Source organism: Myripristis murdjan, chromosome 23 (genome assembly GCF_902150065.1).
Source record: "Myripristis murdjan chromosome 23, fMyrMur1.1, whole genome shotgun sequence".
NCBI classification, from domain to species: Eukaryota; Metazoa; Chordata; class Actinopteri; order Holocentriformes; family Holocentridae; genus Myripristis; species Myripristis murdjan.
In genome coordinates, this window is record NC_044002.1 from 12,201,036 (window position 1) to 12,345,214 (window position 144,179).

Below are 144,179 nucleotides of genomic sequence, written 5' to 3' on the forward strand. Positions count from 1 at the left end.
TTGAGTGCAAATATGCTCATTTTGTGTGTGCATATGTGTGTGTGCGTGTGTGTGTGTGTGTGTGTTTCTAAATGTAGCCAGGGTCAGGCCAGGTCGTGGCAGAGACACCAATAAATGGCTTATAGTTTGAAGTATTTAAGTAGTAAGCAGCCTCCTCCTGTTACGGACTGTCAACCTGTCACCAATTAAATGTCATACACACTCCCACATACACACACACACACATACACACACACTCATATTCATTCGCATTCATAACATCCTAACCTTAATCTCCCTCTTCATCAGCCTCGTCACATAAGAAAAAAGGGGACATCTTGCAGCCGTGTGACACCGAGTACCCCAGCTTCGTTTACGAGCCGTCAATCAAAGAGACCAACAGCCTCATCAAGTGTGGGCGCTGTCAGAAGTAAGCTTTGTACACACGTACACACACAAATGCGCACGCACACACATGCACACGTACGCTCATACACGCTCACAAATCTGCAGTGCAGTCCTCTGTAAGCCCTAGACCAGTCATATTAAATTGTCCCTCCAAAATCCATTTTCTAAGGCTTTGCTCTGCTCTGCATACTGAGTGCTGCGCGCGTGCGTGTGCGTGTGAGTGTGTGTGTGTGTGTGTGTGTGTGTGTGTGTGTGTGAGGGAGTGAGAGCAGAGGAAAGAGGGAAATAAATAAATAGAGACTGTGTTAGATCAAGGTACATAGAGGGCTGGAGGGACAGAAGGGATGGAGAAGCATATGGGGAGTGAGAGAGGTGGAAGGAGGGGGGAAAGAGTATTAGCAGAGAGAGTCAAAATGCAGAAAATAGGCGGAGTGTGCATGTGTGTGTGTGTGTGTGTGTGTGGGAGAAACAGATAGAAAAAAGCAGAGACAGAGTGGCAGAAATAGGGGGGTACACAAGGACAGAGGAAGGGAGACAGAGAAGGAGGGGGTTGGAGTGTGTGTATGTGAGTGTGAGAAAGAGAGGAATAGAGAAGTGTTAGCTGTGGTTAAACTCTGTTAGTCCAGGTAGATGGAGTGTGAACACCCTCATGAGGCCTTAAAAGGCACAACACAACACAAACACAGCTGACGTCCCGGCGCTGCATGGTATGAATAAATGAAACCTTAATTGCCCTGAGGAGAATTTGTCTCACTCGCAGTGAGCGGCATTAACACATCAAACAACACCGAGCAACAGAAAAACATTAAAAAATGAACAACAAACAGCATTAAACCAACATTAAGTTACAATAAAGAACACAGACGCCACGTTATGGTCATTGCCCAGTAACACAGTGAGAGCCTAAAGTGCTTCTCCTGGGTGCAAATGAGGTGATGCCTCTTTTTGGATAGGATAGGACAAAATATATTTACATTTTAAGCATTTAGCTGGCTGTTTTTACCCAAAGGCGACCTCCAGATGCAGTCCTGGAAATCACTTAAAGAGATATTTTTGCTTTGATACAGTGCTTTCATTTTGACTTGACGGGCTATCAGCCTCGCAAGAAACCAGCCAAGGCAGATCACTGAATATAAATGCCGGTCTGTGCCACGCTCCATGTGTGGATTCAATTCGCTTATTTTATGTCTCCTCGTCTCCCCGCTTCTCCATCCTCCAGCTCGTGGCGCAGAAATGAATCTGTGCCCGCCGTGTTTAAAGATGTCTCAGTTCATTAAACAGCTCTGAGGAGGCGAGTGCATCCACAGTGCCTCCTACGCACGAAGCTCTCCCTGTTTTTCATCTTTCGGACTGAATGCCGTAGGCTCTAAACTCTCCACTTACTTTACATCTGGCGTTTGTCTCCTGACCTGCGAGTTACATTTATTTGTCTCACTCCAGGGTGGATGTTGGAGAGCTGTGTTGCAAAAAAACGGAGGTGTCCAGACATTCACATCTTCCCAAATAACTATTTTCCAAGTAAGAGTAGAGGAAGAGCAGAAAAGCTGTCATGTCTGCAGGGAATTTAAGCAGAAGGCTCTAAACAAACAAAGCCTGTTTTCCCCCCCAATTCCCTTAATTAATTTTCCTCATCAGTGAAAATGTTAATAAGGAGATGATTTGGTTTTATCTGATGTGCATTTGCTGCATCCTTGTCATTGTAATAATGTGAAGAAACTATTCATCCATGTTGCTGTAAAATGACAAAGTTAACCTTAGGTCGGGTGTGTGAAGCCCTCTCAGATCGACCTGCTTTATGCATTTGGGATTGGGATGACTTTATATATTTTATTCCTTTATTTAGAAAACCTGCCAACATCAAAGTTGTTTTTTCAGAGTGAAAGATGAAAAGAAAAAAGCATTTGTAACAGATTTCATATTACGACATAGTCCAATAAAACACAAGTTAGAGATGGGAAATGTGTCCTACATATCTGATTTATAATGAGAGTGCAAAGAAAATAAATAGGATGTACGCGCTGTGCGCCCCCTACTGGACAGTGCAGTAATATAACATATCACATCAGAGATTTAACAGGTCTGTCTTTAACTGTGTGTGCTTGTATGTGCTCTCTTTTCTCTGTGCACATCTGCATCTTTGTCTTTGTGTGCTTTGCTCTGTGTGTGTGTGTGTGTGTGTGTGTGTGTGTGTGTCAGGATGTTTGTGGTGCAGCAGGTACCAGACAGCAACCTGTTGATGCTGGTGGTGCAGGCGGACTGCGACTGCTCCAGACAGTACCCTCCAATCACCCTGGAGCCCAAGGAAGTCAAATATATCCTTTACCTTCATGTGTGTGTGTGTGTGTGTGTGTGTGTGTGTGTGTGAGACGTACACTCGGGAAATCAAACATACAAATGTCCTTGGCCAAGAATGCCGCAATTTCTCAGTTTTGCAGAAGCTATTAAGAAGCTGTCACCCACCTGTCAAAGGACAGTGTGTCTTAAAAGGAGCTTCTGTCCTTTTTCCACAACAATCAGGAACCTTCCTCCAGGCCGCCTACTCTCACAGAGGAGCCTGGGAATGGGGTTATTATAACCTCTTCTGAGCTGCAAAGTATTACACCAAAAAAAGAAAATGAATAATATTTAAAGTGTCGTTGAATTCTGAATTGCACATACTATCAAAATGTGCTTTGAAAAAAAAAATAGTTGCACCGTTTGCACTGTTTACGTAGAATTATATCCAAACCACATAATCAAAATGGAAGGTAAACTGTTGAGATTTTATCATATTTTCAGCAGTTTAGCCATCATACAGTTTCTCTGATTCCAGCATTGCTGTGGTTCTTGATGTTGCACATAATGCACATCCGCAGTGAAACACGTCTTTTAAGGTAATATAGTCTAAAAATCAAAACAAGCAAGTAAAAAAACACCCAGATGGCAAGATGATGAAAACAGCTAATGTCAAGAATTTCCTCCATTTTCTCCAATTATCATCCGTAGTTTCAAGAAATGTGATATTTTGTTGCTGATCATTGAGTGACTGGATTCTTCTCAAAACATTGTGATATTCTGAAGAAACATTTGCCCATAACAAATGAAATTATCTCACTCTAGTGCCAATGTTTGATGTAGAATCAGATTTTTGGACTCGGCACAAGATTGGAGCACTAGTTAAGTTGGCTTTTTTTGAGTATACTTAGTCTTACCTCCTGTAATACACTTAATAGTGCACGCTATTACAGGGGAAGTATTTTGTAGGCCATGTGTGCAGATACACTCTGCTTTTACATGTCGAGGAGCCGCACAGTGCAGCCACAGACTGCTCCTGCTTCACTGGAGCAGTTGTGGGCTCAGTGCCTTGCTCACTGGCACTTTAGTAGGAGTTTGTGAGGGAGACGGGAGCATTACTCATTCCCTTTTTTTCGCTCGGACACACTGGGCCAGTACAGACACTGTGCTCACAAGCCTGGTTTTTCATCTCTGTTTAAATCCTGTTGCTCCTTGACTCCGCTGTACATAACGCCTCGGTGAAATGTGACAGGATGAGGTCGCAGAAGATTCGTCGACGCCCCGAGTCCTGCCACGCCTTCCACCCTCAGGTCAGCTTGCCATTGGTTCACTCCATGACTGATAGTGGAGTTATATTTAATAATTGAAAAGAAAAATGCCTGAGTGTAGGAATGCATATTACCGGTATAAACATTTTAACATCTGAAAATAGCATACATCTGAGCATCACTATTTTTGAATTGTCATGCTTTCTTCTTTGATTGTTTTACTTCACTGGTTCTGTGCACCAAATCAGTTTTCTCTAATTGAGTAAGCGTTTCACCCAGAACAAATATATCTGTATATTGCAAGTTTGTGTCACATTAGTGTCAGAGGGATTAAATAATAGCAGAAAGCATGTAGAAATTAAATTATTTTGTGTCCTGTCCCCTGTAGGAGAATGCCAAGGACTGTGGAGGGGCTTGTGTCATTTCCCTGTCTGTCTCTCTCTTCCTTGTCTGTCTCTTCGTCTCGGCGCTCGTGTCCCGGTGACGGACAGCTCAGCAGTCCCGCCTCTCCCCTTGGATTCCTGCTGCAGACTGGAAAACAGGCAAATTCTGTTGTGACAGTGGACGCCACCAAGTGGATTTGTATAAACTGACTGTGTCTGATCCCAGACATTTTGCTAAAACCAGACAAATTTATCTTGATGGACCTCTGATGTGGTTTATGGACGTATGCTGCACACTTATTTTGCCAAGACTAAAAACTGCAAGAAACAAATTAAAGGTCGTTTGCTGTGGATACACTTCCTGTCCGTCAGGTATCAGTTGCGTTCGCTTGCCCCATTCTGCATCTCAACATGAACTGACTCATCAGGAGAGAAACCAGATGGGTGCACGTGGTAGCTGTGACATGGAAGGAAAAAAAAACAGAAAAACAGGATTTTGAAAGCCTGTCACCAGAAGCGGCATGGCAGAGTCCAAAGGGGAACATTATGTTTCAGATTTCAGCGGGACTGGATTTCAAACTCACTGAACTTGTTTTTATACATGCTTGCACATGTGGGTGCACACATGCAAGCACACACACATCCCAATTTTTTTTAATCATGGCCCCATCTTTTTCTCATGACATCAACAGACTCTTCCAGACTGTTAAGTTACACTGAAAAACAAACTGTTTTGTGTGGTGGAACAGGAGAATGCTGTGATGCTTCTCCACTTTTTAAAAAAAAAAAAAAAAACGCTGAAGGATAATCACCAGTGAGAGAGGAACTGTAGCCATGCACAGGGGAAAAAATGTTTACTTAGTTGCTTGCTGAAATGTCTGCTGTTGAAGGTGTTACCTCAAAGCCTAGAATACACCTGGGACTGAGTTAAAAATTAAAAAAATAAATAAAAAAATAAAAAGTAATAATACATAATCGTTTAGTTAGAAAGACTCTGCTTATGTTGTGGTAAACAGGAAATATCAGAACCCTCAGGAGGCCATTTTTGATTTTTTTTTCTTTCTTTCTGTGATTATTATGACCAAAAAGACATGTGATTCTGAGAAGCTCTCTGGAAAAAAGTCTGTCTGTCTGTCTTCAAAATCTGTGACCTTATGTCTGTCTGTGTGTCTGTACACGCTGTATGTAATTATTGACTTGACAACACATGAGAACCGGAAATATATACTGTTTTACAGTCTGTTGACAGCGGAGGCAGCCAAATATGTAAGAGTCAACATGGATAACATCATTTACAGGCAAACAAAATGACATGTTTCTGTTCAAGTTATGAATGGTTTCAGTGAAAATTCACTTATGTGGCCCCCAGTATTATTGACAGTATCACCAAAAGATTATAGGCTTATTTCTAAGGTATTGCTGATGCACAGGTCACAGAGATTGGTATTTGAATATGTTTGGTTGTTTCTAGGGTCATGGAGCTACTACACATTTAAATTTGTAAGCATATAAATGACTGTTTATATATAAATGACTGTTTCATTCATTTCCCTCACACACTTTATCCTACTTAGGGAGGCGTGGGGGCTAGAGCCCGTCCCAGCATGTACACACCCTGCACAGTCACACAGCTAACACACAGATACACAAACACTCACACACACACCTGTGGGTGATTTAGACGCATCAATTCCCCTGACATGCATGTCTTTATGACTGTTTTAGGAAACCAAAGCATTTGAATGACCACGCAAACTTAACATTCAAGAAATTAAAGAGAAAGAGAGACAAGGTTTTCATACAGCAACAACTGTGTTTGTTATTGTGTTATACTTTTGGGAAATGACTTGTTAAAATATGTGATTGTAATGTATGTTGAATCTGTGAATCGGACTGCGTAGGCTGTTTTTACAGCAGAAATGTATGCTTGCATGTGTTACTCTGCATTTTGTTGTATTTTTGGCTGGCATTTTCATGACATTTTGAATAATTTTCTACAGCATGTCTTCAAGCTGAACTAATTCTGATGGGAAATGGCCTGAGATTTTGTTGTGTATCTGATAGAATTAGTCAGTGTGTGTGTGTGTGTGTGTGTGTGTGTGTGCGCGCGCGCATGTGCGTGTGCATGCGTGTGTGTGTGTGTGTGTGTGTTACCATATTCTAAGTCTTGCTGAGATAATGAGAATAATTCCATTTTTTCTTTTTTTTTTCATTTACTCTGACAGTGTGTGTGTGCCAGCACTATGTTGGTGACTGAGGTTATGAATCTGTAATGAAGTGAATTAATAAACATCCTTCTGCCACTGTTTTTGGCTGTATAACAACTGGCTATTTGTGTGCTGTCTTTTTTTTTTTTTTTTTTTTTTGGCCACTAATTTTAATCAGCACACATTTACAGACACTGGAGCCAAATACTGTACAGACGAGAGTGTCAGCCATGGACTTTCCTTTTTCCTTTGTCACAAAACAGTGTATAGACCTAGTCTAACTGCTGTTTGTTTTCATTTGGACTGCTGGAATTGCATGGTTATATTTTGATGATATGAATTTTGTGAAGCTCAAAGCAAGGCAAGATTATTTTAAACAGCACCATTCATACACAAATCAATTGAAAGTGTTTCACAGAGGCATAGAAATACATTAAGAAAAATGAAACATCAAGAGAAGATGAAAAGTTTAATATCAATAAAAGCAGAACATTTTTAAAACAATAAAAGCAAGAACATAAAAAAAAATAAAAGCAGAAAATTATGAGCAAAAAAAATGACCGTGATTAAAAGGTGGTAACATAGTGGTTTACTGGCAAGCAGCAGCAAACAATAATTTCTTAAGCCCTGATTTAAATGAGCTCTGTATTGTAGCAGTCCGTAGGTATTCAGGGAGCAGAGGAACTAAAAGCCTCTCCTGTTTTGCTTTGGATTCAGGGAAACACTGAGCAAACCTCCCTGATGACCTCAGGGCTCTGGATACCTCACGAGGTGCAAATAAATCAAAGACGTAGACCCAATACCATTTATTCTTTGTAGAAAAACAATAAGATTTTAAAGTCTATCCTTGAACACACAGGAAGCCAATGCAAACTCAAGTTAAAAGGGAATTTAATCAAAGAAGCAGTACTCATTTCAGCAGCAATAATCAGAAGCTGTATATAATATAATCACCTGCAGAGTGCCAGTTGATCCGGTACCTGTCGCTACGCCCTCTCTGCACAGGGGATTAGATAGTGCTGTGGCTGCGGCCGGCCAGCAGGGGCGCTAGTTGCCGCTTCCTGTCTCATTGTGTGCGCTTGTTACTCTGCAGCTCGGCAGAGAGGCAGGCGACAGGAAAATGGCGGACGGTGTGGATCACATCGATATCTACGCCGATGTAGAGGAGGAATTTAACCAGGTATGTAACACACACTGACACTGAGGCTTCGCTGTTCGGTGCTGTTTTGCACACACCGCCATTGTTTGCGGTAGATATTACGAGTGACTGTGGAAACGGAGTGTTTGTCCGGTCCGAGGCGCCTCACGCGCACGCAGGCCCCCCCATTCACCATGCTTTAAGCCTGCAGCGTTAAACCAGACTGCCCACCTGAAAATGTCACTTTCTGTTGTCGCAAGCCTTGCGGACTTGTCTGTTTTGCGTGTGGAGTGTGATGTGTTACATGTGGCACCAACTGGCTGGTTTGGGTCGTCACAAATGACACTTGCTTGTATTGTTGTGCAGCTTCACATCGCGAGGCCTCGTCCCCAGCCTGTGGCGGGCTGGGAGGCTGAAACACCGTCGCTAGCTTGTTAGCTGCTATTAGCTTTATCTAGTTTAGGTCGTTCTGCAAAGCATGCGTGTTCCGGCGTGATAACTAACTAAAACCCAGGAATGAAGCTAGTTGAATTGATGCTAAATGGCGGACCTTATAGCTACAGTTTTAGAGCAAACTGAAAAATATAGGTTGTGTTAGCTGTTAGCTTTTGGTTGTCGACATTAGATAACGCTGGACGGGCCGTTGTTTTCACTCGCTCCACACGCCCCCTTCCTCTGCTCTAATGTGGTCGTAATGTTGTAAAGTTAAGGGTTTTCAGTGTTTCAATTACTCTGCAGAGTTGAAATGTATTTTAAAGGAGTCACCAGTTCAGTCTCAGTGCCTGAAAACAGCTCTAAATGTGGCGTTTGTTGAGCAGGTGAGTTCACGCTCATGCTGCCTTCAGGTGCTCCCGGATTCGGTAGCCCTTAAGTGCGTACAAGTACTGAAGAAAGAAACGGCATGAATAACAAAATGTAACAGTATCAAGGGTATTTTAAGAATTGCTGTTTGATTTCAGAAATCACATGCACAGAGACACCTGCAATGGCAGAATGGAAAAAGAACAACAAACATTGCATGCCCGAGGGGCTGCGCTTAAACACAAACAACACAAATAAACACATCTTGATCTAGATCAAAACGGTTAGCAGAAATATATATGTTTTAGGTCAGGTTATGCTCACCATTTCTTACCATACCCTTTTAAGGTAATTGCATAATGGCCGTCATGGTAATTTCAGTAGTTAAAGTAAAGCTGTGCAAACAAGTTTTTAGTCTATTTGCAATTAGTAGAAGTGATGTTCAGTCTCTGTAAAAGCCATGGATGTTGGATTGTCTTTGACACTGAAATACCCTCCTACCTGCTCAGTCAGTCACGATTAAAATGTAAAAGCTGTTTTGCTTTTGAGCTTAAGTGGCTTACTCGGGATCCTTGTACCATACTGTATGAACAGATTATGTTTCCACTTCAATTTCATGATTTCTGTCCCACCCCCCACCCCCCACCCCCCAACTTACCTTGTTGGAAGAACAAGTCATAGTTTGACATAGAGTGGAGAGCAGCAGTAACAGGCTTAGGACTCTAAGCTGTAACACCGGAAACTATGGATGCATGATATTGAATTTTTTGCCAGTATCTAATATACTGATATTTTCTAACTCTTAACTGATTGCCGATGTCGATACCTATAAGTGCACATATTTTCTCCGCCTAATTGCAGAGAGTATCAAGTCTCTCCTGTAGTGAAATTAATATTATTATGTGTACTCTTTTCGTGATGGGTCACTGGTTGACACTGACATAAAATACAGTGCTTTTCAAAATGTACACATTCACTGGGCAAAATGAAATACTTCAACTCTGGTTATGTAAAGTCTTTTTTATGAAACAGTTTCTTTTGAACAAAGCTGTAAGATTCATCCTAGTTAAACAGGTTTGGATCATGCTCTCCCTGAGACAATCCTGGCAATATCCACAACCAGGGCAAATTTGACCTATTTCACATATCAACATGTCATATCGGCAGAAATTTTCATTTATGGCTGATACTGATATTTCATTTTAAAGCCCATATCGGCTGATATTTATGATGTGCCAGTACTATCATGCATACCACACATGCATACCAGAAAACGCTTATCGGGCACTGTCCTATTTGGTCCTCTGACCCCCAAACAACTAGCCCACATCACTGTCTTAGTGATTTAGAAGATAGTCATTAGTATTAATCTCTGCTGTGTTTTGTGATTGTCAGTGACATGTTGCTAATCCTGAGAAATAAATGCATTTTAATATTTGTAAGCTGTAGATCTTTCAGTGTTGGTCAATGTGTCAGTCTTATAAAACGGTTAAGTTGTATCTGCAAAACAAATGTCTGCATGTTCACCGCACCTGGATGACTAAAATGATTCTACCTGTGTTAAGTGTTCAGGAGGAAATTGCAATTGATTAATCTTGAAGTCCCATTTCTCTCTATGAACCTTAGCCTAGTGACAAAGCAAAGGTCAGAGTCCCATGCACTCAATTCAAACTTATTTCAGTTGTCAAAAATTCGATGGCAGAACCAGCAAAGTTGCCAGGCCAGAATGATGTATGTGGCCATTGAAACATAATGCCCTCTCTGTCGACTCAATATAAATTCATGGAACAGTAATGTTGTATTGAGTTTTTAAACAGATGTTGGTTTTAAAGGAGGCTATGAGGAAATAGCTGCCAGTGGAGAGCGTATTGTTTGGTACTTTGTAGTGTAAGACCTGTAGAGGTTGCAGTAGCCCTTTGGAAACAAACCTATTGGCATTGACAGCAGCATAAAACCATATTTTCTTGGTGGTCAGGAAACTAATAAGTCAAGTAAACCATCCAGTTGTTCACCTGAGTTTTACTATCATGTCCAACAGGAAGCAGACTACCCTGTCCATGAGCAGATCGACCTGTATGATGATGTCATATCCCCGTCAGCCAATAATGGCGATGCTCCAGAAGACCGTGACTACCTAGACACACTGCCTGCACCAGGCGGCACAGAGGGAGGGAAGAGTGCCCCGCCCAACGTGGTTTACACCTACACAGGCAAAAGGATCGCCCTGTACATTGGAAACCTCACATGGGTCAGTCTCAGTTTTGTTTTCAGACTGCTCAGTAACTCAAAAAATGTAAAGTAACAGTAGCAATGACTGATGATTACCCTGATTGTATGAATTTTTTGTCTGTCTTTTTTTGTGCAGTGGACGACAGATGAGGACCTGACTGAAGCCATCCGGTCAATAGGCATCACAGATGTGCTGGAGATTAAGTTCTTCGAGAACAGAGCCAATGGCCAGTCTAAAGGGTGAGCTGTCTGGGAGTCAGTTGCTCAGTAGCAGAGATCCTCTTGAACATTCACTGGAATGATATTTCTAAATTTTGTGGCATAATTTATGAAAGGACCGGTAATTTAAAGTTGCAAAGCATTGTGGAAAATGGCCTAATCTCCTTTGAAATTTGAATACCCAGTTTCCTCTCGGGGATCAATAAAGTATTTCTGATGCTGATTCTAAAAACCCTTTCCCTCTGGTTGTCAACAGAAAAAATTATCAATTGTTAATCTATTTCCTGGGGTTGGTGATGTCACTCACACTCAGGTTTATGCACAGTTAATGAGCCGTCCCATAGCCTGTCAGACAATGGCCTGAAAGCTATTTGTCGAACCAGCCTCTCTATGCTACCAGTGTTGAAGTCTGCCAGAGATCCAACACTTGATAAATATTTCCCAGAAATATGAATATTGGTATGTTGTGGGCAGCACAAGAAGGAAAATCAGTCACCAGTCCTGCAGACTTTGTGTTTTCTAGTCATTAAAAACTGGAAAGAAAAGCACCTTGTGTCACAAATTGGTATCATTTTTCCTGAGGGAGTTAAAAAAAATAATTATACTGGAATGTAAAGTGATTTATTTTAAGGCAGGAAAATGTTTTCATCACTTCAGCTTCATCAGATCATCACTGTTTTATTATAGGCTAATTGGTCATTTTGCTCAGGATGCGATTTTGAAATGGGGAAAGTGCCATATGCCGATTCCTGATGATTATTTTGTTTTGTCTGAATGTGTGTGTGTGCACATGTGTGTTCCAGGTTTGCACTGGTGTGTGTGGGCTCCGATGCATCATCCAGGAAGCTGATGGAGCTGCTGTCAAAGAGGGAGCTCCACGGTCAGAATCCCATCGTCACGCCATGCAACAAACAGTCTCTCAGCCAGTTTGAGATGCAGTCACGCAAAAGTAAGTCGAATACGTGCACACAACAGCTAGTTTGAGATGCAGGCAGAAAGTTGTACAGATCTTATCGATAATTTTATTCTACTGTCCTGAAACTGTTTCACCATCTATTTTCAGCCATCCCAAACTGTGCACTGACAGTTGCAACACTTATGTCATACCATACAGCATGCTGGCAAGTTTTAATTTGAAATTCTGCTTCCATGCATAAGATATACTATATTACACTGGGGGAAGATCCTAGCTGGTACAGGAAGAGAGAGATTTGTCTTTTTTCCCCTTACTTAATTGTTTATACAGCATGACTATAGTGAGGAGAAACAAAAGACTCATACACACTATCCCAGTAAGTACTTCTGGAGTACTTCTGTAAGTTGAAGCTTGAAGAAAAAGTGTGTGTCACAAAATTCATCCTAGCTATTGCCTAAAGCCAGGGCCAGACTACATGTTTTCTGTTCCATTCTCAACTGTGACCTCAAATAAAAAGTTTGAGGATTCAGTGGCTGGATCCAGGGCCACAACAAGCACTGTCTTTGAGGAAAACAAATCTAAAGACTGAGCACAGACATGCATAGTGTTCTTACACTTGCGCAAAGGAATCTTCCCACGGTATTTTGACACCAAAACAGGCATTACATCACACTATTTATTTTTAGGTCTGTGACTTGCTGCTGCTGTTGTTTCTGCAGGGATTTTCTTAGAAAAAGGAAGAAAAAATGGAAACAAAGAATGTGTTGTAGGCCGTGGCTGGAGAGGGGAGCTCTGCGTCATTGGCTGTATTCCTTGCAGAAAGAGCTGGCCTGGGGGTTATATTAGCTAAACCTCACAGAGATGTGGCTGTTTTTCAGTGCAGTGTTAGCTAGTTAGCTAATGTTAGCAGACATTAGCTATCAGTAGTATGGCAACGCAAATAGTATATGGTTCTCTCACCACAGAAGTTTCTGTTGTCCTGTTTCTGTCATTGAAAATCATGTAGTCTGGCCCTAATTTTCACTTCAGATGATTTTGATACAAAATTCATTTATGTAAACTGTGTAAAACCAAAAGACCATAGTTTTGTCATATGAAACCTGTCCAAAGTGATTATTTAGAGCAATCAGCATACATTTTTGTTCATTTCTTGATTGACAATTTTAATTTTGAGGCTGGTTCAAGATGAAATGATGCAGAATTTCCACAGTTGTTTATACTCACTTTCACACACTATTGCTTGGTTCAGTGTGCAGTAACACTAATAACTATGGGCTGCCGTAGTATACATAACCATATAGTTGGATAAAATTGTGCACTAAACACTATGGAGGGTAAATGGAAATGATTCTGTGTCCTCTTTCTTGGCACAGGTACCCAATCAGGCCAGATGTCAGGGGAAGGCAAGGCCGGGCCACCTGGCATCGGCCCACGTGGAGGTTTCCCCATGGGAGGTCGAGGCAGAGGCAGGTTCCCTGGACCTCCTGGCCCAGGAGGAGACCGCTTTCCTGGTCCCATCGGCCCTGGAGGGCCACCACCACACTTCCCTGGTTAGTTTGGTAACAACAGTGTGTGGCAGTCACTCACTGGGGGTGGGGTCAGTGTCACTTTCACTTTAAAGTCAGTCAAAAGACATGCATCAAAACACCCATTAATTTGAACAAGTTTAAATATTAGAGTTAAAGCTATTTAAATTTTATTTGAATACATAAGACTAAAATTTCATTGAAATTCAGCAATTTGAAGGGGTGTCAACCTTTGTCTCTGTATGGAGCCATTTTTTGGAAGAGTTCTGTCAATTAGAGCTGTCACTCGTGACCATCTTGATAAACAAGTATTCTGTTGATTGTTCTGGTAATTAATGGAGTTAAAATTTTATTTTAAACAAAATATTAGAAAATGTAAAATTTGGTACTGTGCATATGCACAGTACCACAACATTTTTCTCCTGTTTTTCAGTGTAACAATTAACTTAAAGCAGCAGAAAGTCAGTACTGATTTACTGACACATGTAACTTAACAAACCACCTCTCTATCATTTGAATTATATATAGAGGGATGGTTTGCCCTTTTCCAGATATTTTTAAGTTTAGGTTGTAATCTCCTGGTCACATCACTGGAAAACTAGTTGAATCCTGTTTCCACTGTCAGCCGAGTTGTTAAAACCATTTTCATTTGTTAAGGAAATTGAATTCATTTAACTGAGTAATGCAGCTTAACCCTGGTTGATGAATATCCAGAGATGATACAAGAATTTTGGTTCATATAATGTTTAGCTCACTCGATAACAAAGAGCTGACAGTGTCACCCACTGTCTGTGTAAGTGGATCATGCCACGCTCTCTCTTGCCCAGTATAGGACCATTAGGCTCAAAAGGTAGACCTGTTATTTTGTAAACTCTGTTAAAGAGATGCCTTGATTGTTTTGAATTGTCTGTTTTTCTTTTCCAGGCTCTTGTCACCCCTGTGGTGAAATTAAACTATTTTTTGTTTCACAATGGTCATCCACTTTCAACAGTGTCACCACAACATGACAAGTGCCTTGTAAATTAAAAATAAGAATAATTCAAAATGTGCAGGTATCACTTTAACCTCCGCTTTCTGCCTGGCAGTGTTGGTCTGCTCGCACGGTCCAGACTACGCTACTACTCACACACTGCATGGATTGAAAGCTAGTCTTATATTTAGTCAGTTATATTCGGTGTGTTTCTGGAGAGTGGTTTGTCACCTTTGCCATCTCCAATGGCAGGACTGTGTCTGTGTGTCTTTCTCTGTCTCCCCATCTTTATCTCTGCACATCTTCACTTGAACAATATCCCCTCACCTTAACTGCCCTGGCTGCCCCTTTCTGCTTTATTTTTCAAAATTCATTCATTTATTTATTTGACAACTTATGGCACAACTCTTTGACACGCAATACGCTCAAGGCTGTACTTTACCTACTGCCAACTTTAAACACCTTTTAAACTCTTTGATTGGCCCTTTTAAACCTACTATAGAGGAGTTTATAGATCGTGGCCATTTCCCCTGTCCTTTCTTTCCTTCTTCATCTCACCTTTTACACATCTCTCCCTTTGCTTACTGGCTGGTGCCCTGTGCTGCTGGGATGTGATAGGCCTTCGGTCGGGAGGCAGGGGTGTATGGAGGGAAGAGAGATGATTGGTTTGTTTTCTCCCCCATTAGGCTCGGGGATGAGACCAGATCTGATTAGGCACCAAGATGGCCCTCTGATGGATATGAGTTTCAATCCCTTCCCGTCGGGGGGCAGGGACGGGAGCTGGCGACCCAGAGGTGAAAAGCCTCGACTGATTTGATTGATTCGAGCGATTGCCTCCTTACCCTAACCCAGAGCTGTTTGTTTTGTAAAAACAGTTGTGCCATTGAAAGCATCAGGGCTCACTGCTCCCAAAATGTCTGAATTTTTCACCTTACAGTCTAAATCACTGAGGGTTTGGGCCTGTATGAAGCTGTGCTGCATAGTGTCTCTGCCAGGACCACCTAATGAGAAAGAGCCTGATTCACTCAATACAAATGGCCCTGTATGCAGTGAAAGCAGACTTGCGAATGCATGTGCATATTGGAAATTTAAGTCCACTGCTCAAATAATGAAACTGAAAGGGGTTTCCCCCCGCAAATGTTTCTATTGTGACCACATTTGAAAGCTACGATTTTTTTCAGCACAAAAAATGACCAAGGTGAAAGCACTTGCAGGCTGTCTCCAGTGATGGGAGTCTCTAACTTTTGTTGGCTTTGCAGTTTCAGTCTACTTTTGTTGCATATAGGGCCAACCATTTGCATACAATACATAACCCGGCAGAATGTAAGCCAGTATCAAATGCTAACATTGTCAGTAAAATCTACTTCCTGAAAGGAAAAATTAAGTAGTGGAAGCTTAAAACATTTAGACCTTTTCAATGTCACAACTTTTTGATATTGCTGTCAAGAGAAAAACAGCTTTGATCCTAACCCTGACACCCCTGACTCTCCTCTTTTAAGACTGCACAAGTACACAGCAAATCTCTGAAAGGCCATAAAAGGCTGTATTTACACTATTTAATTATTAATTTTGGCCGTGCCAGCCTTGGATTAAGTTCTGCCAGAACCCTCTCTTCTTCTCTGTAAGCCTCTTGGTGTCAACAAAATAAATTAATAATTGCATTAGAGATTGCTCAACTGAAAAAGGGTTTATTGAGAAAACTGTAGTGCCCATTCACTCTAGCTGATGTGTCTTGTGTGAACTTTGCACTCTGTGTTCTAGCTGCAAAGCGTGCAAGTCTTGGAAACTAAGCTCTCAGTACTGTTGGAAACAGTGCATCCTTTCAATTAAAAATTACATTGACAATTCAAGCCGGCACTGAAAAGAGAGGCTTCTGATCGAAACCCAACCTGCTTCCACTTCAGACAAGCAGGCAGTAGTGTGCCACCTGCTCTCCTGTTACCTTCTTAATTCACTAACAGCATCACATTTGACTTTATCTATTTCTCTGTCAGTTTTCACCAGTTTTATCTCTTCATATGATATCTAGTTCATTCCCCCTTTCTGGCTGCCTTTCCTTGCCCACATTTCTCTATTTAACTGTCTGATTTTTTTCTGACCCTCTTTTCTTGTGGTTGACTTGCTTTTATGAGTTCAGGGTTCCCTAATGTCAAAGAGAACGTGGAAGTTGACAACTAGTTTTCCAGTCAGTTATTAATAAAATTAAAGATGCTCAATTTCATTAAAAACCTATAATTAACCAACTTAGCTAACTTCTAGTGGTATGTGTTGGTGGAATCAGTACTTTACTCTTTCCAAATTCATTAGAAACATTCATTTCAAAGTTCTAAAGAAAACATTTCAGGAGAGAATATTTTTGACCTTGTTGATGTTAATGAACACCATAAAATCTGCTGCTGTCTCTTTGTTAAGAGCTAGTTGGAACCCCTTTGGTCTCTGACAGAGTGTTGGTTTCGCAGAATGGCAACATAGTAGTGCTGTAACCAAAAAAAGGCCACAGTGGCTGCAGCATCCCAAAATTCACCACTTTCTTTACTTTATATACCATTTAATTGAATTTTTGAAATTAAAAAAAGACTGTGCTGATCTTCTGATACGATACTATCACACTGCTTGAGTGACAATTTAGTGAAGTGATTTTTTTTGTTTGTTTGTTTGCTTTTTTTAATTCAAGACCAGGGCTAAAGTTGTGTCATACACTTTTAAAGACTGCATATCATATCGAGTATTTAAGCACTCAAGTATTACAATTCGATATCATTATTTATTGCTTTTTTGTATTATATCCATTCAGAAATAATTTTCAATAACAGTTTTCCCTCACCTCTACACTGACTGCAACATTGAGTTTAAGTAAGAGAAAGTAACTGTTTTTTGATTTATTTATTTATTTTTATACTTTCAGGTGGGATCCAGGGCCCTCCACGGCCTCCTCCTGGTCCTCCTGGCCCTCCTGGCCCTCCAGGTCCCCCTCCCCCTGGCCAGGGACTCCCCCCTCCCCTCGCTGGACCGCCGAGTCGTGGCGACCGCCCACCTCCCCCTGTCATCTTCCCCGGTCAATTTGGCCAGCCACCCATGGGACCCCTGCCCCCTGGTCCCCCTCCGCCAGGCTACGGCCCTCCTCCTGGTCCCCCACCCCCTCAACAGGGCCCACCACCCCCAGGACCCTTCCCTCCTCGGCCACCAGGCCCCATTGGGCCTCCTATGGCTCTGGCTCCACCTCCCCACATGCCAGGCCCCCCACCTGGCGGACCCCCGCCTGCCCCTCATGTCAACCCAGCCTTCTTTCCCCCGCCTGGCAACAACAGCATGCCCCCCAGCGACAGCCGTGGCCCCCCCGGACCAAACGACCCATACGGACGCCCTCCACCCTATGAAAGAGGAGACTACGGCCCTGGCGGACGGTAAGGATGGTTTTGCTGGCAATTTACAAGAGGAACTTCTTTGATGAACACATTGCATGTGATACCATGAGACATTAAAGTATTGCCAAGGTGATGGGCACCTTCACACTCACACATCTTACCACAGTGTTCAGCCCTGACTCTTTTCGCATTTAATCACTGACCGGTGGGTTTACTTTGTCCTTGTGGTCGGAGAATGTGTCTTCACGCTTATTATTTTAAACCCAGGCTGAAGAGACATGTATTTTTACATATTTTTTCCAAATAAAATGTCTGCATTACAGAGAACAGTGCAACCTGGTATATTATACTTCTACAAAGTCTGCCCTTGAATATTTTTGCTTCTCCAGATGTTTATCAGTTGGTACATTTCACAATCAGACCCAATTGTTCTTGACACTTTAGCTCTTTTATTTGTCATATTTGAGAAATTTGTTGTCATATTAATGTCAGCTGTTCACTCACACTTCATTTTTCACCCTGGAGAAATTGCCTCTCCCAGGGTAAAAATTCCAGCTCTGGTTCCAAGCACAGTTTAATTTACCCCAGGGCGACTGTGCTTAAAATGATCGTGAGACTGCTGGTGCACTTTCCCCCAGGGTTGAGAATGCAAGTGTGACAGTGCCTAATGATGATAATAGTGATGTTGGTAACCATGTTTCTATAGCACTTACAAAATCTCAAAGTGCTCCAACTTGAAGATAATGGAATTGTTTTTCAAGTGATATTAGAATTTTCTCTTATGTGAACAGCAGTGCATCACACTTGACAAAATAGTTCCACACTCAGTTTTTAAGTGCTATAACCAAATGTACTATGTGGTTGGTTGGTTTTAGGGAGATGGAGGCTTCACGGACTCCTCTGAGTGAGGCTGAGTTTGAGGAGATTATGAACAGGAACAGAGCCATCTCCTCCAGCGCCATATCTAGAGCGGTGTCTGACGCTAGCGCAGGTAACACACTCAGAGATATGACACACAGATAGATATTGCACCCCGAGTTGCATACCATGGATTCACGAATGCACATGTTGTAGAACACACAAACTAACTTAACATAAATCTAATCTAGCTAAATGTCAACTCTTCATTGTCTGTGTGTCTAGCTGACTATGGCAGTGCCATAGAGACTTTGGTGACAGCCATCAGTCTGATAAAGCAGTCTAAAGTCTCAGCTGATGACCGCTGCAAGGTCCTCATCAGTTCCCTGCAGGACTGTCTTCACGGCATTGAGTCAAAGAGCTACGGCTCTGCCTCCAGGTGAGAAGTAGAGCAGTTAACCAGACCTGCCTGCCTGTTTGCATTTTTACATCATATGAGATTGGTGTGAATTAAGATAGATAAAAGATGCAAAATATTTTTGCATCTATATTGATTGATATTTGCTTTTGATGCTCTACTATTCTGGTGTTTTGGTGTTCTTTGTGCATTTCAATCAGTAATAACATCGTTAATTCACTGCTCACTGAGAAGTAAACAGTAGGAATTGAATTATTCTTTGCCAGGCGTGAGAGGTCGAGGGAACGTGACCACAGCCGGTCCAGGGAGAAAAGCCGGCGCCACAAGTCCCGCAGTCGTGACAGGCATGAGGACTATTATCGAGAACGGAGCCGAGAGCGCGACCGTCACAGGGAGAGGGACCGGGACCGAGACCGGGAAAGAGAGAGGGAGAGGGAGTACCGACACCGCTAGACTGGAGAGGAGGGGAGGTGTGTATGAATTTAACATTTTTTTTCTCTCATTTTGTCTTTTTCTCTTGTCAGTTTCTCTCCTGTCTTCTTTATCACTACTTTTATGTCCCAGACTTGAGCTAAGCCAGGCTATAGAGGAGAGACCACCAAAACACCTTCTCTTTGATTGCTCACCTCCTTTCTCCTCCTTGTCACCTCACCAAGATTCATGGGATTTAAGGCTCTAGTTGTTCAGTGTTTCTCAAATGGAGGATCACAACTCAGATGCAAGCCACCAGATTGTCTGAATCAGATACACATAAATCCTGTTAAATTGGAAAGAAAACGGGATCCAGGTGTGTGGTATTGTTTAGTTCTTTAGTGTGAGGAAAAACCTGGAGGGAAAATGTGTTCTTTGCTGTCAAAGGTGGAGTCCATGAAAAGCTTTTGAACTTTCTGCCACGCCAGCTTCCTTACAAACCTTTTGAAATCATAAGGTCAGATTTGGGCTACAATGCGAAAATCTGTGGAGAACACCCAGTTTATAAAGACCCTTTGAGTGTTCTATTTTTTTTTTCGTCCCATGTGATTCTTGAGAAAAGGGACAAGGAGAAAAGAGGTAAGCCAAGAGACTTTTGAGATCCAATCAGGTAGGTCTAAGGTAAGTCTGCTCTTCATGTTTGAATATCAATAAACCATGCTGTTTTATATGTGTCTTTGTCTATCAGAAAATGCTGTATAGAAACATTTCATGTATTTCATTATGCTGTTTTGCACCAAGGGGCCATGAAAGAGTTTGTATCTATGCTTTAGTTTTCTAAACACACCCAAAATCAGAAAACACTTTCAACACTTCACCAATGATGGATAATTTAACATTGACTTTGTGGACGCATTGTGACTTTTTGATCTACAGGCCACAGTGGCTGATATATTTCAATATTGACTAGTCAACTGTAACTTCATTATACCAGCCAAGTAGAATTTCAGAGGAGAGTAATAAATTCTTGGAGAGAGATAATGCTCTAATGCTAGACGGAAAATTTCCACCAATCAAATGCCAGTACAGTTTGGCTGGTAAACATAGTTTAGAGGTTTGTGCTAATCTAAAAATCTATTTGGCTGGTAAAATAGGGGAAGCGACGGGGCAATTTTGCGATTTACCAGTGACTCTGGCCAGTAGATAAAAAGTTAGCACTCTGGCTTGAATGTAATTGAGGTAATGGTTTATTTAAGTGTATTTGGACTTTTAACAGTGACTTGGTTTCTCAGTGTGCTTCTAAGAAAGATCGGTTGAGTGATCATAGTATTCATATTTATATATATTTATCTTTATAAAATGTAGTACAGTTTTAGCATTTTTCCCTGATTCTTGTTCTGTCCTCTCAAATTGACTTGCGCTTTTGGAAAATAAATGCCAATGATCAGCTGTATATCTTTTTAATAGCGCAACACATTCTGAATGATTAAATGTTCTATTTGTAGAAAAATACTGATAGATTTGTATTTTGACATGTAATGGTTTTTAGAAAACTGGAACTGCACTGATATACCACAAAAACTTTTGAAGGTTTGTAGTTCCTGCTTTAATATGATGTAACGGTTTTTGCACTGGAAAAATAAATTTTAGCACAGGCTTGTTTACTGATATAGCAAGTTTTGAGAGCCCCAACATTTATAATTTGGATACTTGTTTTGAAAACTTGACAAATGTATCAGCTCTGTTGTGCATATATTGCCATCAATTTTAATTTGAAAGCTGAAGTATCTTGAGCATCATGGTCATTTTATCATACTGTCAAGAGCAGAATGAGCTGAATTTGTCAAACCATGTCTATTGGATGGTTTTTGGCCAAAGAAAATTTTGAGATTGTTATTATGCTACGTCTGCATGACAGTTACATGGCCTGAGAATGAGTGTTTTTGTGTAGTTGAGTATTGTATTTCGTTGCCATTATATTTCAAAGCAATGGTGTCGGAGATGAAGTTGAAGCAAAATTTATGCCACTGTCCTGTCATCATTTATGCAGACAACCTGAATGTTAGTGTGAAGTTTAAATGCTACGATTATGCAAAATGTCACTCATTGGAAATTGTTCTTTAGCCAAAAAAGGTTTTATGTACTTCCCAGACTTTCCCAAGTTAATGCATTGATGATTTTAAATGTAAACTGTTCATAATCAGAAATGTTTCACATTACGGGCAAATAACTGATGCATTATTGTTAGTCATGCATCACTGGTGTATGATCAAGTGGGAGGATCAGATTACCCCTTTTCAAAATTCCCATGTGCACCCGGTCAAATTTGTGTCCCCTTTGTCTGGACATTATTTAAGGAAAGAATTTAGATAAGCTGCCTGATTCACTATAATTTATAGTCCACAAAAAACAGTCACATTAGGAAAACTTGTAAATGAAATTGAAAATGCAAATTCAAACTGTCAATGATTTTAATTTCAAATGCAACTCTATATGATATGCTCTGGGGAATGATTTGGCACAGCATGATTATGTCTTAAATTTTAGTATGTAGTTTTTTCTGTATTTCTTACCATGTATGTATGTCAGAAATGATCACAGATTAGGCTACAGGAGATCAAAGAAATAACCAAGTTATAATAATTAGACTGTTGATGAAACTTGGGTCAATTACTAATTAAAATACCTATAAATATGTTGACAACTGCATTGCACTGCCCAGAAGGAAAGATTGGCAGTTTTTGTAATTTTTTTTCTTGCATTGATGGTAGTATCACAGTCCACCATGGATAAGTAATGAAATCCATTTTAAATAGTAAATCGACCCATGTTGGCCAAAGGTAACACAGTAGTTTGGGTGTGTTAGTTCCTAGATCTACGCCAGCTTGTTGTCATGCTGTTGGCTTGTTGGAACCAAAGTTATAATGGAGTCAAATGATAAATGCTTGTAGATGACCGTTTTCTGTGCGTGAATCTCTTTATCGGTAGTTCACAAATATGTAGATGAATTCCTAATAGAAAATAGTGTGTTTGGTGTGTCTCATTGATATTTGGAGTTGGCATTTCATAATATTTGTGTTGAGCTTACCGTTTCACTTCCGTGTAGATATTTGACTAATTGGTAGATATTTACAAAATAATTTGAATTGCAATTGAAATATCATTTTCAGCGTTTTTGTATGTCATCTTGACGTCCTTTCCAGCCAAGACATTTTAGAAATTTTGTGCTCTGTATGAACAAATCTTTAAAACAACTTAAGGTAAAGGGATAGGGCATTCAATGCAGATTGTTCTATATGCTTTCTCTTATATTAAATGGCTCGTTGAACAGTAGCAGTAGCATTAAGCTTGAGTTGTTCCTCACAGTTTACAGTGGCCCTGCAGCAACTCTACACTAACACTTTCCCCCAGCTAATACTCCTCAAAGTAAGTTCCTTCATATCATCTGAGAAGTTAGAAAAGGACCTTGGGGGGCCATAACTGAGCAGAATCTGGGGTGTATTTCCAATTGAAGTGTAAGTTCACAAAACAGAGCCCAAAATGTACATTGTTCACTCCATTTTAATTTCCAAACTCAGCAGTGCACAGAGCAGGAAAGAGGTCGTATATATATACATATATATATATTTATTTAACTAATTTTCATTTGATCATTTCTTTTTTGTAATCAGGTTTTTCATGATTAGTTTCTTCATTTAACTCATACTGTGTTTAAATTCTTTATGCTGAGGAATATTAGCTGGGGTATTGTCGTGGCTCTTGGAGTTGTTGCAAGAATGCTGGTTGCCCCTTCATTAAAAACGGACAGTGGATTGTGTCATAATTGGATTGTGTATTTTTTCAAATGATGGGCATGGTGTAGAATCATGCTAATTGCAGTCTGCCAACTTTAGCTGAGTTCTGTCATTCTGCCCATTCTAGCTGCATAGCAACTGAGAAAAGTTAAGGCTGTGTGTCCACTGGGAACCTCTTTTCAACACCGCCTGCTACTCAGTTTTAATAGCCAAAACACATTCTGTCGTTGCTTCCAACTGTCTTACAGTGTACTTTATTTATTTATTTATATAGGTTAGTGACTCCACAAGTAGTAAAAATACTGGGTTAACAATATTTGATTTTTAGGCAACAAAGAACACTGTTCTCAACAGAAGGGTATCAACAGCAATAACCCCAACAAGCGCTTTTCCCAAACATCTTATTAACTTTGCTAAATAAGAGATCCCCACTGGACACAGGGTCTAACAGTTCTTTGATATGTAGATAGTACGAAGACTTAATTGCTGAAGTGTTGCCCTTTTCAGCTTTTTATTTTTGCAAAACAAATATTTGCTTGAGATATAAATGAAAGGAAGAGGTTATTGTAGCATTTTTAAGGCGATCCATGTCCATTCTTGAGGATTCGTGTTTTCTTGTACTTGCAGTCAGTCTCATTCTGCAAAGAGCATGTTTTTATCCTGGAAAACAGCTTATGTTCACTGGGATTGAGTCCCAGTTATATTACTTGTATTCCTGATAATGATAATCCCATCAGTGCCATGTCTGTTGTGTCCACCGAAATGCTTTAACACTGTTTAATTTGTTCATATAGCCTTAGGGGAGCGCGCAGTGTTTGTATCAGGCAGAAAATACTTTATGATGCTCTCTCTCCAGATCAAATAAGCAAATTTTGCTCATGTCAAACCTGGGTCAAACAGGGTTTTAAATCCTTTGTTTTCTGGGAAATGTTTGAGTCATCTGTCTTTGTGGGTCAAGGGGGTTTACACATTTTCTACAAGTCCAAAGAAGTTTGTTTGGTTTCTGATGTAGATTAGGAGATGAACATTAACGCCCATTCGATGTTTCAAGAAATGTAGTATGAGGTGCATGTACTTTCAACAAAATCTGTCTCTTTGTTCCAGAAGACCTTAAAGAATCACAGTCAAAGTCAATTTGCAAAATATCAAGCAGTAAACTTTTTTTTTTGGCTTTTATGGCTCTTATTCTTATTGTTACTCATATTCTTAAAGCAACTTAATTTAAGTGTAATGGGTGTTTAAATTAAATTAAATTCCTGGGACTTTAGATTATATGATTCTGCATTGTCCAAACAATAAAATCTGAAAAACTTAATGAACTGTAAAATGCTAATTATGTAGGGTGTGTGGTATTCTTTGTGGCAGGTGAACTCATTAAACATCACTGTGTCTGGAGGGATTTGATGAACTGTTTCACCCTGGTTTGGCTCTGACCTGTTCTGTTCCCATGCTGTATTGATTGACACACAGCTATACACTAGTGTTTTCTGTGATCCACCCAACAGTAGCCACAGCATGCATACATACATACATTACTATACCTTTAACAATAAGTTAATATCAATCTAAAACTATTAATCTAAAATACATCACAGTAGTCTAATTGTAGGGCACAATGATAGAATGATAAAATTTGAATTGTCTCACATTCAAATGATTCCTGTTGCACGTGTGCCAGATGTTGCAGTCCTTTTGGATTAAACTTGCAATAAGCACAACTGAAACTGAAATTGTTCTGATGGGTAGTTTGAAGTTTGCCATTTTGTTGGTGTGTTGGTATTGTTTGATTCACTCAAATGTTGATGTCCTTAACTGTGCATCATGTAAAACTTTGCACTTTATGATCAAAACTTGACAGTTTAAACCTGTAATTCTATCATTGAACCAAACCAAACTGAAACTCTTTCTATAAATTATACTGAACTCATTTGACCTGGTTTCGCTGATTTGAAAGATAGCATTCGTTGTGTAACTAGCAATTCAACTTAACATTACAGTATCATGTCAAGCAAGAACTTTTGTCACCAGTATTTGCAAGTCTTTGAAATAATAAGTAATAACTTGATATGACTTCCTGTACTGGAACTGTTACAAACTCAAGTGAACCTAGATTATAAAAGTATTCTCTCTAGATCAATACTTGTTAGATGGGTTTGAATGGTAGGGAAATCAAATCACTTGAGCGTTGCTGACAGTCTGCTTCAAATTATAGTAACATTCATCGTCTGCATTACCATTCACAGTTACCATCAACATGGTGGCTTCCCAGTAACCTGTATTTTGCTTGTTGGACTTGTCTTTCTCATTGAGCAGTAGAATAATTTGGGGGGGTCTGCATTGAAAGTGTGCTGACTAGACCATATGGGGTTACCTTAAAGCACCTTAGCATTAAGATGTTTCCTGTTGAAAGACTTAATAAACCTCCAAACCCAAATCAGAGAAAAGCCTGAAAAGTAGGGTAAGTTCAAGTTTATTCAGAGCCCTTAATCACAGTTACAGTCCAAAGGGCCATACGGGCTCACAGTTGATAGAAAACAAAAACCACTCCCCCTGACATAAACCCTCAGAATGGACAAGAAAAAACTCTCCAGTAAACCTCAAAGGCAGATAGGTGACAATGGAAGAAATATTGGGAAGGATCACAAAGAGGCGGAAGAGCTGCCTAGGCTGGCTAGAAGTGGAATGGGTACCGAGTGGGCAGTTAATAGAACAGCTTAAAATTGAAGAGAGACAAATATTTAACCAAATCAGATCAGGACAAAATTTACAAAAGCGGGTCTTTGGTGCCAGGTGGAGTTACTGTCTGTAGAGTATAGTGACATCACTTGGCACCAGAGATCAGCAAATAGCAGTATGTTCAGTAAGTTTCTTTTCACTGTTAATGTCAGGCTTTACACAAATTTGGATTTGGGGTTTAGTTACTCCTTAATTGACTATATTTAATAATCCTGTAATGCTGAGATGCTTTTGGAAACACCACCACTAGACTCCTGTGGCAAATTTTCACTTAGTGTGTTTGGTGTTTGTGCTAGATGCGTCCCACTCTTTGTAGTGTGTTTTGATCTACAGTCTCTCTTGTCTTTTTTTGTCTATTTTGCTTCTGTGGTGCTTAATTTCTTGACAACCAATTGGCTATGTCTCAGCTTAGTTTGTATTGCCCCACCCATGCACCCTTTGTCCAAATGATACCTTGACAATATGAATTTTAGTGTACAGTTTTCCCTCAGAGGGCACTTGTCACAATGTGAGAAGTGGATTCTAGATTGGCCTTTATATTATTGTTGGCATTCTTTATTGAAACCTGTGGGTGCCAGACTAGCTCGTGAGCATGCAACCACTCATGAGCAGTTTTTTTTATTGAGTGAGATGTGATTGCCAAAGAAAACTGAACTCAAATTCATAATGTCAAGGAAGGATATAACTTTAAATGGCTTAGATTAGAGAGTAAAGAACAATTGGGGGAAAGCAAATCTTAGAGAACCTATGTTGATCAGAAAACTCACCCTTTCACTTCATTGAGATTAAGATGTAATCTTTGCAAAGTACTTTAATGTATGGGCTAGGCCCTAATATGGAAACATAAATGATGTCATGCTTTCATTGACTCAAAATATGCATCTAATCGGAAGGTACTTTGACATTTTGTGGTAATCACACAAAAGGCACATGTCAAAAAAGAGATCTTGTGAAGCTGGGCGCACACTACACGATTTTAGGCTTGAATAGCTGTGCCAGACAAACTTTTTAGATCTGAGACAACATCCCCATGATGGCTACATGCACTTGGTGCTGTTGTAGTCAAGTTATGTCAAGTTCTGAGAGCGGTGACCTTCAGTGGGAGCTTGCTTTGCAGGCCCATAAACACTTTACAATGCATTCTAGTTACCTCATTGAATGGTAGTTCATTCGTTGGGCTTCACAACCGATAAGTGCATGCACAGCAAGTGGTGCCAACTACTTTTTTTTACTCACCTTTCAGTAAGGTGAAAACAGTCTGTTTAACGTTGGTTTTCACAGGACAATGGGTAATCTAGGTTTTAAAGTATATAACTTGTAACTAAATCCAAGGGAATCTTTGCCATGCTGTGTGCATGCCATGCCACTACACCAAATGAGGAAATGTAGGAAAGTTGTTAAAGGTGGCAGCATACTAGAAGTGAAATCAAAATGCTGTTCAACAGCGCTGGAGGCAGATGTCCCTCTGTTTGTCTAATGACACTCAACACCAGATGGAGGGACTAGCAAACTGCAGGATTAACTATGAGCTGGAAGGAGACAAAGGATACAGGGTAAACCAAGGAAGTAATAAAAAATAACATCCAGGAGATTTGTAAAAATTGGAACCAATACTCACATTGTCCAGTTACTGGTGACTTTATTGGGAAGCAGTGAACAAACAAAACAAAACAAATTTTCACCCTTTCCTTGGCAAGCCAGTGCACACTAATGTGATTGTTGCCAATGCAAAACTTGTATTTTGGTAGCAAACCACCCATTTTACCTCTGCAGACATGCCAAATTCGATTTCTTCTCTAGCATACTGCCGCCTTTAACTGGAGCGGTGTCTAGGAAGCTTTTGGGTTTTTGACAGTCGTGTAGTGTGCGCTGGGCTTTACGGACACCAACCATGGCTCAGGATGGACATGTAAAGAAAAATACATTGTTTAATCATGAGAAGTGATTCAAAAGCTACAGGGTTATAAGATAAGAAACTTTATTGACCTCCATCAAATTTCACAACTGGCTAAAACGCTTGCTGCCGCTGTCTGGTACCTTTCATAGTCAGTTTGTCAGAGATCCACCATCTTGTTGGCCAAGGCTAGTAGCCTAGCTTTCTTAGATGACTGATTGCTTCAAACTCAAACTTTTGTGAATAGATTGTAATGGAATATTCCCATTGGTGTGTTAAGTTTCTGTGTTCCTACAACAGCAGGTCTGTTCTGTCATCAGTGGGTGACGTAGCAGATTATCGTCATATGTCCTGTATCAGTTACATGAGATAAAATTGCATTTACATGTATGGATGAAGAAAAATGTATAAAAACTTGGCCTCATTGTTTCTCAAAGAGAAAAAAAAAAAAGTTAAGAGATTTTGGAATTGTTAGTCATAGCTCGGTGTATTCCCCCAAGTTATGTGATCATGTACTAAAAACTTGCCAAACCATAATCCTGAAACTGAGGCACACCTTGAAATTCTTTTTCAAACTGTTTGTTGTAAGCAACAAAACAGATTTACATGCATATCTCTGTACCCTGACCATATTGTAGCAACAATCATTAACTGTTGAGTTTGCCGGTGCATACAGGTGACAACCTGACTGAATATAGTGGTCATTTGTGTGTTGACATTGTTGGTTTTTGATACTTTTCACATTTGCTTCTCAGATTTCTGCTGTTCAGATTTGCATGACATGTCTTTGTTTGTCTGTGCCAGAGCTGGGGACAATACACAGCCAACTCAGTGTGAAGAGACCCAAAGCATCAGCTATATCATTTAATGGGCTTGATTTGCTGCAGTGGAGTTACAGACTTGTGGTTTTTGGATGTGTAAATGTCCTATTTTTGTTGTCAGCGATTGTGGACTTGTGTCTTTCTCCTGGTAGCACAACCCTCATGCAGCCTGATCAGTGTTTAGCAATTGAATTAGGGGGATTACCGCCACCTGAAGTACCTGAATTGAAAGTGAATTGAACCCAGCCCTGGTGTCGGCCATGTTTGTGTAGTCTAGAGGTTTAATGGTGAAAAGAAAAATGAACAAAGTGTTGACTCTTGGGCTGCCTCGAAACCAAACTTCCACCCTTCGTTTTGACACCTTTCAGCTAACGAGGATCAAGGAAGGATGGAAGGAAAACAAGGAACAATTTCAGTGCAACACCACCGCCCCACCCCGCATGACCGGACAGGATTGCAACGACGACCACGTCTCCTTCACCCTTCCATCTCTCCTCTCCTCCTCCTTCACCCATCTTCCTCTCTCTGTCCATCTTGTCTGCCTGGCTAGGATCAGTGGATGGAAGGCCCTCACCTGTGTAAGGCTGTGTTATCTTAACATCTATACTTGTGGTAACTAAAGATGAAAGAAAAAAAAACCTTTCCAACAAGCTCTTTTATTTTTATGACATTTTATTTGATATGAAAAAGATGAGTACCTGTGTGACGCTTTTTCGCAAAGTAATAAGAAGAATAAATGGCCTGCACGATCCGCAAATTAAAGGACACGCCCAACACAACATCATCCCGGTGTTTTGTTGTTTTGTTTTCTTTTTTCTTTTTTTCTTTTTTTCGCTCGCTGTACTGTGTACATTTGTCAGTTTAGGAGTCATTGTTTTTATAGGGTACCTGTTTTTGGTCTTTTTCCCCCTCTTCCCTCTTGTTCCCATTTATTCTTTTCATGGATAGGATGTTTGTAAATGTCTCTGCTTTTGATGATAAAAACTAGATTGTGTTGTAATAAAAAAAGGTTTACTGAGGTCCACGCTGCATCTGGTGAATTCCTCTATCTGCTCGGCTCATTTATATTCAATGTAAGGAGTATACTGTACTGCAGATCATTTTTCATACGAACTGTCTACACTGACATTATCTTAAGTTGTACTGTCAAAGCTGCTATTTCTTTTACATAGAACCCAAATGAAGCATTAATGACCAGTGCTTTGGTTTTTCTTTTGTTTGTTTTTTGTTATGTATTTATTTACCTTAAATTTACCTTTAAAAAAAAAAAAAAAAAAAAAAATCATACTATTGCAAGTTAATTAACAGTATTTTGCACTGTGGGTGTATTCATGCTTAAGATTTCTAACTATTTTGTTTTTTGTTTTTTCTTTCTTTTTTTGTCCAATAATGCTGATTAATCCAGATTGGTACAGTTTTACCATGCATACCACAGGCTGAAAACTCCCCACACAGCACTGTTCACAAATTGGTATCTCATCTCTGATTCATGGGTAATGGCATGAAATATTCCCACACCAAATTGCCTTTGAAATTTCTGTTCTGTTTTGCTTCCACCCCGTTTTGTTAATGTGAAATACATTAATTCTTAATGTACTTTTGTTCACCTGGCCGCACAGTTCAAGCTATCTTGAAATTTGTCAACTTGCTACTAACTGAACTGCAGCTGTTTCATATTTTCCAAATTTAAGTGAATTTTCCTTTTGTGTTCCATGCCTGAAATTAATTTTGTATTTTAATTTTAAGCTCTTATCCCCTATAATGTTACACAATTGATGAAACTGATTTTTTTTTTAAACTCTGAATATTGTGACCTTTATCACTTTGAGGGGAAATGGGAAACAGAAAAATGTTTCTTGACTTCACTAGCCCAACAATACACTGTTTTGTTTTTACTGTCAGCATAACAAAAGAAAATACTGAGTTTAGCAATGCATCATATTTAGCTGTCACATGTTCTTAGTCCTTCAGTAGTCAGCCCAAATAATTAATTTGAGTGATTGATGTTTTACTTGTTTCAACCCCTTTCAGCTCTCCAAAGATACTGTCAGGTCTTGAGGTCAGAATGTTTAATTTGATGAATTTTAACACTTTGTGGCAGCTGCAAACTATTGACTCTGAAGTGCTCTTGAATTTTATTCTTCATGTTTTGAGGCCCATTAGAAAATGTTTGAATTCCAGATGTGAGCTGCTCTAACAGGAACCCTAAAACTGCTCCGGCAGCCCTGTAACTTGACTCTGTAAAACAATAACCACATGTGATTTACTTCAACAAAACTATAAACACATCATAGGTTTATTCAGGCATCAGGCAACAAGCATTTAAATAAATTTGTACAAGATTTGAAAGAAACTTTTGTGGAAAAATGGTGTTTAGTTATAGCTCTTGAACCAAAACTTTACATGTTGTGTTCATATTTTTGTTCAGTATTTATTGAGTTGAAGTACAGAAACAATTAGTGAAGAATTGTGTTTTGACACAGACATCTTCCAGTCTGTGAGCAGTAGTGAGACTGGACCAGCAGCTTTAAGGACAGTGAAGACTGATAATGCATTCAAGTGAAAACTGTTAATTGCCCAGCAGATGTAGGTGTGTGTGTCTGCCTTGTGACTTTTCTCTCCACAGCGGTGAAGGTAAGTGTTTTCAGCAAAGGAACAAACACCAGTCTGCTCCTCAGAAGACCGCCGGCCAGAGCTGCTCCTCTTCCTCCTCTCCTCTCGTGTCAGGGGTGTGATGTATGTAACTTTTCTCCACACTTCCACTGTATATATATTTTTTTAATTGTTCAAATCACAGGTGCCAAGAAGTATTATGTCTTTGGCTCAGATCAAACTTTGCAGGGTAAACATGGTTTATTTTAACGTTTTGTCTTGAATTACAAGTTGTGGAGGCCTGACCAGTGATGAACACTCCTCCCACTGTGAGCTGGCTGTGTACAGGGGGATGACCATGCATTTTTACATTAGTATAAGTAATAAATTTAATGCTTATAACATTGTTTAAGGTTGTCAGTGATGGGGTGTATGGATTTGATCATTTTTCAAGTGGGGATTCCTCTTGATGTGTGACTGCAGCGTTATGTTGTTGATCACACTTGTCAAGGAGAAACCCAGAGTAATCCTTGGCCTGTGAAAAATAAAACTTGACTTAAATCATTTTCTTGGTTTTGTGTTTTTAATGTGTTAAATCCTGCTGGGGGGAGGTCACCTGCTCTTAGTACTGAAGGAACAGCTGGGAAAATGGAGATACAAGAGGGTGAGAAGTGAAGACAAGAAAATAAACAACATTGTCTAAAAGCTGTCTAAAATAAGTCATAAACTGGCATATTTCCACAGAGGCACAAGGGTGCAGATTGGTAAGAGACTTAATTATAGGAGGTTCACTATACAGGGTGTATAGGCTACACACACCACTGGAGGGTGCATACATTATGAAGTTATTTTTGGGGTTTAATTATTACATGCTGACTCGTTTGCTGTACCCACAATGCTGGAATCACCTAAATTTTGGCTATCATACAAATCAGGGCTAAATATTATCAGACTGCAAGATAAGTGTGTTAAGTCAAAGTTTGAAACTGCTGCTAATGCAAAGCTGGACCGGCCCAATTGCAATTTCTTGTAATCTTCATTAACCGAGGACCGCAGCCATCAACAAGCGGAACCTTTGTATGTGAATCGTTCAGACTTACCGGGCCAGTAAACACGTAACACAAGCCTGGTTTCCGGTGCTTGTTTGGCTGGCGGTTTGAAATGAATCGCTGGTCGCGCAAAGTGCAGTTTTTATGTTTAAATGGCAGAAAAGTAGATGTTGAAACACGCTGGTGCAAGACGAGTCCTCTCCAGTAAACTGCGCGCTCTACTTTAATTTCTACCCTCTGTACTATGTTCAAAAAGATGGCTGAATTTGGTCCAGATTCAGGGGGGCGAGTCAAGGTACGACTTTTAGTCATTTTCACGCATTTACCTGCCTTCTGCTAACATAAATGAAACAAAATTCAACTTCTGGGGTTGTTTCTTATTGCTATTATTATTATCACCAGCCAAACAGTTGAATTTCACTCATTTCATTCACCAGACAAGGAAAATATAAGCTGTGTACCTCGGCTGCCTGTGCTCTCTAAAGAAAAATACTCGCTTTTCTGTGGTTTCCTAATTCCATTAAAGCGTTAAATACAGTGTCTGCAATCCATGTTTAGCGTTTGTAAGTCTTCACCTTATCTTTGTTTCTTGTGCAGGGTGTCACCATTGTGAAGCCCATAGTGTTTGGGAACGTTGCCCGCTACTTTGGGAAGAAGAGGGAGGAGGATGGACACACGCATCAGTGGTCCGTCTACGTCAAACCTTACAGAAACGAGGTAGGACTTCTGTCAAGTGTTTTGGTGAGAGAGAGAGAGAGAGAGAGAGAGTAAGTGCCGTTGTTGCATGGCTCTGTGTGTAATGATGTCACGTTGTTTGTCCAGGATATGTCTGCCTATGTCAAGAAGATCCAGTTCAAGCTGCACGAGAGCTATGGGAACCCCCTGCGAGGTGAGCCTGTGTTGTCTCTGTTTATCTCTTCTAACAGGGATGAGTACGGCCATGGCCATTTGTGGCGAAGTTTTACTCTCATTGATCATACAGACAGATCTGACTTTTGTTGTTGTTGTTGTTGTTGTTTTGTTGTTTTTTTTGGTTGCCCTGCAGTGGTGACTAAACCCCCCTACGAGATCACAGAGACGGGCTGGGGAGAGTTTGAGATCATCATCAAGATCTTCTTCATTGACCCCAACGAGAGACCTGTGAGAGCTGCCATTGTTAAACACACACACACACACACACACACACCTCTGTATGTGCACTTACATGTATGTTTGTCTCTACGTGTGTGTGTGTGTGTGTGTGTGTGTGTGTGTGTGTGTGTGTGTGTGTTAGGTGACACTGTACCACCTGCTGAAGCTCTTCCAGTCGGACTCGAGTGCCATGCCTAAGAAGACAGTGGTGTCTGAATTCTATGATGAAATGGTATGACAGTCCATACTCTGTTGCTATGACAACGTTACACCCGTAGTTGAAACGCTACAGCCTGTTAGTTATGACACAGCAGTAATGTCCTCCTGCTTCCTTGCTGGAGGTGGTAGGCCTGTTTGTCACTACATTCCAGTCATGTTTACCTTATTTGTCACTGATTGGTACATCATATTTAGGTACTAGACAGTAAAAGTGACAGTATTACACTTTGCTCCGGTGGTAGTGTTTGAAACTGTTAGCTCTGGCCTCATGTTCAGGTCTATTTTTAGAGCACTTAAGGAAATCATCCAGCCTAAAACACTGTTGTATTTTTGTTATTCTACAACTAACCTGCCAAAATGCCATACCTAGACATCACTGGATAGTGGTTTTGATGTCAGCCTCCAAAACTAGTTACAAGCTGCTTGGTAGTCTTCCCTGTTTGTTAGTGTTTTAGGGTGGAATTTTCCTTTAGCAAACGTAATTGTCACAGAGTGCTTTGCAGAAAACATCCAAAACTTATGAGAGACCAAAACAAGAATAATGAAAAGGAAAAGTAAGTGAAAAACTGCTATTATCAGCTATTTCTGGCACAGTTTATGCATTCATTTACTCATGTCAGTCACGTGCCATGCTGTTCCCTCAGATAATACTAGTGATGTGATAATTGGCCTGTTGTTTCCAAAGTGGCACTTTCCTTAGAGTTTTTGCACATTCACATGTTTGGTTTGACCCATGAAGCCTCATTTGTCAGTGACCTGCCCACAAGGCTCTGCTCCCTTGCTTAGTTACCTTGAGGCAGAAGTGTGTGTCCAGTATCAAGGCAGGAGGTTTGGCTGTGAATGCGGAACTACAGCTGACTACTGTGCTTTCTTTCTTTCTTTTTTTTTTTTACTCTCAGATCTTCCAGGACCCTACAGCTATGATGCAGCAGCTGCTGACCACATCAAGACAACTCACGCTGGGGGCTTACAAGCACGAGACAGAATGTACGTACACACACACAGGCAACATGGAAACCCTAGACAGACAGTGTGCACACACTAGTTTTAACACAATATCAGAATTTTACCTTTGATGCCAGTGATCATTTTCATATCTCATAGAAAAGGAAAAAAACCTGAAGGAATGTCATGAAGCCTTCATTGTACTGTACGGAAAGCAGCATGCGTTAACTTAATTTCTTTCATTCTTGTGTGTGTTTGTTTTTATGAATGTTCGTGTGTGTGTGTGTGTGTGTGTGTGTGTGTGTGTGTGTGTAGTCGGGGAGCTGGAGCAGAGGACGAGGGAGAAGCTAGAAGCAGCAAAGAAGAGAACCAGCCAGGAGATCACAGAGCTGAAGGACAAACTGAAGGCCAGCAGAGAAAACATCAACCACCTGAAGACAGAGATCAGGAAACTGGAGGAGGACGGAGACCACAAGGAGCACTGACACACACACACACACACACACACACACACACACACACACACACACACACTCACTCACACATGGCCATCCAGACATTTTGTTTTGTTTTGTTTTGGACTCATATCCAACTTTCATCTTTACTGAAGACTTTCCATCATGTTTTGTGTTGTCCTGACCACACAGGAGCTCAGAGATGACAATAAAAATGGATGTTACAAAAATGTACTCTGTAAACAAAAATCAAAATCAACATGTGTGAGCTGGGGAGTGTTTATTTTTTATTTCATTTTATTATTATTATTATTTTTTTTTTATTATGGACAAGGTAGACAAAACTGTTACAGTTACCTATTTCCAACCCTTGAGAGGGGGCATTACATTTGTGAAAACAGTAACAGTAACAGTATTTTTTAAGTGATCCTGTTGTCTTTTTTATATATATAAAGTTAATCTGATTTAAACCCCGTTGCATTCTTGTGTGTTGATGAGGTCGGGTTTGACTGGGAGTTGATTCCCAGGTGGCTTCAGTGTAAGATTGTCTCTAATCCCAAATAACTTGGATTTGAAACTGGTGCCGTACTCAAAGTTGCCTATGTGAAAATATGAAAGACCAAATAGTGAACAGTTTTGTTTGATAAACTTCAGGCTTGTTACCTAAAGTGCATTTTGTTTCATAAGTTAACACAAATATAACTCTCAAAATTAATCTGTGTTTCGGGAAAACTGCAATATTAGTTACAAATGCTTACGTGTGATGTGTCCATTCATGGTGCAGTACGGGTGCACCGCCCCCCAAATCAGGGTCGTTTCATGTGCTGCCTTCATGGTCTCCTCTTGTGCTCATACTTTACGCATTTATTAATTTAAATACGACCTGTTGCACATGGAGCCTCAGTGTTTGGTCGATAAAAGGAACTAAATTCATTCATTGTGTAGCAGAATAATAATTGTTTGCCTAAATTGGTTAATTCATTATATAAAGTGACAGATACCTTATTTGTGTCATAGCGCGAGGAAAAGAGGAAAACGCACAAATAATTGATTTTTTTATTTGACTGATTATCAAAATTTATATAATAGGCTAATCACCTATATATTAAGTTGCTCATTTACCCAGTGCGATTCATTCACTACTTCATAGTTAATAAATCAAGCTGATAACTTTGAGATTTCCGACAGTCAGTAAAGGCAGCATTAGAGCAGCTCAGATCAGGAAGTTAAAGTTTCTCTCTGCCGTCCGGACACTGAACAACTCTCCATGGAGTGCAATCAAAACTGAGTTACACGCCGGCTCTTGTCCTTTAGCGTCCCTGTATTAGCGGTCCTCAGTAAATATGGTCAAACACAAGCAGCCAGAATGGAGTCGGTGTTGTTGAGGCCTGTGCTGATGTTGTTTTCGTGTTGCAAGCCTAATAAATATGCTGCACGACTCAATGTACCGTTAGTGGGTCTCTCCGCCTTTAAGTATCTCCAGTGCTCCTCACTGAGGAGCAGCTCGAGGTAAGTCACGACTTTTAGAGGGTTAATAGCCTATAAAAATGTCAAAAGTATAAGTCCCTATAGGAGCACTGATCCCACAGGAGGATACAAAATACCATAAGTACATAGATAAGGTCACTTACACTACTGAGCACCACAGACTAAGTTCCCAGAGGAATATCATAGTGTGTGTGTGTGTGTGTGTGTGTGTGTGTGTGTGTGTGTGTGTGTGTGTGTGTGTGTGTGTGTGTGTGTGTGTGTGGCGGTTCCTGGTTTTTGACACACACGTGGATTCCCATTCTTCAGGTTTTGACCCGTTACTCTACACCTCTTGTTTGTTTTGTCTGTCAGACTTTTCAAAATGAAAAGTAGCCTCGGGGGAAGAAGAGAGGTAGCGGCTGTCGGATTTTATTTGTTTTCTCTCTGTCACACGGTAAATATCCGAGGCAGGGGAGTCAAACACTACAAAATATATAACACACGTAAAATAAATTATGGCGAATTGAGAGGCGAGAGCATAAGAGCATAGGCATATTTTGAGTCAATTATGCAATGACTAGTTGAACAAATAAAAACACATTTTCGTTCACCGTAGAAGTGGATAATGCTGATGATTATTATTTTATTGTTAATGGTATAATACTAATAATAACAATACTACTACTACTACTACTACTACTAATAATAATAATAATAATAATAATAATAATAATAATAATAACAATAACAATAATAATATAAGAATAACATGTAGCATTATTTTTTTAACGTTAGTCTTTTCTTTTTAATTTTTAATTTTTTTTTTGTTTTGTTTTGTTTTTTTTATCTGAGTGTTGTCGTCGCTAAGTTGCTGGGCTGGTCACGTGACCCGAGGCTTTAGCGCCGACGTCAGGACGACAAGCAGAGCTGGTACCGACTGCGGGTCCTGCTCACCGCCCCGCCGCCGAGCAGGTACACAGGCCCGGAGACAGCGATGTGTCCCCGCTGACAGCCAGCCAGCCAGCCAGCCTGCTGTCCTCACCGCACCGTCCGAGCTTCCAGCTAGCTTTACCGAAGGCGATACCAAAAAAATAAACAAAACAAAAAACAAAACTCGTGTGGAAATGGTCGCGGATTAATGTCAACGGCTGCGGCTCGCGGTAACGCAGGGATACAGCCTGTGTTTGTATCTAACTACATTTACATACAACCAACATGCCTCTTCATTGACTGGACACACAGCAGCCCGTCTTCTTTTGCGTCCAAGTTTTCAAGTAAGTTGATGCAGACTAAACCCATTTAGCTGCTGTGATACTGACCTGCTTTAAAACGACGTGCCCAGCGACTTATCAATACAGCGTTATTATAATGTTGCTGTAGTTAGCTTAAAGTGTGCCTGCGGTGCTCAGTGTGCTCATGTACTCACCGTATACTTTGTGTTAGCGTTTCTTTTATCTTAGCGCCACTATCCCTGAAATATTTCTGCAGACTTAGAATGTGTCTGTGGTGCTCCATAGTGAGTTTATAGTGACATTGATTCACTTATTGGTATATTTATTGTTGTATTTTATGCTGTTATAGCAACGTTACTTGTGTGGTACACTTGGAAATGTATTGCTGGAGCCTGTGCTTGAAAATTATTTTTGTTGCTTCTGTGATTTTCTTCTCTTTCTCTCTCTCTCTCTGTGTGTGTGTGTGTGTGTGTGTGTGTGTGTTATTTTCCAGACATTCAAGTAAACAGGAAATAGCTGAAGATGCCTTAAGTTGTCCAGCCTATGATACTTAAAATATGTTCGACTGTCAGTATCCTTAGGACTTGATAATTCATGTTTAGACTTGTTATTGTGTGTGTGTGTGTGTGTGTGTGTGTGTGTGTGTGTGTGTGTGTGTCTGTTTTCATAACAGCCATTTTATCTTGTATTTGATCTCATGCTTTTTTTTTATCCATATTGTTTAGCTCTGACAAGCCTGTCAACACTATAGATCAGACTGACTTGACCACAGCAAGCGAGAGAGAGAGGGACTTCACGCTGTATTTGTTGCTCATATGACCACACCACCACTCTTGCTACGTAGATCTTTGTTTTGGTCCCGGTCCACAAAGCTCCATTGTTATTTCAGCGTCTGAGTTTAGTGTGGAATTAAAGTCTATTCATGAGGCCAAGTGCATCATCAGCGCGCCATAGCTTCAATGTATGGAGTTCCCTAGGAAAACAAATGCACTGTGTTTACTTCACTGCATTTACTGTGCTGAGGCGTCAGTGAGATTGATTGGCCCATTGTATCTGCATAATCTGTCTTAGTATTTGTGTTTGCACTGTAGAGGACACACCTATTAGCCTCTTATTAACATCACACTGGATGGAGGATTCACTTTAAACCCATTTCCTCAGTCAGTATGGACTAGAAATATCCCCAAGTGCATTGAACCTTCATTCTGGAGTCTCTAATGTAAGATAGTAGTTAGGGTGTGTGCTGCACTATGATTACTGACAGTAATGGCAGAATAAGAAAGGGCAGTTATTATGCCTGCTGGCTCAGGAGTGTGTAGGTGCCAACATCAATTTTGTGCTCAGTGACTCCTTAGACGTTAATTTTCTTACCGTCAAAACAAAAATGTGAGATTCACCCTTCAATCCTGTAGCTTTCCCTCCAGAAGGCATTTGAATAATTCACTATAGTTATACTTGAAATACAGGAGCCATACTGAAGAAAAATACTTTCCCACCGTCTCTGTACTGCAGAGCTCTTTCTACCTCTGATGTGGTAACGTGTTTGTTTTGCAGCTGTGTTAATAAGTTAGATCTGAACAAAAGCACTATTAATATTAGTCACTGCCATATTTGAAGTAGATCATGTCTAAGCAGGAAGCAGCCAGAGCAGTTTCGGCTGTCGCCCTGGCATCGTTGTGATGGAACGATCAGGGTAATCATGACCTTTACCTTGCTCGATTTTTTTTCCATCTCCATACTTCACATACATCACAGTAGCTTGAAACTCTTTTGCCAAGAAACATCAAACCTCAGCAACATGTAAGCATCGTTGTAGGTTACCTTTGTTAGACAGAACTGTGTTTTTCATTTCTTTATATTTGCAAAATCTCAAGATTGCCCCACAGGACAGTAAATGTCTCAGCATATTAGGTACTTCCCCATGATTCTTACACAAGAGTAACAACAGTGTTACTTGTGTATTTGTAACTCATGAATGATCTCTTTATCTCTCTTTCCACGAAACTGTAAAATGAGATGAAAGAGTTGTTTCTTTGGGGAAAATTGGTTGACATGATGTTATTCTGCAGTCACAGTCAGCTGTGGCGAGCTCGACTTTGCAGCCAACACCCTGGGTGCACGGCGTGGAAGCACATGAAGTTTCATATCTGAATACTTGCTTTCATTTGAATAGAGCGGTGCCAATCACTCTTTTATGTGCATGTGTGTGTGTGTGTGAGTCTGATTATCTCTGGGTGTGTCTGATGTTCTGTAGTCTATCTCACTAGTATGCAAACTATGGCAGTGAAACAGTCTGACGTGTAATGTAAAATATCTTACTGCCACTGTGATACTCTAAATGTCAGAGACAGGACAGGGCATTTGACCAGAATGTTGCCGGCTTGAATGCATAACGCTGTCCCTTCCTTTAGCAACCTCTGTGCCCTTGAGCAAGGCACTTAACCCCCAGCTGCTGTGTGCGCAGTACTGGCAAGCTCCTGTGTGAATGTGTATGTCTGTGTAAATATGAATCAGGGTGTAGATGAAAAAAAGCATGGATGTTTGACTGACTTCTCTTTGTGTGTGTGTGTGTGTGTGTGTGTGTGTGTGTGTCTGTAGGTGTGGTAGTGAGCCCATGGAGAGGCCAGCCGTCTCAGACAGAGCAGATCTGGAGGAGAGCAAAGGCCTGGTGGAGGTAATGTAGTCTACTCATTAAATTGCAGGTCCTTCATTTTCTGTAATTCGTTTTTCTGTAATAACATATGTCTGATTATGAGTTATTTGACAGTAAACTACTCTACACAGTGAAACGTGACACGTAACCTGCATATTTCTAAAGTAATTTTAGAGACACCTTGGGTGGAGATGTGTGTTGCTGCTGTTTAATATCTCATTTTACCCCAAGGAGGGATAAGTGATTTCTGTTCTTACTGGTGAGCAAAAGAAAAAATTATTTTCAGGCAAGGGATGGTTGCATAGCTGATGATATAACACTGAGAATGTCTCCAGCTGCAGCTCTGATGTTTATTTAACATGTCACTAAGAGATATATTCACTGTTATCAACTCATACTGAGGTATCAAACAGACTAGCTCATATTTGTCCAAAGCGGGCTTAATGATTGCCTGTTGGCATAAGCAGAAGTTGCTAGGTGAAATGTTGTAAGATTTTGTCTAATTAGAGTCAGTGCTATTGTGCAAAAAGAGAGCTTTGAATACCCCTTGAACAGGGGTATTCAATTAAAATGTTTACCCAGCTCTTTAGGGAACACATTTTCACCTAATGGATTGTGTAATGAAATATTTTGCCTCTATGCATTTTTCCTTCCTCTATGCACTTTGTGCACTCTAAGCATTCCCTCTTTGCACTGCCTTGTAGCACCTATGACCTTTATATCAAAACCAGTCGATATTCTCTCCTGAATAGATCTTTGCTTGTGGCGTATAAAAATCTCATGTGTGTTGCTTTGGATAAAAGCATCTGCTAAATGTAAATTGTAATTGTGAATTTTAAGAGGTCAGGTTACTCCAAGGTTACTCCAAGTTCAAAAAGTTCAAAAATAAGTACGCTTACTCACAAATAAAAGTATCAAAATGAGTTTCCCTTAAAAATAGAAACAAAACTAAAGCAGCACTCACTTCAGTCCACATCTGAACAAGACTGAGTCTTTATCCTGAGCATTTATCAGTCGATCTACCAGTAACATAAAGGGCCGGTTACACAACTGAGGTTACACTAGGCATTGCAAAACATTACAGTTTTACTGGATGAAAAACAATGATTATTTTGAACAAATACAAATATATCTTTAACGGTTTCCCTTTTTCTTTTTCTCCTCTCTAACTGAATACACGTGCTTCCTGCTGTACAATTACTTTGATTGTACAGATAAATAATGCACAGGATTGTTCAAGACACTGAGATATAGTAGCCACAACAAATCACAACACTATAAAAAAGATTGTGAACTATTTTGCGGTGCAGGCAAAACCATTACTGGTCTTGTGGTTATGGAAAAAATGCCTTTGATTGAAAATGTACATGGTACTTGTTGAGTGAGTTTGAAACCTGTGGAATTCTGCCATGACATTTCAAAAGAACATAGGTGTTGATGAGAAAATAAACTCTTGCTTCCCTTTTCATTTCATTTCCTCATACCATCTGCAGGTATGTGTTCAAGCACAAGTTCACTAGAGTTTATCAGAATTCTTAGTTGCTGTTTACAGTCTCAAAAGGCTTTACAGGCTCACAGTTTATAGAAACCAAAATGATACCACCTGACTTGAAGGCTTTGTAGGCAAAGAAAAAAAAACAGAACCCCAAAAGAGTAAAAATGGAGGAAATTTTTGGAAGGATCATAGAGAGAGGGAGACTCCCTCTAGGCCGACCAGGATCAAATCAAGTCAATTAAATGAAATAAAGTCAAAGCTAATCTAATCAACAAAGAGATTATGGCAGATATAACAGCAAAAAAAGGACACACAGCAGACAAGCAGACAAAGCATGAAGCAGGGGGCCTCTGGCAGTGCAGGCAGACGACACAACAGCAGCACCCAAATAATGATAAGCCACCAAGACGCAGTGACAGCCAAGATGGGAGAGGATGGGACCCACCTGGGAGGGGGTGGATACATCGCTTATACAAGACACTCACTTTACAGATGATGCTCAAACATGCAGGAGAAAGGGGAAAGCACAGCATCAAAGAAGGAACAGAGCATCATATAACACAATAGGAATATAGGCAGGCAGTTTTGAATGTGTTTTGTATCTGACAACAAACAACAACAACAGTCCGTATTCAGTTTATTCAGTAGCATTCAGTGTATGTGACAACCATTGCAGGATTATTCTGTCCTAAGCCCACATAGGCCAGTGAATTCCCGATTAACATTGACTATCTTACCAACCAGTTTCAATTTTAGAGTAGGACATGAGCTCCTAATGATGGGTAGCTGTGTGCTTAAGTGGCTGCTAGAACAGACTAAATTGCCAACAACAACAAGCATTTACCAGAATGTGGCAGGTGTTGATTACCCACCCTGTTTAAATCACACAGCAGAGAGTAAACTGACCTCGCCACTATCTCTTCTTTTCTGTCTGTGTGTGTTTGTGTGTGTCTGTGCCTGTCACCTTGTAGGTGGATGGCAGAGTGCTGAGAGGGGCAGAAGGTGGGGAGGCGGACCCTCAGACTCCAAGGAAGAGCAGCTCCTCCCGCAAGAGCTTCCGCCTGGACTACCGGCTGGAGGTACAGTAGCAGAAACTCCACGTCGCACCCTCCAACACCTCCCCAGAAACCTCCTGTTCTACCTGAAACTCTGACACAACTCCTCTTCTCCTCCACCTCAGTTCTCTTTTGACCTGCTCATCTCCATAAAATCCCTTCCTCTACCGCCCTGAAACATCCTCTCCTCTTTCCTCTGCCTCTTTCTCTCCCACTGTCTCTCCCACTCTCCCACACCAGTACCCACTGTCTCCCTTGTTCTCTTTAAACTTCCTGCTCTCCTCAAGCAACTCCCCCTCTCCACCAACCTCCCAATTCCTCTTTCTCACCTCCTCCAAACCTCCTGGTGGCTGATGGATCAGTGCAGCCCTAAATAGATAGCTATATTTCCTTTTGAGGTGTAAGCTAAATGACAAATTTATCAAGCATGTAATTCACTTTCACTGAAACTGAGCTGTTAAAGTGAGCTAAAATGTTGTTCTAATTGCAAATGTTAATTGTAGGAGGACGTGACGAAGTCGTGTCGGGACAATCATGGCCGCTGGACCAACCCCTGGCCCACATGGAGGTTCCCTTCCTACTCGACCCTGCTCAGGTTCCTGCTGTTGGACAAAAATCACAGCAACGTGCCAACTAGTAAAGAGGTAGGTAACTCTGAAGGTGGAAGGTACCTACAGTGGGAAAGTGGGAAATTAGTAAAAAGGTAGATACCTGGTAAAGAGGTAAGTAACTGTGAAAGCAGAAGCTTTGAATGTACTTAAAGCCCTCTCTTAGTTTTGTGAGGTCCCAATTAAATCCAGGTCCCAAAAGGGGACCAGACAGTTTCAGACAGTTGATTACATTTTTTTTTCCGTAATGCATATAGTTCATTAAAGTTTTTGTGTGTTCTTGGTCAGAGTTTAAAGAGTTTCTTATCACATTGGTACCTGACTCACTGGTGACATTTACTGTATTTCGTTTAGCTCTATTGTGATTGTGCCACCAGAACACAGCGCTGTCAGACTTAATGAATGGTTAGTGGCTAAGCACTGTGTTACTTTCCTAACAGACAAAAGGAAAAAGCTGCATAGTAGTTCTGTGTGTCACTAGATATGGGTATTTGTAGGATTTCATCAATACTACTACTCTAAATGATATAGCTTATTGGTTTGGTACTTTATCAATACTCTAATAAGTTATTTTAATTTTTGTTGCACAAAAAAGAAAACATTTTTCTTGGAATCAGGATGGAAAAGGAAAACTTTTTTTTAAATTATTATTTATAATGCAATATCCATATAACCTGAGTAAAGATTTTTCTCAGCATAGGGGGATGACAGAGAGATAGAGAGAAAGAAAGAGACAGAGAGAGAGAAAGTACTTCTTGAGACACTTGAATAACAAAACTTTAGTCTAACATGACAAAAATCAAAATCCATCTTTCAGGCCATAGAGTAGCTTTAATGGACAGACTTCAGTCAAAGATGGCTGCTTGGCTAATTTGACACACTCCAAGCAATAGACATAGCAGGCAAACAACACTGGGTAATCAGGTAATCAGTAACCATATATTTTGAACATAACCTTCCCAACCGTAGATGTAGTGGACAGTGAAGCCAACCTAAGTCCATGCACTTAGCCACTTTTTAAGGTGCTACACAGCATTTTCCCCAGTGTTAATATATTTTGTTTTTCAGGGACAGTTATTTGGAGTTGGCAAGTGTTGATTGGTTAGTTATTGAGTGGTCCATTCATAGAGATGACATTACTCTGGATGGCTTTTCAAAACCAAGTGATGAATTTCCACTTCACTGGCACCACATTGATTTTTACACCCTCAGAATTAACACTTGGTGGTTTTGCTGTGTATTGATCTTGTATTAGAATGTGGTATAAACTAATGTCAGATTTTATTTAAATTGGTTTCTAGGCCTCAAAAGAACACCACCAGGGTTTATTGTCCTGCCTTCTTTCTTTACCTCCATATCCCTGTTCCCACCCCTGCGAGCAGCAACCTGGCCCCTATCAGCACTCACAGCCCCGACGGTATTTATAGCTTTCAGTGTAAACCTAGCTGAGCTCAGTAAGGGCTTAACAGGCTGCAAATGCTGCCTTCACACAGCAACAGAAAATCTGATTTTTAACCCCTCGGTGTCACAGATCAGGTTTTCTGCACAGCGCACCTCTAAGAATAGACATAGAAAAGAAGGATTAGTGAGGTCATACAAATTGACCATAGTAGTGACACTTTGATGTTAAGAAATATGCTAAGTGTTTGGGAGCAGCACTTTTGTGTCTTCCGTATTTAGGTAACTGTGGTGAAAAGATAAGTGATTTTACCAGTCAAGCCCCTCCAAAAGCTGCCCAACTATCTAAATACTTTACTTATCCAAATGGAAGTTTTGGGACAGGAAAAACAGGGCAAAGAAATTACACACAAAACAATCACCTTTTTAATAGGTAAGATCCTTGAGGTTCACTTTTAAAAAGGTCTGACCAAACAAGGTCATAAAGCTGAAACATCCTACTTCTCTTAAGAAATAGATGTTTCTCTCTTTTCTTTGTCATCATCCTTCTTGTTCTACTATCTCCTTCCCTCTTTCCTCCCTCCACCCTCTCTTGCTGTCACTCATATACTCCATCTTTGTGTCTCTCTTTCTCCCTCTCACCTGCTCCTTTTCCCTCTTTCACCTTCTCCTCCTCTCTGTTTGTTTCTCTCATTCTCCCTGCCTCTCTTTGCCTTATCCCTCTCTTTCCATTTCGCTCTCCCCCTGCAGGTCCTCGACAATGAGCTCCCAGTCATGGTGCCGTACTTCATCCAGAACCCACATATTGATGGCGAGATCCGCTCCACTTCCCCCTCCGACGCTGCTCCGGGTCTCAGAGTCACCTGGTTGGGTCACGCCACCGTTCTGGTCGAAATGGACGGGCTGAATATTCTGACGGACCCCATTTTCAGCCAGCGTGCCTCACCGGTCCAGTTCGTGGGGCCCAGAAGGTACCGAGGGCCCCCCTGCACTGTGGAACAGGTTTAGTACTTTTTGACACCATGTTTTACCAGGTTTTGTTCTGACAACACATTAAGACTTTCTTCATTTTTGGCTGTATCTGAAATGTTCCGATGTGAAAAGCAAACACAAAGGTTAAAACAAGCCCCAAGAATTATTTCCAGCATAACATTTAACCCCAATGAAAGTTTCATGTTCTCCTTCCTATCTTCATTCTCCCCTCCCGCCCTTCCTTCCTCCTGCCCTTCCCCCCTCCCCTCCCAACAGCTGCCCAGGATTGATGCTGTTGTGATCAGTCATTCTCATTATGATCATCTGGATGCTGGATCTGTTGCTAGTCTCAACGCACGCTTTGGAGGGGAGCTACGCTGGTATGTATGGCTGAATGGATGAATGAATGAATGGATTAGCAGGTGGGTGAATGCTGGATTTGTAGCCACTGTGAAACATTTGGGAGAATCAGAACTGACACATATAGCTGACACTCATCTAGTGTGTCTTTGAGTGTGAAAATACCATTTTTGAAAATTCACATGTACATTAGTAGTAAAGACCAAAGCAAACCAACAGAATGGCAGGATCTAGAAGCTGAGGGCATTTTTGTAAGAGGGAGATAGATTTATTACACACACAGACACTCACTCACACACACACACACACACACACACACACACACACACACACACACACACACTTACACACATAGAAAGGTTTGTAACTTCAGTGTGCACATATTATCTACATGTGTTTTCTCTCTCTCTCCTCTTCCTCTCTCAGTGACTCACTCACACATATATGCTCTCCATCTCTGATTTCATCACACATCCAACTTGATATTTTGAATCTAGCATTTACACCATTTTTAAACATTTGAGACATCCTGTTTTCTTTCTCTCACCCAAACACACAGGAGTGTTGCAGCGATTGGAGGCAACTGCAAGGCCACGCAGAATTCACAGGGATTCACTGAATTTGTGTTAATTACTGCGATCACGACACTGTGAAATCCTGGAGGGACTGATGTGTGTATTGCATCCGTATGCATCTGTATCTGTGTATTTATGTGTGTGTGCATCTGTTTTGTAGGTTCGTGCCCCTGGGTTTGATGGACTGGCTGGTGAAGGTGGGCTGTGAGAATGTGATGGAGCTGGACTGGTGGGAGGAGAACTGTGTCCCAGGTCATGATGACATCACATTTGTCTGCACACCCGCACAACACTGGAGCAAACGCTCCGCGCTGGATGACAACAAGGTGCTTTTTTTTTTTTTTTTTTTTTTTTAAAGATGTTTTCTGTGGTATAAAACTGGGTATGAGAGGACTGTTCATGATTTCATGATTCATAACTTCATCTCAGCAAGTTATAGAAAATAGTACAAAGAAAATAAGTAATACAAAGAAAATTATTCAAATTATTCAAGTCCTTTATTAAATTAGGTGATCTCATTGATACTTACTGAACATCTTCTTCAGGAGAGACCTGGGAGAGAAAGTTGGCAGCATGACAGAAATTAAAAGTCACATGAAACAAAACATATTAGCAAAATTACAATTAAATGTCTAAAGCTGGATAACACTATAGTTCAGAAGCAAAGTAGAATCTGGGCCAAGCCTCGCTAGGTATTTTCAAAATAAGCCTTAGACAATTATTCATTGAATCAAGATCCATCAGTCATTTTTAACTCATCAAACAGAGAACAGCAGCTTTAAAGGACATAGACAGCAGTAGTACATTTTTTTTTTTTTTTTAAACATGATGTGTTTTTTCCTCTCTCTCTTCCTCCCAGTCTTTATGGGGGAGCTGGACTGTTCTGGGTCCTGACCACCGTTTCTTCTTCGCTGGTGACACCGGCTACTGCTCCTCCTTCCAGGAGATTGGACGACGCTTTGGTCCATTTGACCTCGCAGCAATCCCTATTGGAGCATACCATCCCAGGTACATGCAGCCCCAGCTACACACACAAACACACTGACATTGTACCTTTCAGTTACATATGGCCCATAACCACTACGCTGTCAATTAGAATATGAGACCAATGAACTTTATATTAATTCGACTTATAAGCCTTGAAGTCCAACTATAGCAACTGTGTCATCAAGACAAATATGTAAAAATGTGTGTGTGTCTGTGTGTGTTTCTGTGTGTGTTTTTCTGTGTGTGTGTGTGTGTGTGTGTGTCTCAGGGATGTGATGCAAGGGCAGCATGTCGACCCAGAAGAAGCTGTTCAGATTCACCAAGATGTCCAAGCCAAACGCTCACTAGCCATTCACTGGGGAACGTTTGCCCTCGCCTATGAGGTAGACTGTGTGTGTGTGTGTGTGTGTGTGTGTGTGTGTGTGTGTGTGTGTGTGTGTGTGTGTGTGTGCACATCAGATAGCACAAAGTCAGAAAACTAAACCGTGAGGATATTTTTGCTGCTGACTGGACAGCATGAGTTTTAAGTGTCTGTATGTGAAAGTAAAGTATCATTTCTGTCTTTATATTTCTTTAAACAAGCAGCAGTGGTTACATGAATCAATAAGATATCACATTGTTATCACATTATATTAAAAAACTCCTTGGTTAGTGTTATAAACCCGAGTGGCCTGAGGAGTCACTCTGCGTTTGTTTCTGCCATCAGAGAGAGAGAAAAAGGCAGAGAGAGTGTCGCTGAGGTAAAATGTGCTCCAACACTCTATTTTGTTCTCATAATACGAGAGGAAACAAAGGTGTCATTGTCCGTTAAGCTGCATGACTATCCCTGCAGTGAACATGGTTTGATACTGCCTCTGGCTCACTGCCATGCTTGGAAAGTTTTGAAACGCGCTAACAAAAGCCTGTAGTGACACTGAAAAACCTAGGGCACTGAGCTAAATTTGATCTCCGTAATGCCTCAAGAATGAGCTCAAGTTGGTCTCTTTAAAGTCTAAGTATAGGGACAGTTGGGTGAATTGTATTGGGCTTTTATCCAGCTTTCTCTTCACCTCTTTCTTCTTCTTTCCCTCTCTCTCTCTCTCAGTACTATTTGGAACCACCGGTTCGTCTCAGAGAGGCCCTGGAGCAGAAAGGGCTGAAGCCAGACTCCTTCTTCACCTTGCACCATGGTGAGTCTTGCCTTATAAGGTCACATGAAGAGGAGGTGTTTGACTGATCAGACCGATGAGAGTCTCCACGCACACCGCTGTCCCGCAAATATTTGAGAATGTCAAGTCTTTTGTTTTTGATTAGGTGTTGTACCAGATGTTGTTGTGTACACATCGTATCTCATTCACAGTGACTCATAAGCTCTCCTCCTGACTACAAGAGGATGAAGTCATATTATTCAGTATACTGAGACTTCAGTGCTACTCATCCTATTTTCTGTTGGGTTTTGTGTGCTGAATAAGGTTGTGTCAGTTATAAAAGGTGAGAATATTTTGTTTACCACATACAGATGGATACTGTTGATTAGCATATGAAAATGCACATAAACAGCTCATCCCAACTGTAAGTAGGATATGAAAATACTGTAATATTGTTTGATTGTAAACACACTGAATGTTTGCCCTGGCGTTATGTAGTCAAGACAGGGAATATTATCTAGCGGTGCTGCACCTCCACTTGAACAAATTTGATCAGTGTACAATTTTTTCAAAATGCATTTTAATTGCTTCTGGCACAGATCTAGTCTTATGGCTCATGAGGAGATTTTTCCATGTATTCAGCCATTGTATGTGTGCCAGAAAGAGTCAAAATCAGATCTTCTGCAGCTGTGTGACCAATATGTTTTTCCACTGCATCAGTGTGCTGCACCGGACCCACACTGGCACACTCCAATGTGGTTTTCCATTGTGTTTTGTGAACAGCACTTCGTAAGACCAGTGTTGGTACAGTGCAACACTTTCTCAAATGAAAACTATAATAAGGCTCAGATACCATTGAGTAGGTGGGGCTTGTCACCTTGTCACCAGAGGAGATGCCATCTTGTCTAAAAGGCTGTCATTCATATACACAACATACACAAGTTCAAGGACTTACTGAAGCACAGCATGCCATGTACAGTAGGCTATGTCACAGGTTCTGAAAGCGTTTCCATCGGCAACAACTTGATTACAGGTGAAGTTCCTGAAACGTAATTCAGTCCCTGCTTGGAAGGTGATACTAACATCTGAGTTCCAGGAAATTTTAGGAGGAGGTAACGTTAGCGGTGCTGTTGACTTAATTGGTCCAAGTGGTGACTTGGCAACACATAAATGAAAACATGCACTATCAGAGAACTACAGCACAAAGCAGCCATTGAAAAACAAACATCCAAAACAAACGGCAAAACAATGCAAACTGCAAGTTGTACTAACGGGTGCACGTCCTGATCAGAATCTGGGGAGAATAAAGTATCTACTCATGGCAACAGCAGCCAGAGGAGGCGGCTTTTCTCCACTAGGCAAAACAAGGGAGATCCGCCCGCTGCCACTTCATGACACCATGAAGTGGTAATTTGGTAACCAGGTTGTCCTATGTAACTATGGCAACCAGAGTTCTGGAGTGCTGTCCCCATGTTACCATAGTAACCAGTGTCTTGAAGTGCTGTTCCCATGTAAGCCAGTTCTGTGTAACTATGGTGAATGCTGTTTCCATGTAACTATAATGAGTTAATAAGAGCTCAGCCCGTGGTTATTTTGCAAAGGCAAACTTTTGAGTCAGCCTTCTGCATAAAAAGATGTTGGCTTAATGTTGGGAAGCGCACAGTACTTACAAAGCCAGACTCCAGGGACTGCAGCCACTGTAATGAAATGTCATGTACACACACAGCTGGACATCCAAGCTCTTGTGGGCTAATTGTTAATAGAATTACACTTTTAGAGTAGTGGTTTTCAAGAAATGGTGCTGGCTTATGATACATCACAAAGGCATTTTGTTTTAATGGTGAATGTATTCTTCGGCCAACTCAGAATCATATAAAACACTGCCAGCGTCAGGCGGAAAACCACATTTGACACATTCATCATTACAGTACAGCTCACAGCTACTGCATGCTAACATAGAAAATGCTGTTGAAGTGCTGCAAGATATTGGAGATTGTATGTAAAAGTTGAGCCGGGTTCAACTTTAAGAATTGTGCGGTGCAAACATTATCCAATGTTCCTGCCTTAGACATTCGCTGTTGCTAAAACCACAGAACAACATAGGAATGTTTTTCTTTTTCTTTTTCTTTTTTTTTTTTTTTGCTTGTCAGTACAGAAATTAGAAGTTGAGTATCTTAGGCTTGCAGCAGACAGTGTCAGCCTAGAAGTGCAGCAGTAGAATAATTTCAGAATCCCAGATTGCACTATGAAACGGTTTAGATTTTTTTTTTTTTTCTGCATGGCCAAACAGGAACTAACTGTGGTTTACATGATTGATGATCTCTGAATTAGAAAATTACACTTAAATTTTAATTTAGCTTGATTCTTAATGCCAACAGAGCTGATGCTTTCAACTTGAGTTTCAAATAAGCTAGGATTTTAGTATTGCTGTGTTTTAGACCAGGGCCTAATGGCACTTGCAAATACATTGTATTGTTTGTTTTTTTATTTTCCTAGGTGTCAGATGGGGTTTGCCACATGGCACAATCCAGTGAGCTACAGAAAGTTAGAGCAATCACAGGAAAAGACTTAAGAAATCCTTTTGTACACTTTCCTGTGACTGACAACACACTCTAGACACTCTGAATTGTCCAGAGGCAGTGAACTACATCTGGCACTCCACGCAAGTTAAAGCAAATGCTGCAAATTATTTTTACTGAGTGATATTGATGTATTGAGTACCTACAGAGACCCCCCTCGGCACAGCTGTGGTAATATTTGCTTGTGAATTATGGATATGATATTAGGGGTAATTGCACGCTTGTGGTCCTACAAAAGAACATTAAAAGACAAAAACAATTTTCCATGCATTAAAAAGCATCACAATGTTAAAAATCAAGTATATTCATGCAGAGATGTGACTGATAGCACAGAAGGCTTAATTATATTCCTATAGGTCAGTAGTATTGGGATTTCATGTCAAAAATTAGCTAAACTGATAAAGCTTTTAATTACAGCTTTTGATTCTAGGGCTTTATTGGCCTCAGTGTTGAAACAAAAATGCCAGCAAAAGTACAGATCACACTGTCCCAAGAAATACACTGTTCTATGTAATTTCAGGGGGTGGTGTGGCACCAACACTGCCAGGATCAAGGATTTGATTCCCACTGGGGCCAAACATACTGAAATGTATGCACGCATGAAACTGTAAGGCATTTTGGACAAAAGGCCAAACACCATGCTCTATGTTTTCAACCGTATAAACGTGCACCTTATGGAGTATACACAGAATAATTTAGTCACAGTATTGGGCTGTGAGAGATTCCTCCAAACTCCTCTAGGTGGCAGCACCATCACAGCTGGCCAAGAGTCCAGTGAGACCAGCGGTCCTGGTTTTGTCAGCTTTGTAACCAGCATGACATTTTTTACTGCATGGAAAATCCTCCTGAAATGAAGAAACGGGTGATATCTATCTTAAAAAAAAAAAAAAAAAAAGAATTACATAAAATGAAAAACAAATTATGTTTTAATAAGCAGAAAACAGTTTAAAGTCCCTCGTTGGCAAAATTATGTCATATTTTAAAAGTGGTTCATCTACATTTTAGAGAGACTGGAGGACAAATTTGAGCATTTATCTTGAGTGGAATGCATTAAATGGATATATAGAGTTTGAAAATAAAACCTTTCCATGATGTCAGACAATGTTGTAAAATGTATTCTTTTTCTGTCTAAATCCAGATAATGACGGGTTAATTTGATTTGTCTCAGTAACCGTCAGGCCTGTTCTGATGAATGTACACATGCCACTTTGACACACGTCATGTACAGGATGTAAACATGTTGCAATATAAAATACAGCGATCATGTGACTTCTGGATATCATGCTTGTCTGTGTCTGTATATTATTGTACATTGAAATACCCGACCAAAACTAACCTAAATAGTTCATATTTTGCACTTAAGTCTATAGATAAGATTTGACAAACTCCTCAAAACTATTTAAAACTATGTTGTTGTCAGTATTAGCTGGCTATTCATTTTATAGCCATTGGCTACAATAACTATAATTTAGTCAGTGGAAATTTTTGTTGTCTTCTAAATTAATAATTACCATATCACCCTGAATAATTATGGAGGAGGAGAGTCCGTTTTTTGTTTATGTTTTTATCCAATGATTTGCACTTTGTGTTCACACATGTCTACTCAACATCAACAGTTACATGCATCTCAGCAAAATGAATCAAACATATTGGCTCCGTTTTTCATAATTTCATTAACTTTCTTTTCCATCCCCATACATTTTTTTATATTCACTTTTGGCGAACAGTCAGAGCAACTTACAAGAGCTGGGCAGGTAAGGGTTAATTTTTGCTCTAGGACACTTTGACAGGACACCAGCTGTAGATGCAGATGCTGTAGATATTATCTGTGGGAATCAAACGTGTGACCTTTCGGTTACATAATCATCACATTCAGCACTGAGCAATGCTGCCACCCCAGAATATAGAAATCTGAATCAAGGGTCATAAAATTACATAAATAACATGAATCTTTTCATGTTTTTTGACATTTCTGTCAGTCATAGCAGCTAATGGTGATGGTCTACCAGAAAAACAGTAATTATCATAAAAACTATAGACTGCTGACATAGAAATATAGAATGTACTTATTAGAAAAATAGATTTAAAAAGATTGAGACATCTGTCAAGCCACTTGGAGCACATAAAACAATATCTAACACCATAGGAACTGCTTTTTTGTCTGTTTGGGGTACCAAACAGTGTGTTACCTTCCATTAAAAATCAAGCCACTGATGGAAAACACGATATGATGCATGCAATCCAAAGTAAATGACAACTTGACAGTTGTTGTGGGAGAAGGACCTGTTTGGTGCAGTATATCTCTAAAAAACAGGAGCAGGACTGTTTAACAACCAAGGACTAAAATCACCTTATATCATTCAAAAAGTGGCAAAATAATATTTGAATGTTTACCTGTTTAGGAATCAATGACCTGTACCACACTGCACACCAGCAACACCGACACAAGGTGGCAGCATCTGCAAGACTTTTCATGCCTTCTGTTTGAGAAAGTGGAACCAGCTCTGAAACGTCTCCACAATACAGCTGTGCCATCCGTTTGGAAAAAGCATGGATATTCACTGCGCAATATTTAAACGACTGATGAATGACAGCCTCTAAAATGTTACTGTCATGTAAATGAAAGGCCTGAGATGGCTAATGACATAATAGTAATGTAAGTAATGTAATAGTAATGGTAAAGTAGAATCAGAGTTCATGTTTTTGCTCTGACAGCTATTAGATGATGATTGTACCACAAGGAGTTAAATTTAGACTGTGCTCCTGTGTATGCGGCCTAACACAGAAATAATGGTTTTCACGCTGCACTTTGTGTCTCTACCAGGGTTTTGGACCATGAAGTAACCTCTAAACTGATAAAAGAGGGCTTTGTGCTAGTTTGGGTTAAACATAACCCAAGTATGATAATCAACAGACTGGGAAGCCCTGTGCACTCCTTTGAAAATACTGTCCTCAAAATAGCTACAAAAATAATGCCACAAATAGCATTGAAGTTACAGTGTTAAAATTGTCCTGTGGGCTTTCCAATGGGCCTTTGTCAACACAGCCAGTTCAACTGGATTTTGGCTTTAAAAAAAAAAATCCTTAATATCTACTTGATTTAAAAAAATACTTTTAACGAATCACCAACTCACACATCCTCTTTTCGCTGACGCAGAGACTAGTTTCAATGCAGGGTTATTTCATTTTCCCTTTTGAACTGCAAGGAAGGAAGAAGTCTGAGGTTTGAATGAATGTAGCTGAATAAGGTCAAGTGACATCGCCAAAAACATTTCCTTGACGTGTGGAACAGAAGGTGGCTGCTGTTTTCTTGCCCGGCTGCAAAGACACAAGTCATTGTTTGAAGGGTTTCATTGCAAAAAAAAAAAAAAAAAAAAAAAAAAAAAAATACAGTTTCATTCCAAAAAAGCGCTACCTGAAGTTCACCAGCCAGTAGCTACAAACCACAAAGATGATCAAAAACAGTACTGTTGACTCATAACTGTAATAGTAATGAACTTTGCCTTGCAGATGTGATGCAGGAGTAAGTGATTCACCAAAAACTTCTTTGGAACCCAAACCTCACCTTTAAGACCTTATATTTGACCCAAACTCTGGAAAAAAAAAAAGCGTCCGCTGTCCTCATGATCATTGCATCGGAGGAAAGAAGAACGTTCAGCTTTGTGGTTTATTAACAGCGGGTCCAGGATTAATTTCACTGGTACAATTCAACATGTTTATTCAAACTTCAAAGCAGCAGAAGAGAATGACATGATATTTTATATGTAATTTCCCCCTGATCACTCTGGTTGTGGTGCTATTGGACACATACAGCAACAATTTTCAGTCGCTTCCTTCATTGAATTACATCATGGAAACAGCAAAAAGCACTCTATCTTTTTAACTTCTGAGAATTGAGGCCTCTATCAACATGGATATTAACACAAGGCAGCCAGGGGATTTGATCAGGAACACTGAAAAACAGGAATGAAGCAGAAAAGCTATTCTCCGCATTAAAAATGAATGGAGGCTGCATGTATGAACAACTTGAAATTCTGGAAACCGCTGACAAATGACACCTCTGGGTGTTGGACAAGGACCCCTTCTGAAAATGAGATGCCGCATCTCAAGCAGGACTGTCCTTTCAAGAAATTCCAATACAAACACCGGGTCAAGGAGAAGTCGAAGGAGACAAAGTGCAGCAAATCAGAGCAAAAGAAGCTAAAAAAAAAAAAAAAATGTACAAGAATCATGAATTTTTCCACACAGGCGAGTGGTGGTGATGAGTGATTATGGCTCCCCAGAGAGGCCAACATTATTAGTGGCCAGCGCTGATGTCTTCAAATGGTGACACACATCCCAAAAAATACAAATCTTACGGAGTGAATTATTCACCAGTTACTAAGAGGTTTGATTTTTAGGAAAAGGGCGACTGCATCATACAGACAGATACAGAAAGACAGAATCCCTGATGAGCCAGACTTCATAGAAAACAGCATCAGGCATCACAGAGAGTGAGGAATGTCGGTCATGGCTCAAGCAATGTTTTTCAGAGTGAGTGTGTATGTCCCTGCATCTCCTTTCATGTGTGTGTGCCTCTGGGTGCATCACAACACCCTTTGTCCTTGCTGTACATGTGTGTGTGTGTGTGTGTGTGTGTGTGCGTCACGCCACGCTCTGCCTGCTGCTGCCTCTGCTGTACGTCGAGCCCTCGGAGCAGCGGCGGGAGAATTCCAGAAAGATTCCGTCGGGCTCCGTTTCCGAGTCCAAAGAATCCAGGATGTGGTCCAGCATGATCTCCGGGCTGGACGACAGGCTGGGGCCGGAGCTCGTGTCTCGGGCCAGCACCCTGGAGGAGGAGGACGGGGAGTCGGACGTCAGCGAGCCCGTGCGACGCGTGTCCTCGCCCGGGGACGGCTCGGGGAGGAGGCAGGGGGAGTGCTGCTGCGGCTGGAGGACGTGAGGAGCGTCTCCGGGCCCGAGGCTCAGCCTGGAGTCCTGACTGGACGACACACCGTCTGTTTAGAGGAGAGGAGGATGGATTATACACAAGCACCCAAAATGCACTGTCCCACAGTGATGACATGTAGATCTAATTACTCATTTTAGATGAATCTGACCTCTGGCTTCCCTGCTGATCAGCTGCTTGGAGACCACAGTAACATCATTAGGCTACTTCTGTTGCATGTCAACAGATCATTTTGGATTAAAGCTGCCAGTAACCGCTTTGTGCCAATATTTTTAATGACCCCTTCATGCCAAAAAAAATCCAAGTATTCAGTCTTTACAACAGACTTTCAGCAGACAAAGTGGAAAAGCCTCTGGAGCTGCCATTACCCCACGACGGGACATTAAAACGTTCCGCTGAAACACATACTGATAAATTATTTATGGCGGTTTAGCAGCAAGGTAAGGCAAGGTGAAGCAGGTGTCATTGCAGGTTTTACTGACTGAACCTCTGGACCTGGCTGCCTAATATCATATCACATAGAGCTGGATGCCTGATTTATACTGAGAAGCCTGTAATGACCCAGTCTGTGTCAGCAAACTGATTTCACCCCGTTTTTATGCGAATATTATCTCACTCTCATAAAAGGATTTAGCTACACAGCATAACATCATGACATTTTTCACAGCACATTTTGACATTAAACAGTTTTCAGTTTTATCAGGTTTTGATCATTTCTGATAAGCAAATGGCAAATCACTGTTCCTTATCCGCCACCCAGTAATGCTTTTAACAACAGGAATCACAAATTTAAGGATCTTTCAGCGATTGTCATATTGAAATGCATCTTTATGATCTGTAACCCTCCCAGTGATTGGAAGTGCTGATAATCTGATTGGTTATGTTTCACTTATATCCAAAAAAAGATGCACAGGACAACGTTTTGGACAACTCTTCCTGGAAACAGCACCAAGGGAGTTGCCCAAATATTGTTGCTCTTATCACATCCGTCCATCTTATTACCCAGAACCATTTGAATACATTTTTGACCCAGAATCTCACTTTCTGATCTGTTACCCAACTACATACAAGTGTTTTTGTTTCTTCATCATGCAATAAAACAGAATAGGTTTGCAATAAAAAATAGAAATAAAATCAAAAGCCTTTGTTTGGAAATCCAAAAGTTTTGCTTACTGAATCTTGTGAGCGGGACCTAAAGTAAGGCACATCTCTATTGGCCAGTCTCAAGTGTAGTGACAGCTTGGAAACATCCTCAGTCATAATGTAACAGTATAGCAGCCATTCTGATCCAAGCCTCACATGATGTGAAAATGGTCTTTTCCTGTGCTTAGAGATTGAAAAAAGAGTTTGCACATCTAACACTGAAGATTTGTGCAGTCTCAATCAAAATGAGTGAGACAGAGAGTTGATCTGCAGGCCTGGGATTCAGGGCCGCACCAGATCACACAGTTTAGGAAGCCGCCTGGAACAGATTTCCCTCCAGAGGAGAAACCAGTTCAGCCTTTTGCAGCGAGGTGGTGACTTTGCTCTGTGCAGCTCTACCTGACAGCGCTCTGTCCTCGGCGGCGGAGGCCTGGGAGTGGCTGGCGGTGCCGGGTGTGCTGGTGCTGCTGGTGCCGTGAGCGGCCGGTTCGACCACGGAGCAGCTCTCCTCCACGCAGGAAGTCATCTCGCAGACCGAGTGGCGTCTGATGCCAGCACTTCCTCCTGTGGGTGAGTCCATGTCGTACTCCACCACAGGGGTCAGCATGGGGACGTTGTAGCTCTTGGAGCGAACCACCGGGTTCTTTGCGACGGGGGGGTCTCCTGGTTTGGTCGGCCAGGAGCGCTGCAGACGCTTCTCTGAGGGAAGGAAAGAGAGAAAGAAAGAAACCACTTCGTAATTGAAAACACACACAGAGCAACATGGCACTCAAGTAAAAGAGTTTGTGTTTTCAGTTGTTTTTTCAACCAAGGCACTTCCATCATATATTTCATGCACACACACACACACACACACCTAGCAGACAGGAGGAGTAGTGCAGATTGGCAGATCCATCTCTGGAATACAACCCATGAGTCCCCAGGTAAGGAGAAACCACTTTCTGGATGAGAGCCTCCAGGCGGAGATAGTCATCTGTTACACCCTTCGACTCATGCACGCCCTGTATGGGAAACACACACACACACACATACATGAACACAAACAGCTGCTTTTTGGCTGGTGGTAATGGAAAACTTAAAAGCTGTGAAAAAAAAAAAATTCCAGGGGGAAAAAAACATTGCTTATTAAATGGTTGGATGTGGCTTTCTGTGCTTGTATCAAAACCTCAGTCAATTAATGTGAGAATGGAAAAAATGTCTGCAGTAATTACACTGGATCAAAACATGAAGCACAGCCAGAGGTGGGGCAAAGCCGGGAAAGACCATGGTATGTATATAAAAACCTCTTGGTCTCAAACTTTGACTTGGGCGTAAATAAAATGTGGCTACAAGACGCTTGTGCCATTTTATGAGATCATCCTCATAATTAAAAAATAATAATAAAATAAATCCCTTCTTTAAAAACCATCTGATCTATTCACCTTTGAATAAGGCAGATATTGTCTGGCAGCTCCCATCAAAGTCCCTTAGGTAGAGTTCTCAAATGGGGGTATGTGTAACTCAAAAACTACATTAGAGTACTGCAGGGGGTACGTGAGATTTTTTAAAAATGTTCATTTTAAATATATCAGTCATGCATAATTCCTTACATAATCAGAAATCAGATCCCCAGGTGGAAACTGGGTAAAATAATTATCCTATGCTATAATAAGTTAATAAAAAATGTAACTGTAAGTTTGATAAACCACATCTTATATTCAGTGTTCCCTGAAGGGGTCAAATGTGTGTGTTTGTGGTGTGAATCTGCTGCCGTGCTCGTCCAGTGAGGACGTTTGTTCACTTTGACCGAGAGGCCGAGACAAAAACCAAGTAAATGGATTAACGCAGCAGCGACGCGGCTGAAAACAGGAAGGAAGACGTGAAAAAGAAGCAAAACGCCGACCAAACACTGTCAGTTTCAGACTGTTGTTGTTTGAGACACCGATCTTTTTTTTTTACCAAATTTTTTTCTGCGCTGCTCCGGGGCTACATGACTGAAAAACATTTCAAAGGGGGAACGTTATTGAAAAAGTTTGAGAAGCACTGCATTAACGCACAGGTTTCATGGGGTTTTGGCCTGACTGTTAAAAGCTGAACCGAATTTGCATCACTTTATGATTTTTTTTTTAAAACTTAAGACCAAATGTTCGCTGTGTGCAGCGTCCTCCACACGAGCGCAGACCTCATGCCCACGGTCTTCAAACAAGAGGGGAGAGATCAATTAGGTTTCAATACTCTGAATCATTGAACCAAGGCAGCAAAACCGCAGCACAGAGAGAAACCACATGAATAGTGCAGACTTCAGTGAATTGGCGTCACGGCTTCTAAACAGAATGAAAGGGAAATTACTAACAGATGAAACAAAAAGTAGCAAAAAACAATGAACATTCAGCACGGAAATGGACCTTTTTCTTCCTCCCTCTCTCTCAAACATCTCTTTTCTTAGCTGCCCTGTGCGCCTCTGTTTCTTGCGCTCACTATCTGCCTCTTTTCTCCTCTCTCTGCTTTATTTGGTGATTTATTTTGGACAAAGATGAATAAACCCATTAAAAATCGCCCTATGCATATGCATCTGTGCCCAGGAGATAACTCGGGGTTGCAAAATATATTTTTATTTCTCATTCGGTGCCCGTTTTCTCTACCTCTCTTTGTCGTCCTGTGCCACCCTCCCTCTCTCTGATCTGTGCCTGGAAGCAGCAGATTTGGGTCAATGAGTCACTACAATGATGTCCAAGCTAACACACACACACACATACACACACACATCCAGACAAACTTGGGAGCACATTCAACAAGCTTGCAATCATTTCCTGACCCAAAATCTGGAGTCTTGCCACTAAATGCCCAACTTTACTGGAAAACACCACATTTTTTCTGGGATATTTTATATTTCTTACCCGTCGACTTGGCCAGATGAAAACATAGACCTAAAAATCATGAATGTGCCCCCGGTGGAACACTTGCACTGCTCCAGGCTCACACTGAAGCATGTTGGGCGACAGCGGTCGACTAATATCCAAAGTAAGAAGAGTGGCCTGTTGGTGTGAGGTTTGTTTTTTTTATGATATGACCTGCAGGTTTACAGCTTTGAAAAATGAAATATAATGATCTAAACACACAGCTGAGGTAGCCAGATTTATTTTTGGGACTACTTCAGGTATTCCTCCACAGTGAAGTGATTTTTTTAGCAGCACACTCTTTCCAATAACGCACCACCTCCAGTTCAGTTTCTATGGAAACACAGAAAGTAGTCCCTACAAATTCAAAACAGGTTATTTTTTGCATCATATGTAAATTTCACCTGTCTCCAGCCTGAATAGCCTATGTATTTTCAGATGATTTAGCCTTGAGTTTGGGAGCTAAAACAGTCTAAAAGTCTAAAATTCAGATTCCATGTTTAGGACATGAATTCTGTGAAAAGGGAAAGTCTCTAACCATGGTTAATTTTAGCAAACATTTCTGCAAAACACTAAAACGTCTTGTTATGAGCTGCATGTTGAAACCAGTTTTTTTTTTTTTTTTTTTCTTTCGTGGAAGGCAAATAGCTCGATGTATGCACTACCCTCAGCCTCCACACCTTTACTTTCCACCACACTGTCAGAGCACTAATCTCAGTTTCTGGTCACGCCTCTTTCACATTATTATTTTTGCGGCAGGAAAATATGTTTCTCTCAGTTTCGGTGCAAATTTCTGGCTCCATTTTCTCACATTGGAGATGCTGGTTGCTTGCAAACATTCAGTGCAGTGTGTGTTAAAGGGCTGGTTTTTGCTTTTACGTTTGGCCAGCTGGCTAATTCCCTTAAAAGTGGAAAACTTAGCCCAGGCTTTAAGCTAAACCCAGCTTTAATTCTAATTCTAACCATAAAAAAGCTCAGATCCCATTTTCCTGGTCAGATGTGAAAAGCCTTACTCATAACTGACCGCTTCCTGAGGTTTTCTCCTCTTGTGGGGACATTAGGATCCTAAAGGACAGCAAAAACACGTCACAGACCACCGCACTGAGACAGTCACCCAGAAATATGCGCGCACACACACACACACACACACACACACACACAGAGGGTACAGAGGGTATTGAATGGTCATGGGAAGACGACTGTGTACTGAATTCACACTGAGATGACTTCCTCTGAGATCCCTCCGCTAGAAAAAACCCTTCCTCTGGTCTCCACTTTTCTCTCTCTCCATCTGTTGTCATTTACCCTCGTCCCTCACCCCACATCAGTCATGGATGTTTGTCTGTGCATGTTGTGTGTGTGTGTGTGTGTGTGTGTGTGAGAGAGAGAGAGAAAGAGAGAGAGAGAGTATTTGAGGCTGTGTATGGGTAAGAGATATAGCAAGAGGAAGAGGGAACGAAAGAGACAGGTAAATTAAGGTTTGTTTGTGTGCATGTGTGTGTGTGTGTGTGTGTGTGTGTGTGTGTGTGTGTGTGTGTGTGTGTGTGCACGTGCATGTGTGTGTGCGTGTGTGTGTGTGTGTGTGAGTGTGTGTGTACCTGTAGTATTAGCAGCATCTGTATGATGGAAGGTGGGACCCGGGCTCGGGGTCGGGACAGAGCCTCATCTAGTTTCAGGTTGAGAGTGATGATGTTCCTGAAGTGGAGCAGAGCCAGCTGGCGCACTGATGGCTCCTTACCCTGAGGACACACACACACACACACACACACACACACACACACACACACACACACACGTAAATGGCATAAGGCATTTACTTTAGACATTTAACACACAAACACACATGGCTGAATCTAAGACTGTTTGTGTGAGAATGTGTGTGTGTGTGTGTGTGCGTGTGTGTGTGTGTGTGTGTGTGTGTGTGTGTACCTGCACAGGGTAGAAGATGGCCTGCAGCATCGACAGGACATCACAGAAGAAGAAATCCCACGTCTCAGCCAGAGAGTCGAGCAGCTTCTGACCTGTGAGGACAATCAACCAATCAGCAATCAGCAGAGCCAGGAAGTCACAGACAAGCAGACAACATACACTATTATAACTCTGACATTTATAAAAAAAAAAAAAAAAAAAAAAAAAAAAAGGTGCACTTCACAAAATATTGCCAAGTGTTGATTTAAGTGAGGAGAATTTACAGTCCAAAAAAAAAAACCTCAACCGTCAAACTTTTTTTATTTCGTTTTGTTTCTTTGTCAGTTGAGTCTAACCAGTTCTCATATAAATGTCATTTTCTACAGTGCAGCTTTAAATTTACAGTCAAATCCTGTGGATTTGAACAGGAAAATATTATAATCATGCCATTTAATCAAGAACTGAATCTTAAAATTTTGCTCAAAGACATTTATACACAAACAGATAAATACAGACACTTTTTCTCATGGAAATAAATCTATTATAATACTTCTTGGAACACGACTGAGGTGTAGAAGTTTGAAATTATTGATTGTAACGGACACACACACACACACGCACGCGCACACACACACACGCACACGAAACCAGACAGACAAGACAAAGAGGCCGTGAGACACTGTGCCACACTCGCTCATCTTATCTTAAATATCTGTGTGGATGTTCTTTAAGTGACGCAGCCATCACTTCCTGTCTGGTTACTATGACAACAACACTCAAGGGACAGAATCTGTGTGCGCGCGTGCGCGTGTGCTTGCATATGTTAGTGTGTGCATGCATGTACATGTGTGTGTTCTGCAGCCTTTGTTCAACAACTCAACCAAAGTGAAGGTGGAGAGGTAAAGCTCTGTTTCAAATTATAGCTCAAGAAAGAAACACGATGGCATCTGCAGCTTTAGTCACTTCTGTTTCTCCAGCAGACTTGAGTCACACTGTGAGAAAACACTGGGAGCGTTTGTCTTTCACTTTCCCTCAAACGGCTCAAATGGCCGGCCGATGGGAACAGAGAGCTAACAACCGACTGAAACTCAAAATGTGAATGAAAGTTTTTTTTTTTCTTTCAGGGATCAGAACTGGCTGCCAGCGACATTCCTATCTCCTTCACTGTATACTGTGCTTGTGTGTGTGTGTGTGTGTGTGTGTGTGTGTGTGTGTGTGTGTGTGTGTGCACCTTCATAGAAGCGGATCTTGTCCCTCAGTATGACCATGCCTTTAGTGAGCAGCTGGTTTTGAAGGTACTCTGTAAAGAAGGAGCCCAACTCTGTCTTCAGCAGCTGCCTGCAACACACACACACACACACACACACACACACACACACACACACACACACACACACACACACATATATTGTCAGTGATGAAACCAAATGCTCACCTCAACATGAACCAGAAATAATGAGGTGTAATAAGCCAGCCAGTGAATTGTTCAGGCCATGCAAACCTGCAGTGTTTAAACAACAACTGATTGAGGAAATGAGAAAAGGCGGCAGCGTCCACAACGACCACTGGAAACAAAGGCAGCAGTGAGGTTTACAGGAATCAGTTCAACAACACCAGTTTCCACAGGCACCAGGTTCAGATAGCACCGTGTTTAGTTTGGCTTTTGTCAACTGCCTTTAATTCCAGGAATGGAGGTTTTCATCTTTAACCTTTTGAATTCTTATTTTCCCTTGAATTTCCCTTTAAATAGCTTCAACGTTAGAAAAAACATGTTTCCATGTTGTACCACAGAGTCGCACACATATTGAGTTAAACATTCAAAGCCAAGGTGCTGTGGTCTTATGGCAGCAGCAGCATTACTTCAAATAGAAAATATCGACAGGTTTTGCAGAACACTGTATACACATTTCCCTTTAACGATAAACAAGACATATACATATAAGACATATTTGGTGTTTTTGGAAACCTTGGGATCTAATCTGAATTTGAATTCAACTTCTGTGGGGTTGAAGAAAGATTGGGCACACAGCGATGACAAATACACCAATGGGATGGTAACACTTTACAATAAGAGTACAACAATTAACGTTAGTTAACGTTAGTTAATGCCGAAATGGTTAATTAACTGTTAGTTAATGATTATTATGGCATTTACTAATGTTAATAATATCTACAATAACCCTTAAATAACATATAAATTAATACCTTAGCATGAATAACATTAGTACATGATTCTTAGACACATTAGTTAACTGTTACTTAATGTTTATTAGCTGTTACTTAATGTTTATTACGGCATTAACTAACGTTAACTGTTGTACTCTTATTGTACAGTGTTACCAATGGGACCAGCAGGGAACATACTTTTTCTGGCTGTTTAAACATGTAGAAAACACAAATCTAGGTTAGGTAAAAATGTAATTAATGAATTAATTAAGTCATTTTTCTCTTGTTGTGTAGGTACAGGAATGAACTATGACTGCTTCTGACTCCTGCTGCAGTGTGTGTGTGTGTGTGTGTGTGTGTATTTGAGTGCATACATGTGCATGCTTGTGTGTATACGTGTGTGTGAGTCAGTTTTTCTCACCTGCCTATGGCCATATTACCATTAAACACAGAAAACACACAGTGTTGACCCCTCTGTGACCTTTACCTACCCCTTTCCTTTGAGCTAAATTCCTCTAAGGTGGGTTAGATGCATTGGACCGTATACAGATGAAAACACCAAGAGAGAGAGAGAAAAAAAAAAAAAAACATTGCCCATGATGCAGCACAGCTATGGTAAAACTAAGCAGTCATGGAAACACACCCCTGTGATTTCTGTCTTGCTTTTGTCTGTGTCCTTTGTCAGATCACCGCTTTGTTTCTGTTTTCAGTCACCAGTTGTGTCTCTAGTTTAGTCAGGGGTTTATTTGTCTCCGTCTACAACCTGCAACCCTCCTGCCTAGACATGTGTTAATGTTTGGACCTCAGTTAAAGACTAAACTTAGTGTGTTTAGTGTTTAGAGTCATTCTGCTATGTGAATTTGACAAAACGCTGCTCCCTAAATGCAATGAAGTTCAAGCCCAATATTTAAACAGCATGTGTGTGTGTGTGTGTGTGTTAGAGAGAGAGAGAGAGACAGAGAGAGAGAGAGACAGACAGACCTGACTCCTTCATTCAGAGAGTAGAGTTCATTTTCTCCCAGATCCTTCTTCTGGAAAACTGATATCACTGCGTTGTGGATGCTGGGAATAAACACACACATATTAGATTCATTCAGCGGACGCTCTGACCAGACTGACTAATAACAACACAGGAACACAGTTCAACTCCTAGATCACCAACATTACAAGCAGCCAACAGTGAGGAGTGGCTGTTTGTATTACCATACTTGTGAGGACACAGAGATATAAATTTCATACAACAAAGCCAAAAATTAACCACAAGGACAAATTTAAGAAAAATGTATTTCTTGCGATCTACAGTGCTACAATATTCAACTCCCCATGTTGTTTACATGAAAATTCCCTGAAATAGCCAAAGATTGCTTACGAGCTGTGCTAGGACTGGCTAAATTAATAAGGCTAGTTCAAATCTCCAACTATGAAAAATCATGTGGATGGAGGCAACAAAAAGTAAAGTTGTCTCAGTCTATAACCCTCACCATACGAGGAATACTCACTGCTACAGAGGACCATTATTCTGAAAATCCAGCAGTCCAAAAAAATGTCCACTCCGTAAATCTGGTTAATTTCAGGCAGGGGTTTCCTCAGGATAAGATTCAGGGCAGACTGTGTATTTTTGGAGCGATGGGTGTTTGTTACCAGGACAACAGGCCTTCAGACTAACGGGCTTTCAGTCCAATGGGACATTAATTTGACTTTTCAGAATAATTGGCCACTGAACCAGCGACATGGCACCCACCGTACACCAGTTGTGCCACTGAGGGTCAAAAGCCTGCACTTGTTCATTCCCAGTAATCCCAGCACCGCGGTGTTTCCACTGGTGGACACACCCTCAATCAGAGGAGAAGCTGCTCATTGGAAACACCTGGTGCCGGGATCGGCTGAATGGAAAAATACAGAGTGTGGGCCCTCATTTGCACATGGCTGGATTTCACTGCCCCAACACAAACATCAACATTCTGACGTTCTGACTTTACTCCTGAACCAAATCAAGACCCTTCATGAAGCGGGTCGAATCCTCTACCTGTTCTTGGGAGAACTTCAAGTTTTGAAATGTAAAGAGCACACACACACTTAAAGGCAAATGAGCTGGATTTTAACCTGCAGTTAAAATCCAGCTCATGATATTCATAGACCCCCCCCACCACCACCACCACACACACACACACACACACACACACACACCCTCCTCCCCCCATTCGGTCCCCTCTTGCTCTCCATTCTGCACTGTACAGTGTACTGTACACTAAAGCAGACACACCATATAAATAACCTGTGAAAAAACACACAGAGGGCAAAGGAGGAAAGACGCTACGGGGCAGACTGAGATGAAAAGAGGAGAGGAAGAAGATGGAGGGAGATAAAGAGAGATAGTGATGGACCCTGGGGGAGGACAGAGGGAGAGAGAGAGAGAGTGTGTGTGTGTGTTTATGTGCATGCATATGTGTGTGTGTGTGTGTGTGTGTGTTCATGTGCTCATGTGAAACAGCCTCTCCTATTCAGGCAGCAGGAACCGTGATGGCAGCAGCACAGCATTCCACAAGTAATACTTCTTCCAACATGGCATTCCCAAGGAAATAAGGCACACACACACACACACACACACACACACACACACACACACACACACACACACCAGTGCACCAATATCCTCAGGGACAAAAAGACACTCACTTTCATGCTCAAACAAAAAAAGCATACACACTGATGCACAAACACAGAAAATGTAGAAATGCACACACACACACACACACACACACACACACACACACACACAAGGCAATGCCAGGGACGCATTTGATACCTGAGGGGACACAAGTGAATCAACATAGCTCACACCTCTCTCTCTCTCTCTCTCTCTCTCTCTCTCTCCTCCACACACACACACACACACACACACACACACACACACACACACACACACTGACCTGTTCCAGGTGGCGTTGGCCCCGGCCCTCCTCTGCTGGGTCCCTCTGTCCCGGCACTCTTCTGCCAGCCCGGCCGTGCCCCCCTTGTCCCCCGCTCCTCCCCCCGCTGTGCTTCTCCCCTGGCAGAGGTCGGTCAGGCTGGAGGAGGAGCCGCTGTGCAGCCTCAGTTTGCTGTGGAGACTCCTGAAGGACCCGTGGGGAGAAAATCAGAAAAATCACAAGACGCTTTAAAGTTTTAACATGAAATGTTTTCACACGCATACATGTCTGCTGTGCCTCTCCCTGTCGTTTCTAACGCCCGGCGTCTGGCAGCTCTTTCCTGGGAAAATCCTTTGGCACACAGGAAGTGATGCATTGTGTGTTTCCATCAGTTTGTTTGGAGTAAACAGAGCTGTGCGGTTAGCATGAGCACTGACAGCCACCACAGCTGAACAGAGAAAGAAAGGAGCGCTACCTACAGAAACTCAAACTTCACCAACAGAAAATCCAAGGAAGACCATCACAGCCCCACCCACACGGTTTGACTGACAGGTGATCTCTGGGAAGTGCAGTGCAGAAACACCACAGCACTGAGCGCTTAGCAACAAACGTAGGAACAGGAAAGGCACTTGAACTACAAAGCAAAAGAAAGCATGACACTCAACATACAGCAAGATGAAGACAGCACGATATAAAAAGTGGCAATAGTGATTTTCAGATTATAAAAATAATATTACAAAAGACTTCAAGTAAAAGCAAGTTCATAAAAATGTTTTCAGAATAGTCAGTGAACAGTAAACAGTCTTTTACTGACATTATGGAGAGGAACTGTTGAAATAGATCGTTACTGAATGATGATCATTTTTCATGGTTGGTAACTCAATATTTATTGATAATTGTTTCTGGATTACTTCCATCCAGCATCTATCAAGATCTGCAGCTTCACCTGTATGAGCTGTGGGAGTGTGTAGTGTGTGTATGTGTGTGTGCGTACTTACAAAGAGAGAAAAAAAATGAATCCTAAACCACAGCCGCTCTGACTTAAACCAGAGGAGGAAACGTGGGAGTCAGAAAAAAAGACAACCGACACAAACTATATGTAGCTGGTGAGGCACTGCAAAGGCAATATTTTTTTTTGCATGCATGCATGCATGTGTGTTTGCATGAATGTCTCTGCACAAAAGCTCCACCTTTAATCTCATATAATCTTGTTTTTCTTCAAACAAGTGGAAAAAAATCTGCCAATTGGATGAGATAATCCCACTTATTTTCAGTGCAGTTTCACTTGTTTTAGGATTTTTCTTTTCTTTTTTTTTTCTGGGAACAAGTTTAACTGTGTTGAAACAAGGCGGAATAAAGCAGATCAGCCCACTAATATTGAGAAAATGACACTTGATTCAAGAAACCTAGTTTGAAGAAAAGTAAGATTTAACACTGAAAATGAGTATAAATGACTTGTTAACATGGAAATTTTTACAATATGGATTCATTTGCATAAATATAAATACATACAGACAGATAGATAGATAAATATGTGTTTTTCTTTGGATTACTGCTTCACTGTCACTTCTGCCCAACACATGAATTAGACAAACATTCACATTCATTCATTCATAACTGAAAAAATACAACATACCCTCTCCCTCTGTATGCACACACACTTCACACACACATTCAGTACTTACTCCAGTAACTGAAAAGGTACCACATATCCCCACTCCATGTCTGTGTGAGGTGATGTGTGACACCCAGAGATGGACAGATGGATGACAGACAGAAGGACAGAGGACTGGAGAGGAAAAAAATGGAAACAGGTGCAGGCGAGGACAGCGATCCACACTCAAAGAGCTCAGTCAGACCTCTCTCTTTCCCTCCTTCTCTGTCTCTCTTTTCTCTTTCACTTGCATACCTTCTATTCCTCTCTCCACTTTCTTCTCCCTCCTTTTCTTTCTAATCACTCCTCCTCTTCCTCCTCCTCTGTCCCAAATCCCCCCACCCCACTCCCCCTTGCACTTTCTGGTTCCCACCCTCTCGCTCCTCTCTACATCTCACTTACACCCCCCCCCCCCCCCGCCCCCCAAACTCTGTGCCAGTCAGTGACCATGTGACCCGGTGAGCTTTTGTACCCGACGAACAAAGGAACCCTTTGAGGGTGAAGAGCTGGCAAGAGCGATGGGGAAGGATTTAAAGGTGACACACATCCCGCTTCCTCCTGCTCTGTGTCTGAGTGGGGCTCCAGACAGATACAAGCTGGAGAAAATAAGGGGGGGGGGGGGGGGTGTTGGCTTAAGGCTGATAACATTGATATTGCAATTAATTATCTTTACTGATACCATATCTTCATCCAGTTCATTGAATACTGATGTGCATCATCACCTGCAGGCGTTTACCGCTGTCTGTTGTTTAATTATTCACTTTTCTTCTTTGTTTTTAATGAATTCCCATTGTGCTGAAACACTTTGGCAATAATGTGAGCTGAGTGTTACTGAATTAAACTGAACTGGGGGAGCGCAGGGAGAGAGAGCCAGAGAACGAAAAGGGGGAGGAGAATGGAAAGGACAAAAAAGACAAAGTGAGAAAAAGAACACAGGCAGGACAGAAAATCAGGGACGTCATGTAAATGAATATGGCATGGCAGGGAAGGTGTGTGTGTGTGTGTGCATGTGTGTGTGTGAGTGTGTGTGAGTGTGTATTCTAGGTCCATCTGTCAACCTGGATCTTAGTTTAACTCCACATAAATAGGTCAGCATGAGAAACAGGAGCCCTGGGCACGGACACACACACACACACACACACACACACACACACACACACATCAAAGAGAAGATGTGTTTCCACATTTCGGTTTGGAAAGAAGAATGAAGAAGATAGAAGGAAGATTGGAAAGAAGAAGATAGAAAATGTAATTCTAGCTTAATGAAATATACACATGGAGACCCAGAACCACTTTATTCAACAAGTATAATCAATGCATCGTCCATAATGTATATGGACTATGTAAAGTCTATATTGTATATGGACTATGTAAAGTCTATAATGTATATGGACTATACAAAGTCTATAATGTATATGGACTATGTAGAGTCTATAATATATATGGACTATGCATATGTATATATTGTATACTGTCTTTGTGGTGTGGAGCTGGGAGATATGGACGACATGCAGAAGTACTAAATACACACATCAGACCCTCACATTCAGTCCATTCACTGCTTTACAAACAAGTGAATTTCCACATTTGCAGCCCGACCTGAGATAAAACAGGTGCATCCATTTGGACCTTCAGGTCTGTTCATTTGACTGGAAACAGCTGATGTGGGTCAGATGAGATGTTGCACAGTTTTTGGCTCTGATACAACAGGAAGGGTTGAGGGAGACAAGTTCAGACTAATTACTAAAACAAAGGAGGGGAAGGGGGAAGAGTGAATGAATGAGAGAACGAATGAGGTCATTCAGCAACGCCTGTACATGTGTGTGTGTGTGTGTGTGTGTTGAGCCCTCTTACCTCCTCAACGACCCCTCACGTTCCATGTTAGCCTCAACAGAGTTTCGACCTCTAGTGACCTCGTTGTAACCACCGCCGGCCAATCAGCATCTTTCAAAAACCACAAGGAAGCGACAGTTTGGTTACGAACACGGTGTACCTTCAGAGAAAATAATAACCGTCACCTTTGTGTCACAAAAACAGAACAATACGTGAGACAACTGCAAAGCGCTGTACATCAAATTGGTCCTACATGACTGGCTGCTGATGGCTGATGTCATCCTAAAGTTCACATGCAGCCGCATTTTCTTGCAAATGAGGAAATGAGCTGACTGTGGTCGATGTCACCTGACGTTTCTCTATTTTTACAGACTGAATGGATTTCTGGTGAATTTGATTCTCAAGTTAAAGCACCTCTCAAGCTTGTGCGTATTTGTTAAAGATTTCCTGGCTACCATTAGGAAAATACCTGATGTTAGCTGCACGTAGCAGTTTCAGACGTCTGCACTGCAAACAACCTCCACCTTAACAAGCCTTACCAGACTCAGATTCAGTGTGAGAAATCTTGTTTCCAATTCAATTTCAGTTGTTTAAATATGTATAAATGCATTTAAACAAGGCAGAAAGAGGCAGATCGGCCCACTAGCATCGAGAACATGACACTTGACTCAAGAAAATTGCATGCAGAGACAGGGACAGAATGATGAATGAGTCAGACAACACTGTGAGTGACAACAGGCACCGTCTTGTTCCCCTCTATTCACTAAAAATAGACCCAAATTCTCATTTGTGCCACAACACATTAAGTTTTTACGCAGGTAATGCACATGAATAATGTCCAGCATTTCTGGGCAGGAGTTGCCCCATCCTTACGATTTTACTCTCTCTCTCTCTCTCTCTCTCTCTCTCTCTCTCTCTCTCTCTCTCTCTCTCTCTCTTTCTTTGCTCCTTATCTGTTCGAAGTTGCAAGGTATGTGTATGGTATTGGTGTACCGGCTGTGATGAAATGCCTTGTGCAAACCAATTTCCCCACAAAGACAAATGAAGAGCCTATCAATCTATCTGAAGAAGATTTTATTGAATATAAGGCTGGATAGCTTGTTATGAATGGCATTTTTTTTTTTTTATTATTGAGCTTTGCAAGTGTTGTGGGAAAATACTCTGTTTCCTCTAAGCAGACAGACAGTCAGACACACACAGAAAGGCACACAGACAGAGAGACAAGCAGTCAGACAGACAGGCAGTCAGTCAGACAGGTGTATCAACACTCACTTCCCTCTCAACAAGATACTGTATTCTAATCAAATTACAGCAAAGTGGTTGAGACAGTCATTTGATCCTGCCATGAACTCAAATGCCCCTACCTCTACATACACACACAAACACGCACACACACACACACACACACACACACACACACACACACACACACACACGGATAGAATGACACACACTGAATGCTTTCTACTAAAGGGCTGGACGGGTTAGCCAGGGTTTGCTCACTGTAACATTTCTGCCATTCTCTTTGCATCTTGTCAACAGAGATTAATGTCAAGTTAAGCGACAGTTTCAAATAAAACAAAGAGTGCTTTCAGTCTCATGTTCAGCTTTCTCTGGCCCATAGCCTTGTATCTATAAAATATGCAACATTAAGGGGTCTGGGAACTATTTTAAGGCTCTGGTGATGGCTTTTCACTTTTTGGCTAAGATGTAAAGTCACCAGGCCGTCTATCTTCAATCACTCAATAATGATAAATATGGTGGGTTTTGTTTCTTTAGTTTGAAGGTAATGAGGCATAAGATCTCTAGTGGGCTTAAGGTTAGGATTACGTTGATGAAAACTGTGATGTATTCTGCTGCTTGGCCACAGTGATGGTGCCCTCCAGTGATTCAGGCCCCATGCATATTAGATTTTATTGGCATGCAGTGCGCAGTGACACCGCCTACAGGCTGCAACTGTACATTTGGCCCCAAAACATGAATTCCTATGAGCCCTCTGGTAGCAACGGGCCTGTAGTCTGATGCCAGCTAGAGAAGCTGACTTGTGACCCACAAGGCACCAGTTTGAATCACAGGATTTGCTGAGAAAGTGAACATGTGATGATACGACTGATGTAACTTTGTCTACATTGATGGTTGTGGCGCACCGTGGCTCCAGTAAGTCACTTGGCCCTGCAGCAGGAAATGGTTTACGACTGAATGACACAACTGTGGATGCAACCTAGAGGCCTATAAGCCCTGCTGCCTCTCTCCCTCTCTCTCTCAAGTCACACGACATGACTGTAGCGCAAAATTGTCAGAATTTCAAATCAAATCCTACAATTCAAAGTGAGGGCACTTAATCCCGTCAGCCCTGCCCCTCCCATTGGTGGATTTGTCACCAATGCTGCATTCTAGTCTATTCTTTTCTTTTTTTTTCTTTTCTTTTTTGGCATTTTTGCTATGCTTGATAGGTACAGTAGAGAGAGACAGGGAAGGCAGGGCAGAGAGAGGCCTGAGGTTGGATCCAAACCCAGGACGCTGCAATCAGGACTCAGCCTCAACAAGTGCTACGCGCTCTACCACCTGAGCAGAACTTTATTTTAATCTCTCACAGAGCTCCCAGTTTCCAAAGACCCCAAATATATCCTGCAGAATTACACATAAATCCTCAATATGATGCAAAAGACCTCTAGATATCTTTTATTTGATGTAATGCTGCAACCATAAAGCAAGTCAGTGAAGCCTTGCAACCATCAAATACAGGATATGTATGTATCATGGTGGTGCAATATGGATAAAAAAAAAATGTCTTACTTTGAAGCTATTTAAGGGAGAATTTAAGGTGAAAACAAAGTCTGAGGGGTTGAACAGCCGTCTCAGTTGCAGTATCACACTAACCAACCATCATCATCGAACAGAGGACTTGTCCTCAATGTGAAAATTGTTTCACTTTTGCTTCAAGTATGATTTTGATTATTTCCTTCACAGACACCCAAAGAGGCAGTCCAATGCTTTTGCCAATGCACATTTGTGGAAAAAAAAAAAAAAAAGGGGGAAAAAAACGTACTGAATAAACCGTTTCTGGAAAATGTTTCATGCATGAACACTTGTGTGCTACTGTATAGTTTTTAGGTGAACTGTCCTTTAAATTAATTCTGACAGTTTTATTGTTGCCTGCCAGGGATGAATTAAGTGTTTAAAGTCTGTGTGTGTCTTTCAAAAGCTTTGTTCAAGCAGACAAGTTGACAGAGAACACATTCCCATTTACATCAGCGACCTGAGGCCGTTGTTGCCAGTTGGAGGAAAGGGTCAACGCCTTGCTCAAGGGCACTTTGACTATGGTTGTTGTGTGCTCATATTTTTCACTGCAGTCCAGTGAGTGAAACCAGCAGCTTGCACTCAGTCAAAAACTCACTTCCCTAAATGTAATGCCCCCCCCCCTCCCTCCCAGTCCTCTCAACTGTAGACATTATACATTGTAAGCAGATATCAGGGAGTCCATCACTTAAAATTAACACTGATAATCTGCTCCAAATAGAAAACACCACACACACACACACACACACACACACACACACACACACACACACACACACACACACACACACACACACACACACAGACACCACGCTGCAGACTGGAGGCACTAACACCAGAAAGGGAAATTACCACCCCGCACCAGACAAATGATAGTAAATATTGTGTGTGTCTGGCAGGTTTGTCTGCTCTGCCAGCCTCCTTGGCAGAGAGCCAGGCTTTATTTAAAGACTCTGCTTTATTCTAAAGATATCGAGTTGCTGGTATTTTTAATAAAAATGTCCTGCCCTGAGGAAAAGTCCTCAGATTCACACACAGACAACAAGCCAGAGAAGTCTGCCTCTCATCTGCCTATGGGCAACCGCTGTGCCTACACACTATCACACTATACCACAGCGCATTTCAGCCTGCAGCCCGTGCAATGTACAGTGAGCCAGTTATATGGTGCAGACAATGCAGGAGACTGTCATCACTTTCATCAGACATTCACTAGGGAAGACCAAGCCCCCTGAGGAAAACATTCCTATAACATTCAGTGTATCTCTTCTCCAGATTATCTTCCCCCAGATTTATAATACAGCAAAAACAATATAGAGAGACACTTCCAGAGCGGGACATGACACATTAATGATTCAAAAATAAATAAATAAATAATAATGGTAATGTCAATGGCAATGTCCTGCCTCTGTGCAGCAGGCACTAAACACCTGACAACAACAGGTCAGGTGCCAGCTTCCCTCACAGTGCAGAATAACTGTCGTAAAGCCATTTGAAAGTTTACAAAAAAAAAAAAAAAAAAAAAATCATATGTTGTGTCTTGTTGATTATCTCTCACCAAATGATATCAAAAATGTAAAGACTCAAAGTCACATCTGTCCATGGTGCTGCACACCCACACGGGCCTGTATGACTGCCATCATGGCCTTGTGGACCAGCAACCTGCACCATGTATGCGCGTGTTTAAGTACCGCAGACGTAACGTGCGTCAGGGAAAATAAAAACAAAAAATTAAAATAAGAGATAAAAACAAAACAGATACTTGTAGTCTCCGCTGGCTGCTGTTATTATTAATGTGCATTGATATTATGCATGTTTAATGTTTCTTAAAGTATTCCTGTGTGTGTACCTTTGTTGTAATATTTATACCCTCTGCTGCTAATATACATATGATAAGACTACTGTTATTGTGCTTCCTAAGTTTGAGCTGAACTGCTGTATTGCTCATGCTGTGTACGCACCTTTCCAGCTCCGTTGCGCTTCTGCTGGCAAAATGTTCTTCAACTTCCAACCCAGCAACGCCAAAAGGACCTGCTCAGAGTCTGTGAAGCCTGGAGGTCCTGATGATACTTTTACAAACTGCGACACGGCGGCAGAAACAGCAGGGGTTTTTTTTTCTTTCTTTTTTTTTCTGTGGATGAAGCGCTGTGTGCTGCCAGTCGGGCTCCACCGTGCGCTGAACAGAGCCGAGTGTGTGTCGGAGCTGCACGCAGGCTGGACACGGGACGGTGTGTGAGCTGTCACCGGGCTGCGTGCTTCAGGAGTCCGAGCAGAGGAAGTGAGAAGGTGAAACGTGAAGCCGAGAGAGAGAGGGAGAGAGAGAGAGAGAGAGAGAGAGAGAGAGAGAGAGAGAGAGAGAGAGAGAGAGAGAGAGAGAGAGTATGTGAAACAATTTGAGTAGGTTGTGACTGGGTGTGTGGGTGTCTGCAGTCGTGTAACTGTGCATGGGTGGGTTTGGGGGTGGAAGGTTGTATGGAAAGTGTTTGTGGTTATGCTGTGTGTGTGTGTGTGTGTGTGTGTGTGTGTGTGTGTGTGTGTGTGTGTGTGTGTGTGTGTGTGTGTGTGTGTGTGTGAGGGAGGGGGGGGGGGCAGAGAAAGATAGAGAGAGAGGTTACATCAATCTGCCCCTCGAAGTCAGAGATAAGGTTCAATAGAGTGTGAGAAACAAAAAGATGAGCAGTGTGAATTTGTGAGAAACGTGAGAACAAAAGATAATAATAAAGAAAGAAAGAAAGAAAGAAAGGAGGGAGGGAAGGATGGAAGGAAGGAAAGAAGGAAGAGAGGTAGGGAAGGAAGGAATGAACAAATGAAGGAAGGAAGGGAGGAAGAAAGAAAAAGAAAGAAAAGAAAGACAGCGTCATGAGTTGAATCTCTGACGGTGTGTTTTCACTGCAGATTGGAGACAGTGGAGTGTGTGTTGTCAGCAGATTAGACACACACTGTATGTTTAATTCATCATGAAATAATTCTCCACAGCAGCAGCAGCAGCTCTTAAACACACTGGACACTGAGTGCTTTTACTGCAGCAACACACAGCTCTGCCTGTGTGTGTGTGTGTGTGTGTGTGTGTGTGTATGTGTGTGTGTGTGTGTGAGTGTGAGTGTGTGTGCGTGCGCATAAGGCAGGAAGTGGCTTCTTATTATCTTATTGAGGTTAGATGTTAAAGAGCCGTGGATTGTGTGTGTGTGTGTGTGTGTGTGTGTGTGTTCTTGTGACTTCAAAGCCAGCCTGGTCCATTATCTGTCCACAGAGTCTAATGTAAAGACGACTGCAGAAACCACACAGCTCACTGTGTAACATTAAAAACACACCACTGCACAATAATGAGACTGTAGGACAGCAGAATAAGTTATGGAACACACACACACACACACACACACACACACACAGAAACAATGACTCTGGACCTCCCCCACCTCTCTCTCTAATAAGGAGCAGGTTTATAATAGCAAAGTCTACCGGTCAAGGCCAGATTGTATCTTTACAGTTCTCAGGACCATAAAGCCACACACACACACACACACACAAACACACACAGGAGCACCTGGAAAAATACAGTTTGCCCAGAGTTCACCGCTCACTGCACAGTGTATAAACACAATGTTGCTAATGTGACTAGACACACATACCACATTGGAGCACACTCCATGTGCACATAGACACGCACGCAAGAGTTACAAACACCAAAACACACACACACACACACACACACATTTGATGCAGGCAGGCAGACAAAAGCTTAACAACCATCAATCAGTTGCTAGACTTTAAGGAGGGGTTTGCATTTTTATGTGTGTGTGTGTGTGTGTGTGTGTGTGTGTGTGTGTGTGTGTGTGTGTCCAACCATGTGTAACCACCGATACCTCACAGTAAATGAGTGATGTGGCTTTGTGTTGCAGTTAGTGAGTGTTTTTTTTTTTTTTTCAGAGCGACCTGAAGACTAACAAATTGCATGGACCCTGTGTGTGTGTGTGTGTGTGTGTGTATGTCTAAGCATAGTGTGTATCTTTGGGATCCACAGCAGCAGGCACTGCAGGCGTCTTTGCCATTTATCCTCTAAAACACACAAGTTACAACTAAAAACATTAGACACTAGCTGATGTATGAAAGTATGAAAAAAAAAAAAAGAATTTAAGACTCAATATGCAGCTAGATGACTTAAGATGTCGATTTTCTCTCTTGAGTCGCTGATAGAGTGACTAATAATGTTTACTGGTCATTTGAAGTGACTCTCATATCATCATCACATCTTAACGGATATCAAAATGCAATGAGTGTGTCTTCATCTCTTTACATTTTCTTGATTACACACTTAGTCACTGTGTTCATTAGCTCTAGTCTCTAACTCCGTTCTACAAGTTTTCATTCATTAATATTTACTAAAGACTACATTTGCCATCCTGCTCTTCACTTGTGAATCTCTTGTCACGTCTCCATACTGAGCAGGGACAAGCACTTCTGCAGTAATTACTAGTTTGATTGCAAGTGATTCCATCAACATAAAAGTGACCAGAAAAACTGAAAGTTATGACCGATAACAGTTGGATGGTCTGCCAGGAGGAAATGTGGCGGTTCAGGTTTTATTTTGAAGAGCTCGTTGGCAAGCTGCCCTCTTACCTCGCCAGTTTGTCCCATCACTGGACTGCGTCACATGGGACAGGGTTATGCAGAGCGGCCTCCAGCGCCAAATACCTTGCAGACTCCTCTGAGACTGGACGTCCCACCGCCCACGGGGCAGCGCGGGGCTCCCCTGGCAGCACTGGTTGAGCAGAAACATGTTTGCATGTGTGTGTTTAACCTTAATCCCACTGACTGGGGCACCCACAGACCCCAGAGGCAGATTATCTCTCAGCATCTCATAGGAGCGTTATTCTGTCATTCCAGTTTTTCATGACTTTGTCAACCAGTTTGTCCCTAATGACCTCACGTCATTGTTTTCTGTTTCTGTTAAATGTCAGTGTACCGGGGGCCCCAAAAGCACCCAGTCACACAAATGCAGTTTTAATTTGTCACAGTTCTTACTTTACATCAGAAATACAATTAACTGCAGTTTTCTCAAAATAAAAACAACAATAATCTCTTTTGTTTTTTCATCTGACATTAACTACTTGACTAATAATGTTTTGAAAGGAGATAAGTTAACGTTTTGCCAGGATGGTTGTTTCTTACCTCTGTTTATTCTCAGGACCCTAGTCCTTGTATGTTAAATATGTTAATAAGCTGTGGTGTGAATTGTTTGATGGGCTGTTTATATTGTTTTATGATTATTTTTGTACATTTCCTGCTCAGTCTTTTGTACTTTACAGGGCAGCCCCGAAACAGAAACTCAGTGGGTTTCTCTGTTTGTGCTGGCATTTCTTCATTTGTCACTGGTAAAAACAGAAAAGTGACTCGTAAAACACAAATTAGTCACTGGTGGCTGTTAAATTGAAAACAGTGTCGATTGCACGGCTGGTGATTTAGTGACTTGGTGAATGAGAAATAAGTAGTGGTGGTTAATTTTTTGATGGAATAAATGAGAGCTCGTTGTAGGTTTGAGTCCGGTTCACGTCTGTCACCTCAGCCCTGCAGCATCTGGCCCACCGTCTGTCTGGCCGACTTCCTACAGCGAGTGTCTCCTCTTCGACGCCTCGTCACCGTCTGCAAAACATTTCTGAGTCAAAAGGAGTTTACAGTTTGTCTGTGATGTTAGAGGCAGATGTTTGCTGTGCAGATCAGACCAGGATGAAATGGCTGATAAACGCTGGATCACCTCTGGGACTTTGGGAAGCTGATGACACGACGTTGAGCTGAGCTGAAAATGTTGGGACATCTCTGAACTTTTCCACCTCTTCTCCCCGCTTCTCGTTTGTTTATCGGACACTCACAAGTATTTTGTCCACCGATTGTCTCTCGCTGTGAAAACTTTAGCTTCAGATGATTGCACACACGGCTGAGGGGGCTTCCCCTTCCTGGCTACCGTTACCTTGGCAACGGGGGTGAAGAATGATTATTGAGAGGTCCCGTTGTTGAGGAGGAGACGAGGAAAGAGCAACTCCTGTGGTTTTTACATATTTCTGCTAATCAACCTCCTTTTCCATTACATAACACACTATTTCCAAGACTAATATTTAACAGTGCTCATGCTCAAATTATTTTTTTTAAATGTGCCGATAAAGTGGGTTTAAAAACACACTTCATGTTGGGCTTGCTGATCTAAAACTGTCTGTCTACATGAGCCAAGTTTGACCTCACAAACTCAACCGTAGAAAAAAATAAATAAATAGAGACGTTTCTATTATATTTCCCAGACGTTCTGGAAACAGATCACTTTCAGCAAATTTTCCAGAGCCGCTCCAGCTTCATTTCCCACTGCTGGTGCGTGGCGTGACACAGAGGGTGGTGTTTGTTTGTGTTCGGCTACACTCCATCTCCTCCGGCCTATTTAGACATACACAAATACACTCCCTCACGCACACACAAACAAACAAACACACACACTTAAATATATACATGTGCAGGACACATACAGGGCTCTCTCTTTCCCAAATGTGCACAAACATGAAAATGAGTGTGAAGGAAAAGTACTTAGACAGACGGCTAAACAGGCACACACTCAGAAGACAGGCTCGCGCATACACACTGAGTCATCTGTGGGCACACACACACAGACACACTTGGGCATGCACGTGCACGGTCACACTGTGTCCGCAGGCGAGCTGGTGCACCGTTTCAGACTCGGTGCCATGTTCATGTGGCTGTGTAAACAGAGCAGGAGAGAGGAGCTGCTGTCAGGCCAAAGGAAACAGCAGAGGAGACTCGACTCAGGGACCCACATCGCCCGGCACCAGCCTGCACCTCACACGGCAAGGTCACCAGCACCGCCCCTGCTGCCCAGAGGGACCACCAGCTTGTTTCTAAACATGTAAATAAAAAAAAAAAAAAAAAAAAGAGGTCATTGACGCTAATCTGTTTCAAGACTTTCCTTTAATGAGTAACATTATGTATGCAACATGCAGAGCTGTCTGCCTTTTACTGCAACAAATGAAAAGATCTCACACCGTTTGAAAAATATTTCCTGTTTAAGATTTTTTTAAAAGGGAAAATATGGTCTCACAAATACATTTCATTTTGAAAAAACTAAAGGAGTATGCCATCGTTTTGGGGAAACACTCTTTTTTCCAAATGACCCTAACCAGGACAGGTTTGATACCATTTTCACCTCTGTGTGTGTGTCCAGTGGTTCGGCTCCTATGAGTAGCATTTCATGTTAGCTTAGCGTAAAGACTTGAAGTCTATGGGAGTCATTAGCCTCGCTCCTTCAAAGTGAAAAAATAAGCCTTAAAGCAGCTCTGAAGCTGTCATATTGTCTTATTTACACAGTGTGTCATGTCAGCTGTGTGATTTTGAGCTGCAGTTCATTTTGCACAACCAACATCTGCTTCACTGTTCAGAAAATCCTTTTTGAGCTCTCCGGCTTCTCTGTATCTGCATCTCCACCTTTACATATGGGTTTAATAAGGGAAATTAATAATAGATAATGCCTCATAATGCTCATCAGTGTATTCATGAAAACGTACCGCTAATGTTTTCTACATTCAGTGTAAATTTTCTGTTTTGATGGACATTCTCGGCAGTGTGTGTCATTTCCCAGTAAACCCCTGTAAATAAGTTTAGTCAGAGGCAACACATCAGCTTGCTTCATTGTTTCAGATTTTCTCGTTCCTCTTACTCACTCACTCACTCGCTCTCTCTTTCAGCCACACGAGTGAGTCAAAGGGTCGCTCCCCTTCCTCTCTGCCGCCGCTGCTGAGGAGCCTTTGAGCAACGTTTCCCCCCAGTGTGAGCTGGCCAGGAGCCCGGCTGCTGCTGGTGGAGCGCCAGCCAGCCAGTGTCAACAGTAACCTGTATTTACCCAGGCAGGTTGACTGGGCAGCCAGCATGAATGCAGCACTTGAGCAGCTTCCTGCCTCACATTCACACAGCAGAACACACTCACTGCTGGGAGCTGACCAGTGGGACGCTTTGCACGCATAAATCATGTGAGGAGCAAGGATTTATCACATTAGCTTTTAAGGACTATAATCTGAATTTATGATGCCCTTCTGATTGATTTGCCTTAGTTCCTCGTGTGTATTTTACATCCTTGTATGAATTGAGGCTGCACATAACAAGTATTTTCATTATCGATCAATCAGTCGATTAAAAAAATAATAAAGACAAAAGCTCATGTCATAAAGTTACACTACATGAAGCTGCATTGCGTGACTCTGTGATGTCTCAGGTCAGAGGTCACCTAGCTGTACAATGTTCAGGTTGGCTGTGATGTCACAGTTGCAATTTAATCTCATGTTTTATTTCCCTTTGTATCATGATTTGTGCTTAAAATGATTTAATAAGTGTCAAAACCCAGATCTGAAGTGGGAGAAGCGAGATTTGCAAACACAAAGAATATTTCGCGGTATATTTTTCTCAGTTTAAGTGATATAAATGTTGTTTAAGTGCTTCCTTTTTTTTCTATGCATAAACTGTGTTTACCTGGCAGCTGTCAGTCATTGGAAGTGACTGTAATGATTTGTAGATTAACTGTGTTTTGGGTGGTTTATGATCCTGTAAGAGACGATCACAAGACAAGAGAAATTTAAATAGTTGAGTTGTATTTTCATTGGGAGAAAATAGTGATCTAACAGTGGAGGCTGACTGCAACGTTAGAGCACAGGTGCAGCATAGAAATGGATTTATATCACATTTGGTGGACAGATAAGCCTTCCAAGGAGATATTGATGCAGTTTTGCTGGCGATCTGAATCTGACACCTTTTTAGCCAAAGCCAATGCATTTAAAGGTGATAGAGACTTGATTTCAATCCCAAGTTGGGGATTTTCTCGGGACGGGTGGAGGCTGGTGCTCTCCATGTGCCCTCTGCTCTGCTGCTGGTCTTTGTCACGCTGGAAGTCAAACATGTCTGACACACGAGACCCTCTCCCAGTATCTCTGGACAATCAGCTGACCTGCAGAACAGCGTCCTTTCTGCAAGGGTGACCACTGTTTAGTAAACACACAAACATGCACGCACACACACACACACACACACATGTATAGTGCCCTTCATAGGCCCATATGGAAACTCGCAGTCATCTGAGAAGGTTATAGCAGGCTTGAGGTTTATCACAATTTATTTAGAGACATTTATTTACATATCATTGGCTGGCTGTAAACACAGATCTACAACCAAATTAGATATAATGTATGATTTTTTTAGTAGTATTAAATATATTGTATATAGCATTTTTAAATATAAATACATTGTTATATTCATTGCCATGCCGTAGTATAATTACTATAAAATTTAGGACCATGGTGGTGATGATTATTAGTCAGTCACACTGCATGTCACTGCTGCTGTTAGGCTCCGTTCGTGCTGGAAAAGAAAAGAAAAGAAAAAAAAAACACGCCCTTTCTTGTTTTGTGTCGTAAAGCAGCCCTCCTCTCGTGCTGTAAAGCTGTCAAGCACAAAAGGAGGGTTTTAGTGTAGACTCTTTAGTGCCAGTCACCACAGAAGGATCCGGACAACAGAGACAGGCAGTGTTGCTGTGTGCCGGATGGAAACGGATCACTCACCTCTGTCTCTTTGTAAATAATCTGGTCGTCATGGCAATAGGGATTACAGGACATAGGAAGGATGTTAGATAAATAGGTGGATTTTTAAAGAGCACAGAATGTAATATGAGGATAATAGCCTGTTTTGTCTCTGTGTTAGCGCCCTCTCCCACACACACACACACACACACACACACACATGACATCTCAAGACCCCGTAACTCTCCCTCTCTCTTGTTCTCTATGGCCTCTCCACCTTTTGTTTGCTCTGTTTCTCGCGGTCTGCATCTTTTTTTTTTTTCCCCCTCAGAGCGACATCTCATTTCATTCTGCCATAGAAAAGGCCACCCGGATGCGAGTCCGCTAATTAGTCACGACAACAGACAGGATGAGGGGGGGCACACACACACACACACACACACACACACACACACACACACACACACACACACACACACACACACACACACACACACACACACACACACCAAACATGTCCTACTTACTGTATGTTCATGCCTCACATTCAATCTGCATTTCAAGCTTTGTTCCGTTCAGCTCTGTTCTTTTTAAAATGTCTCCCCCCTTCTCCCACTTTAAAAAATGATGATTTTAACTGCTTTTGTTTTCTATGTTCCTAAAGGCCAAATACTTCAATAAGCATCAAGAAAACGGTCACAACCCCTTACCTGTGTGTGTGTTTAGAGGTGTGAGTGATGGTAGTAGTGTAGTGTGTGTTTGTGTGTACTCTGTGTGTATTCATAGTTGGGCTGATGGCTGGTGTTTGGTGTAAGGCATCAGTGACTTAAGGGCTTTTATTTTGTAAGATTCTATTGTGGGAAAACAGCCAAAGACACCCAAGGCACTCCACTCTAAGCCAAAGGTGTAAACTTTTTTATTTCAGTGGCAAAGGCGCTAGAAACGCCAGTCATGTGTGGGAGGAGTTTTGAGGTGCCGCGGTTCAGCAGGTCATGATGAAACTGCAGGTGTTGTGTACTCGCAAAGGTGTGGCTTTGGCCTCATGACTTTGCTGAATTTAATCCCCACTTTCTGCCACAGACAGTTTGAGTTTCTATGGCCTCTAATAGAGCAGAAAAACCTGCATCATCATATGGCACGTTAGAGATTTTGGGACATATAAGGTTAAAATCTACATTTCAGTTCATCAAAGGTGTGATCAGGCTGATGGCAACTGAAAAAAAAAATATTTGGGAAAGTGTAAAACAGAAAATTTGGGTAAAATTAATGCACTTCTACTTGAATGTGAGAGGTGTGAATCCACCTTTAAACTCTGGACTGTGGTTTGTTCTTTACTAATCTGCTATTGAAGTCTTACACTGCAAAAAATGACTACCTGTGCAAGCTGTTGTCAGGACTGTCACACAAATCACACACCCTGTTGTTGTTGTTCTTAAGCAAAAACGTCCTGACATTTTCATTAAAAAGGAGCAAATTCATATGCCAGGGTATTAAGAAAACTTGGCGTAAATGTTTTCAGAATAAGCTAAAGTGAAATCCCTTGCCAAGTGTGACATTTTTTGCAGTGCACAGCTCATATCACAGCAGGTCAACGCTGTGGAAAATGATTGTTGCAGTGTAACTCTCTTTCCTTCCTTCCTTCCTTCCTTCCTTCCTTCCTCCTCACTCTATGGGTGAACTGGGTTCAGCATTTCCATCGTATCCATGAGAACAAATAATAAGCAAGGATTCACACCTCATAACAAGCTGTTTCCTGATTGGCCCAGAAGCAGGAAGCCATTCAATATGTGCATCATCACAGGAAACAAGTTGCTATTAAACAGATCGCTCACAAATAAAATTGTTATGTGCTGCCCCCATGTGGAGAGGAGCAGTACTGTGCCAGGGCAACATATATTAAAGATACTGAGACAAGACAAACATTTAAAGGTTTGATCATCATCAAAACGTGATTATGGGAATGTTTCAGTCTCTCAGGACTTTGATGAGAGCTGCTTCAGAGTCACAGTTTGGAGAATACAAGTGCAAACTCGGGTGCAAACAACACACACATAGAGGGGCAATATTACAAGTCCAACTTAGCAACAATGGCAAATATAACCCATTAGTTCTCAATCCAAACATACATCCTACTCAAGACTACATTACCCATGATGCCAAAGCAACAGAAGGATATCTGTTTTGGATTGAGAACAATGGCTGAATTCTCACAAAATTACGTTCAAATAACAGCACCGATCAAAGTCCTGAGAGACCGAGACGTTTAGCTGTTAGTAAAGTTTTGAGCTCCTTTTTCCCCGCTCTAATGGAATAAATCCATAAGATCACAGATCTCAGCGTCTCGACTGCTTTCTTAAAGCTCCTGGTGCCTGTTTTTTTTTTTTTTTTTTTTTTTTTTAAATCTGTGCACCAGATATAACCCTTTAACTTGAAGTTGGTGCAGCACAACCTCCTTCTAACATTTTAACTAAAAATGAGAAATTCTGATAAAGCAGTTGGATCTCTGACAGTAAGTAGATCTGAGTAAAGTACAACTTCAAGGTTTGAGTTACTTGGAGGTATAAACTCAATCACTCTGACAGAACAGGCAGCTTCACAATAAAAGCTCATTTAACAGTTTCTTGTTAGGTACCACAGCCCTCGGCAATGTGTGTGTCCATCTTTAACTTCAGTTGTTCAGACACTTCATGTCGTTTCTTTGACATTTTGTGGCGGCGGCCTGTGATCCAGGGAGCGGCAGGGTGCTGAGTGGAGAAATGTTGTTGGTGTCAAAATACGACAAACAGCAGACATCAGATTTGTCCGGCACCCAAAGCAACTCCGTCATCCATTAGACACATGAAAGTCCAGTCAATTCCAATAATTTTAACAACTTTTGTTTATTAAGTTTTTACAAATAAAGTAACAAATTTCATTGTATTGGAGCGCAAAGCGCAAAGTTGTTTTTTTTTTTTTTGTTTGTTTGTTTGTTTTTTTAATATGAAGCTTGAACACTCTATACTTAGTGCAAACATACCGTTAAAGGCTGCCAAAGACTCCCTACTTGTACATGTTTTTGTTCTTTTTTTAAAATGTTTTTTTCTTTCATTCACTCATACATGTGTTTTTTTTAATCCAACAACTTTTGTACAATGTCAAATACAATACAGGAAATGAAACCACTGAATTAAGTTAGGTGCTGCTAGACATTAAAATTGCTGACAAAAACAAAAACAAAAAAAGAGGAAAAATGTGTGAGCATTGGAGAGAACAGAAAAATCCAAATTTTGACCAGAACGAGAATAACAATCCTGTAACTCCAGGAACCTTCACAATAAAAGTACCCCAACTGCTGGATAACTCACGCTTTTCACAGTAAGAGTCCTCCACTAGAAGTGTAACTTCAAATAACTTCACAATATTTCCACCCAGTGATGTTTAACTCTACAGCTTTTCAGAATAAGAGTCTTCCAGTGTGAGTGTAACAACAGGACTCTTCACCATGAGAGTACCCACACCACTGTAACCCAAGAGCTCCACACTGTAAGTTTAAATAATATTGCAGGCAGCCACTGTGCCGTAGGTTTTCCTCACAGAACAAATGATGCAGAAAGAGAAACAGCAAAATGAAGCAAATCAAACTTCAACTGTGGAAATCATTTGAGGCTCAAGCAATGACCAAAGTGAACATCCAGGAAACCAAAACAGCTCCAACGAGTTAAAAGCAGGCAAATATACTCGGTCGTTTTTTTTTTTTTTTTCCATCCTTCAGCTCTGGTTTTATAGTAGAAAAGCAAGTGGCACTGAGTTGGTGGCATCATTAAAGGTTCAACTTCTAGTAATACATTATGATAATTGGGATGATCATAACCGCGGACAGAACTAAAGCAAAGTGGCTCAATGACTATTCACAGCTTCAACCAAACTTGCCTAGTAGTAAAAATGCTGCATTAATCCAGACTATTCATGAAAAGTGAAAATACCACAAAAACAGGCAAAGCCAAAAAAAAAAAAAAAAAATTTACAAACTTTACAAAGAAACTTTTTTTTGTATTTTTTCATTTTGACTATCCAGAATCCAGCAAAACCATTCTCAGCAAAAAAGAAGAAAGAAGAGATTTTGTTAGGATTTTAAATATCAAGAACTTTTTGTACCAGAAACGAAAACAGGAAACAGAGCAGGGTGTCAAAGGCCTTGAATCTAGGTTAGACTGTCCCTGCTGGACGCCATTGTCATCAAGATCACTACCAAACCTCCATCATCACCATGAACATATATACCATCATCATCACCACCACATTCATCATTATCATCATCATCATCATCATCATCATCATCATCACCACCACAACCAACAACGCCATCCTCAACACCACCACTGTGACTAAAACCATTGTAACATCCATCATTATCCTCTCAATCACCATGACCACCGATTCTGTTTCCTCCAACTGAAAAGCACCTAACTGCAACATCAAATTAAAGTTTTTGTGGCCATTTATGTGAACGACATCTGTTAAACCCAAGGGTCCAGCTTCAGAAACACAGTGGGAATGGGAATCAACACTAATAATAATCATAATAGTAATAAAATCATCCTTGTGCTCATTACAGTAAAAGCCATACCACTTTGCAGATAGATGTTTTTCTTTTAGCGGCAGCATCAATTATGTGTTAAGATGAGGAGGCGTTGAACAATCCACTGGCCTGATAAATACCTAACCAATGTCCCTCCCGGTGAGCCTTTGGCTGAATTCACCTGGCCATGCAGGTTGGCTCACATGAGACGGACTCCTACAGCTGTCCAACACATAATATCTGGTTGTGTGTGGCTGCAGTCTAACCAGTCTACGGTTTTATGCAGCTTTGGACACTTGGAGCCAGTTAAAGTGTGCATGCCTCTTCATGGCCTGTCCGTCTTTGACTTGGTCTATTGCTAAGGTATGATTATTCTATTGCAAGTCTATGGTAATGCTATACGGTAAATGTGCCTCAGTGAGGGAGTCTAGAGGGAACACATCATTTCTCTATGGCAAATTTTTGGTCTCACGATGCATTGGTTAATAATGCAACTGTGCACAAACCCGGGGCAGGGAACTAACTTGTTTTCATTTCCAAGCCTGGCAAAATCTCCAAATTCACTAGCCACTTGCACTATTGTACTAGCCAACTGGATTTTGGGACCTCATCTTTCCATTAAGCTCACTACAATCGATGCATAATGGAGTACAAAGCCATGTGAGCCCCCATTTTTGTCCAGCTATTGCAGGTACAAAATGTTATCATTTGGGACAGTGAGCTAATGTGAGGCCTTTCCTATCAGCCTGATTGTTTTAGATTGGTTTATTATGGAGGTCAACAAAAGAAACAGTCAGTTCACTGCACCAAAGCTTCCACTGCTGACTGTATGCTGCATGTGGCACAATGCCTCTGAAGTACAGAGTGGTCCAAGCTTCAACTACAATCGTCAACAACTCCCTCCTTAAAACTTAAAAAATGTCTTCCCCGTTTCCCCATCTACATTTAAAACCCTGATTTAAAAAAAAAAAGAAAAGAAAAAAAAAGAATGGCACTGGTAAACTCTCTCTCTTGTTCTGTCCATCTTTCGTTCTTTGTTGGTGGCGTACCCAGGCCTTGGACACAGTCAGAGCCCATCTACTGTTATTAAAGCACCGCAGGAGCACAACAACACGCCGTCAGCCGGGCCTCGCCTCACAGATACACACACCGACTCAAACCTAATGGCGGCCTTCCCTGTCTCTTTCATTCATTTCAGGGATCATACGAATCAAATAATCGCTCTTTGCGCTGTGGCAAAGTCGAGGTCACTTCACTTTCCCTCATTTCAGAGTGTGAAGTCAAAATGTCATTCCATGGTTGATGACAGAAATCCTTCTCGGGTATTTCAATCAACATGGCGTCTATGAGGCTTTTTAGAAAAGAAGACCTTCAATTTTTGCATTTTGAAGCACACACACTTTGTGAAAAGGCTGAAATGAAAGAGAGTGATCAACAAACTCGCTCTGCGGTGTACAATGCCAGCCATGATTACGGCTCTTCCACCAGTGGTTCAAGTCATTCCAACTGACTCCAGTGACATCACCATTAACTTCAATCGCTGTTTCCATTCTATGTGTATTTCTATGCTTGCGACACCCCTGAACTCAGTACAGCACTCAAGAGCAGAGCAACACACTGTCAACTGTGCTTACGTTAACCCAAGCCCTCGATGACCCCCCCAAAAAGCAACAGAAAGGATGCAAGGCACTAGTAAGTACCTCCAGTATCGACTAGAGGCACTAGGGGTTCAGGGGAAGTGAGAGAGCGAGAAAAAAAAAAAGACAGAAGTTTTTCAAGTACATTAAAATTGACACCATCGGTTTATACATTCACATTCATCTAACAGAATCAGAGGACAAAGGGAACGGGGAGGTTATTTAAAGTGTCTGATATATAAGTACTGTATTAAGGAAAAAATAGCTAGCATTACTTTAATATCTAAATATCAACTATCCTGCCATTCACTCCTGTTTTTCTTTTTAATTGGGCCTTGAGGTCAATTAACTTTCAATTCAATTAATTAAAAATTCTGAGTGAGACTGCAGTTTGTTGGTTGATGGTAAGGCATTCATTTCTAATCACATCCTCAATAACCAGATAGAAATGCTCGTATTGAAAAGGAGGGGATTTTAATTTTCACATTTTGATGAGGACCCATTTGCTGAATGCATTGAATTGAAAGTGAATGGACCCCAAACTGTTTCTCTGTATGTTTTTTTTTTCTTTTCATTCTTTGATATTTGACCTAGAACTAACGTTGTCCAACAACATCTGCTAATAATAAACAACAATAATCACAGTGTTTCCACATCGTACACCGATGTGAGTATAACAGGTCCATTGACAGAACACCTTTTTGTTTTTGTTTCTTTTTAAATAGAATAATAATCATAAACAACAATAATGATGCTAATAATGTACATTTCAACCGTTTCAACCAAACCGTTGAAACCAACCTAATGCTGACGCTAAGATACAGAGCTGAGGCATTAGTTTGAATGAATGTATAAAGGTTTAACGGCTGCTACACCTTCCAACAATGTCTGTGTGAGTGTGTGAGTGTGTGTGTGTGTGTGTGTGTGTGTGTGTGTGTGTGTGTGTGTGTGTGTGTATTTACAAAATCCGCATCTGTGGATGAGCATGTGTCTGTGTATGTATATGAATGTGCCTGTGCGCAATCACAGAATCTGTGTGTGTGAGTATGCAGATATTCACAATTATTGAGTTAGTTTCTCTGTGTGTGTGTGTGTGTGTGTGTGTGTGTGTGTGTGTGTGTGTGTGTCAGATATCAAGCTGGGGGCAGCAAGCAAAACAAACCCAACAAAACAAAACAAAACAAAACAAGAAAAAAAAAACCCTAAACAAATAATACAACAAAGTGGAATCATCACAGCGACATTCTAAAAATAAACAGAGACATTTACTGTACAGGGACTCTGATATTATTCTGATAACAAGGCCACTTATTCATGCTCAGTTCTCAAGCTCTCATGTTTGGGCTTTTTCTAAAAGGTTTCTGCTGTTATTGCATCACATGGCAACAGAGAGGTGGAGAGAGGCGGAGAAGAGTCGGAGGGAGGAGCACAGGTGGTAAAGAGGTGTTTGCTATGCAGAGGAATCGGTCATATCCATCCAATACACGATCAAAGGTGTGTACAGCCTGCAGGTTCATCAATACTGATGTAAGCAGTGTAACAGGACACTGATACGGTTCTATTCGCTGTAAGTAAATACTCTCTGGTCAACTCTCAACATAGGAGGAGCTGCCACATTTCTTCTCACTGACTAGTCACAGGCCTACCAAGCCCCGGATGATGCTTACTCTAAACGAGGGGTGAGGTCGATTCACTTCCATTTTACCCAAAATGTAAATACGCATACAGTGTGCACATTCAAATACACAATGTGCATTCAACTGCTCTCAATATTTTGCATGCTTAAAATGGATTTAAGAAACCTTGTGGTGAAACACACCTAACACACCAACGTCCTGAAATGATGGAAATGAAATTTAATCATCTCACACACTCTCTTCTAAACAAGTTTTCATTCCTGCTCTCACCTGATGTCAAAGATATTATCTTCTGCCTTTTGCATCCCTCCTAGTAAGCATTCTGTTTAGATGTACTGGGGATACAAAACGGTGCGAGTTGCTAGCTTCTCTGATTTCAGAGTGATGCAGCCTCCCAAGCACTGGTGACCCCCTCTACAGAGTGTTGGTTTCTTCTTGAATTCGACGGAGATGATACACTGCTGCACGTTCTCAACAGCTCTAACAGCTTAGCATGCTTTTACTGCTCTGAGTACAGATAGCTAGAAGTCAGAAATATTTGAATTTCCAGTAAAAGAATGCTGCTGTGCTTCAAATGTATTATCAGAGGTACGCTGAAGCAGCAGTGGCCAAAACCAGCACTTCCCACAAGCATCTTCAGCAGTTCTAGCTGGGAAACAGGTGCTTGGGGACGCAGGGGGACATGGGAGGTTGTGGAAAGGCTGATCACATTTCTTCTTTTCCTGCAACCTGATGTACCATCTTCCCTCTACCACTGTGGTGATTCTGTGTCCTTCCTAGCAAGCATTTGTTTATTTCATTTTATGGCATGAAATGGAACAAGTGTAACCAAGCCACAGAAGCCTACACACAACTCACACACATACAGTCATTAATACCAATCCCACACCCTGTAACAACCTCTTTGGCCTTGTAACATTGCACTCGTCAGTCTTTTCCTTTAGTCTTGAGCACTGGCTGACTGTGATGAGCCCACAATCAGACTCCACAGTGAGGGAGAGTGTATGAGTGTGTGTATGTGTGTAAGGGTCGGTTCTCCTCTCAGCCTCTCACACATACATGGAAGGAGACAGACGTGAGGTGCATCACACACACTGTCGAGATGCATTACATTTCATTCCTGACTCTTATTTCTTGATTTCCTCTACTCTCCTCTCCCCTCCCTTCTCAAGCAGGCCAGCCTCTGTTATCTAGCACTCCTGGAGCTGCTCCTCTCTCCTCCACACTCATCACAGCTCTCCCACCCTCTCCAGCCATTCCAGGCCAGTCCACTTCACTCCATACCCGTCCAGTCAGGCTGCAATTCAAACCAGCCCCACCCCCTAAACCCTATGTGGTCCTCAGGTTGGGCCCTCCTGGGTTGCTGACTGACTTCTGCAGAGCACTGGCCAGGTGGAAAGCCTGGAGTGGCCCCTGCCCCGGGATCTGGCCCTGCCCGCCGGCCACTGTTGTGGGGTAGGGGCCCAGGGGCTGGGAGGTACTGACCAGGAGGGGCCCAGGCTGCGTCGGGGCCTGGTGGGGGGTCGACAGGCCGTGTGCTGGACCGGACCATTGTGCACTATAAGTGGCAGTGGGGGTGTAGGGGATGAACTGGGGAGGCGGGGGCTGCGGAGGTGTGGAGGAAGCAGGTGGGGGGCACAGGGAGCCCTTGCGGGCAGCCAGAGAGGTAGCGGTGGCGGGGTTGGTTGGGAGGTGCGCAGAGCCTCCGATGCTGCTAGGACACAGCTGGCCGGGAGCCGAGTACTTCCTGCCCAGACTGGCTGACTGGATCACCTGAAAGGAAGGGAGAGAGAGGAAGAGGTTTCATAAATACAGCGATAAAACTCACAGCTGTGCATTTTAGTATCCTGCAAATCCTTTGTTACTTATACCTTGTTTTAGTCATGCTTCTACTTCATTTGACAGCTAACACCGTCTCCAGACAATGCTTCATAGTCCTGGGACTAAGCCAAGCTTTTAAAAACCCACTGAGAATTCTCTAATCAACCCTTTGTTCTAAATTTAATGTTCTGAAGATGCAAGGTTTCTGCAGCACACTGATGAACTGTAAGGTTGTCTGTATATACTGCATAATTAAAGCTCAACATGAATTTGCATGAATACGCTATGCCTAATCAAGTGGAGTGTGAATGTGATGTTTTTAATCTAACCTCGTAGCTGTGCCCCTGTGTCGGGGCCTGCTGCAGCTGTTTGGCACTCCTCTTACCCTGAAAAAGTTGCAACTTTGGGTTAATTTACTTACCAGCAAAATAAATGGCATGACATCAGTTTCTTAACATTAACGTTCAAAGAATAAAGACCAAAAAATAAAAATAAAAATAAAGAATCTTTGATTTGATTAATCAATCTAAGTCAAACAAATTCCCTCATGCTTTAAAGAGCAGTTTGCACAGCTTTTGGTGCTTTTGTCACAGTGGTGGAAAACAATGGCACAGCTGATACAAGGTGTTACAACTGTGTTTAAAGAAACACATGAGCAATGTTGTTGAGCAATGTTGTGGTAAATCTGGATTAATTACAAACTCCATAAGAAAAAGAATCAACAAAATATCAATCTTACACCATTTAGTATACTTTCTTGACCTTCAAATCATTAGCTGGAAAAAAGGGGAATCAATAAATAAAAAAATAAGTTGTTCTTAACTCCAGTCACAGAATATAACACACTGCTAGTGTCTGTGCTGGGACATACAGTCACACTATATTAAAAGATAATAACAAAGCTGCGGTACTGCTAAAAAAAAAAAAAATTAACCTACAGCTAAGTCTTTCCACATACATATAAACAGTTGGTTGTGGTAACAATCAATGCATGGATCAGTGGTTGTACAAAATGATGTAACTACACAGTAAGAGTCAAAAGCATACCACCAGCTAGGAAACATTTGCAAGAGCCGGTCAAAAAGGACAGCAAACCTGTGAGAGGTTCATAGCGTCTCTGGCCCAGTTGTCCACCAGTTTGTGAAGGTCATCAGTGAAGGTTCCCTTCCTTTGATGGGGGGCAGAGATGCTAGGAGGGAGAGACTGGGACCCACCCTGGTTCTGGCCCAAACCTCCGCTCACTGCATTGGTGCTATTGGTCCCTGTGTAGAAAAAACACAGAGAGGGAGAAGGAGATACATTTTAGAGTTTGATACAGTGAATAAATTAAATCGATCGCCTTCAAATGGTGACAGAGGTTGGTCAGGATTGCAGGCTAGACATTTAAGGATGGGTAGGTATGGAATGGAAGTCATAAAACTAGAAAATATAGTTGTACTGGAGATTCTCATGATAAACCAGGACGTGGACATTTATTTTCTGCACTGAAACATGGCCTGAATGCTGCAGTACTACTAGTACAGATGGATATATTCTTATTCATATACTATTAATAATTTATCCGCTCCACTGTAGCAGAAGAGCAAAGTCTTCTATACATGAGCAACACAAAGTGCATAGGGAATTTTGCTTATATTCATAAGAGGCACTGTTTTTAAAATGATACCTTTGTGCATTATACAGCAGCATATTGTGCTACCCACATTTACTTTGTCCCAACTGCCAATTTCCTTTTCCTGCAGAAGGCAGTGTTGTTGATTTGCATTTTGTCAAATGGCTGGCCATGTGCGACTGCCTTAGGGGGGTGAAACCCTAAGTGACCTCTCAGGCTGACAGCTAACATGCCCAGTAACATACAACAAGATGCTCCTATGTGACTGAAGCAAAGCTGAGCCAGCTTCTTCACTGGCTGCTGCTGATCGGAGCTGCCCTGAGCACCATTCATCTGAAAGTTGCAGTTACTTTTTTGACCAGCAGATGGCACTCATGTCTTATCACAGCAGGCAGACTGCTCTCCCAGGCCTCAGCAACATGCCATCATCTCATCAGGGCAATTTCACTGCAGATGGCAACTAGTTCAGACATCACATACAGAGAAAATCAGCCTTATGTCAAAATAACTGGGGCGTCTGCCTGTTTGTGCTGTGCTTAAGTAGCCTGCAGTCTCTACAAACACAACAGAGTCGATTACCATAATCATACCATGCTCAAATACTGTGGTTGTGTTCTATTTGAGTATTGTGGATGTTCCTCATCCCTATGAAGACAAGTCCGCATAAGCCAAAAGGTGAAGTATGGAAGATTTTAATCTGCCTGAGCCCTCATGCTGTAGGATGCTGCTACACTTTGTCACTTTGCTGGTACAGAAATTGACATGGACCCTTGTCGCTACTGTAGTTAATTACAAAATACCGCATTCTAGGTATATTTCCCTCTGGCTATATCCTATTTTTTCTTCTTTAATATTTTTTCTGTTCCCTGTGTTAACTCCCACCTCCCACCAGGGAGAGGACCTCTCTGAGGCACCTGAACACCATGTTGGAAACAGATGATGAGGGCAAGAAGAATTAGCTGCAAATAGATGCCCTTCAGGAGACAGTAAACTTAACTATTAATAAAATCCAGAATATAATTAGCACACAAGAAGGTGATGCTTTTCCTTTGCAAACAAAATCAAACCCAAAGCCACAGTGAAAAGAATTTGTTTGGATATGAGCTGTTCAAATTATGCATTTGTATTAGTGATAACAGTAACACAATATGCAGAAATTAGCCGCTATAAACTAAGTATATGCTTGACAAAAATTGCCATGTCATGCTAAATAAAATGGAGGAAAGTAAGAATGAGGAGACGCTGAGTCATGACTGTCTGCAACAGCATGGAATTCTGGGGAATGTAGTCCAGACTACAAGCCATGACGGGGAAGGAAAGGAAAGGGAGGGGGGAAAGAGCCTCCATGAGAGTGTGGTATGCATCTGTTTAGGTGTGTTTGTGAGTGCGTGCCTGTGTGTGTGTGTGTGTGTGTGTGTGTACATGCTTGCAGGTGCATGCAAGAGTTTGAATCAGTTACGTTTCAGTCATTTCAGCAGGATGCATCCAGCAGGATGGCTGTATCTCTGAAAAGAACCATTTTCAGGAACTAAGAAAAATGCTTTCTCATGCATTTCCAGCATTTTAAAATGCATTGGTTTTGCTTGGTCCCATTGTCGCGTGAATGGACCAAACTGAAGATACAGTGCTCCTGTAAGACTATTAGAATACACAGTTCATGAAATAACTGAATTTAACTGACCCCACATCTGGCAGGGCATCAAAGTTAAGATATGATCGGTATCAGAAAGCAGGAGGAAGTGTGGGGGAGCAAGTGCAAGGATGGAAAAGGGGATGGATGGAGGGAGGAAAGGCCAAAAGAGAGATAGTTACTACAGAGCTGGTTGCAGGGGCAGACTTTTTTCACCATCTTCCCTGTGCGGCCAAAAGACAACAATTAGAGGATTGGGAGAGAGTCAGAGTTAAACCCCGCCCACAACACCCATCAACCAAACACAATGCATCCTATTAGGACTGCTAGAACTTAAAATAGTAAACAAATAATGATGTAGGTTTGGTTTCCCAAATAACACCTCAAAATTGAGACAAACCTTTTCTCACTGGTCTGAAACACTGGAGTTTGATGTCAGTACTTGTCACACAGTGCAAAACAATTAAAACCCTGGACAGCAAGATTACAAATAAATGCTTGTCTGTGCATCTTTTAAATGTATGAATTAAATGTGCAGTATTGGCACTCTGCCATTTTGAAAGGTCTTTTCATTCAACAAGCATGTCTTAGAGGAATTTCCTTCAGGACACTGAAGTGTAAAAAGTGTGTGATCAACACACTAGACTATGAGTCACAAGTCTGCCATTTTTATGAATGTAAAAAACTGAGTCAACATGCTCTTTTTAAAAAGGGGCAACTTTCTGAGGTAGTGTAGACAGGCAGTATCACCTTAAGCAGGGTTGGTTAGGAATTAGCACATAACAATCAATGTGGATAACCATTTAAGGGAACAAAAAGGTAAGGAAAAACTAATAGGTTTCACACCAAACCTTATTACATCTACTCTGGAACTCTGTCTGCTAAGTGAAATTCATTCTTCAGTATTTAAAATCCACAGCTGAGTCAATCCTAAAGCCATACAGTATTTTCTGAGCAAAAGTGTCAAGATAATGCATGTGTTTAGTGGTAACCACACTGAGCTTTGTTTTCATGCCAACAATAGTTTTGGGAGACAATTTTTGTCCCCGAATGGAGGATATTTTCATTTTTATTTTTAAAGAACGAAGCTTTCCTAATTCTGTTAGTCATAACTGTTGACAAATTTGCGTGTCTACACTGCCACAAAATGCTGCCTGCACGCCACAGCTTTATGATGTTTTTGGGTCACCAACCCCTGGTTCTGAGGTGATTCTGAGTCCTCTCTACAGCTCACTGGGCTGTACCAGAACTGGGTCCAACGCATGACTCAAACGCCATTCACATTTGATATTACTGTGTTACTTTACCTTAGAAACTGTTTGTTTAACATGTTTGTCACTTATAATCTGATATAATCAGATCCTAAAGATAATAAGACCCAGGTCTGCCTCTCTCCCCTCCTGGCTGTTGACAGGGGGAAGGTGAGCGGCAGAGGATGTGAGGAAGAGAGGGAGTGGAGGATAGAGAGTGAGGACAGGAAGTGAGGGAAGGAAAGGAGAGAGGTAAGGGTTTGAGCTGCAGAGGGTTCAGAAGCATTCATAAACAACCCTTTATTAAGAATAAAACATTTTGCAATCACTACATATTATGATTATATTCATATTACAGTGTTGAAAGTACATGGTGATAATTGTGTAATTAAAGAACATGGACATTACCTGTCGTCATTATTCATAGCAATGTCGAGTCTCATAAACAACTAATTTTGTTTTACCAAAGTTTCTAAAGTGAAAACAACAAAAACAAAAACAAACAGAAATACAGTAACTGTATTTACACAAAACTGTAATAAATAATAACTCATCACCATTACAAAAAAAAAAAAAAAAAAAAAAAAAAAAAATAATAATAATAATAATAATAAAATTCCTACAACAAAAAACAATTTTATAACAGAAATATCAAGTCATCAGTTCTGGACTTGTCTTTCCGTGTTAGTCTGCGTGTTTTCACAGAGGCAAAGATTAGGACTGGAAGCAGCCTGGACACAAATACCATGTAAAACGTTTATTGTCTTTTCCTAACCCTTCTCTATTCTACATGATACCTTTTAGAGAGGAACACAGGATTAACTCTATTTACCGTGAGCTGTGACTTTAACCCTTGCATTCCTTGATATTGGCTGCATGCAAGGTTGGCTATCTGGGAACTTTAGTTTATTTCACAGTTAAACGCCTGACATGTAGATATATATGTAAAAATATGTTACCACCAGCTAAATCCTGCTTCATTTTGGCTGTGGTTGGTAAGCCTTAATTCTTACCAGCCACTTCAGCAGTCAACTTGTGTTCAATTTCGTTTAGTTTTACTACTCTTGTACATATTCATACTCGTGGAATTCTGTGTCCTCTCACCACTGTGGCTGGTTGGTGAAAGTTTCATTTAAAGCATACCTTGAAACACCAGGCTGTGTCCTCTAATCATTAGATGTCTGTTATTAGTACTGTGTTATGGCAATGTTATCATTCAATGTAACCAGCAATGCACAAGGCTGACACTGAGGGTGAAGTTAGTGGATTTCTTGTTTGCTGAGGAAGACTATACCAAAGGAAGGTGAAATGGTGGACAAGAATAAAGAAAGAAAGAAAGAAAGAAAGAAAGAAAGAAAGAACAGAATTAAATGTACAAATGTCCATTAAAACAATGTAATATGGAAATGAAAAAATGAAAGACACAAGAAGAGGGAAAATAGGCAACACATATAGAGATAAAAGAGAGAAAGGAAGATGGAGCTTCAAAGGAAGAGAGGATGACTGTAGGAAGCTCTAGGATATGGAGGATTTTGTTATCATTCAAGCTACTGTATGAAACAATCAGTCACGATGGGTTGTCCAGTACAAAGACTAAATGCTGAATCCAAAGTCAGCAGCATAAATACTGGGACAGAGAGCTGAAGTTGGTCTTTTTTGTTCTTGTTTTGTGTGCATAATCAAACAACAATAATAATAATAAAAAAAAAACTTTAACCTCCCTTAACTGTTCCAACACATAAGCAATTGATAACTGTATACTGATAAAAGGATAACACATATGTTTATAATTAACAGCATGAATCCATGCATCTGAACAATATATACTGATAAACATATTTGTGTACATGTGCTGTAACAGGAAGCAAGTGTCACTTACAAAGTAATATGAATTTATTATTACACTAAAGTAGAAGGCATCTCTATTTTGGTTTTTAGATGCAAAACATTTTAGATTAAGTTTGAAATAACCACTGCAATGATACCCAACTTTAGCTCAATGTCCCAACAACTGCACTAATAACTACATACTGATACATAAATAAATATTTGCATATATTATATGAAATAAAAAATGAATGAAGTCGGTAAAAGATTACTGATCAGTGTGTATATCGTCTGCGTCCTGTAGTAAGCTCATCTCTCTTATTTTACTCTTTGTCTTCTGTATCTAAAAGCGGACATTGTTTCTCACAAGCACCACACAAGATGTATGTAAAAATTTGATCAAAATAATCAGAAGCCAAATCTTGTTCAATTTTGGCTGTAGCTGGTAACCGATCATAATTTAGAGGCCCTGTTCCATTATAGAAATCTTGTTTGGCTGGGGAAAAAAGTTATTTTTGGAATTACCCAGCCACTATGGCCCGTGGATAAAAAGAAAGCTGTTCTGTCCTAATTAGAATATTTTCAAGAATTAAAGAGGAGTGAGCATGTGACCTAAAAATTTCTGATTCAAATCACGGGACTAATTTTGGCAAATCTGGGCGATAAAGTGAACAAGTAATGTTCCAACCCTAATGAAGTAACAGCTACGTTATCTTGAGCAAGACACTTCACCCTCAAATGATTCAATGACGCTGCCAAGTGTCCAACAATGGAAGATTGTGGTTGCACTGGAGAGGTCTCATGAGTGAAAGTATGCAAGTGTTATGACCATGCATGCTCAGCGAATCGACGCTGGATGAAGGTATTCCATACAAATCCCTGAAAGGCTGACTTTTTGGAGAAACAAGATTTCTGCAGGACACTGGTGATATCAGAGGCAGAGGATCTTTCTCCACCAAAGAAGAAGACCCATTGGGAAGACAAGATGATACCGTGACTTGACGGATATAGGAAGAAAAAATGAGAACAAAAGTAAGTAAGGAAGACAGGTAAAAGAGAAGAGCAAAGAAATAAAGCGTTACACACAAAGAGCCAAGCAGGGCGTACTCAGAAAGCGCGTCCTCCTGCCGCCAGGCTTGAAGGTCAAACGCTCCGAACCCCAGCTGAACTTTACACAGCCTGAAGAGAGGGAGGAAGGAGAGAGAGAGCAGGGGGGAAGAGAGAGGAAGAGAGGGAAAGAGGAGTCAAGAAGGGAGCAAAAGTGAGAGAGAAAGACACAGGGGGTAGAAAATTTGAGAGGAAAACATGAAATGAGGAGGACACAGAGCAAGAGAGACAGAAAAGTAAGGAGAGAGAGACAGAGAAGGATACAATGATAGAGAAAGAAGAAGAGAAAAAGAGAGAGAGGGAACAAGATGGAGAGAGAAAGAGACACATAAAGGAATACACAGGAAGAATGTAACAGTCAGTTAGCCATCACGCTGCTCAACATAGAGAGACAGAGAGAGCAACAGAGAGAAACGGAGAGAAACAGAGAGGTGTCTTGTCGTGAGGGTGCAAAGGCAAACACACTGCATGCATCTGTCTTTTTCTGCATGCATATGTGTATAGAGGGGAGAGATTTACCATTTCCTCGTTGCGTCTACGCTCACAAACATTTCATATTATACTCATAAAATCAACTTGCAGTATATTTCCTGACGGCAGCTAGTGAGGCCTGAGAGCAATGAGCCTACCTGGGGTGGGAGCACACAGGCTGGGCACGGAGAGTGCTGCCTCGCTGGTGTAGGCCGAACACAGGTTGTCACTGGAGGGAGAGGGTTTAAGGGGCTGGAGCAGAGAGCTGCTGCCTGAATCGGCTAACCCTCCTGGGGCTAACAGAGCCAGCTGGCCGGGATAGATGGTGGGGACGCTCTGTGCGGATAAAGTGCTGCCTGGAGATTGCACAAGGCACAGGCAAGAGGGGACAGGGCAGGAAAGACACACCACAGAGAGGATAGACACGCACACATACACACACACATACACAGACAGATAAGAGAACAGACCCACCCAAGCACACAGAGACCCACACATAAACACCCACACACACAGAGAGGACAGACAGGGAAAGCAATCAGAAATCATCAAGCTCCAAGCCTGCTTCAGCATAAACCCACATGCCTGCATAACCACGCGGATAAGCACGCACACACACACATAAATGTGCAAAAGCATGCACAAACACAGAGATAGTTTTTGGTGTTAGGGTAAATGTTTAATACCTGAGACAAACTGGATGTTTTGCAATTATTCTTGGGTTACAGGATTATGGCATGCTGAGCTATTACCTAAATGGCTGTGGTGAGTTACTATTTAGAGATGCAGGGTTAATGTTAGTATAACTACTGTATGTGAAACTAGAGCCTACCTGGCTGTAGTGGACTTTTGCTGCCATGAGTGGAGCTGGTTCTTGAGGATTTGGAGGATTTGCTCTTGGTGGGTCGTCTCCTCCTGCCAGCCAAGGCTATGACTGGAGGGAGCACTGCAGGTGGAGGAACCTGCACACAGACCAAAGGCTTAGTGTTTGCACTATGTAATGTTGTCGATATGTTCCTGTATCAGTGCCACTAAGATAAGTGCCTGTACATGAATTTGGGATTTGAATGTGAATATAATCAACAGTTACAACCACATTGCATCCAAATTTTTGACTTTATTTGATCGTCATGGTGGAGAGAGACAGGAAAGATGGGAAAGAAAGGGTGATGACATCCCAGGCCAGATCTGAGCCAAGGATTTTGTTATTACAGGACACCTAACAGTGTGTTACCTTATTGGCCAGAGAACAATGCCAGCTACATAGCAGCACCCTGGAGCTGCTGGGGATTCATTGTCTTGCTTAAGGGCTTTAGGAGGACACATGCATGCCAAAACTGGGACTTGAATCTGGATCATCCAGTTAAGGGCCCCTGAAGCCTAAACTGTTCCAGAAGTGCTGCACTGTGGCTGAGGAAAAGTGTAATAGATTTCTCTAAGTGAGTAAAACGTCAATTATTATGTTACCTTTCCCAGCCTGGTGAAGAGATTGTCGATCTCTTCTTTTTGACGGCAGTGGAGGGCCTGGATTTCACGCATGTGCCTGTTAAGGAAACAATGGAAAGAAAGATGGAATGAACAATTTTGAGGAATGAAACACAGTTTAGAGATTCAAACCAGCAAGGCTAAAAGGCCACAAGTATGCCTGTCAAGCAATTAGATGACAGTTGGCCTTCAATCCTCACTTAGTCATTTGGTTGTTATTGTCTTTTCAGCCTACCACATAGCCATAGTCTTAATGTATGCTTTGGTGGCTATGTTAATAAACCACAATAAAAGATGGATGGCTGGTTTGGCATTACAACTAAAATTTGTTATTTAAGTAACTATTTATTAAACCAAAACAGGACAAAGGACAATGAAGGGAGCCTATTTTCTCAGAAGCACTGAACATCCTCTTCAAGGAGAGGAGAAAGAGACATAAGCAGAAAGAGCAGAAAAAGGAAAGTAGGTGGTTACCCTAATTTTGGTGAGCAAAAGACACAAAGGAGTGAGAGGGAGAAGAATTAAAAGTACATTGAACCTGCATTACTCTTAGGTGGCTGACCTTCCTGAAGGAGAAAAAAAGTGAAAAAAAAGAAGGAAGGAGGAATGACCAAGAAAAAGAAAGGGAAACAGAGCACAACCTACCTTTCCTAAAGGTGGTTAACCTTGTCCAAAGAGAAAAGAGGGAGGAGAAGAGGGGAAGAAAGAGAAGACAGGAGAGCAAAACCAACTTTTCTCATCATTTCACTTTGTTAAAGGAAAAGTGAGACATATGAGAAGTGTGGAAAGCAGAACCTAATTTTCTCTCCAGTGTTTGACAGAGGACAGAACAAGAGGAACAAGGAAAAAAATAAGAGCACACCCAATTTTTTTTTCCAAATCAGCACCAACTCTGAGACCCAGGTGGAGACACTGATTGTCTGTCTCCATGTTGAGGGAGTGGAAGACAGACAAAACGTCTAGAAGGGGAATGGGGAGAAACAAAACAAACAGAACTTACTTTTCTCTGAGGCGATTGACTTCCCTTTTGAAGTCCTCGTCCTCAAACTCTGAGTCATTGTCACTGCTGACATAGGAGTTGTTGAAGGAGTTGTTGTTCAGACTTGGCAGAGAGGCCTTATGAGTAGAGTCTGGACTCAGCATCTGCATAGGCTGACTGGGTCCATTCGTAGCCTGTGCAGCAGGCGGTGGGCTCGGCCCAGCCTCAGAGGTCTGCTCCTGGGCACGGCTGACTGAAAATCTCCCGACCCGGGCCTCGGTGTTGGTGGTGACCTGGAAGAAAGACCAAACCGTTGCATCAAAAATGGGACAGATGGAAGGAGTGACAAGGGAACATGGTAGGAACGGACGACAAAAAAGTAAGGACTGGGGAAGAAGAATGGGAGGAAAAAGGGTGGGAGAGTATAATGAGTTGGATGTGAACAAAAGGAAACAAATGGATGAGTAAATAAATGAAAATGTAAATAAATTAATAGTATTATAATAATAAATGAACAAATAACATGAACAGTGAGCTTTTTAACAGTATCCAGGCAGCAATGGCTTTGGTTTCACATCCAAGTTCATGAGCAAGAGTTCACCATTTTGCAAAAAGGGATTTCAACAGTCACAATGTTTTAAGGTCTTAGGATCCAGTTCTAAATATGTAATTTAAATACTTTTGTCAATCAAAGACTACAGTAATTTACACTCCTCTCTAAGTACTACAATTTGGATAAGTATTGATAGCATAAAACTGGAGCTTACGGCAGCTTTACAGATAAATACTATGTTATGAACCTTAATCCATAACATCATATGTGTGTTTTGGGTTTGGGCACTCCCAGTAAAAAAAGACTCTAGTTGTCTTATTGTTCAACCGTACCTGTTAAACTGCAGGATAGGAAACAGAAAACATGAAATACCTGGAAGCGTCCGATGGTTGTGGTGGGCTGGGGGGAGGGGCAGGGTGAGGTGTGAGGGGAAGGGTGGTAGGACACCCCTAGAGTCCTTTGAGATAGAGGACAGGGGAGTCCATCCACCACATCTCCGCCTCGCTCTCCTCCCACTCTCCGAGGAGACAAAGAGGCCTTGTGCAGCGTGTTCTCCGGACTGGAGAGACTGGAGGAGGAGGATGAGGAGGAGGAAGAGGATGAAGAGGAGGATGAGGTGGAGGAAGTGGAGGAGGATTCAGTGCAGGCAGGGCGGGGGACAGGAGGCTCCTCAGTAGCCAAGGAGACCTAATCAGGAGGACAGGTAGATGAGGACAGTGGAAAATGCAACAAAGAAAGATGGAGAGAGGGAGGAAAAGAGTTGAAGAGAGAGATCATGTTACTAAGTTCTTGCCTTTCAACTGTTTAAAGGGATTCCCCCCACAGCACAGATGTAAATTCTACAACTCTTCCATCACTACCGATAGGTCAGACAGGATGATGGAACTCTATTCCCGATGTGTTAACATGGTTTTACCAAAAGGGCAAACACTTTTCACTGTGAAGAAAACCATCCAAAACCTAACAGAATCAATGTGTGAGATAAAAACAAACAAAAAAAAAAAAACAACAAAAAAAACTGATATATTCCTGTACCCATTTGTAACATTTTTAAACCTCTTCAGCCTGGGACCCAGCAAGAACTTGCCTCTCTTGCCTTTGAGCCCAAGACCATGGAAGTGCACATGTAGTTTTATAGAAACTGAAAGTAAAAGATTTTTACCTGAAATCTCCCCAGTTTTATTCCACCTGGTGGAGGGGGACCGGTCACTGCTTCCTCCTCCAGAGAGAAGGGAACTGAAAGACAGATGATAGATAGGTGAGACAGATTAGACAGAGAAACAGACAGATATAGATAAGCAGATAGCTAGATAGTTGGACAGACAGACAGACAGATAGACAGATAGGCAGATAGACAGATAGATAGATAGATAGATAGATAGATAGATAGATAGATAGATAGATTCATACTTGGTTGTCCTCCTGAAGGCATGCCAGTGTGTGAGGCCTGCAGGTAGAGTGGAGCAAGGAGAATATAGGTAAGTAGGACCATAACAAAACTATACACATGTATGCATATATGGTCTCCATCTCTCTTTGTGACAGTCCCATTAATCTTTCTTTCTTTCTTTCTTTCTTTTTCTTTCTTTCTTTCTTTGTGTTTGTGTAAGAGTGCAACGTGTGTATTTACCTGTGTATGTGTGCTGACAGGAACAGTCTCTGGGCTCAGAGCTCTCCTCAACTGAGCGTCCAGGTCCTCCAGAGGCTGCTGGGACTGGAGAAGGAGATACAGTTTTAGATATACATATGATATACACACATAGACACATACACACAAGCAGTCTCATAAACCTATGCATACACACATTACAATACATGCCAGCATGTTTGAGTAGAAATACAAGCACTGAACATCAACAGACACAAATATGTATGGACACACAAAGTTCACTATCCACAGATGTCAAAGGTACACGTCTTCTCACGTAGAAACACATTCATGTGCTTTTAAATGTGTTTGAACTTGGTTGGACAGCAAGTAAGATCTGCACAATTATTGTGATCAATCAACCATGATCAAACAAGTAAACATATTGTCCCCAGCGAATGCTGCAAGCACCCACAGGGTCAGTCTGTAACAAGATGCATCATCCTTCAAATTTTCATTAAAACTACACTGGAGGTTTTAGCATGGGATTTCAAAATTTTGACTTTTAATCATGGAGCCTCTGCCAGGCCAGAGCATGGTAGCAAAATGCATAGATCTCAGTGGTGTCTGAGATAACCCCCCTTCATGTGGCATAGAGGCAATACAAGGTCTTTCATTCTCCTGAGCATTTAAATTGCAATTAAAAAATAAGTCATTATAGTCAAATCCTTTGTTGGCTCTACCTACATCTGGATTATCTTAATCACGGAAGACAAGGCTCTCCCATGTGAGTTACATAAGAGATGAGGAGTGGCTGTTACTTACTTGGCAGCTCTGATTTTTCAGAAATGAACTACAAGTCATGTCTCCATTGAATTTGCTGGTCTGGTTAAATAGAGGATCTATTTTTAGATCGAGGCATTAACAGCCACAACAACACAGTCAGGACATTTAAGCTAGCTGCAGCTCACTGTCTAATTGCCCTCAAGTTCCCTGCCCTGGCAGTTTGTCTGCCTGCTTACACCCTTTCTCTGTCCAGTCGTGTTCACATCTCTCTTGATCTCTCTCTCTCTGCAACTCACACTCCAGTTTCCTCATTATTCCTGTCTAATATTCTCTTTGACCCTCAGCCTGTCTTTCTCCTCCCATCTCTTGCTGATTTCTGAGATGCAACTTCATTTAGAGTAGAGACAGTTCATCATAGCTGGAATTTATGTTGTCCTCCTTACTGAGTTTTGCTGACATTTAGTTTCTAATCCCATTCAGTTCTTTGGTTATCATCTTGAAGTTTTTGGCTTGTTTCTTTTACGGTAATATGGTTTAAGAAATTCAAGGAATTTTTTGTGTTTATTTCTTTGTTCAGTGTGTGATCATGTACAATAGGGTTAGGTTTTCCTTATGTGTTAAATTACTCGCAACTGCTGTAATGTGGTTAAAAACATTAAGATATAAGCCTAAAGCTGCAAGGCATTTCCAAACCTTTTCAAGTTAAAGTGGTGAGAAAAAGGAAATTTAACACTACCCACAGCAAACTCTCTTTGAACACGACCCCTCCCCTTCATTGATATCTCTGCTGAAATTAATGGTAAAAACATTTCTAGTAAATGGGACATGGATGGGATTTCAGTGCTCTCTGAGAAGGGAAAGTCATCATGTCACCCCCTGGAGATTATATTCAAAGCTCAGTGAGAAAGCCTTGACTGAATTACAAAAAACATAAAATTACATGTAGCATGCCTTCTTGATTACAATGACATGCTCTCTGCTACAGGCTAAACTGAGTTTTAATCAAAGTGTTTGAATTTTGACTCTCGCAAAATTCAAGTTGCTATTCATGAGAAATTATTCTGGATTTGTCAATGGGGAAATGAATGTGGATGTTTTTAGGAATTAATGCTTCCAGAAGGAGCAGCATTTGTCACTTACCCAAAACTAGTAGTGCTATAGCTGAAACTTCATAATGGCTACTATTTACCATTTTGAGTCTATTAACTACTGCCTACTAGAGACAAATAATTTTCAGTATGCAGTCTACTACTACTTTCTTTAGTTTCTTTTTCAGTAAATAATCCACTGCCTTTTAATCAGTAGGATTTTTCAGGATAATAGCTGAGAGCATTTTGTATGTATGCCATTTGGTAGTATGCATTACAAATACATAACACAGTATCAACTCTGACATAGTGCGTAGAATAGCAAGGTGGATAAAATCTATTGTCCATAACAAAGGTGTTAAGGTGTTTTTGTTTGTTTGTTTGTTTGTTTGTTTTTTTATCTTGTGTTTTAAGAAACATGGCAATGGGTGGACAGGGGTGAAAGTACGCTGGTACAGTCCAGTATTCTGAATCACTAAAATATTCAGTGCCTGTACATAGTACCAGGAGGAGGGAACAGCAGCTGCCTTCCAAAACCCACATACAACTTGTCATGATTGCACTTCCAACACCAAAAAACATCTGCTGATGTTAAGTCAACATAAACAGTTATTTTTCTTATAAACTGCTTCTAAATTGTTCCAATGTACCCATCACAGACCTATGGACTTTTAATCCATGCTGGAGGGAGCCCTGCTACCTTTCCAAAATTGGTTTGTTACTGGCTAATGTCGACTTCTGCTGCAGCTGACCATCTAATATCAAGTGCTGTGGGTTTTTGGCAGGCAGTCGTTTCTTGAAAAATCTCCCACGTAAAATGGCTAACATAATAACATCATGATGTTTCATGATGTTCAGTGTTATTCCAACAACAAAGACAGCAGGTCAGACAAGCTATGTGACTTCCATGTGTTGTTCTGTCACTCTGGCATGAGGATGCGCATCTTTACTCTTTACTACCTAAACACACACAGGGCTTGGAAGGAGGTATTTACTGTACTATTGATTTTTTGATGACCAAACCATAGCTGTTATTGATGTCATTTGCATTGGGCAAGAATAAATGATAAATTCCACCAAATTCCACCAAAATTCCAAACGTTTTTTTTTTTGTTTATTTGTTTGTTTGTTTGTTTTTTGGCTGACACAGTACCAGCATATATGTAGTTGGTTTTCATTCCTCACTTCAGAAAAAAAAAAAAAACAGAAAAAAAGCAAAAAAGGGGGGTGTCAAAGTGATAGAGTTTTGTTGAAGAATTCCTTTTGATTAAAACATACATAAAACACATTGCAAAGAACAATTATTCAAATGTTTAAGAGAAAAGAGAGAGAGGAAAACTGAGAATGTGGTGGTGACAAGTTACGAGAACAACACCCAGGGATGACTGACAGAGTGTGTACATGAATGATGCATGATACTGGCAAGAATTTCAATCTGCTTTCACCCCTAGGTTTGGGTATGTTAGAAACCTGTTACATCATAGCCATGACCATATCAGTTCAAGCACAAGGATAAAATGGCACTGATACTGTACCACAACCACAGTAGACCCAGTGCTTGTACTCATGCTATGAAAAAAATAAAATCATTAAAAAAGATAGAGAGGAAAAACACCTGTATCAGACAGGGTCCAGGGAAGGATGGCAGGAGTTCTGAAGAAGGAGAACTGGCCTAAACCCAGAGACACAGAGGAGGGAGAGAGGGAGGGAGAGAGAGAGAGAGAGAGAGAGAGAGAGAGAAAGAGAGAGAGAGAGAGAGAGAGAGAGAGAGGAGTCAGGGGGAGGGAGAGGGAGAGAAGTTACACAGAGAGAAGTGATAGAGGGAGAAAAGAGGACAGAGTGGTAGAAGAAGGTAGCAATTGACAGTCAGAGGAAAGCATGATGTTCACTGATTAAAATGAGGAGATTCCATGCCAGATGGATTGTGAAGAAAGTTAGAAGAAATGGTCTGGAACTTCCAATAAAGAACAACATTATCAATAAACAATAACATCTGTGGCTTCTTAACCTACAACAGACTCTAGTAAAAACTGTGGATTGCTACGCAGCAAATACATTGTCAGATTTTTTTTCACAGTGTTGTAACTTTCATTTTCATTTGACAACATTAACTGGTCAACTATCTGGCCACAGAATGAATCTACTACCACTACTACTACTCGTGGTATTGCTATATTTATAAAACTGATGTTGCTATCTACAGACAAAATGAATCACTCACCGGTAGTCTGGATATGGAGGTTTTGGATGGAGTGGTCTGGCTATAGGATGAGGCAGGGATGACTGTGGAAATTAATATTATTAAGTTTTACAACTGTCGAAAACATTGTTAGAAAAACACAGCAAACCTCACATACACAGAATTCTCCACCTACCACTCTGTGCAGGGGCGGAGCTAGGTGTTCCAGGGCCCTGAATGGGAGCAACGGAGGCCAGTGACCCCAACGGTAGGCTGGAGGGGGGCAGAGGAGGGTTGGCCACTTGGCTGGAGCCGGGTGTAGTGACAGATGTCGTGGAGGTAGAGGGGCCAACTGGAGACGAGGTACCTGCAACAGAGGCTCCTGAGGCCGGGTCAGCAGCTAAGGGGTCTCCCTGTGAGGAGGGAACCCCTCCACCGAGGTCCATGAAGAGAGAACGCAGCTTCTTATCCAAAGTCTGGATGTCGTCTGCTTTGCCCTGGGACTCAGTGGATGCTTCACACCTGGTAATGACATAATTAATAATATTAGTTATTAGAGATGCACCCGAATCTGAACACATATAAGACAAGCAACGAAAAATGGCTTTCTGGCGAATAAATTACCTTTCTAAACATGCTTCTAAACGCTCAGCTTTACATATATCTTTGCAATCTGGGTTTACTTATGAGGATGACACTAGTTTGACTGTCTTTGACATTCAGTTTTTTACTTTGAAGCAGGAAAATCCCAGACATCATATCACATAATGCCTAACTGATGGAAGCAGACCAAAACAATAGACAATAACAGTCACGGTACACAAATTACCATCCTTAAACTTAACATGACAACACAAAGACCACATGATAAAAATACACATGCAAACTAAATAACTAAATAGGGAACATGAGCAAAACAATAATGAGCTGGGCTGAGTAAATGTCCATCACCCAAAAGCATGCTGGGAAACTCCACTGACTTCACTCAGACGTTGGTCACCGAGAAAGACAGGCAAGTCTGCCACATTTTCTTCACAGCCATATTTCTTTTGATTTGCAGAACGCATAGTTGTTAGAGTGGGTTTCCTAAACCTATATAGTTTTAATAAGCAGAAATTTCAGTCATTTTTTATTTATTTGTGGCCAAAATCCAACGATTAAATAAATAAATAAATAAATAAATAAATAAGTAAATAAATAAATAAATTCCGGTTTGAGTGACACACACTACTTTCCTGAATCCAAATCCAAATTATGTTGCCCCAAAACAAATTACAAATACAAATAGTGGTGCCTCTGCACAGCTCTATTAGTTATTATGGTTATTAGAAATCAACTGTGTGATTGAATTTTTTCCTCTATATTTCACCAATGACTCATTTTTTACCTTCCCACTTTCCCTGGAGAAAGGGTTAGGAGAAATATTCTGCAAGACAGGCAGAGGCAGAAATGCAAACCCAAAATTGATCTCTATCTGGTAAAAATGGAAGTCCATGGAAATAGCAGAGCTTTATCAGCCTTTGGTTAGGTATGCAGGAATGTTATTGTGGAATCTCAAAATCACAAAAATCTCCTAAACAGGACCAAATGACTGCATGCTGCATATCACTGGACTACTACCACAACCCTGTTGCAACAGCTTTTGTTGTAGCATTAGAATGTGTCACCACAAATTATTCCAGTGACATACACTGATGAGAAAATCCAGTGTTGTGAGTGGATTTAACTTTTAATACTACATTAGTCAACCAAGTAAGCAATATACCGGCAATATCTGTTTTCTCTACACATAGATGGATAACTGCCTTTCGATGAGTAAACAAAGACATGTGGAATGTGATGCTCACCTTGCATCACATTCCCCACAGTGGGTGTGGGTCTGCCCAGGCAGGGCTGCTGTTTGTGGCTGGGAGTGGACTAATGTTGGCTGGACCACAGGAACACTGGTGGTCACCGGCTGGAGCCCCACAGAGGAAGAGGAGGTGCAGGAAGAGGGAGGGGGCTGGGAGGAGGCAGACGGAGTAAGCTGGGGACCTGGGATGGCAGTTGTTGGAATGACAGAGGAGGACAGAGATGGAGGACAGGAGGGTGGTGAAGAGATGGAGGGATGATTAGGGACACCTTCACTCACCAGAGGGGTGAAGGAAGAAGCATGAGGAGGGGAGGACACAGGGGGAAGGGTGGGGGTAGGAGAAGGAGAGGTTATAGGTGTTGGAGGGATGCTGGTGGGTGGCGAGGTGGAAGATACAGATGCAGTGCTGACAGTAGAAACAGCTGTTTGGGACTGCGGCACGGGGCCTTGGGGCTGAGTGAAAGCCTGGGGCTGGATCTGTGCTTGCCCTTGGACCTGTGCCTGTCCTTGGGGTTGGCAAGAAGCCTGAACCCCCTGCTGGGTGGCTCCCTGTGACAGAGGGATAGACTGATTCACCACTGGAGGAGAGGACGAGGAGCCAGGAGGGGTGAGACAGACCGAGGGCACAGAGGAGGAGGTGGAGGAGGAGGAAGGGGGAGGAAGGCAGACGTCTAACGCTTGCTCCTGTGTCTGGGTTAGATTAGAGGAGACAAGTCCAGCACTTGCATCCACAGTGGGAGTGGATCCACTGGCTCCACTAGATTGTGAAGACACAGAGGCGGCTGACGGATGCAGCGAAGGCAGGGTGGACTGGATCGAAGCTGGGGCAGTGCTGGGTCCTGGGTCATACTGATTCTGGTTCTGTCTGAGCTCTGAAAAGGCTTGCTGCAGGCTGATTGCTCCAGCAGACTGGGATAACCCCAAACCTGGGACTGGAGTTTGAGATGAAGCTGGAGCTGAGACAGGAGCAGCTGGAAAAACAGAAATACTATATGAGTCCTTCATTCATTGTCAAACAGTCCTCTTCCAAATAGCATCAGCAAATACCTCAGGATTTCTTTCAATTTACAGGGACAAACACATGGGCGAGGTTTGCAACATATTACAATACAATACAAGGACCTTGACAGCTTAGACATGCATGCACTAAAATAAACCAAATGAACACAGGACACAAGAGTTGTTATGTTAATCAGAGACCATATTGCTCAAAAAATCAAAGAGCTCTTAATGTTAAAATGCTACGTGTTTCACGCATTGTGCTCTGTAGATTTGTGGAGTAATCACAGAAAGCAAGACTGCCTTCCTGTCCTGTCTTAGACGGGGTCATAAATATCCACCCGTTAATAAAAGATAAGCTGTTCCCTCAAGACCGTAAACAATTGCTTAACCTTCTCTTTTAAAAAATACTTTAAGCAATAATCTTTTAATGTGAAGCAATTCAAATAATATTTTGATGCAATAAAGTTAAAATTTTATGTGAGTCCCAAGAATAGATGCTGCTGATTATACACCAAAGCCCTGGAGGAAGATCCTATGGTATCAATTTAAATACATGTCACAATGTTACTGCATTTAGACAAGAACATTCGGACAATTTCCTCTAAAAGCATTATGGGTAAATCTAATAAGAGTGTGGGTGAATGTGCAGTGTGCTTGTATGCGCGTGCATGTAGGGTTGAGTGCCCTGTGATTTGTGTGTTTGTTCCAAGTTTTAAGTTCAAGCAAAAGTTTGCCAGTTTCCATGGTAGCCATCTGACAACCATTAAGAACATTTGGCTGGGTGCAACTGTTTCTAGCACACAAATCAACCCAATAGAATTATTTTGCTTATTGATTTTTAGTTGATTATTTGATTTCTGAGTTACAGCTGGTAGTTAGCTGTGCCCTGGGATTTAAGGGGACTATTCTATCAGTGTGAGTAACAACAAAGTGATACTGTTCATTCATCATTAACAGTCATTTTTGGATCTGAATCCTCTAGTAATCTTTACCCAGCTGTGTGAAAATCAAGGAGAGAGGAGGTATGGTTAAAAAAACAAACACAGTTTTTACCTGTGTCAACAGTAGATGCAGGAGCAGGAGAAGGACAGGCCGCAAAGAACTGTTCCTTCAGCCTGGCTTCAGGTACTGGGCTGACGATGAACTTACGACCTGCTGAATGAACAACTTGGGCCGTGGCACTCGGAGGGATATCTGCAGAGAGGGGGAAGAGCGAGAAGACACAGCATCGTAAGCTATCAATCACCATTGAATCACTTTGTTATTCTGCATGTCTCTGCAACATTTTAAAACACAAAAAAATAAGTTCTGTGAATACAAACTGGAAGTTTGTGTTTACCTGGCATGGGAGAAGATATAGCAGGAATCTGTTGCTCCATGTCGCCTGTCATCTGTAGACCAATCAAAGAGATGTTATATTTTGGCCAAATGGCAATGTAATACAACAGCCGTTCAAACACACTGATCCGGGAAGTGACTGTGCTTAGCATTTTAAATATTTTGGCATAACAAAAAAGCTATACAGTCAAAAAGCCAACCAGTATGTGGTATAAAGCTATAAGCGACTGTAAAAATAACTGTGGTATACACAGGCATCCATGAGGAGAGCTGCATGCATGGATCAAGTGTGTGAGTGTATACAATGTGTATATACACTATAAATGCAATATAAACCACACACACACACACACACACACCCAAACAGCAACAACTTCAGCACTTCTTTTTGTCAAAGTCCAACAACAGCAGAACCGCTGCAACTATCAGTGACTTTACAACCCTTCCAAAGAAAGAAAAAAATCAATCAGTCTGCAGTGTATTTACCTGGTTGTTTGTGTCTCTCTCCAGGCCCTTCTCATCTGCATTCTCTATCACTTCTCTGACCTGCTCAATAAAGGACTCCCTCTCGCTCTCCAGGATAAACTCACTCTGGACCTGAACACATACACACACACATACAGAGAAACAGCAACGGGTCACATACTGGGTTTTTGATGGACTTGGTTATATGTGTGTTTATGAGCTATGTGTATGTTACAGAGAAAGAAAAAGGCTAAAAGAGAGGTGGCAGTAAGAGAGTTCATGAAGAAGAAGACTAGCCGTGGAGGAGTAAATGAAAAGAGAGAGAGACAGTTTGTATATACCATGATCTGAGCAATCTCCTCAGGGTTGTCTCCGTCCAGGTCAAACCTGAAGGTCACCATCTTCCTGTTGTGGGTCTCTAGCTGACACTCTGCAACCCTGTCTCCTAGGTTAGAGATCTATATCCATGCACATACATCAAAATAAGAATAGAGTGAGGAAAAGAGAGAGAGAGAGAGAGAGAGAGAGAGAGAGGGAAAAGTTAATTTTTATTTCACCTCTGTGTCACCCAGGTTACAGAGATGAGAGAAGGCCTGGACAAAACTTGGTCTTGGTAAGTCAGCGTTTCTAAATGAGTTTATCATAAAAAGCCTATAATAATCAAAGAATAACCATAAGCCATCTGAGATTCTTGTGGATAGGTATGATTTTATTGATATTATTACTCTTTTTCTTACGGCTCATTTGTTTGGTCATTTATCAATACTCTCATGGGTTCTTTTCATTTTTTTGCACAAAGAAAACATCTAGAAGAGTGCATTCAGGAGAGTTCAGATCTCCACTGGGAGAATCTCTCTTTTTCAGGGCGAAAGGCTACCCTATGTGCTAGGAGGCAGTGGATGTAGCAAAAACAAACATTTTTAAAAGGTTTTCAATCACTGCAACCACTAGAGGTTCTTCATCATACAAGCGTTACTCTACACAACAGTTAAACTGACAGGATCAGTAGTTTCTGAGATTAGCTGTGGACAGACACATGGACACAAGAGACCAAATGCAGATCTCCAGATCACATCTGGTGGAGATAGTAAAAAAAAAAAAAAAAAAAAAAAAAAATCGGGTTTTGGGTGCATGCCTACTAATGGGCTCAGTTAACATACCAACAATATGATGCCTGTTAGCATTATAATGTTATTGACTGACCAGAAAAAATGAATTATACAAAACAAAAGATAAGTATAGGCCTACTAACAATCTAAAAGTATGTTATACATAGGGAACAAAAAATGTGCATACTTCACTGTGCATACTTTAACACTAGAAAAGGATGTAGGACAGGGGTGTCAAACTGGTGCCATGGAGGGCCGAGAGGTTGCAGGTTTTCATTCCAACCGAGAACTCCACCAGGTGATTTCACTGATTAGTTCATTCTCTCTGCTTGGAGGCGGGGTAATCAGTGAAATCACCTGGTGGAGTTTTGGGTTGGAATGAAAACCTGCAGCCTCTCGGCCCTCCATGGCACCAGTTTGACACCCCTGATGTAGGATTTCTATCTTGACAATGTCCTATTTATGTGCTCTTACATTGAGGACATTTAGCTTCGCCTTAGTGATCTTCTCGTGGCGAGATCGACTTCGCACAGAGCGTCTCTGGTGTCGCTTGGTGGAGCGCCCTTCATGGAGGCCTCCTCCTCCACCTCCCTCATTCCCGTCACTCAGACCTGATGTCTCAGAGTGGCCACTGACACAAGGATGTGGATCAAGGATGGATGGAGAAGTTAACAGAATAAGGCAGAAACAGAGGAAGAAGTAAAATTGAATGAGACAAAGAGATATAAAGATGAAGAGATCAGGAAAATAACTACTGACTCACTGGTTTTAGCTGATCAAACAGACAATATCTAACTCTAAGAAAACATAAGGAATCGAGTATCAGCTCACATGTGAATGAGGTTGCTTGCTTGTGCTTGCATTTGTGTGTGTGTGTGTGTGTGTGTGTATTACCTCTCCATTGATGAGGGCACTTGCGGTGGAGGCTGTAGCTGAGACTGGGACTGCTCTGGAGGCTGGGAGGCAGACTGTAACACGCAAGTGTGCGCGCACACACACACGCACACACAGACACACGCACACACACACACACACACACACACACACACACACACAAACAAACACAGACATAAAAACACACACACACACACACACACACACACACACACACACACAGACATACACACACACCACAATCAACATTATCATCATCACATTTGCAATCATCACTACCATCATTATCATGATCAACATCTTTGTCATGGCAACGGAAAGGAGGAAAATATAGCAGCAGAAAAATAAGTATCAGAGAACGTGATAAAATATTGAAAGAAACCTGTAAACAGGGAGCAAGTAATACTTCATATACTTTGGTTTGTCAAGTGCATGGGGGGGCTACAACTTAGAACTACAAGAGAACAAAACTGCCATAAAAAGTCTTAGTTGTTTCATATGCAAGACTCAAATCTTCTCTCTATCTCATAGCTAATATCTAAAAATGCTAAGACTCATCAATAACTTGGTGAAGTAAAAAAACAAATGGGCTGAAACATGGGCAGCATTCCAACTATGCCGTTTTTTTATGTGGACGAAGATGAAATCTGTTTACAGTCCGAGAGTCACTGAAAATCAACATTGCTGCTTACTAAGCTTATTAATTTGTAGATTGAATGAAAGTGTATGCTGCAATATTGACAAACTTAAATCTTTTGACTGACTGAATCACATCATCATTCAAACCATGCAGGATATCTTTCCAACAGTGATTGCTGGATTTTAATTTATAAACTCAATTTCCCTGGGCACAAACATAATCAAGTACCATAAACAACAAACTAGTTTATTCAGTGTAAATACACAGCACATTGGCCAACAATTTCTGGATTGATCTGGTAAAGTAAGAACAAAATATATCTGTCAATGCTGTTTTAAGGACAGGAAGTAAAAAAGCATGCACATAAAGTGCACTTACAAAAATACAACATTACCACACAACCACAGTCAGGGCAAGCCTAAAGTACCTTAAAGTCCAACATCTGAAATATCAACTAATAGAGAATAACCATTTACTCAGTAATGGCTGGAAAAACCCTTACATGCTCACCTCTTTGAATATGTGGGTGCTAAAGTGAAACCAGAGGTTTCAGTCAAACTCATTTGTGGTCACCTCATTCTTCCATCTTCCCTTTCATGCCTGCCAACTATGTGAGCTATAATTCAATGAAAGTATTATTTAAAAATCTAAACTCCATTCATCAATGGCCCTGAAAATGATTTAAAATACATCCCTCTTCTATAAACATAAGCACGGTGAGTCGGGATATGATGTGGCACTTTTGGGTTTGACTGTCCACCGCCAGTACCTGGGGAGGGGCTTCCACAGGAGGATCAGGAGGGGCAGAGGCTACACTGATGATTGGCACCACGGTGGCCAATGGCTGAGGCACAGGTGTGGGCACAGGAAGAGGAGGGGAAACAATAGTAGGCCCTGCCCCGACAGGGAGTGGCAGAGGAGGAGGAGGTGGGGAAGCCACACCCCCTGTTGGTATGGTAACAGGAAGGGATGGCGAAGGAGAACGAAGGGTCACCAAGGAAACGGAAGAGGAAGATGGAGTTACACTGGGCTGAGAAGAGGAGGAAGGGCCAAAGGAGCAGAGGCAAGGAGAAAAAGAAGAGGGGGAGGAAAAGCAAGAGACAAGAAAGGAAGAAGGAGGCAAAGGAGGAAGAGGAATAAGGGGAGGAGAGAAGAGAAGAGAAAGCAAGAAGAGGAGGAAGAATGTCAAAGAGGGGAGGAAGTAGGAGAAGACGAGAAACAGAGAAGAACCAAAAAGGAAGAAGGGAAGGGGGAGCAGAAATGGGAGAGGGAGGTGGCAAAGGCCATAGAAACAGGTTAGAGAAACCCAACAAAGTAGGCTGTTAAGTTTAATCAGTTGTGACGAACACAAAAATTGTGATGTCCAATCTACAGTCAATCCCTTCGATACTAGGACAGTGAGTTAGTTTTCCTCAACTGCTGACTCATCTACGATGTAAAATGCAGAGATGTCCTGGGCCAATATGAAAGATTGGAATCGGACCCGCTCAAGGCATATTTTGACACTCCAATCTAATCCTGATTCATTTATTTATTTAATTTCTCCTCTGTGTCCCATTAATCTACTTGCTGCAAATGTGTTATCAACTACCACTTATGGCAGTGAGACAACTGGTATGGAGACATTAACTGCAGAATGCAGTGAGGCACACCACCATGGCTGCAAAGAGAAATTATTTTAAAATGCACACAGAAAGCCGCAAGTGGCAGCAACAAAGCTTCTTTCAATGTTAGTGTGATGCAAATGTTTAAATTTTCATACTTTGTTTTGTGAACATATTTTAACTAAGATAAGATAACCCTAACCCTAACCAAATGTGGCTACGCTATTAATATTAAATTATTAAAGTTGTTTGGGACATCTCTAGTCACAGGTTTGCATTAAAAAGATAAATATGAAGGCAAATAACTGCCAGCTTTTGATTTGGGTCTTTACTAGTCTCCATGTTAAATAATGTTAAACAAGAATACCAGGATAAAAAGCCATCCATAGCTCACTGACCCAGCTACTATTGACTGTAGGTCTGTGGACTGAATCAAGAAACAACTTGAACACCAAGGCAACGTGAACATAGATCAACCCGGCAGCCAACAACATCGCAAATTAAACAACAAACTACAGTGTGTGACAGACCGATGTGAAATACACGACTGTGAAACAGAAACACCATGCAACCACAAAGCAAACCATTAGATAATCCACACAGAAGACACAGTATGGCTTTAGAGGAGGTGGTACACTAATAAAGTTATTTGTGTAATACAGACGGACAACAATCCAGGCCTAGACAACCAGCTACAGCAGACAGAGACACAGACAACCAACACAGGGCCAAAAATCTATTTTAATGTTTCCTGGCAACAAGATGTTGCATGTGATAAGTAACTATGCTGAGGCAAGTCTTTGGGCTCCACTGTACTTCACAGCTGCCTGAAAAGCTGCCCTATGAACTGAAGCCTTGAAAATCATGATAGATACCCGAAGGCAATGTACACAGGTGTACACAAGCATATAGATGGAATTAAAATAGTGTGCATATACAAATGTGGACAAAATCAAATACCTTCTCTCACTACATACATTTCAAGATACTTTAATACCCTGCTGTTGTCTACATTGACCTTGTGGGGATTATCTATTCTTCAAGGATGCAAACAGGTAAGGGGTAAAAAAGGTGAGAGCACTGTGTGGACAGAGAAAACCTGCCACAACTAGGGAGTCCAGGACCATGCTTCCCCAGGAGAACATTTTGAAAGACATTCACTTTACATGCTCATTTCTAGTTACTTTTAAAATATTTACATCTGCCTGAAAACTCATTCACAGTCACTGTGGGGTAAAACAACCCTGCATAAAACACATACGAGGGATTACCAGATGTGGGAGCTGAATACATCAACTAGACAAAACTAAGAAGACAACAAGGTTAACAAGTATGCAAACAGCCTGTTGTATCAGTAGGGCCAGTTTTTAGCCATGCCTTAGGCTTACATATGGATGACCTATAGATGTCCTGTACTTGAAAAACACTGCTGATACTGATAAGGAGGCTGAGTGAACCAACATGCTGCATGACCTGCTAGTGTCCAGTGACAGACTACAAGCTATTAAGAAAGCCACATCACCTGTGCCAGACCAACAACAGCTGCACAGACAAAAATTAAGAGGAAAACTGATGTCATGGCTTCATCTCATGTTAGGATTTCATTTCCCAGTGTACGTAACAAGATCTGTCAGAATGGGAAGATTTGCTGCCAAACTGGCCTATTAGTCCCTCGACCACCCATTCTCCTTGACACTGGCTGTATTGCCTTCAAGCAACTTTTTACTTGAAGGCAAGCAAAGGCAATAACTTTTGTAAGCTCCTTCGTTCTAACTGGCAGTTGTAAATATGACTTTTAGTGCATTCAAGTCCTTTCCACATAACTGCAGTTCTGTGCTCCGAGCCAAGGATTTGAATTGCTGAAGTTAAAATGAACCAATTCTGCATGTAACCTTATCAACCCAGCTGAGCCCCAACCCCTCACCTAAAAAATGCCTCTTGAGATCACACAAACCTCACAGGTGAACTATTTTGATTACAAAATACCGAATTTCGACAGATGGTCAGAAGTTTGCATCTCTGACTTCTTCACTATTCTTCTTCACTATTAACCATCTTCATTTTACCTGAGGCCCACGCTTTTGAGCAAATGTTAGTAGGAACGTCTGGAGTGAACAAAGGGACAATAATGGGCATCAAGGCATGACACACTACAGCAAAACAACAACAAGAGGAGGGGCAAGACATTCTTCCATGAATATTCTGATTCATATCAAAAAGATTCACCAACAAAATCACATAGATACAGAACAAATAGGGATAGGGTATAATTATGCATTGATACTCAGTAAAATGTGCGTGCATACATGAACACACACAAACTATGCACACACACATTCATATATCAGTACACACACACTCACATATGAACACTGTTATCTACATTCACACCCACATTCTACCTGAACTAGTGCTAGCTGAGTGGCTTGGTAGAGAAGATAGAGGTGTTCTATACTGGGAGATGGACTGAGGTCAGACAGCTACACACACACACACACACACACACACACACACACACACACACACACACACACACACACACAGAGGTGTATACAAGCATGTATATGTGAATATAATTATATGTAAAAATGCAAAGAAATACAAATAAACGCAGGCATACATGCACAAATATAGTACACAGCACATGTACACACACACATACACACATGAAAACCAACCCCGTGATGAAGGCAGGCAGCATGCCAAAAGAAAGCAAGAAAAACAGAAGAAACAAACTGAGCTTAAGAAGAAGCACAGTTTAAAAAAACAAAATAAACAATTCAAGATGAGCAAACCATGCAACATAAATTAAAAAAAAAACAGATACAAGACCAAAAACGACAAATATGACTGTGACAACTGTTCAGATAAACTTAACAGTTGGCTGGCTGGTAACCTGACTAACTAGCTGGCTGATTGAAGTGTATGCATGCCTCCATGAGTGTCTATAAATCACTTGTTTGAGTATGGCTTGTGTTCGTCTTTGTATGTCGGCCAGTTTTTCTTCAGCCTGTCGCTACAGTTTACATGGGAAAATATATGAATAACAGACACTATAGTGCCAACTGACACTAGCTAGGTGGGGTGTGCAGTGGGTTTATGTGTGCACATGTAACACATACCCCTTTTCCACCAGGGCTGGTTCGGAGCCGGTGCCTGACTAAGCACCAGTTTTTTGGTTTTCCACCGCCCAAGCAGGGGCCAAACTGGTGCCAAACTGGTTCCAAACTGGTGCTAGGCAAGCACCGACTCCGAGCAGGGGCTAAACAGGAGCCAGAGAAAGAACCGATGACGCGACCCACCGCGTCAATGGTGGGCGGGGTTACAAAACAAAACAGGAACTGCGAACGCTATAAACATAAACAATAATCCCCGAGAAGCCGTGGATTATACTGATTTTACAACGGCATGGAACGCGGCTCAGCAAATTACATTTAAGGATGAGAAGCACCCGTTTTATAACTAAACATAGCTGTCATTCGTTCCGATCACGAATCCGACAGGTAGCCGGCAATAATTGCGTTTTTCGCCTCTGTATTGAAATGTAGGCTTGTAAAGACACAAGCAGTATTTGCATCGCTAATAAATCCAGATCCTGCTCCACCCGGGGCCAGAAACTGTATCGGGAAAGCAGCGTTATATGCTTGACTGAGACGCGGCTCACGAACATCATCCCCGACTCACTGATCAGTTTCACCGGCTTCAGGACAGGACGGGCGGACAGAGACGCTGCAGCCACTGTATAGTATGAGTGTGCAGTTTGATCTGTGTTGAAGTGATGAAGCTGCCGTGACAATGTAATTTCCTGCAAAGGATTAATAAAGTATCATTCATTCATTCATTCATGATGGTTATTGTGATTCTGAGCGAGCGTCTCGCGCACTCGTCATCACGTTTTCCGAAGACGTCATGACGTGGCTCTGAATTGGCTCCACTTGGCTCTTGACCGGTGGAAAAGCAAACCGGTTCTTCGTTGGCACCAGTTAAGCACCGGCTCTAGCACCAGCTCCGAACTAGCACCAGGTTTTTTCTGGTGGAAAAGGGGCAACAATGAGTATGCCTACTGTATGTGCAAGGAGTGTGTGTGCTGGCACAGATGGATGCTTTTGTGTGTGCTTTTAGGAATGTGTTTATTAAGTGTTACTGTTTATGTATATAGCAATTAGGTGTGTGTGTGTGTTACCTGTGCAGAGGCCTGTGGCACAGATGTGTGAGTGGGGCTCTGGACTGATGCACTACTGGACTGACTAGATGTAATGACCTAGAGAGAGGAAGAAAGCTAATTACTAAATGGATAAGGTATGAGACATCCAAATAGATATGATGTGTGATACCAACTAAGAAATTAAGTCTTGTATGTATCTTAGCCCTCTTACTCTTGATTTTCTGATTACCTGGTGGAATATGAAAGAAATTTAATTATCTTGAATGATTCCTAAACCACAATTTCATAAACTGTTATACAGAATGATGTGTGGGAAAAAAGGTTGTTGCAAAATGACATGTTAATCACTGAACAAGATGTCACTACTGTCAAAAAATGATTGCTGGCACAAAACAAAGGGAAAAGAAAAAACATAACTTTTCATATAACATAGCTGAAGTAACAGTGTGCAAATGGCTGTTTTGCTTATTTCTATAAAAAGCATTCCATCTTATCCCAGCCAGAAACAGCTGATCTCCTATTAACTTCTAATTTCATGCTCAATCAAATCAGTTTAGGGCTGCAATTAGCTCATAACAAGGGTATGTACTGGGGGCAAAAACACTTAAAAAAAAAAAAAAAAAAAAAAAAAAAAAGTCACATCACACTCGGCAAAGTGCCAGTCCCGTAGGACATCTTAATTTATGACTGGTTACCTTGAAGCAAAGGCAATGACTTCAAAGGGGAAGCCAACTTGTTTGAGCAAAAGTTATTGTGTAAGCATAAAAACAGAGTTGAGGCATTTTCCTAAAACTCTTTCTGAGGCTTCTCACACCACAGGACCGTGGAATTAAAAAGTGAAAAAGGGGAAAGAGAGAGGAGAGGAAGAGTATGAAAATGTGTGTTTAGGGGTGGCCTGATGGCTCATAAAGGTGTGTTTATATGTACTGTACAGGTTTTATGTGTGAGCATACTAAAGAGTAAGGAATAAGACGAAACAGGCAAAGAAACAAAGAAGCAGGCAAAGAGAGAAACTGACAGAAGATGCAGACACATAGAGAGGCAAACATCCATTCATTCCTCTTTTTGGTTAACCACTTGGTGCATAACGTGCCCACTAACTTATCTCTGACATGTGTTTAGCATGAGGACCATTTTGCATTTTGCTTTGATAGTTACTAAAAGTCACACCAGTGGTATAAAACTGACAGACAGGAACTATAGTAATGATAGGATGTGTTTGACTGCTGGTGGTCGATGTTAACCCCAAATTTTGGCAGCAGACACCTCTTCTCTGCAGACAAAATGAGCAGATAAAGTGACTGTGGTCAACATTGACTGTTGTTTCTTTGGTCTTTTGAAATCTGACTTGAAGCTACTGGGGTCTACAATTGCTATAGTTGTTCTTACCTGCTGGCAGGTCCCAGGAGTAGCAGGCTGCGAGGTGGGAGGGGCCAGGGAGGGCACTGCAGTGGGCTGGGAGGTGGGGGCTTGAACCTGCTGCTGAGAAACAGACATAAAGAGAGAAAGATGGACAGAGGATAGAAGAGAAAAGGACAGAAGAGAAAAAGAGAGGAAGTATGGTAGAAGACAATAAGGGGAGAGAGAGAGAGCAAGAACTAATCAGAACATATTTGCAGTTTCGAGACCCATTTGGGGTTCAGCTGAAGCCACTGTGCATATGAGTGCAAACACAAGGTACTACTCTTTAGTGAGAAGCTTTTAGTGTAAATTCTCATCTTGTGTATGCACACATGCACACACATAGCGCACTCAACGAGCCCATCCACCAACACACACAAATAGCTACTCACCTACACATATGAACATTGACCAATGTGCATACTGTATAAACACACACACACACACACACACACAGCTTACGGTCTAGCAGGTACAACCACATAGGCAGAATACTGGGGTTAGTCAGGTTGTGAGTACAATAGGTTTCCATGCAGGTTGAGCCCTATATGATTGGCAATGAGAGTAGGTGGATGTTATAACGGGTCAACAAAGCTCATAACAGAAGCTGGTTGCGGTCTTTACAATGGCAATACAAATCTGGAAAGCAAACAATACTGAAATAAGTTTTAAAACTGTTTACAATTTGAATATTTTATTGAAACACTGTCAGGCATATTCTTTGATTTATTATGTTCAGACCTGGGTTATATAATATTTCAAATATTTATTTCATCTTTAAATGTTTGGGTGGGGATTGGCACATAGCCTAATACAATCACTACCATTAAGTAGAGAAAAGTATTTCAAAGGCAAGTATAATTGTGTTTTTTTGTGTAGTTTTTATGATTAACAGGTTACTTGGCACTAACTGAATTGTCCAAAACCATACCCATCATGTACTATTTCTATTATGTTAAAATGCCTTGTTAAAAAATAGTATCTAATCAAGGTCTGACTGGTTTAAAATAGCATAAAAACTATACTAAGATAGTCTCAACTATAAACTACTTTTTCCTTTGCTTTGCTTTTCCTTTTTTATTCTATTCCTTGGCTTTTTTAAATTTAACCTAAAATAATAAACTAAATAACTATAAATAAATAAATAAATAAATAATAACTAAACTACAAGGGGTACAATTTAGTAAAAGATGGTCTTCAAAATTCAGTAAGCAGTAAAGTAGCACTATTAAATGCATTATCAGTGATTCTCAAAATATAAATATATTTTTTAACAGAAAAGATACAGATTAACTAGTGCACTTAGTGTACTGCCCAGAGCAGGAACCTTTTCCCACTAGATACAGTGGATGTTCTGCTAGGCTCTTTCACTATGTTACAAGTAACATAACTTTACAGAAAAGTAATCTCCAGAGAAAGTAATCTGCAAAACATGATTAGTACCTGTAAAGTGGTGAGTTGAGTGGGAAGTTGTATTCATCGAAGTTGTATTTTATTTCCCACGTGGCACTGCCCCAGTTACGAGGGGGACATTCACAGGGCTCTACCTTTCCTCAAGTCAACTTTCTATTTATTGTTTAATTGTATTTGAGGACACAGACAGTAGTTATGCTCAATCTATTGTGAAAGGAACCCTTAGAAGGCCGAAGGCAAGTTTATACTTGTTTACAAGCTCACACCTACAAAATGTGGCGGGAGCTTACACAAGTATAGTTGCACCAGAAACACTACTACCTACCTCCTTCTACTATCATTACTATCACTTCACACAGAAAGTCAAACATAAACAACAGAAGAATCTCGCATTATAAACAAATTAAAAACAGTGAAATAAAAATATAGGTAGTGAAAGGTAAGAAACAAAGTTTGGAAAAAAATGGAAAGAAGCAACAAAAAACATGTGGTTCAGAGCAAACTAAAAGGAAAGTGTGATTGCAGGTTGACACTGGTGATGGCAGCATTCTAAGGGTTTAATGAATGTCAGTTGTGACCTTTGAACTCTGAGTGGGAAGTTTGATTTCCAGTCTCAGCAGGAAATGACAATATGCTAAACTGAAGAACTGACATGAAGCCAAGATCTTTAGCAACACAAAACAAAATAAAACAACAAAGAATCTAAAATATACAAATGAAATTACTATCTGCATGGTATAAGTGCTAGATTTGTCTAAGCCCCCTGGTTTTTGTTGTATGTTTCTGTGTGTTTGTCCATACAAATCAACAAAGTCCCATGGATTTATCATGCTCACTAACTTTCTTTCTGGCTTATATTTTGATGTACACCCATTATATCTGGGGGAAAAAAAAGCAATTATGTTCTGAGGCGAGAATAGTGGTACATCTATCTATCTATCGATCCATAGATAGATAGATAGATAGATAGATAGATACATAGATAGACAGATAGATAGATAGACAGATTGATTGATCTAGGAAGATACTCTTTTCATGGGACCACATAGACTTTGGAATTGTATGAGCAAAAATGCAAGTATACCACACACAGTATACCCGCACAAACACACATTTTTCATATACAGTCATATATGAACATACAGACAAAATATTACTTACTGAGCAGAACAAGTAAATCAAAATCAAATACATAACAAAAACATAGAAAGGAGGGGGTTTAGACAGTTATACAGCTTATAAAGCTTTTACCAGAGAGTGTCTCAGAGACTACCATCAGAATATCACCTTCATAATAATTGCTATTACTTATCTACTGCAAAGATACAATAACATTGTGCCAGTCTGGAGCCAGTCTGGAGCCAGTAGGGTACACAGATTTAAATAAATAAATAAAGTTGATTCTTGAGAAAGGTTGAGAGGATCTTGGTCTTGGTCCTATTTATCTCAGTCTCAGCATAGGTATCCACTTTCTCAAATTACCTATTCAACTTTTCATTTATTCTTTATTTTGCTGCAGTAACAGTACTAAGCATAACGCCATATTTAACTATTTGCACAGTATTCTGATGTTGGTCTTGGAATCAAGTGATTCTTGGTCTTAACTAGACCAAGACTATGTCTTGTCTTGGTTCCGACTGAGGTGGTGATGACTACAACCCCACTCTTTTCTTGCATGTTAATTAATACCATCAGTTCTAATATGCAGGTAAACATCACCAGGGGATGAAAATGTGACACATTCTGAAGGCATACTATGAGACACTTTCTGGCATGTAGCTGGAAGGGGTTAAAATCACAATCACAGTAACTGAATATCTAGCCAAATCAGACAGTACATCATAATAAATAAGGGTCAGCTGGGACTATTGCGTTGGTAGGGTATAAAAGATAACAGGGTATAAGGGGACCTGGGTCAAATTACCATTTTAAAATGATTTAGTTACTTTTTAAAGAGGAATTTACCTGACAGACTGAAATGTTTTATCCATCTATCCTAGCAGGTTGGTCAAACAATCCTATTTTTCCAATTAAAGATTGGCAAAGGAAGATAGAGATAAAATGAAGTCAATCGATTTCCTTTGAAAAGAAGACATATGATGAGTACATCATCAACATCTCAGCATATGTAAATGTTTAATTTTTCAGTCTGCCCAGAAAGAACCTGAACTGAAAAAATGAACCGCTTGCTATGTATGCATCAGCAGCTATTTGGAGATCTGACTTAAAAAGTAACTAAACTTATTTCAACTAGTATTTGACCCAAGTAGTTTTGGGGGATCTAATCTCAGTACCAGAGTGGAGTTAGCAGCCTGCATTGCCAACAATGACTCATGGTATGTCATATCAGGCTGGGCTGGTACCACCCCTCCATGCCGGGCCCAGGCATTCTGGATCAGAGACCCCAGCTGAGTCGACGAGGCTCCCGCAACAGGGAGCTCAGAGGATGGTGTGAGAAGGAGGAAGCTCTGCTGAGAGGGTGGATGACCCTGTGGATCTGTGGGAGGCAACCCCCCTGTTGGATCATAGAGTGCGGAGGAGGATGAGTGAGGGATGGACTGAGCGGCTGAAGGTTCAAGTGGAGGGAGGAGAGGTGGCGGAGGAGGTGACTGAAACTCTCCTGCATCAGAGGAAGCAAAGGAGTCACTGGATGGTTCTGGGCTTCTGTCCCTTGTGCTTCCTACTCCATGGTGAAGGAGAAGACTTCCTGGAGGTAAAGGGAGCTCAGGGCTGATATATGTGTACAGCTCTTCTGTCACAGGCTGGAGACGGCTGTATGACCCAGAGCCACCTGAACCCGACCCTGTGCTGTCCTCAAGTGGGAGGTCCATGGAACTCCTGCGGGCCCGATAAAGTCTGGAAGCCAGCAGGCTTGGGTCACTGGCAGCAGCTGCAGCAGCCGCAGCTAAATGAAATTCAAAAACACTTCCAGGAGGTGGAGCATCAGCCATCACTGGAGGAGCAGAGAGAGGGAAGGAGGAAGTGGAAGCATGCTGGGGTGGAGGATAGCATCCATCTGATGATGAAGAAGACACAGAGGCACCAGTGGATGCGCTCATGGGAGTCAGAGGTGGAGGGATTGGGCTGTGAGTGCTGATTCTTTGCATCATGTGTGGGTGCAAGAATGCCGGTTGAGGCGGGGGGCCGGGATCATATCCCAAACTGGCAGCTGCAGCCGCTGCTTGCATCTGCTGATGGAAACTCAAGTGACCAAGCTGGTGAGCAGTCATTGGGTATCCCCCGTATGCCATTGCTTCATAATGGTCCAATAGGGCAGCCTGGTTTAAGCTTAATCTCCTCACTGCTTCCTCTTGCTCTGCTCTCACATCTTTATATCCATACAAGCTTGGGTCAGATTGCCCTGGGAGATGCAGGGGCTCTCCAACACCAAGTCTTTGAGCAGCGGCTGCAAAACCAGGGTTGACCATGTAGAGAGACGGGGGCTCGACACCCTCCAACCCTGAAAAGGGATGAAGGCTGCTCCCGTACCGAGGGTAGGCAGGCTGGAAGTGTCGGGTGTGGGCCTCGAGAATGGAGGTGCTCTTACGTCGCTGGGTGTTGTAGGCCTTTGGAGGCCCAGTGGGAGGAGGGGAAAATGAAATGGGCCGTTCAGGAATAGAGGGAAAGAAAATAGTAGGGGGGTCAGGGAGAGTTGGAAGTTGGATCCCCCCTCCTCCACCTCCTCCTGTGCTTGCTCCTCCACTGTAGGGGTGTGGCATTGAATGCTGCTGCTGTGACAATGAGATACAATGGATTTAAGAACGAGAGAGTGAGAGACTGAACCACAGCAGAAGCTGACATGAAATGGAAAAACATAGTGTGTAAAACAGAGAATTTAGAGCATCATTTCAAAACAATGAGAATTAGTGAAAAATATTCTCCCTCCACTCTAGAAACAACTAATGTGGATGACACAGGACACATATCTAAAAGCTGCAGGCAAAAGTGAAGAGATGAGGAAGATGGGTGATGGAAAGACAGAAAGACAGTGAGATAGACCAAATACCAGACTGATATCAAGACAAGCAGGTACAAAGAATAAAAGGTAGAAAAAAAAAACAGAAAGAGACAGACAGAGAGTCAAAAAATAAAAAATTAAATTAAAAGGAGTGAACACTGACAGCTTATAGCGGGATGGAGAGTGGGATATTAAATACAGAGAGGACTAAGACTAAATGCTACAACCAAGTCCTGACGTATCTGCATTCAGGAAAACTTTTATATTGTTTGCCCCTGCGGAATTCAAACATCCTAACTAAGTGCTTGGCTTGCAGTTTAAAAGTGGGAGATTAAAAACATGTGAACAGCAGAGATATAGAAATGTACTTCATTAATTAGGAACTTAGACCCAATATAGCTTTAACCTAGTATACAGGCAAAAATGTTTTCCTAGAGGAATATCTTGAGGGAATTAAGTTTTAACCTGTTATTACAAAATAAGTAGCACAGTGTTTGCTTGTTTTTTTAACAATTGTTTTCAAAAATAAGTGACCTAATAAACATAATACAGTGGAATAAACAGAAATATAATTAGACAGGACAATGGTTGTCTTGCAACCATTTCGGCAAGGGAGTGCTAAGGCAAACCTAACATGAAATATTCAAATAATTTAGTGGCAAAGTGCGGTCAAGACAGGGTGAAATATCTGGAGGTTTGTCATTGGTAAATGTCCTGACATTTTATCTCAATCCCATTTGTGCTCTATAATGTCTACACCATTATTTCTATACATCTCCATTATTTCTTTATTTATTCAATATTTATTTCAAATTGAAATGTTATTAAGATGAATCTTTTGAAACTTTTTGCTTAAACTTTTGAAAAAGTTTTCCTGATGGCAGATGTGCATTACAGCAGCCACTTGGACATTAAGCAAAGTTAAAGGTCAGATCCAGTCAATCTGCATTTAATAAGAACACAGGGTGATATGCAAGAGAGACAGAGAATTGGATGGGTAGAATGACAGGAAAACACACAGACTCACACAAGTGTCTGGAAGTAAACTATGAGCAAACAAGATCCCCTGCATAGTTGCTATCTTAATTGGGGTTTAATTGAGGTACCTCTGCAATGCCCAAAGAGTAGAACTGAGTGGAGTTCCCTGGTGGCTCACTTGGTAGAGCGCGTGTCATGTATCAAGGCTAAGGCCTTACTGCATTGGCCTGAGTTCCATCCCAGGCCCTTTGCTGCATGTCATCCCCCTCTCCCCTGGTGCCTTACACATTAAGTAGATTTGGAATCTGCTTTTTTGATTAACTAGTTCACCTACATCTTAAAACTAGGAGATGAGGAATATGTCAGCAAAGAGCAGAAAAGATCTACCAACGGAGATACAACAATAAAAGGGGCTAGAAAGGCAACGTGAGTACTCAATAAGTTAGAAATCTTCCAGTGTGCATGTACCCATATAATCTCGACTAAATGGCAAATTAAACAGATTTTCTGATTGCGAGTGATTGCTGATGTATTTTTGTTTTTGGCTCCACATTGCTGTATGAAGTTATGACAAACAGCTACTTTGCATCAGCATGTAAGAGCCAAGCTGTTTCATCAATAATCTTCATTCAGTAATTCAATAATATTAATTCAATCAGTGCCATTCACTAATTACAACAAATCACTGGATGATGTAAATGCCATTAAAGTCACTGGGGTTGCAATACACATAATACTGGAGTTTCCCTCATGGATAAAAAGAAAGTTCTAATTGCACTTTATTGTCTCTCTATCATTATTACACTAATCACAGAGACAGCAAAATTCCCAAGAAAGTTGCTAATAAAAAGAATAAGCGGTTCAGAAACAGTGAAGGACTTTTTTCATGAATTTTCATTAAAAAAAAGACATTTTTGTGTTACTTTTTCATTTTCTGACTGCTTTTGAAATCAAGTTTATTACTCTTTCTCATTAAAGACCTGTCATTTTCAATCTAATTTTTAATTAAAGAGTTCCTTTACATTTACTGTGACTGGCTCTTATGACTTATTATACAGTACAATCTACTGTCAGGCCTGGGCCAATTTTTTTTTTTTTTAAATAATACGTCTTATCTTACCTTAGTGCATGATTGCTGAGGTTTGGTACATAGTAAAGTATAATGAGTGCCATTAACTTAATCTAAGTCTGCACAATGTTCTTGCTTGACCAATATTTTTATTGTTTTTTTTTTTTATAGATTAATCCATGTCCACCCCTTGGGATAGAGGCTGATGCATTCATCACTTCAATTTACCAGAAAGTTTGCAAGTATGTATTTTAAAAACAGAGTAATTATTTGAGACAAACACTTTAGTTTATGCATCAAAGGTTACGTTATTCGAATTATGCTGACACTAATAAGACTTATTTGTACCTACTTTTAAACTCGGGTCTGAATACAGATGCATAGTCAAAATAAACCTCAATATTCCTTATATCCAATCTTTATCTCCATTATATTTTCAGACACCTGTGTTAGCCCTGTCCCACCATCATTCTCTCACTCTGGCCCCCTCCCTGGTTCTCGCTACCACTGTGGCCTCTGGGCGATGAGGTTGTGAACCTACAGGGGTGGAGAATAGGGCAGGTAGGCTGGCCCTCCGTTGCCTGGCCCTGGGAAGAGAGGAGGCGGAGTGAAGGGGTAAGACTGTCTCCAAGGCCTTGGAGAGGCGACCTGCAAATGTATCCCTCTCGGCTGTGAGAGGAATGCAGGGGGAAGTGGTGGTGTAAGAGGAGGATGAGCAGGACAGGAGTTCTGGAGGAGGGGTGGAGGGCTGCTTTGGAGGAACGGTCAGGAGTGGGAGAGCATGGGGAAAGAAGCAGGATGACGAAGGGACACAAACGGACATGCTACGACTTCGACGGCGGTTGGAGGCAGGCTGCAGGCAGGGAGGGGAGGGGAAGAGGAGAGACCAAGATGACAAAACAAACACACACAAACAGAACCACAAAACTATAAAACACTTGAACAGAACATAGCAAAAAAGTACAAAAAAATGACAGCATAACCAAAGAATACAAAAATAAAAACTATGACATGGATCTAAATTAGAAATGAAAAAAAAAAAAAAACACATTAAAAACCTGAAATCACATAAAGTAAATGGGAGGACAACGAGTGGCATCAAATAAAAAGTGATCCTAATTCGACAAAGCCCAAATGAAGGGGTTCATTCCAAAATTTTACATTTCCATAGTGGGCAAAAATAAATGTTATATGATGTTTGGTGATCAATGCTGAAAGGAAAAAATAACAAATAACAAAACACACACACACACACACACACACACACACACACACACACACACACACACAAATCTAACTGTTGAAGGGTGCAGAATGACACACCATTTGTAAAATTTAATATGAAAATTCTGTTTAATTCTGGCAATCATTTTCCTTGAAAATGTATTTTGAGGGACTGAAACCCTGTGTAGGTAACCCAAGGGAGATGTTTTGTATCTTACAATTATAGATGCACTACAAAAAAACAACACACACATACACACACACACACACACACACACACGCACGCACACACGCGCGCACACACACACGCACACGCACACGCACACACACACAAACCCAAACAAAACTTTGAGCAGATAGATACATTTCAGAAAAAACAAAAAAAACGACAGACCAGAAAGAGACTAGCACAGCATACCAGAACAGCATAAAAAAGGACTGCAATAAATTAACTATCAAATTTAATTTAATCACTAAATCCAAATGAAATAAACAATATTATGCAAAGAGAATGATTATGCAAGATAAATGATCATTAAGAAGCTGAACGGAGCTCCATAGAGAAAGTACTGCTGAGGTATTCGACCATTTGCTTGGAAAAAATATGCCAGTTTTCTGGAAAAAAAAAAAAAAAGTTAATAAGTGTAGCTGTGCAGGAGTGTCATCTACACAGCTTTATGATATAGGCTATAGCCTATAACATTTTACTTCAGATCAATGCCGTCATCAATACTGACTTTACACAAATACATAATTTTGTAATCAAATTATTTTGTGCAGGATGTTGAACGGCCTCTGAATAAGGTGGATTTGCTAACACACTAGAGGGATCATTATGTTTTTGATGACTAAAAAAAAAATGTTGCCACGGCACTGCTACAGCAAATAAGTTGCCCAAATAAAAGCAGTCAAACCTGTTTTCCTCCATGGGAAAAAGATTCTTTTTCTTGTGGTCCACAATTTAAGTAACAGGCTGAGTAGGCCAAGCAAATAACATTTACGTATCTTTCACAACCTACAATCTTGTTATCGCCTAAACTGCTTTAGATAGCATGGACCTGAGAAAACAACAGCCAGCAGCTTTCAATATCAATTACTTCATAATGGCAGTGGGAATGTGTTTTATTCTTCCCATGGCCTAACTTTAGGTCCAAAGCAGACTTTGAAAAACACAGGCATAATAACGCTGTCTAGTATTTCAAATCGAGCTTGTCTGCAGCAAATGACTCATAACAACCAGATCCTAGATTCAGATGAGGCCATGGATGTGAGCAGAACACTCTCTGTGCTGATGTTAGCAAAGTACTGCTTCTCAGAAACACTAGCAGCGCCTCAAGAGAAAAGCTGTGGACTCAAGTGTGCCTGAAATAAACCCTGCCTAGACATTAATGTTGTCGTTGTTGGTGGTCGGCTTGTCCACACAGAATATTCTGGATCTAGTAAATGGCCTTTCAAAAGAAAAACACAGCGCACTGTCTAAAGAAACTGATCTTTAATTTCTGGGGCATCTGCCTGTGAACTGCAGGACCAGGCCAGAGGTGTATGAGGAAAATCTGGCACATTTTTAGATTATGAGGAGTGTGGAATATTTCATGTCATTTTAGATATTACTTAAAGTAAGAACTGAAAAGAAGTCAAAACCTTTTAGTGAATTATGCAATCACTCAATCAATCAACCAAAAACGGGAAGATAATCTAATTAAGCAATGACTCAATCACAGTGGGTAGCAGCAGCCTAGATATTAGAGAGGCACACATGGAAAATTTGGATGGGGATAGTATATGAGAAAGGCTCGCCCCTCCTGGGAGCCCTGGAACAAGGCACTTGACCCATCCAGTTGGGACAACAACTGAGGATTACAATTGGGATGTTCCCATTCCCATGACTAATTGTGAGTAATTGTGTGAGTGTTATGCAGGCTGTTGCTGAAAAACAGCATGTCTGCTCCACAAACCGTCTGGATGAATTAAAAAAAAAAAAAAAAAAAAAAAAAAAAAAAGCTTTTGCTAGGCCATTAGAGATTGTTAGAGCCCCTGCAGAAGGCCTGATAACATCAGATTACAACAGAACCAAGCTGATTCATATGCCAACACAATGAACTCAGTCAACACTGTGATAACAGACAGCAGATCACAAATAATAAATACGCAGACAAATGAACAGCAACAAATGAAGGACCTCCTTACCAAATGCTATATATCCATTTTGAAGGAAAATAAATCAACTGATCTTGACTGTGTTATATTTCTACAATGCATCTGAACATTTTCTCCACTCTGTGTACCTATTCTTGCAAGAAGGGGTTGCTAGTAACTTCAGCGAGATTTATTTTTGAGACTACTCTCAAAGGGTTTGAGAAAAAATCATTTTGAAAGTAAAAATTCAAACTTTTCAACGTCAGATGGTTAATGTCTCACTTTGGAATAAATCCCTTCAAACAGAGTAAAAACAAACTGCTGAGCACACTGCATGGATATTAACATCAGTCCCAAGACATTTCACCTTTTTTTAAAATAATGCAATTAACTTAAAAAAACAACAACAACAGACTGTAACTCAAGTACAAATTTACAAGTAACTTAAACACATGTTTTATCAATGAATATTGCAATTTAATATTAATAAAGAAATACAATATACTGAAATAAGTGATTAACATCCAAGTGTTGCACATGAAGGACAGCATTCCACTTGATTTAAACACTGAATACACATGTCAACATATTTTGCATTAATGTGATGCTTTTGCATGAACAAAGTAAAATGCATGGGGTTGATGTATGTCCCAGGAAATGTGCCCAGCAACTAATGTACAAAAGCAGTTTTAAAACAAATATAAAAACAATAGAAAATAACATCATACAACATCGAAGAAAAGAATAATAACAAAATAAAAATACAAAGTCCATGACTGGGTTGTGAAGAGGAAACAACAGAAAACTGCACAAGAGGGGAATGAACAGTAATATTCACAACAGTAGGAAGAGGAGAAAAAATGATAAAATGGGGACACTGAGGGGAGGAGAGGTGCATGACATCTGGAGGCTGGAGAGAGAATGACTGGCAGACATCTAAGATGAAATACAGCACAGAACCTGACTGACTGGCTGCCTGCTGACTGACTGGGTGACTGGCTGGCAAAGTAACAGGCAGCTCAACAGACTCACTGGCTGGTTGACTTACTGACTGACTGATGGGCTAAATATCTGGCTGAGTGACATGTTATTGACTGACAGAGCCAAGTGATCGGCTGACAGAGTGACAGGTGAAAATAAAAGGAATGAAATGAGACTGGTTTGCTGTGAAATGTCTTGGCTTCTCCCTGCACTTTACATATCCAGTTGGTAAAGATCAAATACCTCTTGGCATTCCTCTTCTTCTGGTCAAAGGTGCGCACCTCCAACAAAACCATCACCAGCATGCTCTCGTGGATTTAGATCAACACACACCCACACACACACACTGCAAACTTGATTTCAGCTCAGTCCCACTCCAAAACACAACACAGCACTCTTCAACTTCAAACTGCAGAGTCATGTTCAACACATATGCTGAGCGTAGTTTTTCGGGAAATCTAACACACAAATGGCGTTGTTATTAAAAAAAAAAATACACTCATACATGTGTTCAACATGGCCTGTCCCTGATAACCATGCAACCCTATCAAATCACAAACACATTCTGATGACATCAGCACTCACCATTGGCTGCGACGGCTGGGTATAGACTTGATGTTGCTGCGGGGTGGTGGGATAAGGGGACTGGGGCTGGGGCTGGGAGGGGGGCTGGGTAGAGGGGGGGCAGCTGTATGACATGGTCAGCTGACCCAAGTGGGGGGCGTCAGAGGAGAAAACTGAGGAACCCTGGCCACTGTCCACTCCTTCAGCTGAGAGAAAGATAGAGACAAATGTGTTGAGGTCGCAGGATGGTAACTTTTCCTCCTGTGCCTTCTTATTATTCTGCAACAGAAGCAGAGTGACCTGCTGGTAACATAGACTATCTCTTAAGAAAGCCATACGTACAATCCATATAATAAAGCATATGCGTAACTTTGATTAAATAACCTCTGCAAGCATATGCAGAGAGAAGAAAATGTAAAATATGGTAATGGGATGCTCCACTGAATTTTTAAATCTTATTATGTCGTACATGGAAGTGAGAGGTTGCTCTGCTGATAGTGAAGCTGTTGCTGGTCCACTTCAGTTTCCTCTGCTTCCACCTGAACATCGAAACAAATACAAGTTAGGGTCAAACTAAGGGAAGCTAAAGGGAGGAGAAAAATACAATGTGTAAGGTTAAAAAGCTATTTCAATGCTTGCATTGTGCAACAATTGCTCTCTTTATTTCTCAAAGAGAGGGAAAAATTATCCAACATCTGACCAAATTCCTAACTATTTAAACTCTTCAGCACTCAAAAGTGCTGAAAAAACAGCTAATCTAACAGTCTAACAGGCCAAAACATATCATGGCATATTACCAGTAAATCAATCCCATGAACTTACAAACATATATTTAACTCCTAATTAACCTAAAAGTCTAACAATGAATTGATTCTGCAAGATATTAATGTGTTTACTGACTAAATAGCTTGCAGGAAAATTAACCAACTGATCTCACCAACACACAAACACATTAACTGAATATCTAAATACCAACCTGTGTGTGTGAAGTTTTGAGTGTCTCTTGTTGGTGTTGCTGTTGTTGTAGTTGTTGTTGTTGTTGTTGCTGGTGTTGCTGTTCCAGCTCCAGTTGTCTCTTCTCTTGTTCCTCTCGTACTAGCTGCCTTTGTTCTCTCTTTCTCCGGATCAGAGACACGCGGTCCTTGATAGCCTTGGCCATGGTCTTATGGTCGCCCTCGGCAACATAGCCAGACTCAACCTGGAGGAGGGGAAGAGGATGCACACACTTTCCTTATTCTATCTCCCCACGCATTCTTCCCCTCATCTCACCAAACCATCATGTATAACTCCAATAAGTGCAAAGTTCTGCTGAAATATTTGTGACAAAAATTAGTCATTCCTCACTGCACCAATACTGGCATCCCCTCATTGGCTGGCAGCTCAGACTGTTCCAAGGTCCAGCCTTGAACCACATGGTGATGAACTACTGGCTGCACGACTTCAAACAGCCTGAACTTTCCACTAGTCAATTCAATCTCAGATTTTAAAAAATTAATTAAGAACCATAATTCCCATAACACTGTCAATGTGTGCTATGCCTTGTCTCAGATATTTTTGGTGCCTATTATTATTGTTTGAAATGTGTGTGTGTTTGTGTGTTTGTGATTGTAAGTCTTGTAGATGTGTTATATATATCAAGTTCACTTGCATAGTATTGTTCTCTTGTTCTATCCCCTTCTCTATCTCTCTTCATCTCATACCTCAATCCTCCCTTTAATCCTACTTTAATCCTTCCCCTTCTGCCTGCATACCATTTCCTGGGCCACATCTTCAGGAACGTCCTTGTTCAGGTCGAAGGAGAACTCAATAGCTTCGTTGTCCTTGTATTTGCCTGAAAAGAAACACAGACTATTGGTCAGTCAGTGACTGAAAGAGTTCTGTGGGAAAATAATTGTACAAAATAATCTAAGATATAAACCAAACGGTGATATGATTTCAGAACACCAAAGGAACATCTATTGTAGGTTCAAATTTTAGTTTTTAGACTCAAGTGGTCAAAGGACTGTGTTAATTGTCAGCTCTTAAAGTTGTTCCTTGCCTTTGAGCTTTTTGACGTCTTCTATCCTGAGCCAGAGTTTGATAGCGATCATCTCCCCATCATCCTCCTCTGCCAGCTCGACCCTGACGCCAGTGTCCTCCTGGAAGAACGCATGGTTCAATAGGACCTTGATAGCATACCTAGAAAAATACAAGAGACACAGATAAGAAAGGAGGGAAGCAGGCTGTGAGGGCAGAGGGGGAAAGATACATTGATGGGGACTGAGAGAGAGAATATAAAACAGCTCATATAACATAACACATTTTTGACTAGTTGTTCTTAACAGTATCCCTGTAACATACCTTTGAGACAGAGATGAAAGAGATGAAGGAGAAGAGGGAGAGGTGGATTTACAACTTGATTAACTGATTGATTGGTTGATTAAATGATAATATGGTTTATCCATGAACAGCAGGGCCCTGTCAGCTGGATTCCAGTTGATAACCTAATAAGACAGACCTGGTGATTAAAGTGTAAATCATAAGCAACCTTCTGCTAAAGCAGTGACTGGTGGTCAAATATCAGTTAGAGGTCACTACTCGGAAATTTCTTTTCTTCTTACAGAAATTTCTTTTTTTTGTTTCATATCGGCTTCAAAAGGTGCAAACGCACAAGACTGAATAAACAAAATATTGAACCTTTATAAGCAGAAAATAGATTCTTACTGCAAGACACCAAAAAGCAATACACAGCAAATTCAGCATCATGTCCATGAGATACCATATTTTTTGCATTACAAAACGAATGCTTAGCTGAAGATTCTGGGCTGCTGCTGTTGCCAGGTAACTTCTGAAAATCCCCCTGAATATGACTATGTTTTGACAACAGTCGAAATGTTTATTTGTTTATTTATTTATTTAACTATAACTTCAAACACTGAACACTCCTAACACCAAAGACAAGCAAAAAACTTAGCTCAGTGGGGAATATGAAACACAGCATTGTTTACTTTCAGAGTAATGAGAAGCAAAAGCCAGTGATATACAGAGAGAGTAAAAAAAAAAAAAAAAAAAATCACCCTTTAAAACCTTAAAAACCAGCTACTGGAGATGCATCCTGCCCCTCTGACTCCATTTTGTTATGCGGCAATGTATTTTTGTTATTACTGGCCCAATGCAAATGATGGAACATATCAAGATTTTTTCCAAGGCAGCTCCAATGGAGTTCTACAGCAGCAACAAGTCATGTTTTGGTGTCAATCATGTGTAACAGTGGATTTATTCTTTAAATCTGCATCAGGTGATTTTGTTCTGCTTGTCTTGGTGTAATTGTGTTACTGTGGTTGTTTTCAGGGTTTTCCCTAGATAGCAGCTTAATAGAAAAGTTGAGGTCATGACAGAGCAGAACAGTGGAGAGTAACAGTTAATTTTATGAAGCAGAGAATGAACAGAACACAGACTTGGACAACATGGAGAAAGAAGGGAGGGGTAGAGAGAGTGAAAGAAAGAGTTTAGACTTGGTTAGTTTTCTAAAGCAGTGGACAAGAGGCTATGGTGGATGTTTTGGCAGGCACAAGGCATGGGGAGAGAGAGGAACACAGCACTTCTTATCTCTGACTGAAAACTGTGGAAGAGTTAGAAGAGGACTGAGGAGGAAAATGACTTTCCTGTCCAACTTCTGTACTGAAACTCTAAAACTGGGCAAGAAAAAAAAAAAAAACAAGAAAAAAAACACTGCTTTTATTCTATTAACCTCAGAGGTTAATAGATCATACATCTGTCAACCAGAACTGTGGTGGAAAATCCACCATACACCCAAAATTTCAATTAGTACCATAATAATGAGAGAAAAAAAGTGTGCATATGTGTGTCCGTATGTGTGTGTGTGTGTGTGTGTGTGTGTGTGTGTGTGTGTCTCACCTCTCATCCTTGTTCTGTCTGATGCAGCCCTCTATTATTTCCTTCACCTCAGGAATGGCTACCTTGTCAAAACTGCCCGGCTTGACTCCCTGTACACAAACACACACACACACACACACACACACACACACACACACACACACACACACACACACACACACACACACACACACGCACACACACACACACACACAAACACACACACACACACACACACACACACACACACACACACACACACACACACACACACACACAGAGAGAGAGAGAGAGAGAGAGAGAGAGAGAGAGAGAGAGAGAGAGAGAGAGAGAGAGAGAGAACAGCAATAAAGTCAGGGAATAGTTGAAGCAAGCACCAAGCAGACACACACACACACACACACACACAGAGAGAGAGGTTAAATCGATGGACTTACAGAAGTTTGGGAAGAACTGCACAAAACAGACAGGCTGTTTCTCAGTGGGGCAGGGGATAGGATTACTCTGAGGCTGCTATCTTTTAACACACACACACAAACATGCAGAAACACCACACACACCAATGATTCATACACATACACACACACAGACACACACACACACACGCACACACACATCATTTAGCAGCAGGGGTCAGTCTAGAGGAGAGATGAAGGAGACACGGGATCCAAAAGACCACAGTGGCGTTTCAGATTGGACATCTCTCTGCGAACACACTGCACAATGTCACGTTGCCCACAAATATATTAATATATATATAAATATATTAATATATATATTAAAATATTGGGGACTGTAAATTTATTCTTGAAATCCATTAATGTAGGCCTTTTTTAAGAAACAAAAGAATAGAATTGAATACCACATTGCGGAAGGTGTCCCTTTTATAGGCTTTACCCTTCAAAATGTGTCAGGTGTTAGATGTGCTACCACACTGGAAAATTGGAATGGATAACAGAAGTTAAAACAATTGCAGTATCAATAAATCTTGAGTTATGTGACTCATAAAATCGAAAAATGTCAAAAAGGCTTTCCTCTCTGACAAGGTCCTACAGGAACCTGGTGACTGGTGATAATTTAATGTAGGTAAACCAGAATCACATGGAGTCTGAGTCACTTATTCAAATTGATGAACCATGAAAATTCAGTGCTTTGCTCTGGCAACTGTGTAAGTAGGTTAAATACTGACAGTGTAGTATATTTCTTGACTATTACATTGTTAAGTGCGTACCGCAGGAAAATATTAAATAATTTGCCATTCTCAAGAGGCCACAGCAGATAGTCTTTAGCATCACATAACTATGAGCAGCAGAGAGACTATCCTGTCATAAGGTCACAAGTTCAATCCCCCATGACCCCAAACACACCCCTGGGGGCCGAATGGAAAATCAAAGTCATTAAAGCGTGAAGGCATCTCAAATTTAAGTTCCACTCCACCTACCCCACTCGTTTGAAAACTGCAATGCACTGAAAGAGCAGCAGTGGAGAGGGAGGGGAGGCAGCAGGTGGGAGCGTCTGTCAAATCAATTTGATTATGTAGAGTCAAACTAACGTATAACACTGCAAAACATCCAATCATTTTCACCTTCTTCTCATTTTAAAACCCAGTTAACTGCTGATTTTACTGCCTAAAACATTAGCACTTCAAAATGTGCACTCATAATGAGGTACCACCAAGTATTATTGTCCTATCTCTAAAAACGCTTTGACATCAGTTAAAACCTAATAATCATAAATGTGAGTATGTGTTTCTGATCCTTTTAAGAAGAAGTGAAGAAGTGAGGGATCACACTAAGAACAGCATCATGATGACACCCATTCTCAAGGGACTTTGTATTTTGAAAGACATGTTTCAACTTCAGAAAAAACACAACACATTAATGTCCACCTCTAAAATCAAAAGCTTCTACGTAGCAACAAGAAGCAACTACTTGTCTGTAATCAACGGTAATTTTTTTTGTTACTCTTTAAATCTCTTTTTAGTGACATTAAGCGCATCATAACAAGATGTACAGCCAGTCTTAGATGCTTTCAGCACTGTATAATGTTAAGTGGAACTGTTCTTACTGACATTCATAAGTTCTACAGAGTGTTTTTTGGTGCTCTCTTCAAAATATCCCCAAAGCAAACAGAGGCTCTGTTATACTGCTCACAAGGAGGCACTTTAATGACCAGCCTGTTAGTTCAATCACTGTTAGCCAAGGAATGAAACAGAGACTGAACAAAAGACAACCAAGTAGGTGCTAAAGCTAAATCCTAATTAAATAAGAGGAGAGAAGAGACAAATAGGTTCCTCTCTTGATTTCGGCCTAAATTTCCTCACTCTGCTCCACAGGGGGCTGCATGATAACAAGCTTTCAAATACATCATCCAATCAATTAACTCCAGTTGCCTGTTCCCACAGAGATTGCCAAGCCAAAAAGACAAGGCTGCTAAGTTACCAAAAGACGGGTTCTCTAATAAACCAGCCAACCAAAATTTAAATCAATTCAATTCACCTCAAGAGATCAAACCTTCTGAAAACAGAAGAAGCGAAGTCTGAGACAACATGTGTTTCCTCACATCAACCAAGCAAGATGAAACAGGAATGCATAAATGTAAAACCAGGAAAAATTAGAAATCAGAACTGGCAACAATAATGTCAAAGACACATTTGAGAGCCAAGGGGAAGAATGAGTGACTTACCTTGAAAATATATCAGTGAGTGAGTGACCTCTTGGAACGATAAGTCTGGTAGGTGAAGCTAGTTGACTGACTGAGTCACTGAGTGTCTTGCTGACTTATCTCAGCCTCCCTCTGCCTGTAGCTGAACTGACCACCTCCTTCTCCTCCTCTTTCCCTCCAGCCCTGTCTTCCCTACCTACTCCTTGGCCTTGTTCTCTCCTGCACCCCCCACCCCAACATTACATAACAACTCACCCGCCCCCACCACCCCGCTCACAAACACATACACACACGCACACCAATTCTGAGATTCCAAGGCTAAACACAGTTAGGACTGATGGAGGAAGTAATGGTATTAAGTCTGAAAGCGGGAAAGGGAGGGTGATGGAGAGGAGATGGACAGAGAGAAAGAAAGAGTTAGTTTCCCTTAACAAGGCTGATTAGAACTAAGGAATGTTCTAGAGGGAGAAGAGGCCAAAAAGCACATCAACAACAGTGTGTGCAGAGGTTTTACCACGGGTTATTTGACAGAGCAAGTTAATATCAACCTTCAAATCATCCTCTCGTCACACCTATAGATGCAAACTTGCAGATCTTAGCTTAATCAAGGGGAAGCAACAGTCTAAATGTCAACCATTTACTTACTAAAGGGATTAATGTTCATAATACTAATACTGGCACTCTAATACTGACAGCACCATAACACAGTGCTTTAAACAAAGGAAATTCTATACCTATACTACATTTACTCTTCAGTGAATAGGGTTTGTTGTACTGTTTTATTGAAGGTTACTGATTCAAGAAATCAGGTGTTAATTAAGGTTGGAATGCTGGAAAGATGGACAGAGGGAAGGATAAATGGAGGGATAAGTGGATGGGGAGCCGGAAGGATGGATTAAGCAGCGAAAAGCAGGGAAGCAGGTGACCGAGGAGCCCTGCGGCTGTCAGAACTGTGTGTGTGTGTGTGTGTGTGTGTGTGTGTGTGTGTGTGTGAGAAATAGGCAGTAACATGTACAGAAAGCCTATTACAAGCTGGTTGTTTGACTAATGATCAGCTAGAAACTGCCCTGTCATTTAAATGTATGAGCTACTGTAGCTGCAATATAGACTTGAGCTGAAATGTTATATTCTACTATATTGTTGTGAATCTAAAATGTAATACCTTAACTTTTACTTTTTTCTTTTGTCTCTTTTTCATTCCTCTTCAGTCTTTTTGTATTTAATCACATATGTACACATATGAAAACATATAGTCCATATGCCCTGGTGTATGCCAGGAAATCTTATTTGAAATGAACTGAACTGAACTGAGAGAAAGAATGACAGAGGCATGC

The 144,179-nt window shown here is 41.2% G+C and overlaps 6 protein-coding genes across 10 annotated transcripts in view; 4 read left to right on the top strand and 2 right to left on the bottom strand.

Moving 5' to 3' along the window:
• Positions 1-2,972, top strand: part of LOC115355574 (voltage-dependent calcium channel subunit alpha-2/delta-4-like) — a 15,035-nt gene extending 12,063 nt beyond the window's left edge. Inside the window, exons 10-12 of the mRNA XM_030046432.1 lie at positions 289-409; positions 2,584-2,692; positions 2,919-2,972. Coding sequence (XP_029902292.1) covers positions 289-409; positions 2,584-2,692; positions 2,919-2,972 — 284 coding nt within the window. The remainder of the gene's footprint in view (positions 1-288; positions 410-2,583; positions 2,693-2,918) is intronic.
• A 4,570-nt stretch (positions 2,973-7,542) lies between these two features.
• Positions 7,543-31,771, top strand: cpsf6 (cleavage and polyadenylation specific factor 6). Of its 2 annotated transcripts, XM_030045824.1 has the most exons (11): positions 7,543-7,699; positions 10,497-10,706; positions 10,824-10,927; positions 11,710-11,855; positions 13,196-13,372; positions 15,005-15,112; positions 17,224-17,722; positions 18,559-18,674; positions 18,827-18,980; positions 19,226-19,429; positions 28,984-31,771. In XM_030045824.1, exons 1-10 carry the CDS (start codon positions 7,640-7,642, stop codon positions 19,410-19,412), a joined length of 1,761 nt encoding a protein of 586 aa, XP_029901684.1. In that variant the 5' UTR covers positions 7,543-7,639; the 3' UTR covers positions 19,413-19,429; positions 28,984-31,771. The 2 variants fall into 2 exon arrangements, with proteins under 2 accessions (XP_029901684.1, XP_029901686.1); XM_030045826.1 differs by lacking the exon at positions 15,005-15,112.
• A 526-nt stretch (positions 31,772-32,297) lies between these two features.
• yeats4 (YEATS domain containing 4) lies at positions 32,298-35,629 on the top strand. The gene is made up of 7 exons (XM_030045829.1): positions 32,298-32,551; positions 32,854-32,973; positions 33,079-33,145; positions 33,302-33,396; positions 33,530-33,619; positions 34,506-34,593; positions 34,867-35,629. The coding sequence occupies exons 1-7, from the start codon at positions 32,501-32,503 to the stop codon at positions 35,034-35,036; spliced, it is 681 nt and encodes a 226-aa protein (XP_029901689.1). The 5' UTR covers positions 32,298-32,500; the 3' UTR covers positions 35,037-35,629.
• A 148-nt stretch (positions 35,630-35,777) lies between these two features.
• napepld (N-acyl phosphatidylethanolamine phospholipase D) lies at positions 35,778-52,791 on the top strand. Of its 2 annotated transcripts, none has more exons than XM_030045827.1 (10): positions 35,778-36,515; positions 40,304-40,379; positions 42,825-42,932; positions 43,412-43,552; positions 45,665-45,916; positions 46,163-46,266; positions 46,982-47,147; positions 47,681-47,829; positions 48,077-48,191; positions 48,893-52,791. In XM_030045827.1, the coding sequence occupies exons 1-10, from the start codon at positions 36,373-36,375 to the stop codon at positions 49,022-49,024; spliced, it is 1,386 nt and encodes a 461-aa protein (XP_029901687.1). In that variant the 5' UTR covers positions 35,778-36,372; the 3' UTR covers positions 49,025-52,791. The 2 variants fall into 2 exon arrangements, with proteins under 2 accessions (XP_029901687.1, XP_029901688.1); XM_030045828.1 differs by lacking the exon at positions 35,778-36,515 and adding an exon at positions 37,395-37,747.
• Positions 52,792-55,163: 2,372 nt separating this feature from the next.
• Positions 55,164-76,070, bottom strand: LOC115355634 (proline-rich protein 5-like). 3 transcript variants are annotated; one of them, XM_030046492.1, is made up of 10 exons: positions 75,709-76,070; positions 70,973-71,062; positions 67,486-67,668; positions 65,537-65,617; positions 63,621-63,727; positions 62,411-62,502; positions 62,080-62,220; positions 58,462-58,606; positions 58,005-58,304; positions 55,164-56,511 (listed from the first exon to the last, which is right to left on the bottom strand). In XM_030046492.1, the coding sequence occupies exons 2-10, from the start codon at positions 70,996-70,998 to the stop codon at positions 56,159-56,161; spliced, it is 1,428 nt and encodes a 475-aa protein (XP_029902352.1). In that variant the 5' UTR covers positions 70,999-71,062; positions 75,709-76,070; the 3' UTR covers positions 55,164-56,158. The 3 variants fall into 3 exon arrangements, with proteins under 3 accessions (XP_029902352.1, XP_029902351.1, XP_029902350.1); XM_030046491.1 differs by having other exon boundaries at positions 67,486-67,677; XM_030046490.1 differs by lacking the exons at positions 70,973-71,062; positions 75,709-76,070 and adding an exon at positions 67,749-67,896.
• A 10,094-nt stretch (positions 76,071-86,164) lies between these two features.
• wnk1b (WNK lysine deficient protein kinase 1b) overlaps positions 86,165-144,179 on the bottom strand; it is a 130,780-nt gene continuing 72,765 nt past the window's right edge. The window contains exons 6-37 of the mRNA XM_030046489.1: positions 140,203-140,291; positions 138,344-138,483; positions 138,057-138,136; positions 137,282-137,503; positions 136,775-136,844; positions 136,327-136,511; positions 127,690-129,126; positions 123,971-124,063; positions 122,600-122,677; positions 116,173-116,246; positions 115,753-115,909; positions 114,511-114,627; positions 114,191-114,301; positions 113,706-113,757; positions 113,420-113,560; positions 111,360-112,335; positions 109,709-110,034; positions 109,555-109,616; positions 108,949-109,005; positions 105,502-105,585; positions 105,282-105,318; positions 105,034-105,107; positions 104,244-104,558; positions 103,340-103,611; positions 102,322-102,397; positions 101,687-101,816; positions 101,013-101,210; positions 100,384-100,455; positions 96,382-96,423; positions 94,053-94,219; positions 93,287-93,343; positions 86,165-92,909 (exon numbers count right to left, since the gene is read on the bottom strand). Of these exons, the coding sequence (XP_029902349.1) occupies positions 92,466-92,909; positions 93,287-93,343; positions 94,053-94,219; positions 96,382-96,423; positions 100,384-100,455; positions 101,013-101,210; positions 101,687-101,816; positions 102,322-102,397; positions 103,340-103,611; positions 104,244-104,558; positions 105,034-105,107; positions 105,282-105,318; positions 105,502-105,585; positions 108,949-109,005; positions 109,555-109,616; positions 109,709-110,034; positions 111,360-112,335; positions 113,420-113,560; positions 113,706-113,757; positions 114,191-114,301; positions 114,511-114,627; positions 115,753-115,909; positions 116,173-116,246; positions 122,600-122,677; positions 123,971-124,063; positions 127,690-129,126; positions 136,327-136,511; positions 136,775-136,844; positions 137,282-137,503; positions 138,057-138,136; positions 138,344-138,483; positions 140,203-140,291 (6,435 nt within the window). The 3' untranslated portion in view covers positions 86,165-92,465. The remainder of the gene's footprint in view (positions 92,910-93,286; positions 93,344-94,052; positions 94,220-96,381; positions 96,424-100,383; positions 100,456-101,012; positions 101,211-101,686; positions 101,817-102,321; positions 102,398-103,339; positions 103,612-104,243; positions 104,559-105,033; positions 105,108-105,281; positions 105,319-105,501; positions 105,586-108,948; positions 109,006-109,554; positions 109,617-109,708; positions 110,035-111,359; positions 112,336-113,419; positions 113,561-113,705; positions 113,758-114,190; positions 114,302-114,510; positions 114,628-115,752; positions 115,910-116,172; positions 116,247-122,599; positions 122,678-123,970; positions 124,064-127,689; positions 129,127-136,326; positions 136,512-136,774; positions 136,845-137,281; positions 137,504-138,056; positions 138,137-138,343; positions 138,484-140,202; positions 140,292-144,179) is intronic.

Excerpts from the sequence above, each read along its gene's own strand:
- cpsf6 (XM_030045824.1), top strand. The coding sequence starts at position 7,640 with ATGGCGGACGGTGTGGATCACATCGATATCTACGCCGATGTAGAGGAG. Across the intron at positions 11,856-13,195 it reads TGAGATGCAGTCACGCAAAA|GTACCCAATCAGGCCAGATG; the intron begins GTAAGTCGAATA and ends TTCTTGGCACAG. Across the intron at positions 17,723-18,558 it reads GACTACGGCCCTGGCGGACG|GGAGATGGAGGCTTCACGGA; the intron begins GTAAGGATGGTT and ends GGTTGGTTTTAG.
- LOC115355634 (XM_030046490.1), bottom strand. The coding sequence starts at position 67,840 with ATGCATCACTTCCTGTGTGCCAAAGGATTTTCCCAGGAAAGAGCTGCC. Across the intron at positions 67,669-67,748 it reads GGGAGAGGCACAGCAGACAT|GAGTCTCCACAGCAAACTGA; the intron begins GTATGCGTGTGA and ends CGGGTCCTTCAG. Across the intron at positions 62,221-62,410 it reads CCATCTTCTACCCTGTGCAG|GGTAAGGAGCCATCAGTGCG; the intron begins GTACACACACAC and ends GTGTGTCCTCAG.
- yeats4 (XM_030045829.1), top strand. The coding sequence starts at position 32,501 with ATGTTCAAAAAGATGGCTGAATTTGGTCCAGATTCAGGGGGGCGAGTC. Across the intron at positions 33,146-33,301 it reads CTATGGGAACCCCCTGCGAG|TGGTGACTAAACCCCCCTAC; the intron begins GTGAGCCTGTGT and ends GTTGCCCTGCAG. Across the intron at positions 33,397-33,529 it reads TTGACCCCAACGAGAGACCT|GTGACACTGTACCACCTGCT; the intron begins GTGAGAGCTGCC and ends TGTGTGTGTTAG.
- napepld (XM_030045827.1), top strand. The coding sequence starts at position 36,373 with ATGGAGTCGGTGTTGTTGAGGCCTGTGCTGATGTTGTTTTCGTGTTGC. Across the intron at positions 36,516-40,303 it reads TCACTGAGGAGCAGCTCGAG|GTGTGGTAGTGAGCCCATGG; the intron begins GTAAGTCACGAC and ends GTGTGTCTGTAG. Across the intron at positions 43,553-45,664 it reads ACGTGCCAACTAGTAAAGAG|GTCCTCGACAATGAGCTCCC; the intron begins GTAGGTAACTCT and ends CTCCCCCTGCAG.